A 142,935-nucleotide genomic window follows, 5' to 3' on the forward strand; every position below is an offset into this window, starting at 1 on the left:
TTTCCAAGACGAGGAAGGCTATGCTCAACAAATCCAAAAACCATATATATATATATATATATATATATATATAGAGAGAGAGAGAGAGAGAGAGAGAGAGAGAGAGAGAGAGAGAGATGTCTCCAAAACATATTTGGAATTGATGAAAAATTATGACAGCCACCGGCCCATCACCCCTATTTATAGATGTGGAGGTGCCCCTTCAAGGGTTCTCTACAAGGGGGGGTGTCCCCAAAACGAATCATCAGGGTTCAATCTCCTTTAGAGATTCCAAATCAATGAATCTGGGCTTTCCCTACGAATCACCAGGATTCAATCTCCCTTAGAGATTCCAAATCAATGAATCTGGCCTTTACCTACGAATCACCAGGATTCAACCCATATGAAAGGGTATGTGTCTTAAAACTAGGGTTGTAAATGGATAACCAAAGATCCGAATTCGATCCGCATCCTTATCCGTTTCAGAGCATCCGAATTCGTTTAGAGATATCCGGAAAAAAATCCGAATAATCCGATAAAAATCCGAATCCGAATACTTAATTATAAAAAATTAAGTAAATAATGATCTTAAGGGTTTTTTAAGATTCAACAGGTTCTAGAATATGAGGAAAAGAGAATCATGATCTAAAACTATGGATTGAGAGTGAATTGTATCCACTAGGGGGAGAAAGGTTCGGGTTACACAAGGCAGAGGTGTAAACGGATGATCGAAAATCCGAATTCGATCTGCATCCAAATCCATCCGAATTCGACCTAAAAATATCCGAATCCGATTACATCCAATCCGTATCCGAGCCGAATCCGATCCGTTTACAGGCCTACTTAAAACCCATTCGTATTGGGACTAAATGGATAGTCCATGAATTAGAAATAAGTCATAAATGGGCCTAAAATATATTAAGTCTTTTGTCCAAAAAATATATCTAATGGAGCTAGACTCAAGCCCATTTAACCACACCGCACCAACCCAGCTCGGACCAGCCCCGGACATCCCCAAGGAGGAATACTCTCCATTAGAGCTCTTGTCCCTTATAATTCCCATAAACACAGTGTTCTCTCACTTTCCATGTGGGACTAAAAAATTACAAGAGCCTTTGCTTTAGATAGAGCAAAGCTTTGGCGGGTAAAAACCTTGAAGATAACAAGACAATACAAAACAAGGGAATGGTTTTGAAAAGGATTTTGAAACTTCCTTTTTAATAAAACAAATACAACAAATCTAGTACAACATAAAAGTCAGCCTCTACAAATTAATCATGATATCACTCCTGTATATGACTGTAATGTTTATACATGACAAAACAATAAGATCTCAACAGCAGCGGCAGAGAATAATGGGTGTCATAATTTATTCAGTTTATCTTGAGCAGAACAAAACTATTAATAATGACCTGGGAAACATATACATTTACATGATATGACAAGAATATGAAAATCTGTCACTAATATGTACATTGACAGTAGCTTCAATTTTATGAGGAAAACAAAGATGACATCCAAATTCCTAGCGATACAATACCAATAGTCGCAAAGGCTTGGCCTAACTCATATACAAAACTTTCCTGCTGATGAGGCAAACTTCTCCAATCTGTCCTCCTACCAAGTCAGAACCATATTAACAAAAAGGGGACAAGTAAAAGGACAACTAAATGGAAAAAACAGACATGAATTGCATGTACGACAATATGAGAAGCATGAAGCTTCAATACTCAAAATTCCATCCAACAAGAACATATCTCTATTACTAGCAAAAATGAAAAAACAGCAACCATAAAAAAGAAAGATGCTTTTGTGATAATAGCATGAGGCTTTACAATCAAGAAAACGGTATTCTTCTGCTCGACATGTTTTAACATTATAAGAAGTTTTCATGTACTCACACACTTCATCATATCTTTGAGACTTTTAATTATTAATGACCTTGTTCCAAGATCAGAAGACAGCAGAGGGGTCACACAGCACAGGAATCTGGAAGATGCAATCATATTTGTGGAAAGTAGGATGGTTTTTTTAACAGCTATAGTGTGATGGATTTCTAAATTTTAATTTCAGAAGAATGACAATAAATTAATCAATCAGATGGTAGAATGTTTCCCTTCTGTGCATGCTTTCCCACTTTTGCAACATGATATTATAATCATAATTTAGTATAAGAGTCACAGCTGAGTGCTATGCTTTGGTTAACTCAGCTCAGTTTTGGTCAAAAAGACTGTACAATTCCCATATATGTGCTTGAGAAACAGGAACATACCCCAAATCAGCTATGACAATGCTAACATTATCTTGTGAGCGCCGGTCCTGCAACATATATAAAATCGTGTGCTTATAAATATAACACTATGAACCAATAAATTGATATACATGCACACAGCCATTAAATTAAATCATTACCAGAGCTGCTTGTGCAAGTGCCTCACAAGCTATCTGGGGGGCAAAACAAAAAAATTAAGACTCTGGTAGGGAAATAATAAGTTCTAGCAACAACTGAACCAGTAGAATACACAGTACCTGCACATTGCCATGCTGTCGAAGTTGATTCCTCACAAATATTACTGCATCTGTTCTGAAAAAATCAGTACGTATAAGCAACTGTTAACCCTTTCTTGGTTTCAACCATCGATATAAATAACAAAGCAAAAGATTTTTAAATAATATTTAGTATTGGAACATATTATACACAAAGATCAAACAGCTGTTCCATCAAACCTGTTCATGTAATCCCATAATCCATCACTTGCTAATAGTATAAATTCTGCATCGGATCCAAGAGCCACTTGATAAGTATCAGGAGAAGCAATAACCAAGTCTCCATTGAATTGCAATCTGGAGCAAGAAATAATGCAGTTTGAATCAAACAACTATGTGACTTTCACCATTTATTATTTAGTTTATATCATTACACAGAAGCAACAGCATAGAAGCTAACTTTGTTTACTTTGTCAACTGTGTATTTTATTATGCTTAAATATAATTTACAAGTTGCTAGTCTAGGAACAGTGATACCACAGAATAATTACAATCTAATACTTCCATACTCATTAGCTGGCATTTAAATGGTATGACATGCATCACTGACCAGAATAGGGTTTCTTCATCCATTAACTTGGATAAATCCAGTCAGTTTTCATGCAATGAGGTAGTCATGAGATGATTAGGGCATAGGGAAGCAATATTTGAAAAATGGAGCTGTCATGAAACTGCAAGGTTCTTGACTCCTTCAAATGGGGGATGTACAAATCTGGACCTGAGAATTGACCCAAATACCTGCTGAAAACTAGTTTATACAGAATTGATTTACATGTATAATAAAGTAACTTGATTCAGAGGTTAAGAGTTGTGGACAATCTAAAGAGTTGGCCCACCAGTTAGTTGGTCCAGAACTCGAAACCTACTCCAATTGAGGTCCAGATTCAAATCCAACTTCAACAAGAAAAAAGTATATAAAAAAATAAATATATAACAGCAGAAAACAATATAAATAAACAAACAAAAACTAATACTATACCGAGAAATAAATTTTTGGGTCCATCTCCCCTCCTCAACTCCTTTCTCCAGCATTCTTTCAAGAAGAATAACAGGCAGAGGCGATTAGACGATCCATGAATTAGTAGATAGCAATGCAGTAAAATTTCATTAATAAAAAACTATTCCCTATCCTTGTGATCTAGAGGAAGAAAGGAGAGTACAGGAGACGAACTCATTCTTCTTCGTCTTGAACCTCATATCACCAAAAGCACGGGATATAGAAATATCACCACATATCCTTCCATTAACAATCTATACATGCCATACAATAAAACCATCATCAGCAGAGCAGAGAATATAGAACAGATAACTGTAATCAAAGCCACTGTAAGGATTTCTTGGAGAGAGTCTAGTAAATTTACTGGGGGAGAAAACAAAACTACTTCAAACTGCAAATTATGATGGAGATGGACCATCGAAGCAAACTAAAATATACCAAATGAATTAATCTCATCTTCCTCAGCCAAAAAAAACCTTTTGAATTGTCTACTATGACTGCAAGGGAACATCTTTTGGGGAAAATGTGTCTAAAAGATGTTTGTGAGAGTTTCAGGAAAACACTGAGACATGTTCCTGCTGACATATGCTTAGAGCCTTAGCCTATTATAATCAGGTTACATGATTGCACACTGTAAAATAAATAGAGAAAAGAAAAAAGAACTGTAAATCACAAGACAAAGCAGTTGGATTTGAAACATGGGGAGAAAGTGTTATATGCCCAATGGGGCTCAATCTAGTGTATGGGTGCTAGATTGGGCCAGCCTAGTATGGGATAGGTTAAAGGGCTTGATTTAACACGTTCCATCAGCTCTAGAGCTTTTGGCTTATCGATCAAGTACCAAACATTTGATATTAGAGCCAGGCACCACGTCACGGGTTCAGGTCACAGAAAGGGCTACCAAGGAAAGGGTTACCTAGGGTAGAGTGAAAGCTTTCAAGAATGGGCTACCTACCGCCAGAGTGAGAGCGACACTAATAGCAAGATACGTTACAAAGTTAAGTAAATAGTAGGGAACATTTAATGGCCTGACAGCTAATGCCAATCAGCCAATGGTAGGTTAGATTACAAAGTTAGTGTAAGGTTGTTTAGTTATCAACAAGCACCAAGTTCAGCAATTTACTATGCAAACATATCTGTAACAGAAGAGCACATATTAATTATTTGTTCCCAGAATAGACTAGGATGTCTGGCTCAGTTAACCAAAGCTACAATTTTTCATCATTCAGCATGTGACAGGACAAAGAGTGAAACATAAGTCTATTTTCCTCAAACAAACCTTTCTTCTACCACAAAACAAGTCTAAAGTGAACTTTAACAGATTATGGGATCCTGATGTTACTTGCCAGTAACCTTGCTCATACTACTTCAATTTGGCCTGATTATTACACATATCCTTGAAAACTACATAGATAGTTAAGAAAGCTCAGATGTCAAAATCTGAATTAGAGAAATGCCAACCAACGAATGAAAAACCATGCTCATGAATAATAAAAATGAGGAATGGATATAAGAATAGAAAGACACACCCATCCACCTGCTTCTTTGATCCTCCTAATTTCTTGACGAGAAACTTTGCTGCTTCCATAAGGTCGATGAGAGCTGGTTAACAACTCGGCTTTTCCAGAGCAGGAGAGCACCTTCATTATTCAGCAACAGTAAAAGAAATGAAGTTTTTCAAGACAAAAAAGCCTGAAGCAAAAATGAATGATTAAAAATCTGGAGGATTAAAAATGTATACCACAGATGAATCCCCAACATGTGAAATGACCAACATATCATTCCCAACAAACATAACTGTAGCTGTTGAACCGGACTCAACTTCCTCTCCATTCACTTCAAGCCTGCAAAAGATGAAATACCAATTCAACAATGTTATATCGGCATACAAAGTTTCAAATGAGAATTCTCACAAAAAAATTTATTGAATGAATAAAATCAGTGGAATTTTCTCAGGTTCATGAGAAGCAGATGCTTAAAAAGTAAATGATTTACCAATTCAGCAATTTTATATCGGCATTCGTAAATGCCTCCTGTAGTGCCTCGCTTACAGCATTGAAATCTTTGCTACTTAACAGCAAACCGCCTTGTAAAGCCTCAACGCATTCTTTGAACAACTCGTCCCTGGACTCCATGCATCAGATGAGATTGAAGAAAAAAAGAAAATACTTCGCAAGTGCAGAAATTCAATAATCCAGGTCCCAGATTGCATTAGATCATTTGAGAAATTGCATTCCAAGTAAAACGATAGTTCTAAAAGCCAAAAGAGGAGAAAAACCTAAAATCAATTCTCCGAGTAGATACTAAGTAAATGTCCTGATCACCTGAGGAATTTGACGGATGAAAAGCCAGCGTGACCATCAAAGAGCGCAGCAAAAGAAAATCCGTCAAGGTTATCAGTTCGTACGACAGCATCATCTTCCATTTCTTGACGAGGGCCTTGTAATCGGCTGCATCCCCATCTGATTTCCGCAACGCCTGTCAACGAGGTTGGGGCGTCAATGGCGATTGCACAACACCATCGGCTTCTCTCTCTGATACTGTTCTTCTTAGACTTCAAGCCGGAGCTGAAGTTAATTCCGTTCAATAAGAATCTCTGTGATTGCTGAGTTAGCAACGCCATGGAAAGAATTCCTCGATTCAAGCTAAACTCCAACCCTAAACCATTATTGAACTGTTGTTGGAAAGGATAAGGGAGAGGAGTTAGACCTCTAACAGCTTTAACGGATTAGATTTCAGATTCCGCGCCATCAACTAACTCGGAAATCCAAATTCGCTTTGGCGGGTGGGGTCCATCCCCTATTAGAGGGAAAATTATGTGTTTCATTTCCAGCCGAGTCCATTTCCCTAAATCCCTCTAATAGGGGGAGATGGACCCCATCCGGGCAGTGTATTTGGGAGAAGGTAGGGTAATCATTTTTGCCTCCTATTAAAGGAATTTGGAAAAATAAATAGAATAGAGAAATGGAACAGATAATGTCTTCTATTAGAGCGATCGACTTCGGGAAATGGATTGGACAGAAAATGGAATAGATAATTTTCCCAAGTTTGTGATGAATGACAACTGACAAGTGGTGACATTGGTGAATGGTGAGCATCAAGGTCCAACCCCACAAAAGCTCTTGATCCAAATGCCACATGTCAAATGTACCACAAAGGCGGATTCTTTTCCCAAGTTTGTGATGAGTGACAACTGACAAGTGGTGACATTGGTGAATGGTGAGCATCAAGGTCCAACCCCACAAAAGCTCTTGATCCAAATGCCACATGTCAAATGTACCACAAAGGCGGATTCTTTGGATTTTAATCGTCTCCATTTCCCCATCTGTTATTTCTTGTTATTTTCCTCTTGAAAATATGACACGTGGCACAAATAAGTATAACGGCCATAATTCATTCTCTTAATTTTAACTAAGAATTAACCCTGGTTACACCAACCAGAGCCTAACCCAGGCCAGTGTAACCAAACCAACCCTTAAACCCATGGTTAAAGCCAAATTCAAACTCAACCTAATACTCGTGGTCCTCTTTCTCTAACTCATCCACGCGAATCTCTCAACCCAAACGAACCTTGCCCCCAGCTTGTCGGAGACGTCGAGGGTAAGCGGAGGCGACATCTTGTCTTGCCTTGCCTCTGCAACTTCAGGCGACGAATCTCACGCAGCCTCTGCAACTTCAGCCTCTGACAATGTCTCTGTTCGTCGTTGAGATCTCTTCCTCCCTTGTCTCCTCCACGAAACTGAAACTGAACTTCGACTGAGTTCGAGACCTACACTTCGATTTCTCTCTTCAACGTTGAGGTTTGAAAATCCAATTCTTACCCTCCCCCAAACCCTAAACCCCATCGAATTTACTCTCTCCCTCTTCATTGTCTCGTGCCTCCGTCTCTCACTCATCCCTCTCACGACTCCTTAGTGGCGACGGCGACGTCCTCTCTCACCCTGACCTCAATCTCGATATACTTTGTCACCCGATGTGAGAGTCTCTGCTTTTGCTTTTCCAAATCTCTGCTCCTCCGATTTATTTTTCTTTGTAAAATAAAAACACTGATGAACTTCTCTTTGGGTTTCTGTAGGGTATTGGAGAGTCTGAACATGGTAAACACTTACTGTTCCCTTTTGAGACTCAGAGGATTTGACTCGGTTGCCTCTCCTATACATCTTACCAGCAAGTTAGACACCGCTCTGCAGGTAAACTTCTTTCTCGATTTTGTATTTCAATCTCCTTTCTCTTTCTTCTTTGTCTCCTGTAAAACTGTACAGAGTTTTAAGGTTACTTATGGTTGAGGTTACCAAGAGCTAGAGTGAAACGAGCATTGAATAAGAGAAAATATGCAATCAATGCTCCAATGCTAATCCAAAACAGTGATGAACTGGTAAAGTTTCCCTGTGACTTCAATACTTCAATTCCCATGGGTTCAGCTGAATATAGCAAACTCTGTGAAATGCCCAAAGTGATGAACTGGCAAAGTTTACCTGTGAAATTTAAAATTTTGAAGAGTTGGAGTTCAGATAGAAAACTGGAAATCAATGGAAAAAACTGAATGAAAACAGAAACTGATTCCAGTAATTATTCAAGAAAATTCTAGGCAAGTTCCAGCAGAGATTAATCAAGGATTATTCAACAAATGTAGTTCTTTTTTTAATGGATTAAAGCTGTTAGTTACAGTTTTCATTTCCTCTGTTCTTGCTTCTTGGTTGATGTGTTTGGTCACTTCTGGCACTATGTTTTTGTTCCCACGAAATGAGTCTTTAGCTCAAAAAGGAAGAGCAGCTGGGTTTGTTCCCAGGAGATGATGGTTCGAACCCATCAGGACTGGAACAGTCTTTTCCATTTGGAATTTAAGAATTTAGTAGTTTCTTGTTTTGCATGATCAGCCTTTTCCAATTGGAATTTAAGATCTGGACAGCATAGGGACAGTAGTAAATTGTTTTGTTGATCTCATATTTTGCATTTTGTGTCCTCAATCTTTCTGTTTTGAGGTATGAGAGGTCTTTAATGTGTTTGTACAGTTGTGCTAATTCAACTAGGCACTTTTAAAACAGAATTTGGTTTCTCCAAGCATTTTGATTCATTTTTCTTCTCCAAATTCCAGAAACTGGTTTAATTTGTACTTCTCTTTTTCTTGCACATCACCAAAAAAAATATCAATTTAGATGCCAATGACATGAATCTTGCACAGCACCAGAATTTTTCAAAATTGTCTCTCTCAACTCTATAGGCATTATGCTATTGGAAATGGAAAATACCCACCTGAACGAGTTTCTTCTTTTTCTTTGATTGATTGCGTTGAATTAATGCTTTCAGTACATTTCCATACTTAAAAATGTTGATCCAACTGCCTTTTATGAATAGCCATTTAATATCACCTACTCAAACTGGATTAACAGTCTTCCAAGCTCTGTACCAGCCTTTGCTATATATTGATTTGAACTGTCAAAACTCATGACAATGGACCACCTCCCTTTCCATGGTTCTGTTTCCCTTAACTTGTGAATCAGTTCCCATATACAGTTATTTAACTCATATGCCTGATCCTTGTAGTCCATTTTCTGTCTGTCTTGCTTAGAACTCACTTCAGCAATTACATTTGCCCTTAGATGTAACTATCCTTATTGTTGTTTTAATTGTGATATCCATTTGGGTTTCTTTAAGTATTAGAAACATATGTTTAGGTATGATGATATTATTACTAATTAATCAGAATCTTCATTGGTAATTTACCCCTGATATCATTACTAATAAATCATGATTTCAATAGCATGATTTAAATCCTCAATTCCTGTATAGATTCTTAAGACATTTGAAATGGAAAATCCAGCATGGTGAAACACATGTTCTACCTGAATTGGTTTAGAACGTTTGAAACTCCAGACAGGAACTTTTTGAGCTTGCTTGTTAATAACTTTTTGTTTCAAAAGTGCATAATTCAAGTTCATGGTTGGAATGTATCATGTTTCTTCTTTCTTTCTTCTATTAATTTACACATTATTAGGATTAATCAGCAAGGATATGTAGAGTATTTGACATGAAGAAAGGACATATTGTATCGCTTCGTAAAGAAAATAGGAGTCTTGGGGGAGTCAAACCACCATCTACTAGGTATAACCCCAGTTGCTCTTCCGTTTTGAGCTAAAGACTCACATACCTCCATAAATCATGTTAGTTTAATCCAATATTCTGTAGAATTATGTGATGCAACTTTTTTTTTTTATGCTACTTCTCTCTAATTTTTTTAAATGCTCTATTATATGTCATTTAGGTGAAGGAGTAGAATATTGTGTGGTTTGTGCAATTCTGTGTTCCATGGTGTAAGCATTGTTAAATATTCCATTCTTGTCTGATCCCTTACAGATCCAAAATAGTATAATATTTCTTTCTATTGTTGACTACTGGTCCTAGCAAATTTTGGTTTCAGTAAGAACTTGGGTTCATGGTGGGAGGACCTAGAAGGACCGTGGATGGGGAAGATGCAATAGAGATAGGACAAGAAATTTCTAATCAGTAAGGTGGATGAATCATCAACAATAATGGAGGCAATCCAATCAGTTTGCAAAATCAATCCTGTTCAATAGTAATTTCTAATAAAAAAGACTGCGCACACAAAACCCAGAAAACCCAACTTATAATTAATCGAAACCAAGCAAGAAAGTTTGGGAAACAGGAAAACTGTGTTTCTTCCCAGATATCTCTAACACAAGAAAATGGCTTTTGAGAAAAACATCAAGATTAAAAAAAAAATAACTAGAAAACCATTTCAAGAATTCTGGTATCCCAAAACAAAAAAGTGTAGATCAAATGCAGAAAGGTAAAAAAAATGAAATTTATTCTGAAAGATGTGGATCAAACAATTTTGCAGATGAGTTCGGTATTGAGGTTGGGGCTTTCAATCTTTATTGTGTTTGGCTTGTTTTTTGGAGCTGGAATATTTACAGGGGGAAAGGTTTCAGATTCGCACAGAGAAGGGGAGCAGTGCCTTTTATGGCGAGATGCCCTCGACGGATCCGGCGGCTTCACACCGCGAGATGGGGGAATCCGAGTTGGAGCTCCGTCCTTCGTGGCCTGAAGTTGCAAAGGGTTGGAGTTCCGTCGCGTGAACAGGGTTGTAGCTCTGTCGCTTCACACGCCGGAGATGGAATAGTGACAGAGAGAGATGGGGGCGAGGTTGAGAAATTCATCTCCGACGGCTTCACACGATGACTGCAACTCCGGTTCTCCTTCTCGTCTCCGTCGCTTCACACGGCGAGATGGGGGCGAGGTTGAGAGAATCGTGTGAATGAGGCAGGAGAGAGAAAGATTTGGGGAAAGCGAGAATTGGGTTGTGCGTTTGAATCTGAATTAACCATGGGTTTAGGGGTTGGTTTGGTTACACTGACCTGGGTTACGCTCTGGGTTGGTGTAACCAGGGTTACTTCTTAGTTAAAATTAAAAGAATGAATTATGACAGTTAGATTTACTTATGCCACATGTCGCATTTTCAAAGGAAAAATAACAAGAAATAACAGATGGGGAAATGGAGACGATTAAAATCCACAAGGGCTCCCTAGCCGTCTATAGTTTTTTATATACATATCATTAGGTGATGGCATGTGTCCTTTTATTTTTATTTTCATAAATTAATGTACCTCCCAATGATCTATATTATCTACTTATAGTGGGGAGGCAACATAGGATTCGGCTCCTCTGTGGCACACCCCTGTGCCAAACATCTTGTGGTACGACACTAGAGCTCGTCACGTGGACAAGCTACCATTTGGACAGCATAAAATAAATCGTTGAACATTAAGGACTACCAAGGGGATGTATTGTTGTGCCAAACATCTTGTGGTACGACACTAGAGCTCGTCACGTGGACAAGCTACCATTTGGACAACATAAAATAAATCGTTGAAAATTAAGGAATACCAAGGGGATGTATTGTTAGGGTTTAGGGTTTAAGCACAAAGTTGCTTAAAGCATTACACCCTAACAATCTTAAAGCATTACACCTTGAGTATCTAGTTTGGAATACCCAGATTGTTGCCTCTAGCTAGTATATATAAGAAAACTAGGATTTAGATTAGATGGACTAATTACTAGATTGCCCCTCACAGCATGGGCATTAATACAAGTAAGATTATATTAGAATATATGAAGGGATATTACATAAATACCCTTACATGTATGAATATACATAGAAGGATAAATTATTGAGTTTGGGTCTAAAATTTTAGATGTGGTGGACTAGAGGCACTATTGTCATATATGCCTCATAATAGTTGTTCGATTAATGCACCCAATCGCTAACTTCACTGAAGTTCCTCGTGTTTCTACATCATCTTTATCTTAGAGCCTGGATCAGCTCCCTATATGCGAAGGCTTCACGTATAATTTCATGACAACATGTATCCTTTTACTTCCATAAAAGTCTTCGTTAACGAACAAATCTCATGATTGGCCATCACTCACTCATCAGATGATTGGATCTGAAATCTCTACTAATCAAAATATGGCCTTTTCAGTTACTTGACTTACAAGGGTGGAGATCCTTAACTAACAATCACCTAATCATTAATCCATCATTCCAACCTCAACTTGTGATACCATAAAGTGTGAGAACTCATATGACATTTCTTATTTTGTGGACTGATATCTTCATGCAAATGGCAAAGCTTCTATTTGTGATGTCGTCCATTGTTATTTTTGGTGTTTCCTTCAAATCCAAGCCAAAATGATGAAGAACTTAATCAACTTCATTAGTAGGAAATCAAGACCAAAAAGGAATTAATTCTTCCATGCTTAAAGTTGAAGGTTGAGAGAAAGAGAGGGGCAAGGGGGATTTGTCACTTAGAAATCAAGCTCCCACACATTCAACATGTTCCACCAATCCATTTATAGGTAAAGGTCGTATATATTAAAGTGGGAATTACCTAATTAGGAATACTTCACAATATGGAACATGGAATATATTGGGCATTTAAGCCGACCAATTTCGGGCATGCAGAATATATATAACTATCCAAATGGAGGTAAGTCATATTGTTATCATATGCCACCTTTTCATAGATCTCTCTCAAACATGGATCAACGTATTGATATAATACGGGCCGATAACGTATCAATATCATCGGTATTCGGTACCGATATGATTGATACAATTGGCTGTATAGGCCTAAAGGCAGTTCGTTTTTTTAATTTACGTCTGATACAGGTCAATATGGCTCAATCTATATCATATTGGTATTGATATGATTATCATTTATACACAGTCTCTGTCTCTCTATCAATCAACCACCACCATATCGATATTTTTCCTTATTTTGATATAGGATTTTAAAGCTAGTGTTGAGGCAATTTTAATAATATGTAGGGAGAAAGCACGCTAGAACGCTAGACATGCCTGCAAAATGATCACCGCACCCCTGGTTATTTGTGTATCCTTATGTTAAGGTGTAGGAGCAGTGTGCTGCATGACAGGATGGCGTTCTCTTTTCCTAATATTTATCTTTTAATAAGAAGATTTTCTGGTCTAACAATGCACTGTGATTTGAGCTAGTGAAGTGAAGGTAATAGACTAATAGGCATAGTGGCCTTGAAGAATCCTGCTGGCAGCCTGGCACCGGAAGGTCCGTTGATCCTTTGCCATTTTTTTACCAAAAAAAAAATAATCCTTTGCCTTTTATTTTTTCCTAATCTTTTATCACAACCGTTGCAACTAATCCTTTTATTTAAATTAAACAAAACTAACCACCCCTAAGGTGTCAATAGATTTATAATTGTTTATCAAAAGAAATTTGGATTTGTTATCTCTTACAAAAACAAAATTTTGTGATCTTATTTTATTTATCTTTTTAATATAACACATTTTTTTTAATAAGGGTAATACTGTCATTTAATATGAATAATCGAAAAAATGTGCACGACAATGATTGTTTTGGATAATAATATTTTTGAAAACCATTTTTATAATTTTAGGAAAGAGAACACTATTAGGTCACGTGTGGCATGTGGTTCCTCTGCATAGACACAAGGCTGCTCAAAATGACTATCATACCCTCAGGATTTTTGCCTTTTCAATGGGTTGCAACGGTCATTTTACAAGTATATGCGACCAAATGATGTTCTTTTCTCATGTTTTTAACTAAAAAAAACTTTTGAAATAAAACAAAAGACAATTAAAAGAAAATGTCGAATTTAAAATATACATATCATTATCACTCACCTTAAATAAATGAGGAGAAATACAGCGGTGGGCAGAATCAAGGCAAGATTAAAAGGAATCAAGAGTAGATTATCTGCTCAATTTTTATTTTATTTTTTTATGACATGCCCTTTTTTTAATTGGGAAAACTATAACTGCTGCTTCTTTATTTATTACTTATTTTATAGTTGAAGGTAGGCTCTTCTTTCACAAAATAACTTGGCTTCCTGGGCAGATTAGTCATTGTGCCAGGTCCAGATTCCACACCGACAGCTCTTGAAAATAAGGGTATAACTGTAATTCTATAAATTTAGGTGAACAGATCATAAGACGCCATCTTTTGCCTGGAAAGCGCTCCTCCAACTATAAGACAGCGTGTTACAGGTGGATTAGGCCATCTGGGTATTGTATTGGCCGGTCGACCCAACCGGTGGGTCTACCCGATTTGATTTCTTCCACCACGAAGTCCATGACTATTGGAGCTTTAGCAGTGGAATCATTTCCTCAATTAATTTAATCTGTTTATATTTCTTAAATCGCAATTTGAGCCTATATGTTGTGGTTAAGCCCAACAAAAATGTGTTTGTTCTCAAAATTAGCCAAAATCAATCCCAAATACACTAGAATTTGGCCCTCAAACCCTAAAATTGACCCCGTCGATTCGCCTGGAATCGGGATAGATCATGACCGATTCATATCCGAATCGGCAGATTATCCGGTTCTGAAGCCAGCTTCCCCGTAGAAAAAGGACACAAGGAAGTTGCGTTCTTTCTGCTCTTTTTTGTTTTGGGCTAAATCTTTTGCGTTTATCGCGCAAGAGAAGTGGCAACTTCGGAAATTTCGATGAAAAAGAAAGGTTAGTTATGTCGTAAACAGTAGCAGTTGAAGTCAATGACTCTGAGCTCTTCGGTGGTTCATATCGTTAAACTACTTTTTCAGGTCAGCGAAGGAGCGGTATAAAATGGTGGAAAAGGATAACAAAGAGAGCGACAATGCTGGATTTTAGTATTAGTACCCTTTTACCCCTTTCCCCCTTACTTTAATAATGCTTAATTATAATAATTAATTAAAAATTCAAACTATCTGTCTCTGATGATGAGAAGTGTATTACAAGCAACTGTGATAATGGTACTGTGTACCAATCCCCAGCTCCTCTATTTTGCTCCTCCTCAGTCTCTCACAGCTCAACCTTTACCGGTGGCTCTGTTACTCGTACTCTGTGTGTGTTTGGATCTCTGCAACTATACTTACACCCATTCATCTCTTATCGAGCTTTGAGCTTCGAATCCTGAGAGTGACACTACCAAAATTACTGGGTTTTTTTTGGGGAATCAATTACTAATTGACGTCGAGATGCCTGGTCTTGTATCCCTAAAAACTCCTCCAGACGCTTCACCGCTTCAAATTCTCGTTCCCAACGGTGATCGAGAGATTCACAATCATGAAGAAGGTTCAGAAATCACAAACCCTAGGGTCAGATCTCCGATGCCGAAGAGAACACCATCTCCCTCCTCTTCACGGAATAAGCCTTTGGCAGACCGCGGCTCCGGCAAGAAGAAAACACCTGAGAAGCCGAAAATCGACGAATCCTCTCTTGACAATCCTGATCTCGGTCCCTTCCTTCTTAAGCTCGCCCGCGACACTATAGCCAATGGAGAGAGCCCGAACAAAGCGTTGGATTTCGCAATTCGAGCTTCTAAGTCGTTCGAACGTTGCGCAGGAGATGGCGAACCGAGCTTGGAGTTGGCCATGAGCTTGCACGTCGTTTCGGCTATTTACTGTAGCTTGGGAAGGTTCGAAGAGGCGATCCCGGTGCTTGAGCGGGCGATTTCGGTCCCGGATGTCGCGAGAGGACTAGACCACGCGCTCGCAGCGTTCTCAGGTTATATGCAGCTCGGAGATACGCATTCCATGCTTGGTCAGCTCGACAAATCGATTGCCTGTTACGATGCTGGGTTGAAGATCCAGATGGAAGCTTTGGGTGAGTCAGATCCGAGGGTCGCAGAAACTTGCAGGTATGGTGCCAATCTCTTTCCATTGCTGATTGCTCTACTCTCGCCGGCGTAGTTTAGCAAATGTACGTTTTTTTCCGGTGTGCTATATTCCCCTCCTCCCTGTTATTTTTGTTCTTGGCGCATTTTAGAGAAATTCTTTCTCGAATTTTTCTTTGTCGTTTTCGATTCTGCAGTTTGAGTTTTTGGAAGCAACAATTCATGCTTGTTTAGCCCGCAAAGACACTGCCTTTTCCCTGCATCGTAGTATCGGAATTTTCTCCGACGACGTTTAAGGCGCATGTTAGTGAAACGTGTCCTTATATTCTAACGTGCACTGTTTAATGGGTATCCAGTATCCCAATGACCCCCACGTGATCTGAAGCGTATTTGGCCGGAAGTGGTCACTGGCAGCCTGTAGCCTGTGACAGTAAGAAGATTCTGCGGCCCCGTGACTTGGAATCCGATGCCCTTGTTTTCTAAATTATTATTTGTGTTCCTTCACAAGGACTAGGAGAGGGAAAAATATATATATATAAACTCTACATCAAGAGTTTTGAATGCAGACACAGTAAAAGTGTAAAGCTACTAAGAACTGTTCTTGCCCATACATGTCTCTTGATTCATGAAAGGATGATATGTATTTTGCTTCTAGACTTTATGGAAGGTAACCTTGTCTTAGGCTATATGAACTAAAAGGATCATGACAAGTGGGTTTAACAAGCATTGGCCTGTATTGATCTAAAATTTTCCAGTTCCTGTGAGGGACATATGCGTAATGCAAACTTGAAATTCAAAAGTCAGTTCCACTATTCCATTCATGTAAAATTGTTTGGTAAAATGTCAGGTACTTGGCTGAGGCCCATGTCCAAGGTATGCAATTTGATGAAGCTGAAAAGCTATGCAAGAAGACCCTTGATATCCACCGTGAGCACAGTGCACCAGCATCCCTTGAAGAAGCTGCTGATCGCCGGTTAATGGCTCTAATATGTGAAGCTAAGGGAGACTATGAATCTGCCCTTGAGCACCTCGTTCTTGCCAGTATGGTTATGATTGCCAATGGCCAAGACAATGAGGTTGCTGCAATTGATGTTAGCATTGGTGACATTTATCAGTCTCTCAGCCGCTTCGATGAGGCTGTCTTCTCCTACCAGAAGGCCTTGACTGTATTCAAATCCACCAAAGGTGACAATCACCCTTTGGTCGCATCAGGCTTTATACGCCTTGCTGACCTCTACTACAAGACAGGCAAGCTTCGGGAGTCCAAATCCTACTGTGAAAGTGCTTTGAGGATATATGCAAAACCTGTTCCCGGAACTACAGCAGAGGAGATAGCAAGTGGGCTCACAGAAATCTCAGCTGTGTATGAAGCTGTAAATGAACCTGACGAAGCATTGAAGCTCTTGCAGAAGGCAATGAAGTTGTTAGAAGAGATACCAGGGCAACGAAGCACAATTGCAGGGATAGAAGCACAAATGGGTGTAATGTACTATGTGGTTGGTAGGTATGTAGAGGCTAGATACTCTTTTGAAAGTGCTGTGGAGAAGCTTAGAGCCAGTGGGGAGAGGAAATCAGCCTTCTTTGGGGTAATGTTGAACCAGATGGGGTTGGCTTGTGTGCAGCTGTATAAAATAGATGAGGCTGCGGAGTTATTTGAAGAAGCAAGGGGGATACTGGAGCAGGAGTGTGGTCTGTATCATCCAGATACTCTTGGTGTATATAGTAATCTTGCAGCAACCTATGATGCCATGGGCAGGTAAGCATATTTTACTATTTTCTAGTTCTAGCGCATATCTTTTCTCTTCCTCCAAGCATTCTTCTGTTATGTGCCAAAGCTCTGTTTCTGCATCTTAAGAGAATTCTTTGGTTCTGCAATAATGTATTGACCTCAAATTCCATTTTGCAACTTGAGTAGGGTTGCTGTTATATCCACAGATAGGAATCCTTCTATATATGATACTGTTTATGTCCTTTGATTTTCTGAATAAACTGCTGACCAAGACGAAAATCAGAGGAATTTCCATTTTGCTGAATCTAATGTAGGGATCCTCATTCTCCTGGGATAAAAAACTTGACGTTATGACTAATGCTTCATTTATGAAATAAGTATACTGCTCATCATTTTTACTCCACAAAATGAGGTAGTTATATTTCATTCTACAAAGAGCAGAAGCTACTTACATTGGAGAATTTGTAGGTTGCACGAATCAAATGTAGAGATAACCCTCTGAATACCTTTGCTGAAGCTTTGAAATCAATGTGAATATTGGTGTTGAAAATCAAATTTTAATGATATGATAAGGTTGTTGGTCAGTGGAATCTGGGGCTTTTTATGTCATCTTGCAGCTTGCTTCTCTCTTTGTGACCTTCCATTATACCATAACCATTTATTTGCCTGTCACCTGTCATCTCTCTCTCTCTCTCTCTCTCACACACACACACACACAGACAAACACAAAAATAAGGGAGGGGTTTATCAGGACTGTCAATCCTATCAGGTTTAGTGGGATAATTGGCATAACAACTTGTTAAATTTGGTCATGCTAAAAAACATTGGTGATAGTCCCCATCATTTTTTTCTCATATGTCAAACTTTTGACTTTGCCATGTGGCAAAATTCTTATGGATTGAAATTTGACACATGAGTGGGGGAGGATGGGGACCACCTTTCTTTGTATTTTTGGTGCATCTAAACTACCATAAACCAGATATGGCACCTATCCTGCTATGAACTCCAGTGATCCCTTCCCTAACCATAATAATTTGCACAAATATCATCTTCAGCATCTATTTGTGGTCTACAGGTCCTGATATCTACCCGATTCCATTTTCTATTTGAAAGCAGATTGTGGTATAAACACTGTTAAATCACTTCATCTTTTGAACAACTATAATCAGCAATTGAGAATCTCATTGATTGATGAACCAACTGAAAGAAGAGCTTCATTGTGACTGAATGTCACCCCTGTACATTAGTGACGCAGGAATACCAGTGATATCTTAATGAGAACAAAGTTTTCTCATGAGATGAGAGACTGATATTTGCATTGGCATTAAGTTTTTTTTTTTTTTTTTTTTGGTAAGCGCATTAGCATTAAGTAATGCTTACATATATTTGAGTGAATATTTCTTTCTTTTTGTTGTTGGACCTGTTTTAATATAACATATCATCGTGGTTCATTCTGCAGGGTAGATGATGCAATAGAGATCTTGGAGTACATTCTCAAGGTTAGAGAAGAAAAGCTTGGAACAGCGAATCCTGATGTTGATGATGAGAAGAAGAGGCTTTCTGATCTCCTTAAAGAAGCAGGGAGGAATCGGAATAGAAAAGCTAAATCACTTGAAAACCTTCTTGGTTCTAGCACTCAGAGAATTAAGAAAGAGGTAACAAAAAGATGGTCAGGCTTGGGCTTCAAAACTTGACAAAGCATCCTCGCTTCCTCTAATTACTCGGTTTCTGTAACATACAAGAAAATTGTGTAAAGGGTCAAAGTTGTGCTTCATATTTCTTTAGATTCATGCCATACAGGGTCAGCCATGATTTCGTGTCATATTTTTTTTAATATTGGTGGTGTGCTCTTGAAGCTGTTACTGCTTTTGGTTGGGGAAAAAAGGATTTGGGGGGGGGGGGGGGTTTGAAGATTTGTTGAGTGAATAAATATTTGTGGTTGTACTTTGTCTGGAATGTGTCTGGTAAAATGTAACAACTGGTGTTTCTTGTTGTAAATCCGTAACTCCCAATTATTCTAGGAAATGAACAGGACTCAGCCTTTTCTGTATTTGTTTCCATTGCAAGAAGTATGGTTGAAAAAAGAAGAGGAAGAGGATGGAACCGAATAGCTGGAATGAAACTAAGGGGACTGGGACCTGCAGCGCAATCGGATGGTATAACCATATGGTTCATACACCTTTTTGGACCCTTAGTTTTTTTTTTTTGCAGTGTTAAAACTGCATGTATCCTGGTACTGTGTGTTGGGAGTGGAAGAGAAGAAAAGAAAAATGGCAAAAAAAGACAGAATCATTACTTCAGAAGGGGATGGAGTGAACTCATCTGTATCTACTTGATATATTAGCAACTATTAATGGTTATATCTGAATTTTGATAACTGATCTCACGTCCAGTTCTTTGGTAAAATTTCAGTATGAAACAAGTAGCAAGAACGCGTTAATAGAGTTCAAAGCAAGGTTTTAATATACGGTATAGGTGGCCATATCGGTCTCGGCCAATATTGATACAGATCAGTTGTAACACTGATACCCCAATATCGATCGAGTTTTAACAATCGGTATTGAATCGGCCGATATGGTATGAATGTGGTCTTAATTAAAAAAAATAGTGTTTTGATTTAGTATTGAATGGATAAGGCCATATTGGTACCGGGTGATCGATACCAATCCTGCTGTTGTGAACTACCACCAATATAATCCGCCGGATACGTATTCGATACCTAACTCCATGGTTCAAAGTTGCAATTTTATGCAAACAGTTTTCCTTCACCTTGGAGAAGGAAGAATCTCCTTGCCACTAATGATTTGATCTAGTGATTGTTCATATTGTTTCATTTATACGATATCGGCTAGGTATCGATATCGGTCACCTTCAAAACCATGCAGTACCGGCCGTATCGGGAGATCCAATACCTATACCTCAAACCATGGTTGGGTACTTGGGTGGGTCAATCTATGTGGATCGGGAGTAAAATGATTGGGAGAATTTTTATCACCTCCAATTCGTTGCTCGCTCTAATTCCCTCCAATCCCTCACATAGGAGCAAAAATGACCACCCTACCCCACCTTGGGCAGTGTATTCGGGCAGTGGGTAAGGTGGTCATTTCCACTCCTATGTGAGGGATTGGAGGGAATTGGAGCGAGCAGGAATTGGAGGTGATAACGATTTGGTCATTAATCACCATTAATTAAGGGCCATAAAAAGCAAAAGGAAAAACAAAATTAGCTGCTTGTGACAGTTGTTGCCAGGAGACGGAAGGAGGATGAGAGGCTTCTCTGCTCCGAGCCTCCGACACTCAACAACGAAAACTAAACTCTTTAAATCACTAGCTCAGCTGCCACTTACTCCAACTAATTAGTAATTCTTTCCATTCTTGGTATCAGAATCAGATCATAGTTTACGTATCCCACTTGATCTTTCGCTTAGATTTTCCATCGAATATTTCCAAAGACACAAGAAACTGAAACCAAAAGCAGAGCACCAAAAACCCCCAAAACTCAGAGAGACAAAACCCTTACTCATCAGATGTCGAATCTTCGTCAGCTATCAGTTTAGCAGGAACTAACGAAGTAAAAAAGCAGAAACTTTAGCAATTTCACTTTTCCCGTTTTCATCAATTAAGCAAAGGAGTTCAGAATCAGACCAGTAATGCTGCTTTTGGCTGTATCAGATGCTTTGGATCTTACAAGAACGTCGTATCACCCTTAAACCTTGATTCTCGGTTGAGCGGTGCCGTATCACCCTCAAAACTTGATTTCGGTCGCGATGCCATCTCATCGTTACGCACTCGATCGCGATGCCATCTCATCGTTACGCACTCGCTCGTGATGCCATCTCATCGTTACGCACTCGGTCGTGATGCCATCTCATCGTTACGCACTCGGTCGCAATGCCATCTCATCGTTACGCACTCGGTCGCAATGCCATCTCATCATCAAGCATTCGGTCGCGATGCCATCTCATCGTTACGCACTCGATCGCGATACCATCTCATCGTTACGCACTCGGTCATGATGCCATCTCATCGTTACGCACTCGGTCGCTATGCCATCTCATCGTTACTCATTCGGTGGCGATGCCATCTCATCATTACGCATTTGATCGCGATGTCATCTCATCATTATGCACTCAATCGCAATGCCATCTCATCGTTACGCACTAGGCCACAATGCCATCTCATCGTTATGCATTCGATCGCGATGCCATCTCATCGTTACGCACTCGGTAGCGATGCCATCTCATTGTTATGTACTCGATCGTGATGCCATCTCATCGTTACGCACCCGGTCGTGATGCCATCTCATTGTTACGCATTCAGTCGCAATGCCATCTCATCGTTACACACTCGGTCGCGATGCCATCTCCTCATTACGCATTCGATCGCGATGCCATCTCATCGTTACGCACTCGGTCGCAATGCCATCTCATCGTTACGCACTCGATTGTAATGCCATCTCATCCTTACGCACTCGGTCACGATGCCATCTCATCGTTACGCACTTGATCGCGATGCCATCTCATCATTACGCACTCGATCGCGATGCCATCTCATTGTTACGCACTCGGTAGCGATGCCGTCTCATCGCTACACATTTCAAAATTCGGTCGCGATGCCGTCTCATCGTTACACATTTCAAGATTTGATTTTTCTTGAGTTTTTCTTTTGAGGTTTATCGAAGGATTTCATCGTGATTAACCGCTTGTTTTGGCAACTCTGCCGCCTTTGAGTAAATCGTTAGCAGTATATGCTCTTGGTGACAAAATTAGTTGATTTGTTGTCTTTACCCTTCGGCTGTTGGCACAGGCCTTGGCCAAAGAGGGGCAAACTGTAGACACTAAATTTTGTCACCCCCCTAGCGATGATGACAACGGGACACAGACAATGGACATCACACCCCTTTCCCTTTCCTAAGACCAAAAAGACAGGGCCCATGGGCCCAAACACATCCAAAACCCCAAGTAAGCCCATTTAAGGCTTAAAAAGTAGGAAGAGGGGGACCACATTGTCCACGGCACCATGGACAGTGCCCCACGGCCCCGTGGAGGCCTCCCACGGCAATAGTGTACGGAACCACGTCATCGCGGAGGGTTACGACGTCAGCAGGATGATGTCATCCACGGCGCCGTGGAAAAGTCCTCCACGGCGCCGTGAAAATGGGACACCCCCTATAAATAGAAGGGTCCCCCTCCCCTCATTTCAAGCAATTCCAAGCTTAGGGAGACCCTCCTAGTTCGATTTTTGCCCTCTTTCAGGCCTTTGTGAGTGAGTTTTGAGCGGTGTTTTGAGTTGTGGGTAGATCCATCGATTATCCACACATCTGAAGAGCGATCCCATTCTGATCAAGTCGTTATTCCGTCTGCATACAGATAACGAAAGTCCTTTTTATTAGCCGTTATTCCGTCCGTTTATAGATAACGAAAGACACATCCAGAGAGTCGTTACCTTGTTCAAAGAACCGGTGTTGGCCCATTCGTCCGTCTTCCCCTGAGCTAAAGGACCGTCAAGATCTGAGGTATACCCCTATGAAGGTATAATCATTGCATTTTTGTCGTTACAGTGTAGTCTTTTGTATTTTTCCATTTTAATGTATATAATGTAAATAGAATGTACATTATGTAGTCATACGTTATGAAGAGAGAATATTCGCCCTTTCAGCATCTATAATAGAAAGACTGGTTTTTGCCGGGCAAGATGGGTGCCTAACACCTTCCCATGCTTGTAACCTGACCCCTTACCCAAATCTCTGATCAGACCATATGGAGTCATGTAGCCCGTTTTCGTTCATAACGGATAGGGCTACAGCCATTGGCCTAACCCTAGGTGGCAACTCCTCATTTCATTTTAGGGAAATTTACACATACTAACCCTGAGGTTTGACGAAAGGATATTTTCACCCCCCAGGTTTGGAAAATTCTGCGTATCCCCCTGAGGTTTGCAAATGGTAACAGATAGGTCCATTCTGTCAGTTCATGACTAACACTGTTGAAAAATAGACTTGAACTGACGGAATTGCCCTTACAAGAAAAGGAAAAAAAAAGAAACACCTACAACTCATCTTCCCCAAATCGTTTGGGGGAAGATGAGTTGCAGGTATCCATTCATCAACAATACCAGATGACCCTTGAAAACTTCGAAACTGCTGAGGGTTCACAAGAGAAAGACATAAAAGGTATTGAGTCTTCCTTGTCTGTTGTCTGACGAAGAAGAAACCCTAGATTCCGAACTGAAATTCTCAGATGTGAAGAACAACTCTGGTTGACTGAAAGAAGATGGAGAAGCTTCAATTTCTAGGCCTTAGGTTGCAATCTTGGTAATGTCCACTTCGTTGGCTTCTTAATATCTTCGCTCTCTGCCTCTTCATTCTCCTTTGAGTCCTTAGAACTTCAAATTGAAAGAATTCTCTCACCAAGTCCATAACTCTTCCAGAAACTATTCACCTAAAACAAAAAAAAAGCTCTTCCAGAACCTGGTTCAAGGATATTGCAGGTATCCTTTTAAATTCTTTGCTATTGTTCACTTTATTTTCCAGCAACCTGTGGCACTATTGGACTGATTAACTTTGAATACCGAAGCTTTGTTCAAGGATACCGAAGCATAGATTGTTTTTTCACATATGAATCAAACCCCCAAAGCTGAGATCTGAAACCCTCTTCCATTTAGATAAACAAAGTTGTAAACCAGAGTGGTTCATAACTTGCTGCCAGATCTGATATTATTGTGACCACCCGGCCCCAACCTCTATTGGAACATAACCCACCCCACTTCCTCTTCTTCTTCTTCCTCATCGGCAGCTATCACTTGACCGGCTCCTGGTCCTTCGACCACCCCCTTCTCCAGATGTCATGCTTATGGGTTGTCTGACTAATCACTAATCAATTCTAGGCTTAGTTCGTTGGAGTCTTAGGGTTTTATTTTCTGTAGTTTAGTCTGCAAATTGTCGATCTTTGGTGAGGGAGATGGATCGGTACCAGTGGTGGTGGCTGTAGAAGGAGAAGAGAACCCACCGGAGGGGACAGCAAACTCAGAGAGAATCAATTTACAAAAAGAAAAAAAAAAAAAAAGAACCATCCCCTGCAACCCAAAACCCATCTCCTTGAAGCACTCCACTGTAAATCTCTCTCTTCCCCTGTAAATCTATTCTCTGCAAACCCAGAGAGAATCAATTTACAAAAAAAAATAAAAGGAACACCAAACCCAAATCCACAAGTAATGACCGCCATCGCTACAAGCTTAACCCCTAAAATCTAAGAACATCTAACCGAGAAGACTTAGATCCAATCGATACTAGGGATATTTCATCTTCTCTTTTTTTCAAACCCATTTTGTTTTCTTACAGATATCGATGATACATCTACACTCCAGGGAAAGGGATACCTGCAACTCATCTTCCAAATCGATTTGGGGAAGATGAGTTGCAGGTGGTTTTTTTTTTAATCTTTTTTCTTTTCTTGTAAGGGCAATTCCGTCAGTTCAAATCTATTTTTTAACAGTGTTAGTCATGAACTGACGGAATGGACCTATCTGTTACCATTTGCAAACCTCAGGGGGTACGCAGAATTATCAGATTGAATTCGGATAGCAGAAGTGATAATCAAATTCAAATTCTGATACTGGTGCAACCATTCTGAATTCACTTACATCCCTATTTCTTCTCTCTCTCTCTCTCTCTCTCTCTCTCTCTCTCTCTCGTAAGGCACTCTAAAATTGACATTTTTCGTTTCTGCTGCAGAATTTGTTGACAAGCAACCCAAATCTAGCTTCCATATTTTCTTCTAATGAACAGCTAGTACCTCTTTTCGAATGCTTTTCTCTTCTTGTTGCACCAGAAAGCAATATCTCTCAACTTTGCCTCAATGTGCTTTCACTATTGACCACATATGCTCCTTGCTTGGAAGCTATGGTGGCAGATAGGGAGAGTCTCCTCCTTTTGTTTCGAATGCTGCATTCCACCCCCACTTGCCGGGAAGGGGCTCTACATGTACTTTATGCCTTGGCAAGCACAGCTGGTGAAAATATCCTTTCGTCAAACCTCAAGGGTAGTATGTGTAAATTTCCCTTTATTTTAATAGTTTTATGAAGTATGACCCTTACCCCATGATAATGTATCAAAATGATACCCCCATAATACCAGACCGATAGTCTGTCGCCAATAAGACTGAGAAAACCCCGTCACCGGGGACCGAGGTAGTTACAGATAGGTCTAGAGAATTGTTTCTCCACTAGGGCTTTGAATTTAGTGAACCCCCCACACATCACTAAAGACTAATTCCAAAAGAAAACTGCTCCTTGAAGATGTTTCAGAAAGAGATAAACGGCGGGCCTTACCAAGTTGGCAGGCATTACAAAAATTATTGGATTTATTTTGAAAGACAGGTAAATTATTGGTCTTGATGACAGAGCGCACAATTTATTCTGTTGGATGTCCCAGGCGATGATGCCAACCCGGTATAGAAGTACGTTCAACAATGAGTGCAGAGAGTGGAGGGGCGGTGGAAAGGGTGTAGTGCCCACCCTTACTCGGTCCGCTCAGAAGTGTAGTCCTGGTAGTCCGATCCTTAACAAAAAAAATTAGAAGGATGAAATTCAAAAAAGACGTCATTATCTGAGGCTAATTTTTGAACAGGCAATAATGACTTTTTGAAAGATGGCACATGTAAAATATTAGATAATGAAAATGAACGGCAAGGAGTAGAAATTGAGGAGTGGCTTGTGTGAGAAATGGGAAGGTCCTTACCATTACCAACCTGTACCTGTGAGTTGCCAGAATACGGATCATAGGATGCTAGTTGTTGTAGATCAGGGGTCACATGGTGGGACGCCCTAGTATCAGGAAACCAGGTGGAGGGTGTGGGAGAACATGGTGCACCATAGGGGGGTGGCATGGGACGAAGGGAGGGTGGAGCATAGGAGTGGGTAAAATAGCATAGGGGTGGGTAAAATAAGCTGATGGTGGGGTGGTGGTGGAGCTTTCTCCCTTTGAAAAATAAAGAAGGTAGTGGAATGAGGAAAAAAATAGAGATGAGATGAGAATAGTGAAGCTCGTTGGAGTTGATGGCTCAATGATACCATATCAAACTAGTAATCCAGCCTATCCTCCATTGTGGGGATAGTGCTCTATTATAATAATACTGAATATCGTACAAGAATAGAATACAAATGTAAAGAATGGTAACCACCTATACAAGGAAAATATTGAGAGGATTGATTGATTCCTCAATCATTATATACAAGGTAAGATGGTTGGTGAGATTGATACAAGATAAGGTAAGATGGTTGGTGAGATGATTTCAAATTCAAATTCAAACAATAATCCAAACATGGAGAGCTGTGACGTTTGGAGAAAACTATGCATAGTGTATGCTGATTGTTCTTGTCCGTGCTTCCTCTTCTTAAGCTCTCTTTCTTCCAACAACCATGGTTTCTGCAGAAGCTGCTCGAACAGTTGTCGGTATCTTAGGTAGGTGAATCTCATGAATGGGTGTGCAATGCTAGACTAGTTTTGTTTACATTGGGATTTCTTGACATGGGTTTTTGCTTATTTGCAGGAAACATAACTGCATTGATCTTGTTCTTGTCTCCAGTGTAATCCTAATCTTTCTCTCTCTCTCTCTCTGTTTCCCTCTCTATTCTTCTTCGTTTTTATTTAAATGGTGGGTTATTAATTTTTTTTATGGATTTCAGGCCAACTTTTGTTCAGATTTGGAAGAAAAGATCAGTTGAGTAGTACTCACCAGCACCATATTTAGCTACTCTTCTGAATTGCATGTTGTGGATCGTATATGGACTACCACTGGTTCATCCACATAGCATGCTAGTTATAACCATTAATGGAACTGGGTTTGTAATAGAACTCACATATGTGATTCCCTTCCTTCTCTACTCTAATGGGAAGAAGAGATTGAGAGTGCTGGTAATGTTGATGGTTGAGTTTGGATTGGTTGCATTCCTTGCTGTTCTTGTCCTTACTCTAGCTCACTCGTTGCTCGTCGTTCCCTTATAGTTGGAAGTGTTTGTGTCTTCTTTGGGACTTTGATGTATGCAGCTCCCTTAGCCGTCATAGTCAGTACTTTTTATAGCATCTTACATGCACATACACATACACATGCACATGCATGAACACATGTATGTATGTTTTTGATGTGCATGATATCCATGAATGGAATTTCCATTTACTTTTATTGCAAGCTTTTTTTTTTTGAAAATTTCAGATTCTCATGCATGAAGAAGCATGGAAATTATCTGTTTCATTTTGAATTTTTTTTCCTATCAGGTTTTCTGTTCCGTCCGGTTGTCTGGTTCCTCTCATAAGGGGTGGAAATGATTACTTAACCACACCTGGGCCGTGTGTTCAGGCAAGGGGTTAGATCGTCATTTTTACCCCCTTAAGAGAGGAACCGAACAACTATACCGGGCAGGGAACCGGAGACGATAATGAATATCCCTCCATTTCCCTGCCCGGTTCGTTTCCCCAAGTTCCTCCAATAGGGAGGAGAGGACCCCACCCGACCAGTGTGTTCGGGCAGGGAGTAGTGTGGTCATTTTTCCCCCTATTAGAGGAACTTGGGGAAATGTTCTGAATGGGTAACGATGAGATGGCATCGCAACCAAGTGCGTAACGATGAGATGGCATCGCGACCGAGTGTGTAACCATGAGATGGCATACCGACCGAATGCGTAATGATGAGATGGCATCGCGACCGAGTACGTAACGATTAGATGGCATCGTGATTAAGTGCGTAACGATGAGATGGCATCCCGACCAAGTACGTAACGATGAGATGGCATCGCGATCGAGTGCGTAACAATGAGATGGCATCGTGACCGATTGCGTTACGCATCACGATCGAATGTGTAACGATGAGATGGCATCATGATCGAGTGCGTAACGATGAGATGGCATCCAACGACCAATTGCGTAACGATGAGATGGCATCGCGATAGAATGCATAACGATGACATGGCATCGCGATCGAGTGCGTAACGATGAGATGGCATCGTAACCGAGTACGTAACAATGAGATGGCATCGCGATCGAGTGCGTAACGTTGAGATGGCATTGCGACCGAGTGCGTAACGATGAGATGGCATCGCGATCGAATTTTGTAGCGATGAGATGGCATCACGATCGAGTACATAACGATGAGATGGCATCGCGACCGAGTGCATAACGATGAGATGGCATCGCGACCGAGTGCGTAACGATGAAATGGCATCGCGATCGAATGCGTAATGATGAGATGGCATCGCAATCGAATGCGTAACGATGAGATGGCATCGCGACCGAGTGCATAACGTTGAGATGGCATCGCGACCAAATGCGAAATGATGAGATGGCATCGCGATCGAGTGCGTACACAACTATTGTTTGGTTTGTGGGATTTTGTTGTTTCACGCTGATTCCAAACAGTCTAGGAACGGTCTTTGGATTGGGGCAGCTGATATTATACGCCACGTTCTACAAAAACACGCGAAGATTGATGAAGGAAAGGAAAGGCAAAGGGGATATAGGACTAGGAGATGTTATCATACAAGACTTCAAGTCCAATAAGACGGTGAACCATCCTCAGAATGGTCATGATGGTATTTCAAAGATAAATGAGCCATGATCCCATTTCACGTAGGCCACCATAATCGTCCAAGATAAATGAGCCATGATCCCATTTCATGATGGTATTTCAGAGATAAATGAGCCATGATCCCATATATAACCATCTTCCCCTGTTCTTGTCCATGCTTCCTCTTCTTAGGCTCTCTTTCTTCCAACAACCATGGTTTCTGCAGAAGCTGCTCGAACAGTTGTTGGTATCTTAGGTAGGTGAATCTCATGAATGGGTTTGCAATGCTAGACTAGTTTTGTTTAAATTGGGATGTTTTTGACATGGGTTTTTGCTTATTTGCAAGAAACATAACTGCATTGATCTTGTTCTTGTCTCCAGTGTAATCCTAATCTTTCTCACTCTCTCTCTCTCTCTCTCTGTTTCCCTCTCTGTTGTTCTTCCTTTTTGTTTAAATGGTGGGTTATTTTTTTTTTTTTTATGGATTCTAGGCCAACTTTTGTTCAGATTTGGAAGAAAAGATCAATTGAGTAGTTCTCACCAGCACCATATTTAGCTACTCTTTTGAATTACATGTTGTGGATCGTATATGGACTACCACTGGTTCATCCACATAGCATGCTAGTTATAACCATTAATGGAACTGGGTTTGTAATAGAACTCACATATGTGATTCTCTTCCTTCTCCACTCTAATGGGAAGAAGAGATCGAGAGTGCTGGTAATGTTGATGGTTGAGTTTGGATTGGTTGCATTCCTTGCTGTTCTTGTCCTTACTCTAGCTCACTCTGTTGCTCGTCGTTCTCTTATAGTTGGAAGTGTTTGTGTCTCCTTTGGGACTTTGATGTATGCAGCTCCCTTAGCCGTCATAGTCAGTACTTTTTATAGCATCTTATATGCACATACACATACACATGCACATGCATGAACACATGTATGTATGTTTTTTATGTGCATGATATCCATGATTGGAATTTCCATGTACTTTTATTGCAAGCTTTTTTTTTTTTTGAAAATTTCAGATTCTCATGCAAGAAAAAGCATGGAAATTATTCGCTCCATTTTGAATTTTTTTCCTATCAGGTTTTATGTTCCGTCCGGTTGTCTGGTTCCTCTTATAAGGGGCGGGAATGACAACTTAACCACACCTAGGCAGTGTGTTCAAGCAGGGGGTTAGATCGTCATTTTTGCCCCCCTAAGAGAGGAACTGGACAACTATACCGGGCTGGAAATCGGAGACGATAATGAATATCCCTCCATTTCCCTGTCCAATCCGTTTCCCCAAGTTCCTCTAATAGGGACGAGAGGACCTCACCCGAGCAGTGTGTTCGGGCAGGGAGTAGTGTGGTCATTTTCCCCCTATTAGAGGAACTTGGGTAAATGGTCCGAATGCGTAACGATGAGATGGCATCGTGATCGAGTACGTAACGATTAGATGGCATCGCGATCAAGTGTGTAACGATGAGATGGTATCGCGATCGAGTGCGTAACAATGAGATGGCATCGCGACCGAGTGCGTAACGATTAGATGGCATCGCGATTGAATGCATAACGATGAGATGGCATCGCAACCGAGTGCGTAACGATGAGATGGCATCGCGACCGAGTGCGTAATGATGAAATGGCATCGCGATCCAGTACGTAACTATGAGATGACATTGTGACCGACTACGTAACGATGAGATGGCATCGCGATCTATTGCGTAACGATGAGATGGCATCACGATAAAATGCGTAACGTTGAGATGGCATCGCGACTGAGCGCGTAACGATGAGATGGCATAGCAACCGAGTACATAACAATGAGATGGCATCGCGATTAGGCTGCTTAAACGGTACAATTTTGGTAATACAGTATGTTTTTGGTACGGTACCAAAAATAGGTACCCAATACCGATACCGTACCATACCATTTAAGAATATCATTTTCAATACCAATACTGTACCATTTTGGTACGGTATAAAAATAGTATGAAAAATGGTATGGATTACGGTCTTGCTGTTTGTGGTGTGTGAAGTCTGAGAGTTGAATTATAATTTGTTATAAAAAAATAAAAAAAAAAAAGTAAAGTCTGAGAGTTGAATGCATAGATATTTAATGACATGTGATAGTGACACAAAACGTCTGATGGAAAAGTGAGAAAACATCTTCACTCTTCAGTCTTAATAAGTTGGTTGCCCAATGTATAAATATAATAAAGGCCGGATATAATTTCTTGATCTTCACAATGGGTCGCCTGCCTTTACATCATGAATTGGTATTGCGTGTTGAACACTTGAACTACCATTTCAACTTTCATTTATTTAAGTTTAAAACTATACACTTAAAAACGGTACGGTTTCGGTGCATACCGATGGTATTGTACCTAATATCGATACCATACTATACCGTGGTCAATACCATTTGACCATATCGTACCATACCATTTTTGCAATGGTATGGTTTGATACCATTTTACACGGGCGGTTTCGGTGTACACGGTTTCGGTACCAAATTGACACCCTTAATCGTGATCGAGTGCGTAACGTTGAGATGGCATCGGGATCGAATTTTGTAGCGATGAGATGGCATCGCGATCAAATTTTGTAGCGATGGGATGGCATTGCGACCGAATTTTGTAATGATGAGACGGCATCACGATCGAGTGTGTAACGATGAGATGGCATGACGACCGAGTACGTAACGATGAGATGACATCGTGATCGAGTGCGTAACGATGAGATGGCATCGCGACCAAGTACGTAACAATGAGATGGCATCGCAATCGAATGCGTAACGATGAGATGGCATCGCGATCGAGTGCGTACACAACTATTGTTTGGTTTGTGGGATTTTGTTGTTTCACGCAGATTCCAAACAGTTTAGGAACGGTCTTTGGACTGGGGCAGCTGATATTATACGCCACGTTCTATAAAAACATGCAAAGATTGATGAAGGAAAGGAAAGGCAAAGGGGATATAGGACTGGGAGATTTCAAGTCCAACAAGTCCAATAAGATGGTGAACCATCCTCAGAATGGTCATGATGGTATTTCAAAGATAAATGAGCCATGATCCCATTTCACGTAGACCACCATAATCGTCTGAGATAAATGAGCCATGATCCCATTTCATGATGGTATTTCAGAGATAAATGAGCCATGATGCCATATATAACCATCTTCCCCTGTTTTTGTCCATGCTTCCTCTTCTTAAGCTCTCTTTCTTCCAACAACCATGGTTTTGGCAGAAGCTGCTCGAACAGTTGTTGGTATCTTAGGTAAGTGAATCTCATGAATGGGTGTGCAATGCTAGACTAGTTTGGTTTAAATTGGGATTTCTTGACATGGGTTTTTGCTTATTTGCAGGAAACATAACTGCATTGATCTTGTTCTTGTCTCCAGTGTAATCCTAATCTTTCTCTCTCTCTCTCTCTCTCTGTTTCCCTCTCTGTTCTTCTTCCTTTTTGTTTAACTGGTGGGTTAATATTTTTTTTTTTTATGGATTTCAGGCCAACTTTTGTTCAGATTTGGAAGAAAATATCAGTTGAGTAGTTCTCACCAGCACCATATTTAGCTACTCTTTTGAATTGCATGTTGTGGATCGTATATGGACTACCACTGGTTCATCCACATAGCATGCTAGTTATAACCATTAATGGAACTGGGTTTGTAATAGAACCGGAGACGATAATGAATATCCCTCCATTTCCCTGCCCAGTCCGTTTCCCCAAGTTCCTCTAATAGGGAGGAGAGGACCCCACCCGAGCAATGTGTTCAGGCAAGGAGTAGTGTGGTCATTTTCCCCCTATTAGAGGAACTTGGGAAATTGGTCTGAAAGCATAATGATGAGATGGCATCGCGACCGAGTGCGTAACGATGAGATGGCATCGCGACTAAGTGCATAACGATGAGATGGCATCGCGACCGAGTGCATAACGATGAGATGGCATCGCGACCGAATGCGTAATGATGAGATGGCATCACGACCGAGTGCGTAACGATTAGATGGCATCGCGATCGAGTGCGTAACGATGAGATGGCATCGGGATCGAGTGCATAACAATGAGATGGCATCGCGACCGAGTGCGTAACGATTAGATGGCATCGCGAACGAGTGCGTAACAATGAGATGGCATCGCAACCAAGTGCGTAATGATGAGATGGCATCGCGACTGAGTGCGTAACGATGAGATGGCATCGTGACCGACTGCGTAAAAATGAGATGGCATCGCAACAGAGTGCATAACGATGAGATGGCATCACGATCAAGTGCGTAACGATGAGATGGCATGTGCGTAACGATGAGATGGCATTACGATAGAATGTGTAACGATGAGATGGCATCGTGACTGAGTGCGTAACGATGAGATACCATCGCAACCGAGTACGTAACAATGAGATGGCATCGCGATCGAGTGCGTAACATTGAGATGGCATCGCGACCGAGTGTGTAACGATGAGATGACATCGCGATCGAATGCGTAACGATGAGATGGCATCGCGATCGAGTGCGTAGCGATGAGATGGCACCGTGACCGAATTTTGTAGCGATGAGATGGCATCACGACCGAGTGTGTAACGATGAGATGGCATCGCGACCGAGTGCGTAACGATGAGATGGCATCGCGATCGAATGCATAATGATGAGATGCCATCGCGATCAAATGCGTAATGATGAGATGGCATCACGATCGAGTGCATAACGTTGAGATGACATCGCGACCGAATGCGTAACGATGAGATAGCATCGTGATCGAGTGCATTCACAGCTATTGTTTGGTTTGTGGGATTTTGTTGTTTCACGCAGATTCCAAACAGTCAAGGAACTGTATTTGGACTGGGGCAGCTGATATTATACGCCACGTTCTATAAAAACACGCAAAGATTGATGAGGAAAGGAAAGGCAAAAGGGATATAGGACTGGGAGATGTTATCATACAAGATTTCAAGTCCATCCTCAGAATGGTCATGATGGTATTTCAGAGATAAATGAGCCATGATCCCATTTCACGTAGACCACCATAATCGTCTGATTTGGACCTATCTAACTAGATAACCCCCCACAAATTCCTAAACAAAACTTAGGTCACCCACTAATTCCATCTTATGCACCCCCCTAAGCATCTCTAAATCTCATTTAAATATAAATTAAAAACAAAAAATGAGTAACCTTTATTCTTCAATAGAAGTACAGTTCCCTGGCAGAATTTTTTTTTTTTTTTTGAATTTTACTTTCCAAACTGAGTTTCTCTTCACCCATGGTGACAAAGGAATCCCTTCACCATGGCCATCGGTACCTACGGATTAACATGGAGAGTGATAGTGATACAAGAGTATAATCACCGAGGGCAAATTTACATTTAAAACATGGAGAAAGGGAGAGTTAGAGTTTATGGCTTTGAGAGCCCATAAACGTAGAAGGGAAATTAGTTTGTCATCCTGACTACAACAAAAGGAGACATCACGACACATATCCATAATTTTCAAAAACAGGGTTAGAAGTGTCAAGGGCCAAGGAGCTTGGTTTGGAGATGGAAGAAGACTAGGCAATTTCTTATTAGAGCACCAAACTTCTTTCATCTTCAAACCTAGTTTCTTGGTTACTCTAATCCTGTGAGAAGTCCAACAAGTTCAGGTTCCAAATCGTGCTTAGAAGATAATGTTCCTACAGCAATCAAAACAAATTTGCCCTTCAACAAAATGAATGAAGACCACCCTGCTGGCCCTATGTCTCTAGATTCAAACCTTGCACAAATTGAAGAAAATCCAAAGTAGGTAAAGCTAGAAAAGAAGAAAAGTAAATATCCTCGTCCTTAATTACATCCCGGGAGAAAATTTGGGGTGGGGAGATATTAAGGTTGTTCAGCCAATGTTCAACTTTCCTCAACACTAACAGAGGATTAGGCTTACCAGATTTGAATAAAATACAGTTCCTGGTGTCCCAAATGAAGTAGCAAGTTAAAATAAAAACAGGAAAAAAAAAAAAAAACAATTCAAAGATGGCTTGTCAAGCTTGTGATTCATCAAAATACAAATGCAGAAATGTTCCAGTGAGAGGTGGGACATAAAATCAGTCCTCAAACCTAAAGGACCAGCTGTCCAGATGTGTTTGACCCAATCATAGGAGAGGAAGACATGTCAGTGGGTCTCGACACAAGTGCCACAGATAGCACAAGTGGGATCGATCTGAATCAATTTCAAAATTGTATCCTTAACCGGTAACTCTAATGTAATACATGCCAGATAAAAATTTTAAATTTAGGATGAAGATTGTATCCTTAACTGGTAACTCTTTGATGTTTCCATGCATCTAGTATTGTCATGATGCCAACAATGAAGTCATTCTGTGTGTGCACCATACCTCTTTGGAATGTAAAATCTGGATCGGGGAAGTTGTGAACTGACCCCGATAAATATTGACCATCTTGTGATCGATCTGTTGAAATTCTAAAGGATTTAGATTTCCAGAACCCTAAAAAAGAGGAAAAAGGGGTAAGTGTTGGTTGTTTGTTTCCAATCTCTGTACAGGTTGAGGTTTACTGTCTACCCCTTTTGGCATTTTCTAGATGGCCTTTAAATTTCTCTTCTATTTTAGAAAGAATAGATTCATTACATGATAGAGTGGATGGTTACAGATTGTGGGGGAGATAAGAGCAGCCCGAAATGCTCTTGTTGAGGTAACATCAAGACTCCGGAGTTACTTGTATCATGAGATTTCTTTTTCAACGGATTTGTTACCACCTTCCATCTCAGCAACAACCCCAGCTGGAAGCATGTTTGGATTCGAGGCTGCTTCCCCCAGTAGAATTCCAAGTCGTGAAGGTTTCCAGGGAAGTGACACTCCTGCAGCCTATCAAGAATTAGTTAATTGAAAATTTCAGTTCCAAGTATGCTAGGATGAATTTGGATCCTCTACTGCCGAGCTGCTTGGCAAAATCGTGTTGTTCTGACACGGGGTTACGTGCAATGTCCGCCTTACCCCTACCCAAACGCCTTCGACAATAGAGGATCTGGATCCAACTAGGATATCATTTCAGTCCTTACAAAATCCTTATGCATTGTGCTGTGCGATTCCAGAAAATACTGATGAAAGGATTTCATGCTTCAGTGGAATCGATTAAGATTTTTCTGAAATGTTATTTCAAATATTTTAAAAATTTTCTCTATTGTTTAAGCGTACTGCCTCCGTCCCACAAAGATAATCTCATAATCCTGTTCGAGGTTTTTCACTTTCCCAAATTGTCTGTCCATTTTAAAAACCAAGATATGAAATTTTGTTGAATTCTCTATAGTGTCCCTATTTAATCATCCACTCATTTAGTCTAATTCACTTGTCATCATGGTAAAAAAAAAAAGGTTTAGGAAACAAACACAGATTAATTAAGAAAGTTACTTGCATCGATTCGGGTCCTCTGTAGCCCAACACACAGGTTGTGTGTAGGGCTGCGTACTTGAGCACACAGGGTCATCGGATGGTGCGTTACACACTGTGTCGCACTACAGAGGAGCCCAACGCTACTTGCATGCACTCGGCCACACATTGTAAGAGTAACTGAAGGCCGTCTAATTTTTTGATACTTGTCGGTAATCAATAAGGTGCGGCTTCCACCTCTATTACCATGGACCATGATGCCCATGGGGATGGGTCAAAAAGCAAAGGAGGGTATTTTTGGAATTTGATCTATATGGGGGGTAATGACATTCCTAGGTTCGTGGGTTTTCCTTCTCATATAAGGTTTTAGGTATCGGTATCAGTATCCAATTGGCCATATTGTGACCAAAACCGATATGATATTATACATATCGTTGGTATCAGCCAAAAAGAAGTGATTTTGTTTTTGTTTTTGATTAATTTAGACTGATCCCGGCCGATACTTGACTCGTGAACTAAATCTTCTACTAATGAATAGGCTGTCCAACTCCTTCCCTACTCCAAAGGCCCAAACATAGTTTAAAGAGCAGATTTTTTCGAACTTTTTTTTTTTAACCCATGGTTAAGATTCGACCTGATTGGCCTCGAAAATGGTATTTGGTATTTTTAACTTCATAGATAGGGTGGGATTAATGATGAATCCAAAAGCTAATCATAGCATCACATCACCGATGATGGGTGCAAAAAAAAATTTAAATCCGTTCTGGTTTCTCAACACGAACCCCATATTAGTGTAGACCCACTTTCTTGGGATCTTGGATCAAGTCTCAACTACACCTTGGGGGTTTGGGGGATTAAAGGTAAAAAAAAATAAAGTTGTAAGTGTTGGGGGTACGATGTCTTGTATTCCGTCACTTGCATTAGTGGGCTGATGCTGAAGTGCCGTTAAGAGGCAGTAGGGGTCGAAGGCTCCAAGGCCTCAATGAGAAAATTTATTTTAGGGTTATATATTTATCTCGTTAAAATTTCTTTATAAGGTTTCATTATAAATTTGTAGTGATGGTCCTTTCTGTGTAATTGATTTGAGAGAGGTGTGAGGATGAGCTGCTATAGCCATATTCCCCATTTATAGTGAAGCAAATCTCATCTCACAATAGACATAAAGCAATCTTGTTGAATCACGTAAATCCTTGTATGCATTATGTGATTGTTTATTTGTGATTTTCATTTTTTTCTGCATCGTTTTAGGTTTCCATTTTCTATAGAAAACATTAAAAAGAAGAACGTATTTGCGAAGGACCAAATATCATGAATAGATGCATAGACTTCATCCCTTGGGGATTACAAAAGAGAAACACTAATCTTAATTTTGGCCCTTCCAAAATACAAGGGAAAGGTGCACTATATAGAAGCCATATGACTGAATTAGAGCCCCAAATTCAATATGTGAAATGCTCCTCCCATCTTAATAGTCTGGATAAGTCCACATATATGATACATGGGGGAAATTAGGTTCAATAACTGTCTTTTGGTAAAGTAATATCATTGTCATCTCTACCTATAATTTTTTTTCCCAAAAAATAAAGGCCAACCACCACAAGGATGTCACAATAACTTTCCTTTTTATACAAGTATCTGAATTACCCTTTTCACTATTTGAAGATTTCCATTAGGGGTGTAAATGAATAACCGAAATCCGTTTCCGTTTAGCACTATCCGAATCCGTCCGAAAACTAAACGGATGCGGATACGAATAGGCTATATCTATCCGAAAAGCTATATTTACATGTAAACGGATAAAATATCCGATCCATATCCGTTTTGCACTATCCGAATCCGTCCGATAACTAATCGGATGCGGATGCGGATATAGCACTATCCGAGCCGAATCCAATCCGTTTACAGCCCTAATTTCCATCCAAACGACAAAATTCATGAGTGAAGAGATTCTTCCTCGTTGCGATGGAAAACTTCGGAAAACCTATCTTCAAAAGTGACATTTAGTGTCACCCACATGGTATAAGCATCTCACTGGTCAAAATATATCCTTAAAATGACAAATTTTTGAGAATTTGAAACCTGGTAATTATACTCAAGAACAAAAAAAATACGGTGTGGCTAAGATTTCTTATAATTTGCTTCCAATGGTTAAAATGCGGGCAAATGTGTCTCTGGTCAGGCACGCCTAGAGGGTATATGTTGATGGCCGGGCACATTTAGCTTTGCCATCTCTAAGGGCATTTTAGCAGTTTTGGCAGTTGGATATTTGAGTATGGTTTGGACTTGCCACCTTTTAAATTTCGTGTCAAAATTGAATCATTCATCGACCCATGTAATGACATATCCTCTCGTGTATGTCCATGCATTCCTCGGCAATCACTTGTCAGTCTTTAATATTTCAATACTCTACTATTCAATAGGCAAACTTTATTTAAACTGAAACTTGACATCTGAGAAGGGATTCTTGGGTCTACCGACCACACTATAATAAGGAAGAATTTTTTATATATACGCTTCTCATCCCATAACTTTCAGGTGGTTGTACCTAATTGGTATTGAGTTGGAAACTTATAACTTTCACAACGTGATGAAGGTTCATGACATCATCCTAGGGTTTCCTAAGACCCTAACCCTTATACAGTTTTAGTATGTATGTTCCTCAAAATACCCATCCAATACCCTCCCATCTCCCATGCGTATCTGAAGTCCCACCATTCACTGTGGCTTAAGGAAAACTCGATCCAAATATGTAGCATTAAGAATAGGTTCCCAAAATACCCTCCCACGCTCATCTAAAGCACCCCCCGTCCCCCGTGGTGAATGGTTTCTAAGTAAGGAAAACTGGGTCCCTTAAGAATTTACCTTTTAAAGATTGTTTAAGACTGTTTAATTTTGGTATAATTAATCACGGATTTCAATTTCATCCTCTCAGTCATGTTTAATATGCATAAAATGCAGGGAGCACTCCGTACTAAAATCAAAAGAACAAGAAGCAGCATCAGTTCCATGGTTTTAGATATTGAGATTTCATTGGCTGATTCGAATCAAAATCGGCTGTGGATGACACCAGTACCTGACCGATACCGAATCAGTGGTATCAGAATATGGGAGGACAAAATGGTTAAAAATAAAAAAATCAGTATTTTGAGGGGCAAATTGGTTCGATCCGGCCTGATACAACCAAGCAGTATCAATATCGATATTGATATCGACCAAGACTGATACATACGGGTACCAACACCGATGTCGATACCTAAGTCCATGATCAGCTAAAATATGAGGCTTTTCTCAGGAGTCTGGAGGAGTTAGTTAAATCTTTGAAATAGGAGGACAGGTACGGGTTAACTACCAAAGAAAGGAAAAATCCTTTAGAATGGTATAAATCGTTATCCATAACCCATATAGACAATATCTCTTAATGAACAATATTAGACAGAACCGTGATCTTACATCGATTCTCCTTTATTGTTTCCCACTTCCATATATATTTGATTCACAAGAGGTGCTCAAGGATGCATAGCCAAAAAAAAATTCCCCCACTTTACTTCAAGCCTCCATCACAATCACCAATTTCTCCTTCACGTGAAAGAGTAGAAAAAACCAAATCATCTACACAAAAAAGGCAAGAATGCATTGATCCTTAATACTACTGCCAGAATTAGTAATTCTTGCACTATCCAACTCTTTGATTTAGCATCGAATTCTTTCCGCTTATTACGGGTTATTGGTGAAGCCTGATTTTCGATTCAGATGTGTTGTTGGGATCTTCGAAGGACCATTTCGGACTCGAAACAATCTCGAATTGCCGGAAAATGGTGTACATCCTCGTCGGAGGCTGGGAGTTGTGTTAGGCTCGTCGAGATCTTCGAAATGGTATATTTTGGGATTTATGTTATGTTTTGGTCCGACCCTGTCCGGTTTGACAATTTCTAGGTCCAGGGGTATTTTTGTACTTCCTTAAGTTAGGGCTTCTCTATATAATATTCTTATCCCTGAGAGGATTGTATGAGAGGTTTTGTAACATTTTCAAAAGATAGTGAAATCTATTCTATTGCTCAGCCATAGATGTAGCTTCCCATCTTGGGGATGAACCACGTAAATCTCTGGTGTGTGTTGTGTGTTGTGTTCTTTCTCTGTTTCTCGTTTTCTTATGAAAATCACCATTTTGGGCATTGTTTTCTTAACATTAAGGATACTATAAATGTGTTCAATGTGTATTCTCGGAATAGATTTTGGGTCTAAAACACGTTATGAAGCAATAAAATAGAGATGAATTGAGTTTCAGAATGCGTTTTAGATCCAGAATTTATGCTGAGAATACATACCAAATACAGCCTTAAGCTATGTGATTATCCTGAACTCTTGTCTTTGTCTCTCTTTCTGTGTGTCTGTGAGAAAGAGAGAAAGAGAGAAAGAGAGAAAGAGAGACAGAGAGAGTCTTATGGCATGAACAGCAAGTTGGAAACAAAAGCAGTGGAGATGTCCAAAGACCAAATGTACCCTCATTGCCATCAAACCAATGTTGGAGCATCAGGGTCTAAACTTGTAAATTGAAGATGGATCTTAAAAACTCAAATTGCATGTCCAAGTCCACAGTAAAGCTATGAACAACCTACTTAATGATAATGATGTTAATGAATGATTCTCTATTTCTTTTGATACTTTTTCCCACTAAAAGTTTGGATAAGTATAAACTGAACAAAGACATAAATTAAGGGGAAAGAACTCTGGATTTCCACATAATTACTTTCTAATAAATGCTACTCTTGACAATTGGCTTATTTGCTAAGATAAACCCTAAAAGAAGGGTCACGATAACTATCTGAAACCTGTATAAGTTAGGTTTTTGAGAATCTTGAAGGCAGTGCCTGCCAGTGCCACAATTTCAACTTCCCCCATTAACTGTTCTTCTCTACATGTGTTCTATATTGTCTGCAGAAGCTAATACGTGCCTTAAAGGCTTCAGGTGACAATCACATTCTTAATCCAAACAGAAAAAATTTGTCCTACTATATATATATAACCATCTTCCCCTGTTCTTGTCCATGCTTCCTCTTCTTAAGCTCTCTTTCTTCCAACAGCCATGGTTTCTGCAGAAGCTGCTCGAACATTTGTTGGTATCTTAGGTAGGTGAATCTCATGAATGGGTGTACAATGCTAGACTAGGTCATGAATGGGTGTACAATGCTAGACTAGTTTGTTTAAATTGGGATTTCTTGACATGGGTTTTGCTTATTTGCAGGAAACATAACTGCATTCATCTTGTTCTTGTCTCCAGTGTAAACCTAATCTTTCTCTCTCTCTCTCTCTCTCTCTCTCTCTCTCTCTCTCTCTCTGTTTCCCTCTCTGTTTCTTCTTCCTTTTTGTTTAAATGGTGGGTTATTTTTTTTATGGATTTCAGGCCAACTTTTGTTCAGATTTGGAAGAAAAGATCAGTTGAGCAGTTCTCAGCAGCACCATATTTAGCTACTCTTTTGAATTGCATGTTATGGATCGTATATGGACTACCACTGGTTCATCCACATAGCATGCTAGTTATAACCATTAATGGAACTGGGTTTGTTATAGAACTCACATATGTGATTCTCTTCCTTCTCTACTCTGATGGGAAGAAGAGATTGAGAGTGCTTGTAATGTTGATGGTTGAGTTTGGATTTGTTGCATTCATTGCTGTTCATGTCCTCACTCTGGCTCACTCTTTTGCTCGTCGTTCTCTTATAGTTGGAAGTGTTTGTGTCTTCTTTGGGACTTTGATGTATGCAGCTCCCTTAGCCGTCATGGTCAGTACTTTTTATAGCATCTTACATGCACATACACATACATATGCACATGCACAAGCACATGCATGAACACATGCATGTATGTTTTTGATGTGCATGATATCCATGAATGGAATTTCCATGTACTTTTATTGCAAGCTTTTTTTTTTTTTAAATTTCAGATTCTCATCCATGAAGAAGCATGGAAATTATCTGCTCTATTTGGAATTTTTTTTCCTGTCAGGTTTTCTGTTTCGGCCGGTTTCCGGTTCCTCTCATTAGGGGGCAGAAATGACAACTTAACCACACCTGGGTAATGTGTTCGGGCAGCGGGTTAGATCGTCATTTCTACCCCCTATGAGAGGAATCGAACAACTGTACCAGACAGGGAAACTGAGAGGATAATGAATATCCCTCCATTTCCCTACCCGATCCATTTCCCCAAGTTCCTCTAATAGGGAAGAGAGGACCCCACCTGAGCAGTGTGTTCGGGCAAGGGGTAGTGTGATCATTTCTCTTTATTAGAGGAACTTAAGAAAATGGACCGAGCAAGGAAATGGAGCAGATAATGATCCGAAGAAGCTATGAGGATTTTTATTCCTACTAAATATGATGATGATGATGATGCAGAAACTGGTGATTACCACGAGAAGTGTAGAATCCTGAGAGGATAATGATCCCTCCATTTTCCTGTCCGGTCAGTTTCCCCAAGTTCCTCTAATAGGGAGGAGAGGACCCCACCCAAGCAGTGTGTTCGGGTAGGGGTAGTATTGTCATTTCCCCTCTATTAGAGGAACTTGGGGAAATGGACCGAGCAGGGAACTGGAGCAGATAATGATCCGAAGAAGCTATGAGGATTTTTATTCCTAATAAATATGATGATGATGATGATGATGCAGAAACTAGTGATTACCACGAGAAGTGTAGAGTACATGCCTTTCTCTCTATCCCTCGCTGCCTTTGCCAACGGCATTTGCTGGACTATTTATGCTCTCATACGTTTTGACCTCTTTATCACTGTAATTTTCTACTTTAACCCCCTCTCTCTCTCTCTCTCGGATCTAGATCCTCTACGGAGCGTTGCTCGTAGCGGCCTGAGCGGTGTAGATTGAACCACATGTGCAAAGACCGCCTTATCCGAGCGGGGGTAAGGCGGTCATTGTGCACACGGCCTAGTCTGCACCGCATAGGCTGCTACGGGCAACTGCGCTATAGACGATTTGAATTGCTCTCTCTCTCTCTCTCTCTTTTCTTTGAATGCTAAAAGTGCTAATTAGTTATTGTTTGGTTTGTGGGATTTGGTTGTTTCACGCAGATTCCAAACAGTCTAGGAACGGTCTTTGGACTGGGGCAGCTGATATTATACGCCACATTCTATAAAAATACGCAAAGACTGATGAAGGAAAGGAAAGGCAAAGGGGATATAGGACTGGGAGATGTTATCATACAAGATTCCAAGTCAAATAAGATGGTCAACCGTCCTCAGAATGGTCATGATGGTATTTCAGAGATAAATGAGCCATGATCCCATTTCACGTAGACCACCATAATCTTGGACCTATCTAACTTGATAACTCCCCCCCCCCACCCCACCCCACCCCACCCCACCCCGCCCCACAAATTCCTAAACCAAACTTAGGTCACCCACTAATTCCATCTTATGCACCCCCTTAGCATCTCTAAATCTCATTTAAATATAAATTAAAAAAAAAAAAAAACAAGAGTAACCTTTGTTCTTCAATTTATTCTTCAATAGAAATAGAGTTCCTTGGCAGATTTTTTATTTTTTTTTGGAGTTTTCCTTTCTAGGCTAGGTTTCTCTTCACCCATGGTGAAAGAGGAATCTCTTCACCATAGCCATCGATACCTACGGATTAACATGGAGAGTGATAGTGATACAAGAGTATAATCACCGAGGGCAAATTTACATTTAAACATGGAGAAAGGGAGAGTTAGAGTTTATGGCCTTGAGAACCCAAACACGTAAAAGGGAAATTACTTTGTCATCCTGACTACAACAAAAGGAGACATCCCTAGACATATCCACAATTTTAAAACACAAGATTAGAAGTTTCAAGGGCCAACGAGCTTGGGATGGAGATGGAAGAAGACTGGGCAATCTCTTATTAAAGCACCAAACTTCTTTCATCTTCAAACCTAGTTTCTTGGTTTTGCTCTAATCTTGTGAGAAGTTCAACAAGTTCAGGTTTCAAATCATGCTTAGAAGATAATGTTCCTACAGCGACCAAAACAAATTTGCCCTTTAACAAAATGCATGAAGACCACCCTGCTGACCCTATGTCTCTAGATTCAAACCCTGCACAAATCAACAGAGGAAAATCCAAAATAGGTAAAGCTGGAAAAGAAGTAAAGTAAATATCCCCGTCATTAATTATATCCTAGGATGAAATTTGGGGTGGGTAGATATTAAGGTCGTTCAGCCAATGGTCAACCTTACTCAACACTAACAGAGGATTAGGCTTATCAGATTTGAATAAAATACAGTTCTTGGTGTCCCAAATGAAGTGGCAAGGTAAAATAAAAATAGAAAAGTAGAAATGCAGAAATGTGATTCAAAGATGGCTTGTCAAGCTTGTGATTCATCAAAGTAGAAATGCATAACTGTTCCAGAGAGGGGTGGGACATAAACTCGGTTCTCAGACCCAAAGGACCAGCTGCCCAGATGTGTTTGACTCAATCACAGAAGAGGAAGATATACCAATGGGTCTCGATACAAGTGTCACAGATAGCACAAGTGGGATCGATCTGAGTCCATTTTGAAATTGTATCCTTAATCGGTAACCCTACATGTAATACACGCCAGAAAAAAAATTTTAATTTAAGATGAAGATTAAGTTTCCAAAAAAAAATTCCACCAAGAGGAAAGAGGTAAAATCAAGATCAAAGATTAAAGATTGATGGTGTCTAGCCGCCATCTTAGTGCTAAAAATTCCATTCTTGGTCAAGGTACACCACCAAGAATCAATATTATTAGATAACGGCACCTTTAAAATTTTGGGCAAGAGAACTGGGGCTGAATCCAGAATTGACTCCACATTCCAAGAGGATGAAGTGGTGAAGGAACAAACTTTCTCAAGATGAAGGGTAGAGGTTGTGCCAAGAAGAATGGTAAATCCAGGGATGGAAGGAATCCAAGAATCAGTTCAAAAGCAAGTATCATGGCCATTCCCAATTCTTTTCAAACTAAAAATTTTGAGTAAAGGGATGATGGATGTGATGTTGTTCCAAGACCATGAACCCTTTTTGGTGACCGTTTTAGGATCCAAGAGAGAGGTTTTGGGAAAGTATCGTGCTTTGAGAATACAGGCCCATAGAGCATTTTCCTCCGTAAGAAATCTTCATCCAAGTTTAAGAAGTAAAGCTTCATTGTGGGCCTTTGCCTTTCAAAATCCTAGTCCACCCTTAGTCAAAGGTATACAGAGATTTTTCCAGGCAATGAAAGACGATTTCCTCTAGTTTGTAATGCCTTCATTCCAATCATTTAGACAGATATAATCAATTTTATGGCAAACAACACTTAAAGGAAAATTAATACAACTCATGAGATAAGAAGGGATAGACGACAAAACCGATTGAATGAACACACGTCGTCCTGCATAAGACAGAAGATTAACTTTCCAAGAAGACAACCGATTATCAATTCTATTAACAACAGGAGAGAGGACTTTTGACTTGGCTCTGCAAGTAAACAACTTAATTCCCAAATAAATTGAATCAGGGTGCATCTCTGAGATTCTCAACACAAAGCAAAGCCGAGATTTCTCCAAATGAGGGACATTTTTACTAAAATGGATGCCACTTTTAGAGAAATTAATCTCTTAACCTGAAAGGTCAGAAAACAAATCAAGGACAGCCTTAACTGTCAAAAGGTCATCTGAAGTAGTCTCTAAAAGATGAAAATATCATCAGTAAATAATAAATGAGAAATCGCAAGGGCTGATCTGGCCACCTTAATACCTTGGTACAAATTCAGATCACAATATGTTTGCAAAAGCCTAGAAAGGATTTCCATTGCAGTGATAAAGGGACAAGGACTCACTAGACATCCTTGTCTTATACCTCTAGACCGACTAAAAAACCCGAATGGGCTCCCTTCCATTTTGACAGTTGACAGAGAAAGAAGTGGTTGTAATAAGTGAAAAAAGGATCTTACATCAGTCGTCCCCAAAACCCAAAAAGTTAAAAACAACAATAATAAAGGATCTTTCTATTTTATCATAGACTTTTGACATATCAACTTTAATAGCAACAAAGCCCAGCTCACCTTTCTTGCGGTTTAAAAAATGGAAAATCTCCAGCAAAATCACAATATTATATAGTCTTCCTGCCACTCAAGAAGAGTGTTTGTAATGACAATTTAGGGTACCATTTCTTTTTTATTCTGGGCATCAAGGTGATAAGAATCTCTTTATATCCTCCTGATCGGACCCTATAATTGGACTGAAGAAGGGTATTTCGGACCCTGAACAATATGCTGAGAATTAATGATCAACTAAGAATACAATCATACTAGGATCGCATCACATCACCAGTGTTTCTCACCTTCTCTCTCCTGCTTAAAACTTTTTGTCCTCCTTTACATGTGGACTACCCTGTTATGCCCCCTCCAATATTCCCATTGGCTTGGTGTTGGGATTCATCTGTATGCATGGAAAACCCTCTCCTTTTTAATGAAATCACTCATATTTGAACTAGTAAAAGTCTTAACAATATCAATTCCAGCTAAAATTCTTCAAAATGCTACATGTTTCTCGGAAATTGTTGTTTTGAATTTTTAATTAGCTTGACAATGTACCTGAATATTTCCACATACAAAATCCAAAATTGGGCGCCTAATTCATCCTCATGGTTCAGTAGGCAATGGAGGATAAGCATTGGCCATGCAGAGCAAGTGGGCATACTGAATTAATAGAAAATGAGCTAGCAAAGTTGTGAAGGACTTGGGCCCCATTGTCACAAGGTCTTGGGATCAAATCCCACCTTTTCTCCGGAGTGGTCAGTATTCGAAAGGAGTTTTAAGGAGGGGGTCTTGATTCTGCAAGCTCAATACAAGTTTTCTCACTGAACCACCTTCTGTCTTTCATTGGTATCTTCATGCTCAACCTGACAGAAAAGAAGAGTTGAGGATATCTCAGTCAGTTTGTAGCCATGATAGAACTTGACAAACATGCACAGCAATATAATCAAAGAAGATAACCAGTCTTTTGCATAATCTCCAGTCATCACGCACAGAGCAGACAATGTGTATGACCAATTAATAAAGCCCTCAAAGCGTGGAGAAAACCCAGGAATTATTTCAACTCAAGGCATTACCTACAACAAAAACCTGGAAAATGGTGTCATAAATTCCCTCCCCATCGAAACCCCCCCCCCCAAAAAAAAAAAAAAGAAAAAAAGAAGAGACAAGTGGGTGAGTCCCTGAGCAAAAATATACTAGACCAACGGAATCTTCCACTTGGAAGCTCAGTTGGAGTCTGATATTGATCACACCACCAATTCACCATCCAGTCGTGGAAAATTTTAGCTTAAAAGTACGAAATGTAATGGAAAGAATGGGAACCAAGGAATGAATTTTCACACTAGTCCAGCTAAAGATGCACAGAAATCCACCTAGAACAGAATTAATCGACATTCCACCACAAATCTACATAGCAAGAGGAAATTAATTCTTCAATGTCTAAACTCTATTATTCAATAAAAAAAAAGAGCATGTCCTCCTAATAAAGAAAAATGACTACACTCAACCCAATTTGAAGTCCTAACATGACTTAGAAAATTCAAACCACTAGAAGACCAGACAGGTGTGCTTGACTTCTTAACTGAATATATAACCTTTTCATAACTAAAGTCTTGATGTTTCAGAAGAAAGTCCAATAATTACTTTACTGATTTATTGTGCCTAAGCACAAGTTCATTCATTTGAAATTGTCTGCACCCATTTAGCATGATACCTCACCTACACCAGCTGGCCATCCAAAATCAACAACAAAACCAGCAAGAACTAGGGAAAACCATTTCCATCCACCATAAACAATAACTCTTCAACTGACACTATTAAATTATATCCTACTCCAATGACTCTTAATACCATTGCAAAAAAAAACCCAATGATGCAGATCTGAAGACATACATCCGTAGGTAGAAAGCCAACAAGAGAGGCCAGTCTGTGGCCTAACATGTTGCTGTTTTGTTTTGTTTTATTGCTTTCCATACTTAGTTTATTTTCAACTCTTTGTTTTGTTTAATTGAATCGTGGCCCAATTCTGGTCCACTGTTGGGTCAATCTAAGTGATTTAATTTTAAGTCTTTTAGTTAGCAATATTAAGTACTTGGGTCCACAACACTTACATGCAGGAATAAGTAGTAGTGTTATGTAAAGTGAGTCGGCTAGTGGGGAATTTCCCACTTTAAAATTCCAACTCAAACTTTGTCTTATTTCTTTACAAAAAAAAGTTGTGCGTTGGGGGGGGGGGGGGGAGGGGTTCAATAACCTTACCTATGATTTTGAAAATTGAAGCATGCTGCTGCAAATTGTCTTCTCCAAGTAGAAGATCCTTGTGTTTGATCAAGGAAAAAGGCATTGGTGTTTGATCCAATCGATGCCTTGCAGTGTGAAAACCGGGTGGATCCTCTACTGTTATTGCTCTCTTGCTACTGCTGCTGGTTTATTTTTTATTGTCACCTAATCTCATAGTAAGTTGTTCCTAGATTTTCTGCAATTAGAACCCTAGATTCAAGACTTTCACATACAAGGTTTTTTTTGAGACTAGGCAAACCAGTCACTCGATCATCCTGAAATTCTTACCGCATATTCACAAACCCTAAAACAGGAATCGATTCAAATCTGGTCCAGTTCTGTCTGACGGATTTGGATATATTTCTTATTTCCACATTATACCCCTACCTCTATTAAAGCCATTACTTAAACGGTTAGACCTTCATTAACCAAATCTGATTCTCTGATTTCAAGTCCAATTTAGGCTGCTGATATTAGGTTAAACTACATCTGAAATCAGTAACCTAATTTCACTTCCTAAACCCTAATTTCTGCACCAAAAATTACTATTCTACCCTTAATCGTATTGCTACTAGGACTTGACATTAACTCCACCTCTAACCAGCCGATTGGACTGAAACTTTCTGCAATCATTCCCCTCACTACCTTTTACTCGATCCAACCTTTCAGCCCCTTTCACCCATTTGATTTGGTGCTATTTGAAATCACTCTAATTCTGAACCTAATCCTTTGAATAAAGATCTTGTTTTGGCCACTGATTTGATATTCAAACCAGTACTACATTACCCAAACATGGTTTTCTCAGACCAACAACCTAAAGCCTCTCAGTTAATAAAACAGGAAACCCCAAAACCCTAATTACCAACAAAAATTTTTATCATATACTCTCCATTTCCTTGAGTTTTCCATGATCCAGCATCAACTTTTCTAAGGCATTAGGAGTATGGACTTCAATCTGGACTTAGAGAGGTCTGTACCTTTGAATGGGGGTTCATGGACTCCACAGATTACAGTGTCTATAGGTCTGTTGTTACGTGAAATCATTTCTTCAAGTTGCAAACTGAAAACAAATGATATACTCCAGGTTCCTAAGAATACACTGATCACTATGGTACAAAATCCTAATGGGTGTGAGGGAGTTAAGTCTGTTGTTACGTGAAATCATTTCTTCAAGTTGCAAACTGGAAACAAATAATATACTCTAGGTTCCTGAGAATACACTGATCCCTATGGTACAAAATCCTAATGGGTGTAAGGGAGTGAGGTAGAAGAGAGAAAGCAAGAAGGAAGAAGGTAGAGATTAAGTGGGGAGGGAGAGAAAAATTGCTCACCTTTTTTCCCACTGATCTCTCTCTCTCTTCAAAATGTTTTTCAATAGCAATTCTAAAGTCTAGCTACTTAAAAGTTCCAACTTTGCTAAAACAGGAAATGGTATGTCAACAGGACTCATAGCACAACCCTGTATTACCGGCTACAACAAGGCACAGACCTGCTCCCTATCCCAATAGGAAAAGCTGAAATCTAGGAACTATCAACCTATATTGGCAGAGAGCAGATTCGTGCTAATTGGATGGGCAGCAAATTATGTGCTCCAACCTTAAATGAAACATTTTACATATTTCTATTGTAATTTGGGTATAAAATTTACTTCTTTGTACCTCTATAGAATCAAGAATTCAGATTATGGATGGATATTTGTCCAACTAAAATATAGGTAATCATGCATAATGCATTCATAGTCCCAGAATATAGGATGTTAAGAATGTGACAAGATTTTTACCTCAACAAGTACCCTAGCCTTCTTTTTCAATTTTCTACCCATTTCATCTTTCTCAAGCTTCGCTGAACCCAAGCCTCTTCTTTTTCGATGAATTGTATCCATATCTTCATCATCTTCATCATCTTCATCCATGCCACCTGCATCAGGCATTTAAAAGACAAAGAAACACGATTTGTATCAAAGTGGTGATAAAAGAAACTGGTGATTATGCGACAACAAACCATATGACCCAAGATAGAGTGGAATAACTGAATGGGATTTGTGTAGCTGACCCACATAATTCAGATAATGCTTTTAGTTGAGTTGTAAGTGCAGCCGGAGACACAAGGCACTGTTAGAATTTGTGTCCAAGGCATTTAATAATTTCACCTGACCTCATACATATGTACAAAAGCTATATCACATGCAAAGATATTTAAGTCCTTTCAGGATGGATGGATGGATGGATGTCCTTTCACAACCGCAGGACTAGTTCTTAATCATAGTCCAATTAAAGCCACCAAACTCCTTCACATGTGATTGGTTGACCAATGATTTGAATCTAAAAGAACCAAAGTGTACGTTGTACAACACGTGTTCATGTAAAAGCACATGCACAAACAACAATAGCCTTATCCCAACTATAGCACATACACACTTGCACACGTGTAAAAAAAAAAGAGAACATGTGCAACAAAAGTACATGTGCAATTGTAATGCATATTTTTATGGGGAATGGAATGACAAATACACCCAATCCAAGGATCACAATAGGAACTATAGCTTTACTGCAATATCCAAACAGCAATTACCATAGCCATCAGCCTTGAGAGACTCATCAATCACAGGACCACCAAAATCTTCCATATCTTCTTCCTCCTCAAGTTCATCATAGCCTTCAACATATTCTATTTCTGGTTCCTGCTCAGCTCAAGTACAAATTGAAGGGTACTTATGAAATAAATAGAGTAAAGAATATAGTTTGCGTTAGTTAAGAAGATTGACTGCCTCAACTATACCATCTCCTCTTCTTCGTCACTAGCAGCCTGTAGTCCTTCCATATCAAGAACTTTATTGTATTCTTTAACAGGATAATTGTATATGTCACCATAAACTCCCTTCTTAAGACGCTCTAACAACTCTTTCTCAATACTCTGTAATAGATACACAAGTTCCAGCAACAAGTTCAGTGGAAATGCAAAACTGGAGAAGCACATTAGTAAGGCAATGAACAGACAATAACCTTATCCAAAACCGCAGCCTTTTCAGCTTTTTCTTCTCGCCTAGACTCTCTCTTTTTCTCTTTTCTCGGTGTTGTCATGATCTTTTCCCTGCAAAGACAACAAAAACAAAATCCATCAGGAAAGGACATTAGAAGTGGGGAAAGAAAGTTGTAGTTTCAAGGATGACCTCCACAAAAGTGAACTATGGTCAGAATAATCAAATCATCATAATCCAGAATCAAAATCATATGATTTGATTCATGTCCACGGCTAACAATTCAGAGAATCCCATAAAGATCACACTGGGATTTGAAGTTGAATAAAAAGATTCACAAATCAAAATGTTAAAACACTACAATGAATTGGAAGTAGAATTATGTCAACTCTGGAAACCAATAAGGCAGTGCCATCTTTGTGCGCATGTCTATGATCTTATTAGTCTAAGGTCATATTTAGTTCTCAAGGTATTTTGAGGTTTGAACTGCAAAAAAGATCAACCACTATCAAGGTTTTACTTAAGAGAATTCAATTCTCCCATTAATACCAATCTCTGCATCGAAGTAGGATCAATTAACTGCAAAAGATTCAAGCATTGGTGAGGATTGGTTCTTACTGTATAAGCTCAAAAAAAAAAGGAAAGAACACTAGGAAAAACCCCTCCCTCCTCCCCACACACACACACCTTTAAAAAAAAAAAAAAAAAAATAGCTACATTATATGCAATTATTGTTATGCTAGATTTAGTTGAAGTTTGAAAACTCTTGCCATTTGCACTACAATCCGGGATTCAATGAAATTCAAACACCTCTATGATTCAAAATCAGATTTTCAGAAAATTTTGTCTGATGGGAATTTTGGTGGCATGCTTCCAAATCATAATTTTCGAGTCAAGGTTTAATGTTATGGTTGTTGTGCATGGAAATATTGATCATGAAGGGTTTAAAAAGAATAATTTAAAAAAAAAAAAGGATAACTAATCCCATGAGATGTCACAAACCTCGTTTTCAATGCAAGCTTCCTCATGCGTATCCGCATTTGAGTCATTTTGGTGAGACGCTGTTTTGTTTTGTGTACCAGAAACTTAGGCCAATAAATCTGGCAAATCCATCATATATACAAATCAAGCATAAGTACATCTTCCAAACTCTTCATCCCAAAGGAAAATAATTTTTAACCATAGTTGAAGGTGAAGTGGAATACCAGATGCTTGTCAATGATTTCAAGTGCCTTCTCATAATTTCTGGGCAACTTTACTCTTTCCCATAAATCATTAGGCTTATGAGCCCTTTCTATAGTTTTCATATACAAATAAAAAATCCCTGTATATTACACCATGGTCAAAATACAACTAAAGTTTCAATTCTAAAAATTACTGTATGAAAGATAACACTTTCAGCATCCTATTTCTGGAACCACCAAAATGCAGATAAACAACAGTATATTATTTTCACGTGCTGCGTGTGTGTGTGTGAGTGAATACCAGTCAAATATATCAATGGTTCTGTAAATCCAAAGCCTTTGAGCTATTTGAGTGTTGTAGGACACAAAAAATGATGTGATCTAAATTCATCAAAAAGGGGATGCACCATCATCAAAGGAAGCAATACTTGAAAGTTTGAAATTTCAACACTATAACAGCTTGAAAATTTAGCAAATGACAAAGATAATCATGGGATCAATAAGATTAAATCACGAAGAATTCCACATTTCAAAACAAAAGCTTTGAAAGTAGCTGCAACACATTAAATATTCTCCCATATGAAATGTTTTAGGAAGTGGATGGCAGAAGCTCCCTGGGGAGCCCTAGTCCTGAGTAAAGCTTTGGGACTAGTGATGACAACTTTACGTACTCCTTTTCAAGATTGATTCCAATGACCCTAATGAAGCATCAGATTGGATTTCCAACATGCCACAATGTTATATATTGCGAATCCATCCTTCAGATCTTGTGACAGTGTAATGCTATTTGTTGGGTATAGGGGAAAACCATATGAAAGTATACATTCAAGCAGTCCTTCTCATTGACCTAAGATACATCTGAGAATAGCTAATGAGCTTCCATAATCTTTGGACAAAGGCAATGGAATAGCAAACACATTTCATATGGAATTCTATCACCTAATTTGACTAACTTAATTTCCTCAACGATTGTTTAACTCCCAATTCCCCACTATGGCAAATCTTCAAAACAAGTCGAAGATTAAAATCAAAGTGAGAAGAAGGTCCACCTCAAATTTTATGCAGGAGGGGTGATGAGCAGATGGGAATCCATAAATAATAAATTCAAAAGGAAGGGAACAAAAAAAACCGATTTAAGCAAGTTGGTACCATCATGGTCTCGGATGGTGGCGTATCGACTGTTGGCAAGTGGGCAAGAGCTTCGATTGCAAATACCAGTCACGTTATACGGGTTGCGACAGAAGTTCCCCGTTGTGAGTCTATAACCAATCCAAACAGAAAGAGAGTGAGTAAGAGAACGACATCAAGACGATAATCCCAAAAGGAACCAAAAAAAAAAAAAAAGGATTAAATAAATCGAGTAAAAATGAAAAAAGACAGACGTTGTTGTTGTTGAACAGAAAACGAATGGGTGAACGGCTTAATTACTTACTTTGCCATGAAACTGCAGTGATTGTGTCTGATGACTTGCCAAATAACCTCATCGTGCTGCATCTCGAAGGTTTTTTCACTTTAATGAACAAATAAGATATCCTAAAACCAGCTAAAATTAGAATAAGATAAGATCCCTCCCTCTATCTAAAATGGGGAAGAAGAATAATTTTAGCCCTTTGGGATTCAGGGTTTATGATGCTCTAACTTCCTAGCTTGGCTTAGGCCCGTGACGGCAAATTTTCAATAACAAAACCACTCAGTCGACGATGTCGCCGCTTCGGGCTTTTAGAGCAGGAGTTTCTTCTGCTTTGAAATTTTCCTTTTTCTTTGTTGAGTTGCAGACCTGTAGAGACTAGAGAGGACATACAACGAAACTTAGGTTTTGGGTTTTACACAGTTAGCTGATTAGTCCGGCTCAGTGAGTATGTTTTTTAGAGTTGGGCCATGGTTTTAAACCAGACCGGGATGCGGATGTGATGGATCAAAATCTGTCAGGATGGTGTCATGGTGACAAATAGGTCAGATTCGGCCCAAAAGTTGCCCTAACCCTAGATTTTTGCAGGGGAGGCGAGAATTTGGATCGCCCTGGATCGATTCAGATCCGAATCAGCCAATTCAACCAATCCGATCGATTTTTAAAACCCTTAGTTGGTCCATTAGAGGATTGCACCCACGGATTGGGCTCCTATCCTTGATGGCATCACCCAATGGGCCAATGAGGCATCCAAAGGTTGGGTTGTGCCACACACATCCCAATAGCTGATTGGGCGTGCATCGAGATGTGTGCGGCATAGCCCAGCCCAGCCATTGGATGCCTCATTGGACACTGATTGGGTGATGCCCTCCAATGAGATGAGTCGAATCTAGACACTCACTAAATCACATTAGTTGACTTATTTCCGTCATATATTGCAATGTCGACTTTGGGAGTTCGGATGCCGGACCCTAACTACCAAAAATGTATTTAAAACGACATTGCCTTTTTTTTATGGTTTTAAATTAATATTTTCGCTTGTTTCTCAAATATACGGTAAAAAAAAGAACAATTAGACTTTTCCCCATGAAGTTGACTCAAAGAGCTACATTTCTCATACTATCACCTTCAACTCAAAGTCCATGAAATGGACCCCGAAATTGAGCTACTAACCAATGCATCTACATGGCCCACCATGAGGGCGTGATTCAAGCGGTGCCACTGTTATAGGCATCAGTGGTCGTATCAATCACCACCGATACCAATACAATACGAATCATAACGGTATTGAGCATAGGCAATACTGATACATATGGGCCAATAGGCTGATAGTATACCGTTACTTGTATCGGCATGGGCCCGTTAATGGCACTCGCGATTAGGGATGTCAATTGGTCCGGTTCCTTAACGGTTATAGTCCTAAGGAGTCAAGACCAGAAGCAGACCAATAAAGTTAATTGGTTCCAAACTTGAGATCCAGGACCATTAACTAATGGGTGGGCCAATTTCGGTTCCTAAACAGTTCCAAGCAATCCAATAAAAATTAAAAATTAAAAATTCCCTAACACATGCTACATATATTTAATAATATTATAATAAGACATTAATTTCATTCACATGAGGTATGCTTCATTTGTTTCTTCTCAAATCACATAACTAGTCTATATTACTTCTTGTTTTGTATTGATTAATAAGTAGAAACACCACCACCCTCCTAAGTTAGGATAATTTTAAAGTATGTTCTTAAGTTAACATTCTCAAATGGACTTATACAGCCAAATATTTGGTAAAATAGCATATGAAACAAGTGGTATTTGACATTAGTTCTCAAGACCTTGAGTCTTAAGAATTAGGGTAACTTACACATACCACCCCTGAGGTTTGACGAAAGGATAATTTTACCCCCTGATTTTGAAAAATTCTACGTACCCCCCTTGAGATTTGCAAACAGTAACAAATAAACCCATTATGTCAGTTCATGACTAACAGTGTTAAAAATAAGAGGTGAACTAACAAAATTACCCTTGCAAAAAAAGAAAAAAAAAAAAAAAACCCTGCAACTCATCTTCCCCAAATCGATTGGGGAAGATGAGTTGTAGGTTTCAAAACCCTTTCAACCCTTAAAGAATTTAGGGTTTCAAATTGGGAAATAATCCCAAATCAAAACCCTTTTGCGCACCTGCAAAAATCTTTGTCTGTAAAAGAAGATCAGAAGACTCGTCGGTTTTTTTCGATAGGTAGAGAAAACTCATAGATGTTGGTAGCGTTCCGAGCTCAGAACTGTCTCTGTTGGTCCACTAGTGCGATCCACGAAGTTCGTCCGTTCGCTAATTCTATTCACCACAGGTTCCTTTGAATCTAAGTTTTTTTCCCCCTTTAAATCTATGGTTTTGACTTTAGTACTTCTATTTGATAATCGATTTCCAGATGAGCTTTTATCTATTCTGTAAATCTAAAGTTCTGATCTGTTTTTGTTGTTGGTGGTGGATTTATGTTCCCCCTGTATCTCTTGAATTAATAGTTTGTGTGAATTGGATTTCTCCTTATGGAAAAAATGGAACTGAAGAGAAAACTCAAATTATATCGATCTTTGTTTTGTGAATGATTTCTAAGCATTTATAGCATTTGGTTTAAGTTTATCATAGCGTAATCGATATCCAACAACACATGGAATGCCTGTGGGTATTCCTCTAGTTACACTAAAAGTATTAAACCCTACTTGTAGATAAGAAGAGGAAGATGAAGATAAAGACGAAGAACTAACAATAGATGAAGCTATAGAAATGATATTGTAGTGGACATCTCCATTAGTTATACAGAAGCTGAAGAGTGGATTAAGTAGGTAGGGCTTTACTTTGTTAGTTTTGTTTTGGTATAATTTTATTCAATATTGCGTCAAAAGGGGAAGACGAGTTGCAGGTGCGCAAAAAGGGTTTGATTTGGGATTTTTTCCCAATTTGAAACCCTAAATTCCTTAAGGGTTAAAAGGGTTTCTTTTTTCTTTTTTCTTTTTTGCAAGGGTAATTTTGTCAGTCCACCTCTTATTTTTAACACTGTTAGTCATGAACTGACGAAATTGATTTATTTGTTACTGTTTGCAAACCTCAGGCGGGTACACAGATTTTTTCAAAACTGGGGGGTAAAATTATCCTTTCGTCAAACCTCAGGGGTGGTATATGTAAATTACCCTAAGAATTAAGGTTAAGATGTGAATTTATTCCGGTTCCTAATTGGTAGACTTGGAACCGGACCAATAAGCTATTAGGTGGGTCGATTCCGATTCTTGGCGGACCGGTTTCGATCCGGTTTCCCGTTATGGTTCAAAGTTGACACCCTACTCGCGATTATCATTCACACGCGCGAGTAGTGCCACGTCGGAATCGCGGGCGAAGATGGTGAGACATAGAGAAGTAAGCTGCAGGACAAATGCCTGAAAGGGAACTTTTCTGTCAAGGAAGAACGAAGCCCGATCTGCGAAAACCCTGACCTCAGAAATCTTCTCTTCGGTAGGAAAGAGAAATCTCAGCGTCAAAGGTCACAGATCTCTTCTCTCGTAAGCCAACAAGATGGTGTTAGCAGAGCTAGGGGGGAGCATTTCCCGTGCTCTCCAGCAGATGAGCAATGCCACCATCATCGACGAGAAGGTACTCAACGAATGCCTCAATGAGATCACCCGAGCGCTTCTACAGTCCGATGTGCAATTCAAACTAGTCCGAGACATGCAGACTAATATTAAGAAGATCGTAAACCTTGATGATTTGGCTGCCGGACACAATAAGCGCAAGATCATTCAACAAGTAAGTTTTGATTTGTTTACCAACTCTACATTTTTCTGCCTCAGTATAAGTTTTGATTCGTTTACCAACTCCACATATTGCTGCCCGAGTATCAATTCTATCTACTGTATTTGAATTTGGAGATCTGAGCTAACGGGTGTGTTTGTGCAATTGGTGACCAGACTTATTTCCCTTTATTTAATCAAACGGAGATTTAAAGAATCTGTTTTATTTTCATTGGTGTAGTATTATTCGAAAACTTAGAACAGAAGAATTATGTGCCATTAAATTAAAAAGTTGTTATGCGGAGAAACATACAACTTTTTTTTGTCCGGGATGCAGAGTTAGTCAGTTCATTAGGGCCTTTGTGTCTCTCAAATGACTCAGTGTGGGAATAATTTACCTTCACAGCCCTCAGAAGCAAGCTGCGTTTCTAAAGGACTTCAACGTAATCAGTTCTTACCTAGCAACTTTTATTTCTACCATACTTTTACCTGTTCGGTGTTGTCAAATTCCAAAATCTATAAATTGTTTCTCCTCGAGGACTGCAAATCCTTATGTAATGGTGAGACCAGAGATTTGAGCCCATTTATCAAAAAAGGCTCCATTATACATCTTACTATTTTAAGTGGAACTTCGGTTCATCTACGATACAATCGTGGACAAGTTTCTCTTAATCCTTAAGGACATTCATTCATTCATCTCAACACTTTAATGACTTGAAAAAGGCTGCAGACAAATAACAGAAGATACGTTATTTTCATCCTTACCAAATTTCTAAGAGTAGACAGATCCTCTAGCTGATTTGCTGGCCTGAAATTGCTTCATTTTAATCTAACAGTACTTTCTGCCCATACATTTATGGACTGGAATCATATTGCATGTAGAACTTCATCCATAACAACCCTTAGGAAGCAAAAGAAACCTGAAAACATAGAATTAGGCTTACCCTTTTGTCAAGAAGACTTTTATCCAAACTAAACCCTTAGGACGAAACATCTAGTATTTGATTTGCTGAAAATTGAGATGTTTCATACAACCTAAGAGTTCTTATGGCCCTCACTTCTGATAACAAACTTGAAATTGTTAGTAAACCACGAGGAATCAGGATTCATGGGTTTACTAACTTATTCTATATTTCATATGGTCCAAGGGGACCCGAAACTCAAAATCAATAGAAGTCTCGAAACTGTGCAAGGAATTAGGATCTAAGAGTTTCCCACCTTGGCGTCTTCTATATTAACCACCCTATTGGTACCTAATATCATATTTAGAGTTGCTACCTTGAGATGCAAAAGAAACTCTTACAAGTCCCACTGGCCTACTTTGAAAACCAAATTTGAGATATTGACTATAGAGACCAATTTTAGTTTGAGAATTGGTGCATAAATTATCTAAAATTTTTTGGTAGGGTTTGGAACTCCACTAATGTGCAACGGTGGTCTATGATCAGCTAAGGCGCGAATCCCGCAAGCACTCAGGCAGAGCAAAGCGGATCTATGAGCACCGTTGTTTATGGCTGTAAAGGACAGGGGGGTGATCAGCTTTGGAAACTTAGCCCACTTAAGTACTACTCAATACAACTGTAAAGCGAATGACATTCTGTTGTACAGCAACTTACTTAATAGTACAACAGTTTTCGTACTATACTGTATACTACTTACCCAAGGATTAACGGTTCCCTTTGTAAGAAACCCAGGTCTGCGGTAACAAACATCCGGTGTTATTGGTATATATTTATTTTAGCTTAATGGTTGAAACACCCTAATTTAAATCTTTTCTTTAGCCTACTAATCATCAATCATGAAACCTCTTAACATTAAACAAGAAACCTAATTCGGAAATTTTGGGAATTTTGGAATGCCAACTGTGAATGCTTGGCGGAGGTGATAAGGGAAAGAAGAAAAGTCATTGTTGGAAATGAAAAGACGCTTAAGGAGAGATCATTGCCAGAGAAGAAAGGCGAAGGAGAGAGCCAGATTTGCAGCGAAAGAGGAAGAAAGGCAGAGTGTAGCTATCTACATTGCCATCGTCATGGCAGCAGCCATCACTGGAAAAAAAGGTCATCGCCTGAGAAAAAAGTAGAAGGGAAAATTCAGATTTGTAGAGGAGGGAGAGAGATCAAAGGAGGAAGAGGTTTGCCCAATTAGGAAGGAGTAAGGTGGAAATTACCCATTTACCCTGTTTCATACACTATGCTTCACGGATAAATAAGGATTGTGATATTTGGGAAAATCACTTAACTCCTTTTGTGTCCACCCAAGCTCTAAATAGGTCAACAACAAAAGATAGTGGCAGTTATATAAATATCTCTATGTTTTTAAAGGGGAGTGGCAATTCAGTAATTAACTAGAAATTGAAGGGGGTGGTTTGGTAGCTAAATAGGAAATGGATACAAAAGGGATTTTTATTTATTGATCAGGGGAAAACTTGGGATGAAAGATAAAATAAGGAGTAGATAGAATAAAAGAAGAAGGGAGGGGTAAAATGGGAAAGAACTTGTTATGGTGACATTTAAAAGAACATCACCACTTCTTCTACATTTGAACAAAATCAGTGATGGGAGGAGTAGCTTCGAGAGGGAGATCTCTCTCGTAGGGGCAGCAATAGATCTGAAATTTCAGAACTAGGATCCCAATACACTGCTCTCTAAAACCCACACAATGATGGCTTGAAACAGCACTCAAAAAAGTGAAAAACTAGAAAGAACCTCTGAAATCAGACCAGGTGCTATCCTCAGGTTCAAGTACGGTTTCACGCATATAACTCATGATGGGGGAGATGGCTGGGGCCAGGAATCAAGAGATTGAGTTGCCTAGGGTAGAGGGACTCATGAGTCATTACCAGAATGTTAGGAAGAAAAGAAGAAGAGTGAAGGAGTTTGATACTCAACTCCTGGGGGACTGTAATACCGCTGGGGACAGGGTATGGGAAAGATTATTTAAGAAACTCAGAAAAGGAAATAGAAAGATCAAAGAAGAGGAAGAATAGGGAGAAAAGCCAACCTGAAGAGAAGAATGATCAAAGAAGAAAAGATAGCCTGCTGGTCTGCGACTCCAATGCCCAGCGGTGGTAATAGAAGGAAGGGACAAAGAAATAAGGAAGCTGTTAGAAAGGAAGAAGGTAGAGTTAATGGGTGAGAGAAAACAGGGAGAAAGGTCGATAGCTGGGGGGAGGGGAGAGAAGATCCACGTCCAACTCTTGACTCCAAGTTATACAACTCCAAATCACAAATGCATTCCAATATTCTCTGCCCAACTAGTAGGATTACATGTATATAAATAAGAAAGAAATCCAACTCAAATAAAGAAAACCTACTATACTAAGAAACGAAGCAATTAGGAATGTAACAACTCCTTCGTAGCTATCTCCTACCAAAATAAAACCAAATAAAATATAAAGATTACATTGTCTATCCCAACATAGAAATAAATCTCTACCAGCCCCCTTTGGACCAAAAGCTAGTTTTGGAACTGGTTCGTCTCGGTCTGGGTTTCCAGATGGGGTCGTGCCGGTCCAGCCATGCTAACACAACTGCATCAGGAATTTTGTGGCTTATCTTCTGTGTTGATCTTTTGCCTATTTCTTGTGCATTTCTTTTACTGCATACTCAGACTGCAGTTGCTGCTTGCTTTCTTTTGTCTTCAGTTATACCTTTATTAAGTTAACATCAACTTTACTCTGTGCTTAATTGATTTGTTATTTGCTTTCAGGCCATATTCAATGAGCTATGCAAAATGTTGGACCCAGGGAAGCCTTCTTTTACTCCAAAAAAGGGGAAAGCAAGCATTATCATGTTTGTTGGTTTACAGGGTATGTTATTTTGCAAAATAAATATCACTATCAATGGGACAAACTAATTTTATTCAAATTACGATAAAGCATCCAAAAATCCTCTCTACTAACCCGTGTATCTAAAGAGCCACGGATAAAACTTGATCTCTTCTTACCTCATCAAATTTGAGCAGTTGAACTTAAACATTTAATGCAGTTATACACACATGGTTGGACCGGCTTTACCTAGCCTGGAAACATAGGCCGAGAAGAACCAGGTTCAAATCTGGGGTTTGGTCTAACAGGGATAGTTGGGGGCCTATTTAGTTATTTTGGGGTATTTTTGTAATTTGAAGTTTATTTATTTTTTTATTGGAGTTAGCCGATGAGTAAGAGTCCTAGATAGTTTCAAGTTTTTGGTTTCACGTATGATAAGATTTTTTTTTTGGGGGTGTAAGTCTATATATGTGATGTAAGCTATCGAATCTCAGATTTTGGATTTAATAGATTGTGAGTTTTCGATTCACTGCTGTGCTTGCGTGAGACTGGTAGCAGACTAGCAGAGGTCCTCTTTTTTCCCTCTTTTACTTAATCCTCCTCCCTAGGTCAGTTCTCCTTAATCCTTCTATTGTTCTTTCCTTTTTTCTTATTATCCTCTTCCTCTCCTTTTAACCTCCTTTTTTTCTCCCCTGGTATTCTGGTTCGTATTCTCCGCAGAGAAGAGTTTGTTGGAACTCCTTCAATATTAACTCTGATCGACCTGAAACTTTGCCTTAAGGTTCTTCACTAAAGAGCGATTCAAGCTCTAGAGTGTCATACCCGAAGCCCCTCTCTGCTGTGAGTTCCATCAACAGTTTCAAACCTGTTTCTGAAACTATTGCCAGACCTAGTTTCAGTCATTAAACAATATCAGATTGCTTGTTCTTTTGGGTGCTTGTTGATTCGAATCAAGAGCCCTAAGGATTAGGAATCCCTTTCCACATTTCACGCTGTTTGGGTTCAGACTGGTGAGATAACCCACCTGGAATCCTATTGACTCACCACTGATTTGTGTGTTTGTCGAGAGGCAGGTGATGATCTACTTCCAATATTTACACATAAGGTCTCATTCTTGTGAATTTACTCCAAAGCCCTAATTCTTTTAGGTTTTGTTCTATTTTTTCTTCAGTTCTGTAATTACATATTGGTCCTTACCTCTTAAATTTATTTACCTGTACGTCTTTGATTCTACTTCTTGCTCAAAAGGGGTCCTGGATTGCCCAGAAAATTACAAAATTGCCACTGTTCTTTGTAATTGAACTTTTCATTACTTTGGTGGGCCCAGAGCGACCCACATCAGGGTTTTGGAACTCTAGGTTGCATTAACATCCTTCAACATAAATATGTATGAAATATTGAAATTGAAGAAAACTGTGCCTTTTGATTTATAAGAGAATGCTTACTGTTAAATATTATGAGGCTCTTTTGTCTGATTTGGTAGAGAGGCATTAGTGAGTCTCTGAGGCATTAGTGAGTCTCTTATCGCTATTGGAGGTTATGGTTATGGTGATGGTGATGGTGATGGTGATGTAGTAACTTTTGATCTCATTAACCCCAATCATCAAACTGCATGATTTATGTGTTCTGATATTTCTACAATTTTTAGTTCTAGTGGCCATCCACGTAGCTTGTTGGAATTTGAAAAACTGATTGGACATGTCAATAACTCATCGGAAAGTCCATTATATGGATATTCCTTTGATCTGTATGTTTTCTTATTAATGACATTTATTATCAACTTCATAGTGGCTTGTATCGAAGGGTATTTGAGATTTCATGACTGGAGTTTGGCTAGGAGGGCAGAAAAATTATATTTCAGTCATTGTGTTTAAAATTAATCACGGTCACTCGGCACTGTTTAGATTGACAACCTCTAATGGATTTCTGTTTCCCTCTGTTTTATGCAAATTCCTGCTTTAATCATAGAGTGTAAATTGTTGATTAAACAAAGGCAGTGTAAATCACGGGTTTTATGGTAAACGAAGATTGCACTTTGCTGTACAATATGCTACCCTGACTACAGAGGCATTATATATAATTGGATTCATTTACAGCCCCTTGTGGTTTTTTCATCAGCCAAATGACTGCAAGAAAATAGCCTGTATTTTTAATATGCGTTTTTGGCTATTGAGCTTTTACCTCTTTTTTCATTCCTGATAACAGCATTTTATTTTCTCTTTGAATATCCAGGTTCTGGGAAGACCACAACTTGTACAAAGTATGCATATTATCATCAAAAGAAGGGCTGGAAACCTGCTCTAGTTTGTGCAGATACATTCAGGGCTGGTGCTTTTGACCAGTTGAAGCAGAACGCAACTAAAGCTAAGACCCCTTTTTATGGAAGGTACTATTTTCTTGTTACATTTTTGCTGTTATTGCACTTTCTACTAATTTTTATCCTATGCAGTAACTGCACGGTGCTGTACTGCATCGTGCGGCGGCTGCAGAGGCCATGTGCACCATGTGGGGCCCGGTGTGCCACATGGCCTCTGCTGCGCCGCATGATGCAGTACAGCACCGTGCAGTTACAGGAGAGGATAACGATTCCAGTTTCTACATTAGATTCTTACAGTAAAGATTTAAAGAGATTGATACCGTTGTCTTTTCTTAGCTGATAGATATTTTATTGCATCTGCACCTAAAATATTTTATCCCTTTGGAAATGCCGCCATTGTAACTGCTCCCCACACTCAACCTTCCCTCCCCCCCTCTTAAAAAAGCCTTTTCCTGTTTAAATTGCACGTAAGAACAAATTTCCTTCTATTTTGTTTGAATTGGTCCCTCATGACCATTTTAGTTGTATCAGTTGCATCAAATTGAGTAGCATTTTGCTTCTTCACTGATGCAGTATTCAGCTAGAAAGAAGAGGAAGTTAAAGTATTTTCTATGGTTTGGTTAAGTCTGGTTCAATTCTGAAGTAGTTCTCTAGTTCAGATCTGGCATGTGTTAGTGTTCAAGTTACTACCGCTTATCCTAAAATCTCGAGCTGTTAAATGAAGGCAACAACAATGTTTATCAACACCCCTCGCACGTGCAACATGCACACACACGCTCCTGCACGTAACACACTCATGCAGAAACACCATCATGTGGCACCGAGGCGAGAAGTGTTAGGCAGCGTGTACACACATGGTCTTGCACTCTGTTGCACTTCCCAGGGATCGAACACTCGACCTCCTTGCTCTGATACGGTGATACCAAGTTACAACCGCTTGTCCTAAAAGCTCGAGCTGTTAAGTGAGGGCAATAACAATGTATATCAACAGCTCACATGTTACTGTTCAAATCAGATTCTGTTTGGATCTCATTTCCTTATCTTCTTGCTGTTATATTGTAATAATTGGGCTGGATTAGGTTACTATAAATCCAGTCTTGTTTAGGTCAGTTTCCTTTTTTATTTGTTTTTATTTTAGAGTTAGTTTCTAGTTCTACAAATAAGTTGTATAGGCTACAACCTACAGAATGATTTTGAAGATTAATAGTCCAGCTTTGGCTTTGATTCTGTGTTATACAGAACACTTTATCTGCTGTGGGATGCAGGAAACCTTGGTGGGATTCCAAGGGAGGGTCTTGGTGGGATGATGGGTCTGTGACTCAGATGAGACTCCTGAATCAACTATCTTCTTCTTATCTTTTCTTCTTTCTTTCACTGTTTCAGATCTGTTCTCTCTGTTCTTCTATTTCTTTTCTTCTCCTACAAACAAGGTCAGAACTTGTGCATGTTATTGTTTCTATTTTCTGTGATTCTGTTTTGCTATACTGGTTCTATATGGTTACATCGATTTCTGAACGACTATTCTTTAGTTTTCCCCTTCTGAACTATTGTTTCTACTCTGATTTCAGTTTAGTTTCTATTTCTGAATTGTCTCTGTTAAGAAATAAGTGTTTTTCTTATATAACTTATACTTAAGGAGTAGTCCTGTTATTATCTTTAACTATGTTAGGCTTGTGTAAATGTACATCATCTAGGGGTCTTCACTGTAATCATCAGTTTTGTTTATCTTTATAAATACAACTGTTGCTACCGATTTTAGGTTAACCTAATTCTTCTAATCGGCTAGCTCTCTTCTATCTTTCTCCTCCCCTTCTCTTCTCTTCTGTGTTGTTTTTTCTATGTTTACCTAAGTTACAGTCTCCATCAGTTTTATAATTTGGTTTCTAGTTCTAATCCTTCTTCACTCTAAGGTTCTAATTTCTGAATTTCTAATTCCTGGTTTCTAAATTTACAATCTCCACCAGTTTCTAATTTGGTTTCTCATTTTAATCCTTCCTCAGCCTAAGTTTCTAAGATCTGGTTTTTATTTCCTGGTTTCCAAATCTGAGTTACTAATTCTGGTTCTGTTTTCTATTTTCTGTCTGGGTTATTGGTAACTTGCTGAAAGTGGGATTCTTTCATTACTTTTAATCCAGCCATCAATTTTCAATTATCTTTTGTGGAACTGTTCCCCTTACCTGATTGACCCACCAAGCTGAGGTTCAGATCCATCTGATGAGTTTTCTTTGTGTTAATTGTATTTCTCTCTTGCTGGTTTGGTTCCTACGCTCCTACCTACCTGCAAGTCTTGTTTCTTTGAGGTTTTCTATGCCCTAATCTCTAGGGGACTTAGAATCCCATCATCCACTTACTGCAAGACACTTGAAAGGTAGCTTTTTCAGGTCCTTGTAACACGTTGAATGGAATCTGGTGCTTCTAGGAAATTTAACAACATGATTCCTCGAAATCCTGGACTTTTTCTGTACATTGAGAAAGGATTGGCTGGTTAAGTATTCTGTATGCAAATTTTTGGCCAATTTCATTGATGGAATAGATAATCAAGACGTGGAACTATTATCTTTTACCTAAATTCATAATTATTTAGTTTTTGTTTCCATAGTTTTGCTTCTATGTATGTATGTGACACTGCTCCATACTTTGTGTACTTTTTTTGTGTGTGTGTGTGTGTATGTGGATATGACATCAATTTGGTTTTCATCCACAGTTATATGGAATCAGATCCTGTGAAAATTGCAGCAGAAGGTGTAGAAAGGTTTAAGAAGGAAAATTGTGACCTCATCATTGTAGACACAAGTGGGCGTCACAAACAGGAAGCTGCTCTCTTTGAAGAAATGCGTCAAGTGTCTGAAGCAACGGTACCATGGCTTTCTCCTTTCATCCCTGGCCTTTTATGCATTTATTATTTGTTTGTGTATGTTAATGCTATTTTAACTCAATGGCACAGAAACCCGATCTGGTTATATTTGTTATGGATAGTAGTATTGGTCAGGCTGCATTTGATCAAGCTCAAGCATTTAAACAAAGTGTGTCAGTTGGGGCTGTTATTGTTACCAAAATGGATGGTCATGCAAAAGGAGGAGGTGCTCTTAGTGCGTAAGTTTTGTTATCATTGGAGCTGCTTCATCTAGACACATTCAATAAGTCCACCTGCATTTTACAATTTTACTGTCGTAGTTGCTAAAATGCCGTATGCTGCAATTTCTTTGTAATTGTATAATTAGTTAGCATGCTCTGTTATTCATGTCTTGTTGAACGGTTTTTATTTTGTTTACATGTACTCTGATAACCCCATTTAAGATAATATGCTTAAATTAGGTGGTAACCTATTCAAGTTTGCATGTTGTTATGCCCTATATGCCTAAGCACTGGGCCTGGGAGATGACCCATATGTTTTATTATTACTTGAGGGTGAAGTAAGCCCCTTGGTGCAGCAAAAAGCACTGCAACTTGACCATAATGAGTTGCTACAACCATACAATTAGTACCCTTAATCCATCAGGTTAGGTATGCATTGCTACATTTCCACATCCCTTTGTTTAAATCTAGACTAGATATACGACTAGATGTGCTGCATTTAGAAGTCCAATCGTACTAATCTGTATATCTTGAGTGGCATCTCTGTATGCTAGCTCACTCCATCCCAAAGGTTCTCTTGTTGTGTCACCCCATATATGTCAACATATTACGGCTAATAAGACTCTATGAAGTGCCTCTCTCTTGTGATTCAAAGCATACCTCACGAGTAAGGGCACAGTGAATTAGAAGGTGATGCACCAACAATAACAGAATCAGTGCCATTGAGGCACAAAATGCATGCATGTAGGAGATTTTTTTCCTTTGTAAGCAAGTGGTCCACCTTTAGTTATATCCAATACTGTAGTTTATACAAAGAAAGAGATTTTACTTGGCAGATGAATGTGTAATGATTGGGTGACTCACGGGGCCTAGCTAGGTCACTGGCAGATGAATGTGTAATGATCTTACCAGTGTTTGTAGCAAATTTCTTTCTAGTAAGGTCAAGGCATATTAGATTTTTGCTGGCAAGAAGTTTACTAATATTTATTGATGCTACTATCTTACACAAGATTTTGGATTGGAGCCTCTCTGTACATCAGTCTTGAATCGCTGGCTTTATTGGCAGCCGTGAATTGAAATAGGTGGTTTACATCTTGAGTTTTGGTGGAAGAGAAGAAAAACAAGGAAAGAAAAAGAAAGAAGAGGATAAAATAATAAAAAACGGTTGTTAGTACTCACTTTGCGTTGCCTGGACAAAATATATCCTCGTTAAAAACCACAAGTACCAACAATTTTCAACACCCCAAATGAGCAAAGTGTGGTACTTTCGATGGGACTTGGTGGGTTTTGGAGGGGTCCCAGCCAATCCTGATCCTGATCTAATCAATTGGTTGATCTGTGTGTCATGTAGAAGGACCATATCCACTTGAAACTTTGTCAGCATTTCAACATTTTGTAGGTGTACTCTAATCACTAAGCTTACCTTAAACAAGTGAGCTGGTTTCTTCATTGGGTTCGTATATATGTTTTAATTCAATATTCAAATTATATGTGCAGCGTTGCAGCCACAAAGAGTCCTGTCATATTTATTGGAACTGGAGAACACATGGATGAGTTTGAAGTTTTTGATGTTAAGCCATTTGTCAGCCGCCTTTTAGGTTACTTCTAACTGCACCTTCAGCTTACTGTTGTGGCATACTCTGTTTGGTGTACTCATAAAGTGCACTCTGAAAGTTTGACTTCTTATACAATATCAAAGTAAATTCTTATCTTAAATAAGCATTATCCAACTTTTGTCTCAACTAGGTATGGGTGATTGGTCGGGTTTCATGGACAAAATTCATGAAGTTGTGCCTATGGATCAACAGCCTGAGCTTCTGCAGAAGCTTTCTGAAGGGAATTTTACTTTGCGCATCATGTATGAGCAATTCCAGAACATACTCAAAATGGGTCCTATTGGCCAGGTCTGTTACTTATACTCTACTCTGCCATACATTGCTTAACAGTGTGTTGTTTCATTTGTCTCAGAACTTCTGAAGTTTTTATAAAAGAAAAGAATCTTACGTGAAATCTTTGTTATTTTTTTTTCTAAAAAATCTTTTGTTCTGACTGTTGTGCTGTTAAAATGTGACAAACTGAGTCATTCTTTATGGAATAGATTTTCTTGTCCAACAATTTCTTTGTGGTTAAGTTTTACTCAATGAGAAAGGGAAAGTGTTTCTCATTTCTCATTTTGAAAAACTTTGCTTATCATGTCACCTTTTAGTTGCTATTGATTCTCAGAACTTATTCCCAACTTGGAAAAGTTGGATCCTGTAATGATTTTTTCATATGAACACCCTTAATGTTCTTGATATATAGATTTTTTGCTTCCATGCATTTTAATTATGAAATGCCTTCATCAGATAGGGCTAATTTTACTGTGCTTATGGTGATTTGAAGAAAGGGTGATGCTACAGTATCAAGGTCTCCAAGCCTTACATCCTTTTGTGGTGATGGTTCTGAACGCCATCCACCTTTTAAGACGATTTCAGTTTTTTTTTCCCCTTCTCGAATCCAAGACCGTTTGAGGATTGACTTCTGGTAATTCAAGGCCCTAGTGGGCTAGTGGTTTAGTGGAGGTTGTATTTGTTTTTTCAATAATAAAACGTGAAGTGATGATTTATATCTAGACATTTACGTTGTAATGTTAAGGGAAAATTACTATAACTCCCCATACTTGACCTATAATTACTCAAACTCCCTTACTCAGCTTCTTTTCTGAATCCCCCAGAAAAGAAAATTTCCACCTCTCTTTCTCTCCTGGTAATTAAAAATCCCAAAATAACCCCAATAAGTCCCTTAATCTCCCACATCTCTTGCCATTCCCTTAGCCCCATGGCCCCCTCCGTGCACCTCCGGCATCCCCTCCCGCTTTGTCTCTCTCTTGCTCCCACCCCTCTCTTTCTCTCTCTCCCCATGCTTTGTTTCTCTTTATGAACTACACTACCTCCAATCGCCAGACAACCAGCCGATGGACTTGTCGGTGGCGACAAAAGCCGAGGAGCAGTATGTGATGAATTTTCTCTTTACAGGAGGGTTTAACAGTATCACCTTTATTATCACCAAAAAAAAAAAACCAGTGTCACCTGTACCCATCCCATGCAGAAGGCTCTTTGATGGACTGGCTTAGAAAAACAATTGTATTGTAGACCGCCAAGATTGCAGGATACATTTTCTCCAACAACTTGGATCAGGGAATGGAACTTTTTATCCGCATGCAGAAAGGAGGTTTTAGTTCTGAACAATATCACAATGCTGAGTCTGGTTTTAGAGAGAGGGTCTGTGGGAGCTTTGGAGTTTGGATCTGGGTAAGCAGTTACATGCATATTCTCAGAATGGCTTTTATGATCTGTTGCCTTGGCCAAAGCTCTAGTTGACATGTATGGGAAGTGTGGTGAGATAAGAAGTGCAAAAGCTCTATTCAATATCTTGGGCAGGAGAATATCATGACACTATGGTCACTGCATACACGTAAGCCAAATGCCTTGATCAGCCTTTGAATCTCTTAATTGAAATGAGGAATACAGGCATCGGACCCAATAAAGTAACCATGGCTAACCTTAATCTCAGTATAGGAGTCCTTGATTAAGGAAGTGGATCCATCCATGGTTGTGGTAAGGAATCAGATGTCATTCTAACAACAACTTTGGTAGACATGCATGCAAAATGTAGCGATATAGGTGGGGCATGGCAGCTGTTTAATGAATCTACTTGTAGAGAGTAGAGAGTAGAGACATCTGCATGTGGAATGCCATGATGCACGGTTTAGCGATCCATGGTTGTGAAGGAAGCTCTGGAACTCTAACCTTCCCTCACGATAAGAACAGGAGCCAGAAGTGACCTACTCCAACCAATGGAGCTGCAACTGCTTAAGGATCATCTGGATCCTGAAACTTTAGGGATGGAGTCGCCCAGCCCAGAAAATATTACTTTAATGGGGCTGGAATGTTATAGTAGATCAGTAAGACAAGAAATTTATGGGTGAAAGGGTTGAAAACAGGGTATCTACCCAGAACTAGAAACTAGGAGAAAAGAAGAGGGAATAAAGAATTACTTCCAGTTAGTGTTTGAAGTTTATAGGCCACATTACTTGTGGCATTAGGATTAGGTTCATTCTATTGCTTGCTTTCACCTGGAAACCCTACTACCCACCACCACCACCACCATAAAAAAAAAAAATAAATAATAATTTTATAAACCATTCTTGTTACCATGTAGGTTTTCTCGATGCTCCCGGGATTTAGTGCTGAGCTAATGCCCAAGGGTCGCGAAAAAGAGAGTCAGGCAAAGATCAAACGTTACATGACTATGATGGATTCCATGACCAATGACGGTAACTCTAATATAGTTTATATGCTTTCTATTCAAATTAACTGTTTATTTTGTTCTTGCTGTTGAATTTGTGACCTAATCCATTCTTCTTTTAAAGAGGGGTTGCTTTTGCTACTCATGAACACTATCTGACTTTATTTTGTTTTGTGTGTATACCTGTTTTATGTGAACTTTTAAATTCTTATCCAGAGTTGGATAGTTCGAACCCAAAGCTTATGAACGAGTCTCGGATCATGCGGATAGCACGGGGTGCTGGTCGTCCTGTTAGAGAAGTTATGGATATGTTGGAAGAATATAAACGTCTTGCCAAGATCTGGAGCAAAATGAAGGGGCTCAAGATTCCAAAGAAGGGTGACATGAGTGCATTATCTCGAAATATGAATGCGCAACACATGAGCAAAGTCCTTCCACCACAAATGCTTAAGCAAATTGGTGGCATGGGTGGCCTACAAAACCTGATGAAGCAAATGGGTTCTTCAAAAGATATGATGGGGATGTTTGGAGGGGACAAGTAGTACTAATTAAAGGGGGAGTCCAGATTGGAGCAATTACTGACGAGGGCGTAAGGTTTGTACAGGATCAAATCAATAATGAAATGCAGATCAATTGTACCTGCACAGAAGTATTTTGTATATTATCAGAGGTTTTGTTGTAGTGAGTAGGCAGTTTTCATTGTATTCTTGCTGGTTTTGTGATCCCTCTCACCTTTCCCCCAAAGGGGGGGGGGGGGAGGGGAGAGGGACACAGGATCCCTTCTTTATTGTAATCTTATTATTTACAAAATGCAGCTAAATTTAGGATATATACTGTCTTGGTTGTTTATCTGTGATATATTAGGGTCGGCATGATTCTTTTATTTTTTTATTTAGAGCTGAGATGAATTTTGTGTTATTAAGATTTGAGGAAAATCAGAGAAAATTACTGATGCCTTGTCTGTATCAAGTATCAATGAGGCCGGAATGGGGATCTTTCACACACACTCTCACATAATGAGCCATGGGGCCTACATAGATTCTCTGTCTCTCGAACACGATATGAGCTCCCTACTGAATGAAACCGTCTTTGGCGGCCGGAGATTGATTGAAAAGGAAGCCCTCCCACCCCCTTTAGTGATGGTGATAGTGATAGAGTTCATACTAAAGACCCCTCTCCCCCCCCCCCCAACCACCAAGTGATCATCATATCATCTGGGGTGAAGCAAGAAAGAAAGGCTTCCCTTCTGTCCTTGCCGCAAGCCGCCTACCTACTCGTAGCTTGATCGGAGGTCAAGTGTGTGGTGTGGTGTGGTGGAAAACAGAGGGTAAGTTGGTATGACTTGAGTCTATTTTTTGCATTTCTCTTGATTTTTTGATGGAATTTTCTCTGGCAGGTCAATGGAAGTAGATGCTGAAAGTCTATTGCAAAATCTAACCTTGCTTAGATGAAACGTGTTCCTTGAGTTCCCAATGCATATGGTGAGATTTGAGAGTGTGCTGAAGTGAAATATACTTCGCATAGAGTAGTAGTATATAGGGAAAATCTTGTTGTAAATAAAGTTGTGATAAAGAAGTTGATCGCACTTGTAGGCAGCACTGGAAAATGATAGCATGTGGAGATGAGACTTATCCCAAGTAGGCATCTTTTTGAGTTTTGTCTCTCTTTCATCTCAGGTGTGCCGTGCAGGTCTCATATGCTTTGCCTTTGTCCCAGGGCAGTGATTCAGAAAGAACATTGGCAGGTGCCAGGTAGTATTGACCAGACAAAACTTGGCTTCTGCTCGGGTTGCAGCTAAGTTCCTGCTGCCCCAATCATAAGCGCGGATTTGGAATTCAGAAGGATATTTTGGAAAATATTAAAACCTAAAAAGGTATTTATGAACCCAAAGGAAAGGGAATTATTCTAAGTTGTGTCTACCAATGGGGGCAGCAGGAACATGGCTGCAACTTAGGTTGCATTAGTCAGATTAGGATCACAGGAGCATTTATGTCAGATAAATGTAGATGATGGAATTAATTTAGGGTACCTAGTTTTGCCATGTGGGAGGATAAATGACGTTAAAATTTTGTGGACAGGTAGGATAAAGGGCGGCCCGGGTCGAACCAATTCTAGATCAACTGACACACTGATACATGAGAATAATAGCATTGAAAAATAAAAAAACACGAAGAAAGAATGGTTTAATTATTGACTGTACATGCCAATATGAGAGAAAAGGTAATTAGTTATTCATGTAATAATGGAAAATGATGTTTAAGAAAATCACAAGATAAATTTGATTCATCTATTTCATTTTTTTTAATCTAAACCATTTGTTTCCACTTTTTTTTTTCTTGGCCTAAGAACAAAAAACAAATTTATTGAAAGAAAGAAGAGTAGTAATATCTAGAGTATCGGTACACATGCATGGATATACATAGGATGTCGAATACAAATCAGGATATTTAGTTGAATTAGATTTTGAAATTTGATGCGTGGCTAATCTAAAGTATAGATGCTAGACCATATCCTCTTTATCCAATGGTTGAAATTGACATATCATTTGTCCATGTGGCAAAATTAATGCTTTATGACATTTGAAAATTGATGCGTGGTTAATCTAGACCATATCCTCTCTCACAATTTAATTCATACATGTTAATTTTAATTTTAGATTTGATCAATATAATATCTACAAGGTCATCTATCATATTAGCTCATGAAGATTGGTGCCAAACCTTGATGAACTTGTTAAGACTTTGGTAAGGTCATCATTATATGAGATCATTAAAAAAACAAAAACAAAAAAAATCAACTAAAAGAAAAAGAAGATCTTATTAATTGGATTTTCTCTATGGTTATAATCAATTATCTACAGGTAGAAGAAGCCTAGAACTTGGGGAGGAAACCTGTTAGCACTTATCAGATCGACACTACAATCTTCTCTGACGTAATTCCTTTATTGTCTCTAATACTTGCATGTGTAATAAAATATCAAGTATTGGAAATCTTTAAAGGTTCTGGAATTTCTTGTTTCAATTTATAGACTTCCCTAATCCCTATCTCTGCTTTCTCTCTCTCTCTCTCACCATAAAATCCAATCACAATGTAATGGAAATTCAATTGGGTCATAACCAACTGACACTGTAGTAGTAGAATCGTCTAAGAAGAAATCTCCTCTATCGAACATCACATCATCAATTGGGGAAATGGGACGTTGGAGACGAATATCCATTAGAATCCTCAATAATTGATCTTTTCGTTCCTGTGATTCATAAATTTGAGCTCTTGTTGATTCCAATTGAAGCTCCAGATCTTTAAGGTTCTTCTGCAATTGAAAGATTGCTCCTGTACTTCCATAAATTGGGTCCCTCAACCTTGCACTTGCTTCATATACTATGCTCTTCACACAATCTTCCCTCTTGCTTTCCTCTACCATCTGACACCACCGCCAACACAACAACAAAATAAACAATTTCTGATTAATAAGTGATATTTCAAGTAATTGTTTCTAAAATCTATTCCAAGAATACATACCAAACACACACCTACATAACAAGAGAGTAGAAAGAGGGAAGACAAAACTGAAGAGAACCTCACCTGGAGCATTTTGATAACATTGCTAGCACCAAAAACCTTGTGAACCACAACAAAGTTATCAGCTTTCTCAGCAGGAAAATAAGGAGCCAATAAACAGTCACTCCCGCATCTCCGACGAAGCATCCGGCAAGCAGCACAGGGTTGATTAATCTTCGGCCGTGCCGGCATTTCCATATCCATACTTTATAACAACTTAAAAAAAAGATTAATTTTTTGTTTTGATAAATTTGATACCCAAATCAAATGTGTATGATTTTATGTTGTACGTTCTATATATATAGAGAGAGAGAGAGAAAGAGAAGGGAAGGCCTGAGCCCACCAGAAGGACGTCTGAAATTTCTAACTCCCAAAGATGTTGACAGGAGTGGACTGTTTGTATGAAGGAAAAGCTTAAAATTCAAAGTTTTTAGTGCACGAGGGTTAAGGTGGTGATGGCTGCTGCTACTTAACGACAGCTTTAATGGTGGGTACGTGTGTTGAAAATACTGTAATGTCGTTTGAAATCTGTACAGTTTAATGTCGACCATGTATTTGTTTTGTGGTTCCTTAATCCTTAGCCACGTCCATAATTTGATAAACCCCCATGCCATGAAATTAATTATCCTTAAAAGAAAAAAAAAACCATAAAAGTACACAACATTGAAGTCTCTGTTGCAGAGAAGAACTTGTTCTTTTCCTTTTTGTGTTTAAGCAAAGAAGTGAATTGAGGCTGAGGTGGCACTGTACAATTAACCCCATGACATAGGGGTCAATTTCCAGCGGGAACCGATTAGACCAATCAAAATTGACCAATTCAGTCATGTTATGTGTCTAATGGGACCCATTTTAATGTATGAGTGTTAAATTGTGCCAGATTAAAATGGGATAGGTTAAAAGGGTTTGATTTATCGCGTTCCATCTACTCTAGAGTTTTTGGAGTATCGGTCAAATACCAAACATTTGGTATCAGAGCCAGTCACTATGTCATGGGTTCAAATCACGACAATGACTACCAAAGAGAATATAGCTGTACCTAGAGTAGAGTGAAAGCTGTCAAGAAAACGCTACCTACCACCACTCAAAAATCCTGGAACAGAGTGGAGCCCCTTGGAAAGGGCTACCTACTACCAAACGACGGCTGTGGAAGCGTGGTGGTCTATTATGTAATGGAGCCCACTTTAGTGTATGATCGTCAGATTATGCCAGTCTAATATGTGATAATTTAAAGAGCTTGATTTAACACGTTCCATCAGCTCTGGTGCTTTTGGCGTATCAATCAAGTACCTAACAAGTCCAAACCGAACCTTCATTTTGGGGTCTTGCAAAATCAATAGAAATTGAAACCAAACTGGACCAGATAGCACCTTGATAAGACCACATTATGTCCACCTGATAAAAAAACCTATCCAAACTGTTTCGAAACCAGAACCGATTTTAGACTTAACGGTTTGGTTTCAACTTGATCTATTATCAGTCCAAAACTGGACCAAACCGACTGATTGACACCCCTAAAATCCCCATGGATTCTACTTACTCTTCATTAGGTAGTAAGGAGTAGGGAACTGGGCTGCTACTATGTATAGTGGTTCAGCTACTTGTGTCTATTTTAGACTTGGCTGAAACACAAACAAGGTAGCCAACCAAGATTTACTACTGTTTAATTTGCTGAAAAATTAAACAATGACTAATGGAAGGCCCTTATCCATAAGGAACAAAAGGATAATAATTAAAAATAGAAGACAGAGACAAAGAATACTAGCTTATTCTTTATAAGACAGAAATGGAAGCCTAACCCTAAGGAATTAGATATATAATCTAGTAATTAGTCATGAACTGATCAGAATAATGAATTGGAGTCCAGCACAAATCTAAAGTCCAATTGATTTGATCGATTAATTGTCAAATTTGGCCATCTCAAAACAACGGATTAATGGAGAAAATATTGAGTTCCTACGGCTCCGTTAAGTTGCAAGAAAATAAAGGAAAGGGAAGTGAAATCAAATTATGATTAAAAAAGTTTCTATTTTCTTTTTAAACCGCAAATTGCTAATCTTTGTAGAAGGCAAACCAAAATTCTGTTTTGGAGTCTAATGTGCATGTGGGAATAACCTCTTCCCAAAACAACAACAAAAATGGATTAATTACATCTAGGGTATCAAAAGTTTAGAGAAATTACGTCTGGTATACTTCATGTTTCATAAATATTATGTTTGAGATATTTCACGATTCTTAAATGTTATGTTTGGGTCATCGTTTTTATTTCATATTTCTAATACTACCCATCGATGGTAATTTTTGGTGATACTTTTTTCCTCTCCTTCGATAGATTAGCTGTAGTACCAACCCATAGTGGGAAAGAAAAAGAAAAAGGGGGAGAGAATAAACCAAATCAAACATTAATATACAATTTCTATAAGTCAAAAATCAACACATCTTCCATTCGAGAAGTGGTAGTATGAGCAAAGTTAAAAATATGAAAAAAGATACCTCAAAAATATCTCTATTTTTTTTGATACAGTTGTCAAGGGCCTATTGGCCATCAAGGCCCGTAAGGACGCAAGAAAAGACCCACAAGGGATCAATAGGGTATCCACATGGGCTCAACTTCTTGGAAAGCAAATAAATGTGGATTTGGTGTCGCTGAAGAGATTTGAACTACTGATCAAGCTCCTGATGCAATTCTCCCAAGAGCGTAGCGGACCACCAGGGTCAAATATAATATAAGGGAAGAGGGTTTTCATGCACAAAGGCATAATAAGAGAGAAAATTACAATGCGTCAAATGGTAGGCTTTTAGTCATTTTGGCCCCCTACTGTCCCATCTCACAGTTGGTGGTTGACTGTGCACAGTGCCCAGCTTGTCACTAGACCTTTTGCCTTTTGCCTAAAACATATCAAAGATGAAATATCTCAAGTAGAGTTTCTTTAAACATTGGATATTTCAGGTGTAATTTCATCGTTGGAGTATAGTTGGTAGCATTATTGATCCAGAAATGTAGGAGGGCAACTTTATATTCCATGAGGCCCAAATGGAATCTGAGACATGTGGTAAGTTATTGAAGTCTTTAAACCCCATTCTCTGTGAGGCTGTTCTGATACATTTACGTCATAATCAAGCAGAGGAGAAGCAGGGGAAGAGCAAATGCCGTCACACGTACCCATGGGATACACTTGGCAGGTTCCTCATTTCTGGTTTCCTCTCTGATTGGAGAAATTAATTGGAAGTTAAAAGTTGGAAGTTGGAAGTTGGAACCCTTAGCCACCACAATTCCAATGATCTCTCAATGACGATAAGATGTTTGATAAAAATACCCGTGTTAAAGTTTAACTCAAATACATGGAAGTAACATCAGGTTCGACTTTTCTTGCCTCCTCTTTCTTTCTTTTCTTGTTGAGAAAACATGAAATCTTTGCGATTCCGATGGTGACTTGGCCCCGTGTACTGTTTGTGTTTCTCCATGACTAGTCTTGCTGTTAGGATTTGGGACTTGGAAGAGACAGTACGAGCTAAGTCCAAAATGCTCACTATTTATTGGGTTATCCTCTATTTTATATGGATTCCATAAGACGTAAAAAAAAAAAAAAAGTGCAAAAATGCAAGACCCCAAGGAAGGCAAGTGGCAGTTGGTTCTGATAGTTGTTTTTCTGTAACAACTTGCTCACTGCGGCAATTAACAAACACTTGGGTGTCTATTTTGATGAAATCGAACCAGTGAGACCTGGACTGAATTGGGTGTCTCAATCCCATCCCGGGTTAAAACAAGGAATCAGGATCTGAATTGGATCAAGTCGATTTCAATTTGATTCCATTCTGGATTGGCCAGAATCGATCGAAATTGGCCAAATTCTGCCTGAATCCTAGAAACCCAGATGGATCATCAGATCTAGAACAGCAAGAATCGAGATCAGGGCCATCAGGATCTGGCTCAACCAAATCCGATTTGAATTGGGATCAGACTTGGCCGACTCACCCGATCTGATTCTAATTTTTAAATCCCTAATCCCATCTAAGATCACAGTGGTGAAATTTCAAAAAGTGTTTTGACATTCTGGGGTTAACCTAGGGTGGACCTGCCAGTCCAAATGGGTTGCAATGGAAACTTCAATCAATCTATGTCGTAGTTAAGAAAGTAACAGAATAAGGGGCAACTAACCTCTTCCACATTTACCCAAAAAAAAAACCCTTCTACTTACATTAAAGTCTTTCCTAATGTCAAATCCACTTCCTACTTTCTTTGAATCAACCTTATGGTTTCTCAATATGTGAACTATTTTACCCATATAAAAAAAAAAAAAAAAAAAAAAAAAAAAGGAAGAGAAGGGTTTCCTACTACACTAGTGCGAAGAATCTTTCACACCACATCAATGGCTATGCGAAGAATGATATAATCTATATATGAGTTCACATAGTTAAGGTAAGAGAGAGAATTTTTTTTTTGAAAAAAGCACCCTTGTAAGAAGGTAATAATAGTACACGAGAGAGAGAAAGAGAGACTATTGGTCAATGGTCATGACTCATAATTACGTGTTTTATACATTCCCTCGTCATCACAGGGTTAGATAAACCCATGGGCTAAATTGGCTCCATTTGATTACAAAGGAACTAAAGAGAATATTTAACATGATTGTCTAAACTACTTTAATTTTTTACCATATTTAGTAATGATGTATTTGGATGTAATTTTATTCTATTTTTCAAATCCAAGAGATTTAGATTAGGGAGTTTTTATAACCAAATATAGAATAATTAGGAATTAGTAATATAATCATATTACAAGCATTTCTTTTCTATGTTTGAAAATTCACTCCCTTTATCTCTAATTTCACTTGCAACCAAATGGAGCCTACATATCTCGATCCAGCTCAACTGATCCCTCTACGATAATTAGGGTTAGGGAATTTTTGGGCCGACACACAGTTACTCATCAATCTTGATCAATTCCAATCCAGATCAAATCAAAATCAATTAGATCAATCCGGATCCGGATCCCAATTCCAGGTTTTTAAACCCTGATCCAGAACTTCAATGGGTCAAGGGTAGGTGAACTGTCAAGAATGGAATTGGAAATCATCCAACCATCACCAGCACCAAACAAGTTGTCACCTCACATAGACCGAGCTTGTAGGTTCACCAATTCAAACCAGACAGCTCTACTTTTTAGCATAACATCAAACTCTTTTTTGTTCTTATTGTGAACTTTGAGTTGTGATGATAGAATTCTCTTTTTCTTTTCTGAAAGAACAACTTAAAGGGTTGAGAAGTGAGTATTATTGGTGATATAAAATCAATTAATCAATCAATCAATGAACTCACCAGTCATTATTTCCTTGGAGAGAATCATAGGAGGAAAGAAAGTCAAGAGGGTTATCCTATCCTCAGGACCTCAGCAGTCAATACAAAATGAAGGAGTGGGTTTTGGAGTTTGGACTGTTTCATTCAAAGTCTTTGAGAGTTTTGAGTAATGCCCAGAGAAAAATCAATTAAGTAGGCTTCCCTAGTTGAAAGGGAAGTGACTTTTTCTCCTCTGTGTAATTGTGTCTACAAGGGAATCTTCACCATTTTGAAACTTTGGTTTAAATTGAGAAAAGGGAGCTTTTAAGCTTCTAGAATCCCTCTTTGAAGTCACTCCTACTTTCCTGGAAGAAGGGAGCTGAGCTTCTAATTTCATCATTTGATCATGACACACAAATACACCACAAATTAAGGATTTTAAACTCCGATTTGGGGTTGAGTCGAATCGGTCCCTAGCTATTTTGATATAATCGGCTGAAATTGACCAACCCAAAAACCTTAGAATCGGTCCCTCAGATATGAAAACCCAATGACCCAGTCCCAAAGCCCTAGAATATTCAGAATTAGGATCAGTCAAACCAATTCTGATTTTTGAAACAGTTTTACAGACTGATGAAGCCCCAAAACCCCCAAGATTTGGGCAGTCCAAGGAAATGATTTTGTTTATAGGATGCATAAATATCCAGTTTTCAGGTTTCTCTCACGAGTATTATTTTGATTGCGATTTATATGATTTTATCGTAGAAATTTGCGATTTATCAGTTTTACAGACTGATGAAGATAGAATCTCTTCACCCAAGGTGATATGACGCTGCAATTAGACTTATGGAAAAGTGAACGTCATCATTAACTCACTCTATGTACGAAGATTTGAAATACTCTTTATTAGTCCAATCTGAGGATCAAACCCCGTGGATTAAAAGGCTCTCTCTTCGCCATGGGTGAAAGAAAACTCAATTCATAAACAAATTTATTACATAAGAGGCTGCAATCTATTTTGGAATTGGAACAGAATCAGATTGGAAAGAGACTATTTGTATATGTGTGTGGTTTCAATTTGATATATGGAATGCAAACATCAACTGGCCTTTCTTGGGCGGTATCTACATTCAATCCAAACAAGGCATGACTCATGAGTCATCTCCACCTCAAGTATTAGACTTTTGGTGCTGAGAGTTTTCAAGTGGAACCTGCTTGTGGTCGGTGCAGACAAAATTGCCTAACCAAAACTGGTGAGAGTCATGCTTGTTTGTGTTATCACTGCAGGAATTTCGGAGATCTTATCTTGTATCAGCTTTCTTTGCTTGCTTGTATTAGGGAGTAGGGGAACTTCCTTGCTATTTGTTTTTGGACTTTCTTTATTCATGTCTCTTTCTTGAGTTGTAGTTGAGTACTAATTTGGATTTTAGACACTTAGGCCAATGGGTTTTGAGCACATGTTTAATTTGCAAGATTCCCCAACAATGTCTCTCCCTTAGGGATTGTTTGGTTGTCAATGGAGAAACTACTATTGGTTTTTTATTTATGAATTAAGAGGGATGTTAGTTCCGTGGTCAGCTTGAAATGGAGGATAAGGTAGTCAATGAGATAAAAGAGGCACTTATTCTTGCTACAGAATGAACAATGGTTCCATTCTAATCATTCAAGATGGATCTGATGAAAACCAATGATCGATTTAAAACCCTCTCTATGATCTGATAAAAACCATTTGTCTGAAGCATGTCATTTATAATTAAGCTACAAAAACATTCAGATTTCAATTGGCTTGATTATTCAAGTTAAAGACTCGTCTGGAGTTTGTACTACACATAATTGGAACTGTGGCTTGTATCTCTTGTAAAGGATTCAAGTTTTAAAATCTGGATCTCATAAAATAAGCCAAGAACTGGACTGTCCACTGGGTCCTCCCCGGCAGAACAACCCCCTACTTGGTGCCTTCATGCAGGACTTCAAGATTTTAGTATCTGGGCAAGAAGCGCAAAAGATGAGAGCTGAATTTTTCTATTCCAAACAGGGAAAATTGGTTACAATTGGCAGAGTGTCACTATCAAATTAATTTACTATTTCAACCTACTTGGTACCTTTAATTTACAAGTCTCTGCTACAAGCCTACACACTTTACAATGTGTTTCCTCCTAAATCACCAGAGCTCTCAGACATCGCAACTATGTCATACACGAACAGTCTGATCACACGTCCACCAGACAATCTTGAGACATCCATACACTCATGCCAGTCTGCATCGCAAGCCAGCAAAACCCACTCATGGTCGTCATCTAGATACTTGATATCAAATGAACCCACCTCCAACTTCAGCCGCTTTGCCACTTCCTCTTTCAACTTGACCATACCAGAAGTCAGAGAGAGCCGAAACCTAATAATATCTTCTCTGTAAGTTGCCTTGATGGTAATTGTTCCAATTTCTAGGTTTGCTGCAACATGTGGCATCTTGTGAGAGAAAGGAGTCATAGTCTGCCATGAGGCTTCATCAGAACGTTTGATACAACTAGTATCTGCGACCTGCTCATCCAGACAAAACTCTGCTGTTGAACCACAGAAGTATCTCAAGTCTTTGGACCTTCTTGCATCCTCTATTACCATTCCACCTAATGGTGCTTGCTGTTGTGTACTGATAGTAGCATCAGGGACAGAGTAGGCAGCAGGTGGAATTGTGTGTGTCAGTTGACATGCCCAAGCTGATGATATTCCGATATTGACACCTTCTTGGATGGAAGAAACAAATGGTCCATTAAACTGTGCAGTTCCATTGACAGGGCTACCTTGGCATGAACCATGAGAATTATGGGTGTCCTCGCTCTCCGCTACTGATCCACTTATTGTTTTAGAGACATTGGACTCAGTGGGACTCGAACAATACTCTGTGACAACCCCATTTTGCTTATGAATGAGCTCCTGACGAGCCAACATTCCATTCCCGTCAATTATTTGATCCCTAATGTCACCATGCCCATCGCTTTCTGGTGTAATGTAGGCCGGTAATGTAGTGTCCCTTCCCCCCTGATCAGAAGGCTTAGAACCTGGCAACAGTTGATTGGGTCCATTAAAGTTGGCAGGCCAAGAAATGGAACCAACTGCAACAGGAATTGGACTTGCCACGAGAGAAGTCATACTGAATGCTCCTTCAGCACCTTGGACAGATTCAATGACATGTTTCAGCTTGTTTAGAGAACGATTAACCTTGTTAATCTTGCGAGAAGGCCAACGGGAAATTCCATGCTGCCTACAGATTCGTTTCATGGTAGTAGGGCAAACTGTAAAACCAAGAACCAAGTCAAGATAATAGCATGTCAATCACCGACACCAATCAAACTTTTATATAAGAATTTAAGCCGTTGACATGAAAGAGGGGAGGGGGAGGAACATGTGAGCAAGATTACAAAGCAGCAGCACTATAAGCATAGTTTATAGTCAAGATTCATCTCTATCCCCCAGATCAGGAGTTGGTCTGAACTCCCCCAGTGCTTTTCCATTGTCAATCCCAAGCCAATATAAAAGAGGCAGATGCATCACAGTAGCAGTCGGAATTCAAAACCTCTAGTCAGACCTATAGATCCTAAAAACCCATTATTAGTGGTATGGTGCAAGTCAAAAACTTAGAAGACTTTAAAGGACAAGGGGAAGCCAAAAAACCTGCAACTAAGCAGTGAGAAAGCTTGGTGAATTGAGTTGACTGTATCACCAGGAGTTGGTCCCCAACCCAAATGAAGGTCTCTCGCAACTAAGCTTGAGAGTTTCCCAAGGTTGGGACCCAACTCCTGATGTTCAATGGGAAACAAGTTCTGTGAGGCATTGAGGGACTTCTAAGACAGTTTGGGGCTGCTGACTTGGCCAGTTCAGCCCCTATTTGAAGATGACTCAGTTATAGAATAGTTCAGGGGCTCTCCTGCTCATTTGATTAGGAACGCTGAATCAATATACCATTTACGTAGTTATCAATAACAGCAATAATCTAAGCAGATGAACAGGCCAAATCAGGGGGAATAGAAAGGGTAGCAATTCAGCCGACCTGAATCCAGACTGATAAATACTTAGGTTTGGCCTGTTAGCTAGATCATTAAACAAGTTGAGCTAGGGCATGGGTGCCAGACCCAACGGACTAGTGTTTCACATTTGGTTCCAGCCATAGCCCAACCCACCCAATTTGAGGTGGTTTATGCATGTCCAACGCAGGCCACTAAATGCCTAGCCCCTATCTACCTAAAAATAGGTGGGTTCAGAGTGGATGGACAGCCCAAGGCACCCTAGCTCAACTTGCCCAAGTGCCACCCCTAGTTGGGGATTTGATGTATTGTGGGGCATATCCAATTACCTAGATAGGGTAAAGCAAATCTCGTCACCTATCTGATGAATGCGGTCCCGATCCATTCTTTATTTAATGGAGAGTTATTTGTAAATAGAATGTAACTCACCACCAAGACTCTTTGCAGCATCTTTAAGACTCCCAGCAAAATATTGTTGGAGGACCTCTAAACTGATTGATTTCTCCGTCTTCCCACGTCTTCTCTCCAATGTTCTCTTCGTGACTTTATTGTCAGAGAAAGCAACAGCAGTGTGGCTTTCATCAGTAATAACCAGACTCTCTCTATCCTTCAGAGCATAATTGTCTAATACACACTGTTCTAATGGATTTGACTGCACCACCTCCACCATATTCTGTGAGCCATTGTGCCCCATAGGCGATTTAGTGCTAGGGGATACTTGAATACATTCAATTTTGGAGTTGAGTTTCTCGTCCGGAGACTTTTCAATAATTTCAACAGATCTGTACTCCTCTTCCAGTTCTTTTCCAGAAGCAGTCCTCAAACTCCGGAAATGCAGCTTCATTGTTTCCAAGAGGGAATCTAATAAAGCTTCTTGCTCTTTACAGTCTGTGATGCTAGGTGGCAGAAAGAACTCTAGAACATAATAGTCACTACCTGTGTCAGTACTCATTAAGCAAATGGCAAAGCAGCTAGTTAAGCCAAACATGCGTGCATAGTGTACCATGGGGTATTCAGTTTTTCCAAATCGAGTGATATCCCTGGAGAAACATGACCTAAGAGATGAAAATGCCCTCCCTGCCACTCCCTGCCCCTTTTGTAAGTGATGCTCAGCACAAGCATCGCGAAAACCCCACATGCGTGCATCTACAACATAGAATGCTACATCAGTTGTGGACATGCAGACTTGTCCCATGCAGCTTCCATCAAAGCTTGTACAGCTTCTCTTCACACCACCACCATTGGCCAGAACACTGCGATGCCTGCATGGAACCCATGTCTGAGCCAAAGGAAATTTGTGGGTTTCACACACAACAGTTAATATCTCTAATATTTCAGCCAGGGCCTTTTGGCGACCTTCATTGCAAATCTGTTTCAACAACATAGCCAAATGCAAATGATGAGTGATAGAAAGGGGGAGTGGCAGGATGATAAATCGGATATTAAGGACACAGAGTGTAAGTCACCTGGCTTGGATGATCCAGTACGTCAGAACTTTTCAGATTTACTGCCTGCAGGGAAACTGAAATTATGTTACTAATAAAAATATGAAAGATGTAAAGAAAATTGAAACCAAAGAGCACAGCCACAAGAGGATAGAAAAATACAGAAAGTATTTAGTAATTGTTTTAGTAGCGAGACAATGTACGCTTTAATTATTTTTTTATTTCTTTTGAAAAATGATTATTTGGTAGGAGGATAACATCCCAATTCAAGGCCACTACCCAGAAGGCTAAAATCCTTTCACAACTCCACTACTCCAGAGATCAGAAACAGACAATTTTTGTCAGGATCAATGTTTCCAACTTTACTTCAATATTTCCTATGATCTGTGGACATGGGTCAAGTGCCACATGCTGAAAAAGACAGAATGGATTTATTTGACTGAGGAATGACATCCTTTGCTGTAATTCACATATATATTTGACTGATCGTAATGGGTGTCTAATTAAAAAATAATAATTATAAACCCTAAGATTTGTAACCCTAAGATATTGAACTGGTAAAAATATAAAACACCAAAAGGAAACAGGGATAAATGATAAATGATTTGCCAAAACAGAGGGACATACGTGCAAAAGTGCTATATATGAAAATTTAAATCTTTCACTGTGTTAGATGAAAAGCCTGAAAGTTAACAGTTGCTATGATTCAGACTTTATGAGAGATGCAGAATATTAAGAGGTTACACTCAGGGATTTAAGCATAGTTATCAAGGCGTCACCAAGGCGTCCAGGCTCCTTGGACACCTAGGCGGGTGCCTTGCCACCTTGCTGGTGTCACCTTGATTTTAGACACTCTCCAACACCATGGTCGCCTTCCCGCCTTGATAACTATGGATTTAAGTATCCATAGGTATTGTATCGTATCGGCTGATACATATAGGTATCGGTGGGATCGATACGATACTTACCAATACGATAAGAGTTTTTCAAAAAGGTTTGTATCGACTGATACAGGACTGATACGGTCTGATATGGGGCCAATACAGTCTGATACGATTAGATACAGATAAGATACGCCTGCTTTAAAGCTGCAAAACAGAAACTTTGAGTGAAATATGAAACTGAATTCCTTGAAATGAAAGGATTTGAACAAAAAAAAACAAATTCTTTATAGACTCAAATTGAGTATTTAAGGAATGTCATGCAGGCGAGTTGCAGCCTGCAATCCGAACTGAGGATGATTTTTTTTTTTTCTCACTGTCGTGGGATGTAAGGCCCCAGTGGAATCAAAGGCCTACAGACAACAGGGGACAAGGATCACTTCTGGATTTAATCCTTTTACTAGTTAATCCAGGTAAAGCACCCAGACGGCATATTTTTTTGAAACGAGGTCCTTGGAAAGCCTTGGAAACTTGTTTTTCTCTTCGATTTGAGTTGGAGGAAATCATCTGACATTTTAAAAAAAAATTGACTCTCAACCATTTTAACGAGTTTTGGGGACTTAAAATGTTCAAATCACAGATCGGAACTTTTTATTATTATTATAATTATTTTATTTTTTTTGGGGGGGGGGGGGACATCACTAGCTAGGTAAAAACAACTCAAATCCGCGCATCGAGCTGATATATATTTACATATTGCATAATAAGGCGTTTTATGCTTCAAAATTGTATTTTATATGTATCATAAGCACATCCCATACATTTCTTGACCACTTCCATGCATATCTTGCATCTCACCGATACTATACGTCTCTTAATCACCCCTCCAATATTATACCTGATACAGATACCGATAGTTAAATCCTTGGTTACACAGTTACACTGATTAAGCAGATCACTTACCCTCCCATTTTTTTTCCCTTCGTTGTTTAAACTTCTTCTTTCCTTATTCTTTTTTTTTTCCACTGAACCAGCAACTGTTTCCCTTCTCCATGAGTTCCCATTGAGGTTCCCGTACTGCAGTAACTTTGATTCCATAACACTACAAGAGATGCAGGGTATTAAGAGGTTACACTGATTAAGCAGATCACTTACCCTCGTATGTTTTTTACCCTAGTTGTATAAACCTTTCCTTTCCTTAGAATTTCCTTTTTCCACTGAACCAGCAACTGGATCCTCCCCCACCCCCCAAAGGGTGATGCAGAGGCATGTCCTGTTGTGTGCCCTCAAGTTCCAAACACCATCTTCACACAAGGATCCCCCAATAAGGTGGCTCTTTTTTAAGACATCATAAGCATTTTTCTCCAACTGTACATTGAATAATGTCATTGAAGAGGACAACTCCAAGAACATGAAAGTCTTAAAGCAGGAAATTTCAAGACTATCAAGATTAAGTTCACAATGACCATCCAGTAGATGCTCCAGAAGATAGCACATTGGATGCAAGAAACAGCTACAATTTAAGAAACCATCCTTACAGGGGAAATGGTATCTTATCAGAGAGACTGAAAACTAGTTATCCCCAAAATTAGATACTGAAGAGCCAACTAGGTTTCTCAGTTTACCCACCAAGAAGGTTGTTGCTTAACCATCTAGTGTGACCAGGAATACATCAAATCCAATATCAGTAAAAACCATACCATGAAGGATCTAACACTTGTGTACTTGTGAATGAACTCAAAACAAACAAAGCTAGCATCACTAAATAAAAGCAATTACATTACATCCGTAACTAAATCATTTTAATTGGAGGTTCTCAGATATGTTTTGAGCAGTAACCTTATGTTAGCAACATATCTAAGTATCTCCAATTAAAATGATTTAATCTTACGCTAGCAACAAAATTGTAGTTTGGCATAATAAACAAAAAGGAAACATAATCTATTCAATAGGGCTCTGATACGTGCACAAGAGAGGGAGGAGAGAAAATAGAGGGGGAAAAAGATAAAATAAAGGGGAAGATAGAAAGGTAGGAGAGAAAATAGGGATTTTGGCTTTATCGACGAAGCCTTGCATCTTGGCTTGGGTGAGGAAGCCTTACCTCATCTCTTTTAGAGATAATTTAGGGATTCAAAAGTCTACTTTTCTTCTTTATAGTGCAATATAGCATACAATATTAACTACATAACCACCCACTTGATCACATCCTACAGTATCTCCACTTCCACTAATTTCTCCTATTACATTACTACTAACTCCCTCTCCCATAAAACTACCTACAATGGATTACATATTGCATACAACTTCTTAATCTACCTATACCAATCCATACAACTACTACATACATATGTCAACCTATGCATGCAAAGTTATGCACGTAACATTCCACCCTTCTTAAAATTGCCCTTGTCCCCAAGGGAGATAAGGAACAATTAAAAATTAAAATAATCCCAACCGGATCCCAGATCTTGGTGGAGTTTTCTTCATCATTGAACTTAGGGAAGTCCAACCGCACAAACTTGGGCAAGAACCTGACAAAATCAGACAGCTTGGGATGATAGCCCTCGGCAAGCAATATATTTGAACAGTTAAATCATTGTGTTAACAAGGGAATTCACCTTATCATGCAAATACTCCAAGCTTTTTGCTGCAATGTAATTGGATCCTCCATTCCTGGGGAGTTCCTTCTTTACATCCAAAGGGGATTACCTTCAACTTGTCATTGTGGCCATTGAAGCGGAGAACATCAAACCTTGGGGTGAATGATTGTTGTGATTCGTTCTGCCGGATCCTCTTAATGCTCCCAGATCGTACATCATGGATTGGGAGTGTAGCCATGGACTTCTTCGCTTCTTCTTAATTGGTTTGCGCAGAACGAGAACTAATCTACTCAAACAACTTGTTGATCATCTCCATGATCTGCTGCTGTCTAATAATGATCTAGTGTTGCTTAATGATGAGAGAGCCCACATAATTTCTAGCTTTTCCACTCGGCGATCCATGTCTGGCTCTGATACCAAATGATATGTGCACAATAGAGGGAGGAGAAAAAATAGAGCTAAAAAAAATAAAATAAAGGGGAAGATAGAAAGGTAGGAGATAAAATAGGGAGTTTTGGCTTTATTGACGAAGCCTTGCGTCCTGGCTTGGGTGAGGAAGCTTTACCTCATCTCTTTTAGAGATAATTTAAGGATTCAATAGTCTACTTTTCTTCTACATAATGCAATATATATAGCGTACAATATTAACTACATAACCACCCACTTGATCACGTCCTATAATATCTTCACTTCCACCAATTTCTCCTATTTTATTACTACTAACTCCCTCTCCCATAAAGCTACCTACAACGGATTACAGAGTGCGTACAGCTTCTTAATCTACCTATATCAATCCATACAACTACTACATACATATGCCAACCCATGTTCATATCTGGACTGCGTACCTTTTCATGTTTGATCTCAACAGAACAAGCACCCAGCTAAAAATTAAACAATCAGCATTTTCATCCAATAAAGATTTGGATTTGATCCTCTCATAACTATTGCACGGATATAAGTCATCCAAAATTAATATTAATCAATGGATTGGTGAGTTACAAAACTCTCCTTGCACGGATATGACTCATCTCGACAATGATCATGGTAATGTCTCTATCCTGTGTCCCATTTCCAGTATTACATCTCTAACTCAACCTGTTTTAATCTGCGCGGGGCACTTGAACAGACGGTTAAACAGAGCAGGATGGGCTGTTGGGCTTTTGTACAACAGGATTTTTGTTTTTGTAGAACTTAAAAATATCTTTCCTTGTAAATATTTAGAGGCAGAAGCAAGGGGGCTTCCGAAAGGAGTACATGGGGTTTTACTCCTTGGATGGACTAACGTGCAGGTTTGGAATGCATCCAAGGAGTTGCAGGACATGATCATAGATCCTCTGCCACCACATGATCTGGTGGAACTCTTTTTATATTTTGGATCATTTAAAATCTCTCGCTTGTACATTTTCATTTTGAAATTTTGGGGACAATGGGATTATTTCTTTGTATGATCAACTTTCTATCAAAGCAAGCAATCTCCGAAAGGGTGCGAGGACTGATATTTCTGTAACCGACATATTATCTATTTAATGACACTTATCTTTTTCTATCAAAAAAAAAAAAAAGATTTTGGATTAACTGATTGATGCATCCCTCTCTGCGAATATGAAACCAGCACCATCTAAACTCCATGATTGGTTGAGATATACATGTAGTGCATATTCCTCATTGCTGAAATAGTGGTGATTCAGTTTTATTTTTTTAATTTAATGAATACAACAACATAGCCTTATCCCAACTAAATGAGGTCGGCCACACGGATCCTAGCTCTCCAAACAGCTCTATTCAATTCATACATGATACGAGGCCTAAGCTAAGCATGTCTTTCCTCACCACTTCACCCATGGTAATTTTAGGCTTGCCCCTGGCTCTTTTGGTTCCCTCAATCTGAATCAAATCACTCCTTCGTACTGGGGCATCCGAATACCTCCATTGAACATGGTCATGCCACCTCAAACGACTCTCTCGAAGCTAATCCCGTATTGGAGCTACTCCCAGTCCAGCTTTAATATGGTCATTCCTAACTTTACCCTTTCTAGTTTTGCCACACATCCATCTCAACATCCTCATCTCTGCTACACTTAGTTTATTCATATGACACTTCTTAACTGCCCAACATTACGCACCATACATCATAGCCGGTCATCTGACAGTCCTATAAAACTTTACTTTGCTTTAAAGGAATACGCCGATCACACCATCCACTGGACGCACCTCTGCCCTTCATCCATCCTATTTTAATCCTCTGAGCAACATCATCATCTATGTTACCTTCTTTATTTACGATAGAGCCCAGATATCTAAAATAATTACTTTGTGGAATTTCTCTCTCATTGATTTTCACCCCCTCATTATTCGTCCTAGTGTAGCTAAAGTTGCACACCATATATTCCGTCTTAGTTCTACTTATCTTAAAACCTTTTTATTCCAATGTTGATCTCCATAGCTCCAACTTGGCATGATTTCCTGCTTTTGTCTCATCCATCAAAACAATATCATCTACAAAAAGCATACACCATGGAACCTCATCTTTATGTCTATGGTTAAGTCATTGATGATAAGCGCAAACAAATGCAGGCTTAAGGCTGATCCTTGATGTAACCCAATTGTAATTGAAAATTCACTACCTTGACCCCCCACAGTTCTTATGCTAGTCACAAGACTATCATTCATATCTTTAATTATGTCCTCATATTTACATGACACCCTTCTCTTCTCCAGTATAATTCCAGATTAACTCTCTTGAGACTTTGTCGTAGGCTTTTTTTAGGTCAATAAAGACCATATGGAGATCCCTCTTTCCCTCTTAATATATTTCCAAGAGTCTCCTAAGTATGAAAATAGCTTCCATCGTGTATCTTCTTGGTATAAAACCAAATTGGTTCTCCGAAATAGTAGTTTGAGGTTTCCTTTCTCAAGTGGATTTCATTGACCCTCTCCCATAACTTCATCATATAACTCATTAGTTTTATGCCTCTATAATTATTGCAGCTCTAAATATCACCTTCATTTTTGTAGATTAAAACCACAATGCTTCTCCGCTATTCATCTAGCATTTTCTCTGTGGTCATAATCGTCTTAAACAGCTTGGTTAGCCAAGATAAACCACACAATCCTACGCTCTTCCACGCTTCTATAAGTACCTCGTTTGAGCCTGGCGCCTTGCCTACTTTCATCTTTCTTAAAGCTTCTTTTACTTTAGGCACCCTAATTTTGCGTATATATCTACACCATGTGGTGTCAAGGTGAATAATGCAGCCTTCCAAAGCCCTATTACTCGAGAAGTCTTTATTAAGTACGCCGTAGATATACTTTGACCACCTCTCTTTAATGTCCTCATCCCTTATTAGTACTCCATTATCCTCACTTTTAATACATCTAACATGGTCGAAGTCTCTAGTCTTTTTTTCCCCACTATCATCTTAGCTTCGTTGCTGGTGAATTTATTTCTTTTTAGATCTTCCACCTCTTTAGTCATTTGCCATGTCTTAAAGCTAGTTTTCTTAGTCTTAATGGCTGCTTAGACCTTATCATCCCACCACCACCATGATGTATACCTTTTGATTCCCCTAGGACCTCTTTAGCAACCTTCTTAATATAAGTCGTCATCTCGTCCCACATCGTATTAGTGTCTCCCTCAAAGTCCCAGTTTCCTTGTTTGACCACTTTATCACTAAATGAACTCAAGGAATCTCCTTTTGATCTCCACCACCAAATCTTAGGGCAAATAAGTTCCCCCCCCCCTTCTTACGCTTCTGCGTAATGAGGTACATATCCAAGACCACCAATCTATGTTGAGTGGTTAGGCACTCCCCAAGTCTAACATTAGAGTCCTTACTCCTTACAAAACAATTTGTTGGACCTTTTTGTTAGGAAGACATCTATTTGGCTGATATGCTGCCGCACTTTTGTAAGTAACTAGATCTGCCTCTCTTTTCAAAGAAAGTATTCACAATGGATAAATCATAAGCTACTGCAAAGTCTAGAACTGAGACCCCCTCCTCATTCCTTTCTCCAAATATATCGCCTCCATGTACACCTTCATAGTCTCTACAATCTCTTCCAACATGTTCATTCAGATCACACCCTACAGTAATATTTTCTCCCTGACTAAAACCTTGTACTAATCCATCCATGTGTTTTCAAAATTGTAACTTACTACTTTCATCCAATCCTACTTGGGGTGCATGAGCACTAATTATATTGACAACCAACACAAGCTTGATGGATATAATCCTATCTCCAATTCTTTTAACATCCACCACATCATTCGTTAGATCTTTGTCCACTACAATACCCACTCCACTTCTATTTCTTTGATCTCCCGTATGCCAAAGTTTAAAGTGATCCAATACCTTGTTTTTTTTACCCTTCCATCTAGTCTCTTGGATACAGACAATGTTAATCCTTCTTCTCCTCATAACATAATAAACTCTAGACTCTTACCCGTTGAGTATCCAATGTTCCAAGATGCCAATCTAATCCTATGCTTTTGGACTATATTTTTAATTAACAGTTGTCCACTGTATGAGAGCCATTGGCTACTTGTCACCGCATCCGGACAACGACGTTGATGCAGCTCCAAGTAGGAAGAAGAAGAAGTCCTGAACTTAGGGCTTAAGTAGGGAGCCATAGGTTAGGTTTATTTTGCTTGCATTTTCCATACTTAGTTTTTTTTTTTTTTTTTAAATTGAACCGGTTTATATTGGTTGCATCCAATTGGTTCAATTGGTCTAATTTAAGTGAAGTGTTCCCATTGACTAGTATGGAATCTTCTTTTAAATCAGTAGTATTAAGTTAAAATCTTTTAATTTAAGTTGATAGGGGTAACTAAGTCTTTTCAAGGTTTTAAATTAGTAACTTTGTTTTAATTAGGTTCCTTCCACGATTTTAAGTGAGGAGGTAGTTAGATTGTATTAGGAATTGGCCTAAGGCCTTATTATAAATAAATAAAATCGTGGAGGCTCCCCCAAAATTGAATTTTTGAAAAGAAAAGACTGTTTGCTGGCTGCCGATTGCTGTTGCTGCTGCTCCTGCTCCTTGGAGTGTTGCCTTGTGGATCTATCAAGGAAGAAGGACAGGTGGATCTCCTGTGACTCCTTACGCCATGACGGTTGGGAGGTTCTCTCTTTGAAGGTGGCTCTATCCTTCATTGTTCAAGCTACTGCCAGTGGAATCCTGTGGTAAGTTTGAATTTAAATTCTGTTTTCCATTCCTTCTCCTTCCCCATCCGATCCCCCTTTAATTTCTGTTTTAATCAGCTAAACCCTAATTCTCTTCGTTCCCCATAAAACCCACAACCCTAAAATCAATCTACATTCTGTTCAGCCCAACTTAACCAGCAGAATCCTCCCACAATCTGATCGAACCAGCCTCCTACTGCTAGCTACACTCGACCCAAAACCCAACTTCAAACTCCCATCCAAAACCCTAAGTTTTACCCTAGAACCTGAAACCCAACACCCAAACCCTAACCCTAATTCTGCAGGAATTTTAAACTCATCCAAATCCCAATATTTTTATAACAGAATAATCCCCTAGACCTGCTGATCATTACCATATATCACATTCACCCCTAACCCTAGCCTAAACCCTAGATTTGACCTAAAACTGCAATTCTGTCCAACTGAAACTGCAAAACCAACAGCCCCTTAGTTCCTTGTTATTGGTCCTGGTTTAATAGGCTTCTAGTAGGGCTTTACCCTATCTAGAACTACATTAGATGTGGTGCGTCACTTACAAGGGATGCCCTAGTAAAAGATCGATGGGACATGAAACTAAAAAAAGTACTCAAGAAATAGGATTCATGCAAAAGGTGATTGGCTGAGTATATTAAGGTGCCAGCTACCTACTTGATGCACCAAAAATATGTATAAATATATATAAAATAAAAATAGTGAAAGGAGCACATAATGCAATAAACAAACAATATCAGCACTTGAAATAGAGCACATAACATGATGCATATTCACGATAATGCAGTATAGAGGAATAAAAATCTCAAGATTCCATACACATAACTCAAGATAAAATAGTGAAACTGATTCTTTGTCTATTAAAAACAGCACTCTTGAGGCTTAGGATCCATGCCTAGAGGCTTATGCGTCATTTTGTAGAATTCCTCACCATGAATCTTTAGCATTTGAGACATGATATCAGGCACATCATCCATCATGACAAGAAATTAATCGAAAAACTTGAATTATAAGTTACATGAAGAGAAACCTTAATCTTCCAAAACAATACTAGTAAGAAATGAAGAATGACAAGTCTTTTTTTTTTTTTTTTTACAACAAAGAAAACATACAGAATAACGAATGAGAAAAGCACCAACCTCAAGAGCTTTGCAGATTTTATCAACCTCAGGAGCATAGTTAATCTTCTGTGATGTCATTATAAGCTCAAGCACACCTACACATAATTTTCCAGAAGGTTCAAAGATTGGCAAAGCCAAGGATCCTTTGATGTTGTTGTGCAAAGCATGTTTTCGTCTTGGATACTCTTTGCTGCTGTAATACTGCACATTTGGGGTCCATTCTGGCAACTTCTGCCAGAAAACACGGCCAGGTAGCCCCAGATTCTCATCATTCCTCCCATCCACGGAAAACATATACGTCAGAGAGACTGTTCTGTACTGAAGAAGACCATTGTTGTGTGGATCAATAACAAAAGGTTGCCCGGAAGTTGTCAGTACATACTGGTTCCCATGCTTTACAGGTGCCCAAACCTGAGCAAGAACATGTTTATCTGTTGATTCTTTGATGTACCGAAGTGCTTGCATCATCCTCTCTTTGATTAGGCATTCTCGTGGCACCAAATCACGAGGTCCTGGAACGTGACTTCTTTTATCTTCATCAGTCACAGGATTACCAGTACCAGGATCAGGATTACCTGGATATTGTGAATTTCTGTCAATGCAAATAAATAAACTACAGAAAGTTGAAACTAAGCAATGGTACAAAGTTATATAATAAAAGCAAACAAAAGCAACGATGAGAAAAAAAAAAAGATGGAAAGAAACAAATAATAAGCATAAATTGTTTTCTACCCCCACCCCCACCCCCAAAAAAAAAGAATGAAAAAACAGACGTACTAATAAATAAAGAAGGAATTACATACAGATAGCGGTGTCATGAAAATTCCTACTTAAAGGAATGCACACTAAAGTGTTTTTGAGGAGCAAATGAAGTCCTAATTATTCTAATTTCAAACTCTGCATGCAAAAGAGAACTACATTTAGAAACATGATACAACAAGCGGGAGAAAAACCAAGGTGAAGAATAAAACAGATAATGATATTCCAGTTTAAAAATCTGAAAACTAAGAGAGTTATCATTCAAAAAATAAATTTTGATGTCATAATTGGGTGGGAGCATATGGAATTTGAATTCTAGATAAACAGATTCCAAGCTAACAAAAAGGATAGGATCCTCCAAAGTCCTAAAATCAAAGATTATGCACAGTGTAAACGAGCTTTTCATCCCCCCCCCCCCCCTTTTTCTAAATTCTATGAAGGGGGAGCAAGTACTAACTACAATTGATGGTCTAGTGGGACATACCATGATACCAAGAGAATTTTAAACTAAACAGGAAAATACAGATTCCAGAATTCTAGACAAACAGCTTCCTAGCTAACAAATAGGATAGGATCCGCCAAAGTCCTAAAATCTAAGATTATGCACAGTGTAAACGAGCTTTTCATCCCCTCCCCCCCCCCCCCCCTTTCTAAATTCTATGAAGGAGGAGCAAGTACTAACTACAATTGATGGTCTAGTGGGACATACCATGATAACAATAGAGTTTTAAACTAAACAGGAAAATACAGATTCCAGAATTCTAGACAAACAGCTTCCTAGCTAACAAATAGGATAGGATCCTCCAAAGTCCACAAATCTAAGATATGGTGGAAGTGAGAAATTTCAAACTCACAGTTCAAAACGAGCTTTTCATTATCATTTTTCCCTTTCTAAATTCTATAAAGTGGGGAGCAAGTACTACCTACAATTGAAGCTATTGCGGGACATACCAAGAGATCTTAAACCAAACAGGAAAATACACAATAAATACAGCGGATTCCAGATAAATTCAATTGAATTCAAACCGGAAAAACGAATCAGATAAATTAGACAAACTTACTTGGTAGCAATCTAGAGCAATCAGCAACCCAAAGACCACCTGCAGAAGAATCGGTGTTGCGAGCAGTTGGGTCCTCGTCAGCATCCGAGAAGGACCACAAAGGCGAAGAGTGCTGTTCGGAAGATGATAGCAGAAGAAGCGGGTTGTGAGACGATGAAGCAAATGGAAACGGTGACGCTGGATTAGCCAAGAAAGGGTTCTGGCTCTGGTCCATCATCAACATCGATGTGTCGATGTCGAGATCGAGATCGAAATCCATGATGTAATCTCTCTGTGTCGACCTCTGAGAGAAGTTCGACTTTTCTTCTCCTTCTAGTTCCAACATTTTCTTCTTCTTCCATGGAATCCACCACCTCTAGTTGTAGACTTTTTAGTGTTACTCGCTAAGATAGCTTGACGATGACTTTCTTTATTTTTTTAATAAAATTTTGCTGCTACTTTTAAGTTTTAACATGAAATCAGCAAAAATTTAAAAGTAAAAATAAAAAAGAGAGATGATCACATGATTCACTTTGTCTACGTGAATCTGAACGATCCAACGGCTGGATGTTATAAGAGATCAAAATCTGAAAATCAAGAAGTGGGGCCTGTGCTCCACTACGATCATCGTTTGAGTTGATTCCATGTATGCACTTAATCCAACGAGGCGGCGCATCAAGTGGTGATGGGTTTATTTCCAGTTGGGGATATAATTTGTATGCTTAAGCTTAGTGGTCCAGTCTATAGACCGTTGGCCACCTGGTTCCGAATGATGTGGTTGGATCGTTGGATCCATCAAGATTTCTAGATGTAATTTAATTCGACAGTCAACAATATCTTCTGGATTTTCTTTTAGATTAAGAGTTTGTATAATAGGAGGGGATTAGAGGATGGGATAGGCCCAAGGTGGTTTGAACTCCATATCCTCTGGATTTTCATATTTGATGGGCCAAAATTATTTTGTTTGAATCGAGATCGGAATATTCAATCCAAAAAACAAATTAAAAATCAAGATCCGAATCTACATGGGGACCGATTCGACCCCCCACTCCGAGTTTAAAATATTTGATCCAGACCAATCCCAATAGGTCAGGATCGGTGAGTTATCCCAAAAGGATTCTGTTCACGTAATCGATCATAATTCATACTGGGCCCCAAAATGTCCAAACCCTAGTTTAGGGATCGGCGCCTGGGTCGGCCAATCCAATCTCGAATTTTAGAACACTGATTTATCCACAAAATTTGGGCCCATTGGACCCGACATATTAGGAACAAACAAAATAATAAGCTTCTCTTCAAAATATAAAATTTCCCCAATTAATCAAAGAAAGGGGGGAGGGGGGGATTCTAGTGGATCTTTATCCCCTCAATTTGCCTATCCCTCAATTTCCTCAATTCCATCTAATAAGATGGCAGAAATGACCACCCTATTCCTGGATCTTTATCGCCCTTATTACTGGGGGCGTCCTGTGCGCATCGTGCGGCACAACACAATCCATGTGTGCACGGTGGGGCCCATTATGCACACATGGATCGTGCTATGCCGCACGATGCACACTGGATCGCCCCCAGTATTGTGGGCGATAATTTTTCCTCTATTCCCTACCCGAACACATTGCCCGATGTGGGGCCCACCTCACTCTATTAGAAGGAATTGAGGAAATTGACGGACAAGCAAATTGAGGTGATATTTTTCCAGATTCCACCTCTCTTTTAAAGCTCATAATCCCAATTTAATGCTTGTAATGGTTGATATAAGATAGCACCTAACTCTATTGTTGCTAAATGGCTGGTCTTGAACTCTTGATTCCCCCACCCCTCCTTTCTCTTGCTTAAGTTATAAGCATCTTCAATTGTAAAAGAAAAAGATGAAAATATAAATTTAACCTAATTTTTTTTTTTTGTCCGATAATGATTAATATTATTCATTGGGAAAGAGAACGCTACTTGGTTGTGCAGCGCACGCTGCCCATGTACCTTGACATAGGGGTGTACAAAATGATCATTGCACCCCCTAGATCCCCAAAAATGACCAGGGTGCAGCAGTCATTTCGCACACCCTCATGTCAAGGCGCAGGGGTGGCGTATGTGGCACAACTGGGAGTCGTTCTTTCTCGCTTGTTTATTTGTTGATAAAAATATGTTAGAGTTTTCCTCCACCCACCAACCCTTCTTTCAGCCATTAGATGGGAATATATAAAATAGAGAATGACATTTCGGATCTTTATCTAGTAGGGACAATGTAGTTATGACCCTCTGTGCGTGGGTTAAAATTTTACCAACAGTGAATGGAGACTTGTTTACCTGGAAACAAAAATGGACTCACCTAAATTTTTTTTTTAAAAAACAAGATCAAAAGGTACGGAATGGAGATTAAAATCCTCTGTAGTTTGGACTTCTTGCGGTGCCTTACAGTTTGGGCGCTCAACACGTGGACGATGCTTCATCCAACGGTGCGAGCTCCATTGACCCAATTTTTTTTTTTCTTTCTTTCTTCTCGAGCTCGACACTGATGGATGTCGCATCTTCCACGTGTCGAGCTCTTAGGCCCGAAAATCTTACATGTAAAACTTTACATGGCATATTTTATATGCTGAAAATTTTACATGGAATATTTTACATGTTGAAAATATGTAACATTTTACATGGCATATTTTACATGTTGAAAATAGGTAAAAATTTACATGTTGAAATTTTTACGTGGCATATTTTACATGTTGAATTTTTACATGGAAAATTTTATTTCGTAAATGCAAAATTTTCAACATGTAAAAGGCACTGAATGGGGATTAAAATCCTTTGTAGTTCGGGCATCTTGCGGCGCCTTGTAGTTTGGGCCTGAGAGCTCGACATGTAAAATTTTACCTTTTTCTTTTTTTTCTTTTACATGGCAAATTTTATTTTGTAAAATGTAAAATTTTACATGTTGAAACTTTTTCTTATGTTTGTTTCCATTAAAAAAAAAAAACCAAACATTGGAGCACTTTTCAACATTCAATTTTACATCTAAAAGTTTTTTGAAGTGAAAATTTTCAAATAAATATTTTCGTCGAAACAAAGGGAACCTTATTAGGGAAATCTGTCTTTCGGGTTGATTGATTGTTCTTAGATGATAGTCAACTATTAATTTACAAGAAAATCTTGTTTGTAAGCAATGTTGGTGAAAAAAAAGTACTTACTTTATTTATTTATTTATTTTTGCCTCTTTTAGTATAATAGGTCTTTATTTTTTCAGTGATGACAAATCTTGTCATTTCATATGCCTACTCAAAAAAAGTTGCAACTTTTGATAATGACAAAACGATGAGTCATTTTCAAATTATTTTATTTATTTATTATTTTTATTTTTGTGTGGGGAGTGTACCGCCCATGCCCAGACACAATGGGGGCGAAATGACTGCCCCACTCTCTGTGAAAGGTGGAAATCCCATCCCGAATATGCCTCTACGCCCCTTCTCAGTGGTCCCTATGCTCGTGCAGGGGCCATGTTCCGCCATAAAGAACGGTCTCCCATCTATTTTTTTACCCCTACATTAAGGTCTCATTACAATAGAGAAAATCAGTAGATTCACAAAGAAGTTTTATAGGAAGTCTTATAACATGGGAAAATTCTTTCTAACTTTATGGTTCAATTGCAATATCTATAATTGGGTTGATTGTGATATGCATGTAGATATACTAAATTTTTGGGGGTCAATCTATGGTGAAATATCAAGAAATATCTTTTCAATGTATCAATTGCTAAAGATTCCATTCCCAAGAGGTTTGTGTTAAGCTACATTTTCTTGGTAAAATGTGTTAAGCTACATTGAATAATGAATAAATTGACTTTGTTCAATGTAGTGGTCGTTGACGTTAAAATCTTACCATATTTTTTTGGGTAGAAATCTTACCATTTTATATATATACATATGTTTTTGGTTGAAAGAAGCTTTATTGGAAGAAAGGGCAAGTTACAGCCGAGACATCCTGGTAACATAAATTCAGGAGCCAAGGATTGGAATTTAGCCAAACTATCCTACTTGCAGAGGATAAGGCCTTCCTAACTAGGGAATCGGCAACACCGTTCCTATCCCTAGAAACATGATTAAAGGAAATAGATGTAAACTGACTCGCTAAGCATCGAATATCATGGATGAAACTGCCAATAGATAGAGGGGCAGGATCATCACCGTTGATATAAGAGATCAGGGCGGCGCAATCAGATTCCACCAAAATATGACGCACTCCAGCTTCCACCGCCGCTAAGAGGCCTGCTCGAACAGCCATGGATTCGCCCATCAAAATATCACTCATAGTTACTGGATCTGATATGGCCAGAATGCTGTGTCCCAGATCATTCCTTATGATGAAGCCTATTCCACCGTTGGACTCTCCTCTAGGTAAGGCTGCATTAGTGTTGAGCTTCACTTGATCATGTGGAGGAGGAATCCACTGCCTCTGATCGGTGGACGACGATTCGACCAAGGACTGTGATGTGTAGATAGGACTTTGAGACAGCTTCCCAAACTCCTCGCAGGCCATCTATGCATGATTAATTACTTCCTCAGGGGTCCAACTTTTAAGCTTGAAGATACGATCATTCCTAGCGATCCATAAAGACCAACACATGAACACAAACAAACTCAAGGTCTCCCTCCCCTCTTTCTTGCTTGCAAAGGTCAGCCGCTTCCAACTTTGAACCACCCCTGCTAGCTTAATCTCTTTGTTCATAGGAATGATGAAGTTCAAATTACTTCCAAACCAAGAGGCTTTAGCAAAGTCGCAATTGAAGAGAATATGATCGGTGGATTCTAAAGCAAAACCGCAGGCAGAGCAGCTAGGATCTATAGGAACTTGCCTCTTAGCAAGCCCTTCCCCTGAAGCGATGCCGTGGGCACAGCAGCGCTAGAGAAATGCTTTGATTTTGGGGGGGGGGGGGCATGCAGTTCCAAATACGTTTCCAATCTGACGGGGCGATGTCCTCCCACTTGTTCCTTCTAGAAGATGAAGGTTGTAGTGACATGAGATGATCCCTCTGATTCGCTTGGACATGATAGGTTGACTTCACAGGAAAAAACCCCATTCGTAGATCCTCCCCAAATCAGAATCTCTTCCTTCGGTGTTAAGCTTAAGGGAATTTTCAAAATCGCTGCAATGTCGGATGTCGAATTTCATATGTATATTTGAAAGATGTATAGGTGTGACATCTCTTGATAGTGAAATAATCATTTTCAAATTTTGTATAAAAAAACATTTTTTACACCTATTGAGAATATGACAAAACCAATCAAATGAATGATACATGTTCTAAATACACTGGAGTCCATCATAAGAAGTCAGCTTACGGATTAATTGTCGCCCAGTTGATGCCATGGGACTATGAAAGATGGAAACAGAGGAGTTGACTGATAAAAACGGATAACAACGATTATGTAATATCAATTTATTGGCATCATCATCAAAAGTGGCTTCCAATTGGTCATAAATTATTAGCTATGTGTGGGGTTTGTATGGTGAACAAAAATAATTAATCAAGAAATTGGTCAACTTTGACAAATAATAAGTTAAAAGAAATCTGTCATTCTGACAATCTATTTTGTAATTGTTCCCTTAAATAAACCTTTAAATTTTACTATTGAACCGATGCATGCTTGGGTGGTTATGTTTTATTACGTGGACAATGCTGTAAAAAATGAGAAATTTCTTCTCGCTTTTAAATGTAAAGAAGAAGTTAAGCCAATTTAAAAGGAACTTGTGATGAAATATATTTTTTAAATATAATTATATTTTTATTTTTATTTCATAATGTACAAACAGTACAAAATGTGAATCACATAATAGTGTATGAGGGTAGATAGAGATGAAGGTTAGATTTGATCCTCATATGTAAGGATTATAATAAGTCAACAAATTTTTTAGTTGAGCTACTCTAATAGTCAATATTTAGAACTCTTATATAGAAATAATTATTCTAGAGTATTAGGCACTTCCCCTAGTTGAAACTTGATAGTTGAGATATGTGTGGATCTTTTATGATATGGACACACCCACATTTGTTGATGATAGGCGTTGAAGAATCAAATCGGTTGAATCGACTGATTTGAATTAGAATTGTCATGTTTGTATCTATAACATTTGCCACCCTTTCTTTCTTTTGGAATAAGAGAAAATCAATGAAATCTATCTCTTGTAACAATATTCTCAAGTTATTGAATAAATAACTCATAAATTTTGTTAATTTTTTGTTTCTTCTCCTTGATTGTATTTTTAGGGTTTCAATCGATAATGGCCAATGTTGGCTAATTCGGATCCAACCAGAATTAGAATTGGTACATTGGCTAATTCGGATCCAACCAGAATTAGAATTGGCAACAACTGATCTCATCCTCAATCGCATACTCTTGGACTTTGTGTTGTCGCATCATTATGTATTTCAATTATCATTGGAAGGCTAGTTGGATCTTGAAACCAAATAAATCAGAAAAAAAAGAAGTTTATTTTTGGGATTTGGATCTATGTATCATTCAAACCTTCTATCAATATATAAAATTAGGGAAAATACTCTTGAGCCCAAGGCGTACACTAAACCTTTTCACATATATCATAATAGTAATTTTTTTAAAGAGAAGAGAAACAACAATTAAAAAAACATAAACGTGAGAGATTATAGAGTACCCTCATTGCTCAGAGGACCCTATCCCATTAAATTATTTAATAAAAATAAAAGATCTAAAAATGTAATACAAAACACATGCGATGGTGTAATGTCGTGTTTCGTAACACTTCTAAATGTGATTTTGATATTCTTTTGCCATGTAGAAATATATATAGAACAAATAACATGTTTGATAAGTTTTATTAGTTTTTTCTCAAATATGTGGAACACAAAATTTGAGGGTATTAATTCAGAAACGAAAATCAAAATTGAAACTGACTGTTTAAAAGTAACTGATTTGAATAAAAAATTTCGATTCAGAATTTTGAAGTTAGACTAAATTCTTCCATGTGAATGGAATCGAATAGTGTAACTCTAGTGTTGAATTGTATGGAATTACCTACCATGGATTTATTTGTTGAGTAATTAAAAAGGATTGAAAGGTATGAGATTTGACAATTTATTGGGATTGAATTAATAAAGGTAGAATTTTATTTTCACAATTTTATTTATTTCAGATTTTCAACAGGTTATTCTTACTTAAATCGAATTTGAATTAAATTACAAAATTGTGTACGAATGAATGAAGCAATCGGATTCAAATTTTTGAGGTTATGAAAATTATTCGATTTTAATTTATAATCAAAAGCAAACCTAGAAACCGAATTAATAAAAAGGGAAATTTATGTTTACCACCCCTGTGGTTCAAACTATTACATCTATCACCCTTAAAATTTGATCTATTTCAAAAACCTTCCCTATATTTTGAAATATTCTTAGAACTGTATCCCTATCTTTAGATTAAAACACTTAAGTGATGATGCCATCATCCAAATTTAATATAAATACCCATAATACCTTTAATAGACTTCGTTCCATATTTACCACCATTTGGGAGCCCCTGCTATTCCGGCGACCACTTGCTGCTCCGACAGGTTCTTCTTCTTCTTCTAGAAGCAAGAAAAGAAGCAGAGAAGAAGAACCTATCGGAGCAACAGGTGCTCCCTAACCCTTCTCACTCCAATTGCGTATGCAACGGTAACAATGGTGAGGTGGGATTAGTTTATTAATAACAAATAAGAAAGGGCAAAACTATCTTCTCAAATTAAAACTAACAAAGTTAACACTCAAGGATACAGACGTAATTTAAAATATTTCAGAGATAGTAGACATAATAATTTGAAACTACAGGGATGGTAAACGTAAATTTCCCGAACAAAAATAGAAACGGAGAAACATTCGCCTGAATAAAGTGTTTCTTTGTTTCCGGAACAAAGCGCTCGACCAGTGAAGGCTCCAACCATAGTCACCAGCCTCGTCCTCAGATAGCAGAGACCATAGCAGGTACTCTCCTTCCCCTCTCTCTCTCTCATTTGTTTATCTGTTTCTCTCTTAATCGATTTCGTCGCAGCATTAGTTCTTACAAACACTTGGTAGCATTAGTTTTTCTTTGTGAGGTCCAAAGATCTGCTGTTTTTTTTTTCCTTTTTTCTGACGATGTTTTGATCCACAACTCTCTTAACCCCCAACCTCACAATCATCGACGGAGCACGCTCTTCCCAGAGTCGCCATAACGGAGCACGGCCTTGCACCGGTATGTACACCTCTCCTCTCCCTGTCGTCTTCCCCGATTTGAGTCTGAGTTTCAAAAGGGAAGCCCTATTCCTAGATTTCTCCAGTCGGAATCAGTACTAGAGAAGCGCTCATTGCATATCAACATTTCAAACAAAGATCAATTACGGGTTCCCTAGATTTTAGCCTGAAATTGCTGGTTCTTCTGTTATTGGAGGCTTCACCTTCTTCTCCAAATCAATATCGGGTTCCGCCTTTGTCCTAATATCATTATCTGACCCATCTATTGGGTTCTTAAACAGGTCGGTAAGGTGGAGTCCTTTCGCAGTTCCATGCCATTTTAACGCCTTCTGGCGTGGTTCTTAAAGGGGAGAAGAGATAAAAACTCTCGACTTCTGTTTGGATTCATTCTCAGGTACCAACGTTCTGTTGTTGTTTATGCCACTTCTAAGCCATCTTCGTTTTCTCTGAAATTTCCTATCAGGAAATGCTAATGGACATTTGCCGTACGAATGTTAATCTCCCCACTTTGTCCTAATATTACTCTCCGACCCATCTTTTGGGCTCTTAAACAGGGTCAGTATGGTGGAGTTACTGGAGTCCTTACTTTCTCTTTCGATTTGAGTTTCTATTTTCTTATTTTTCCTTGCACTTATTCAATTTTTTCTGATCAACAATTACATCTCTTTCTTGATATTGGTGACATACAGTGTTAAGACCAGTTTTCTTCCATCTTATTCTTATCACAACTCTCCCAATTTAGTTCAGTTTGACCTCAGATTTCATAGCAAGCAGTCATTTATTTACATGTACTATTGATTTCTGAGATAAATTTTAAGTTTCAAACTTATATTTATTCATATCTAGTTTCTGCCCTGTTTCTCCTGCTGAAAGCATCCAATCACAACACCTATTTGACACAGAATTTTGAGATTTTCTGCCATTAAATAGAACTGGTGATTAGGGCCACTTGATCAGATTTCCAGGGCTAATGGACCAGCCAGTTTCAGAGTTGTCAAAATCCTCCCCAGAACACCCTCTAGTTTGTCATTATCAGTTTCCCTTACCTTCTCCTTACTTCTCTGTTTTCTTTTTATATTCAACAATAGTTGTTATCAGTTTTCTTAGTGTATATCGTCAAACACATTCTGCTAGTTTGATTCTATTTCAGTCAACCAGTCAAGACCAAATCAGTTCTCCATTATACTATTGTTCATTTTTTCTGTTGTATCCACCCTGCTAAGTCCCAAATCTAAGGATTTAGAGCACCGATGTACATTAGCAATCTGATGGTACTATATGTTTGAAAAATTGCACATTATATAATTTATCTACCGATCAGAAAAATGAAACAAGTACCAATGGCAAAATACCACAGAACGTAAGATATTGTCACTCATATAACTTACAATGAAGTATGAGTACACTTGAACATCAATAGCCTCTATAAATGGAGCCATCTGCCATCCTGAAATGCAAGTAGTTATGTAAGGGAACAAAGAGAAGCTCATAGAGAGAGTAAAGATGAATCCCCAAATTGCACTATTGTATACATATTCATAGGTGTAGATACATAAATTTAATTAGAATGTAATGAAACCAGAAACCAGAAACCAGAAATTAAACCACCACCAAACACACTAAACAATATGCATGAGTAAGGTAACAACACACCAATATGTAAGTTAAAATTCCAACCTACTCATCATGTGCTCTTCAAATTCACACTTTGAAGTCAGATAAAAGGACCAATAGTTGAATTTATAGGGAAACAAAAATCAATTGAACCAAGAATCTACATTAAGAAAGGTTCAACCTGGGATTTCAGAACTCGGATCCGAAGTAAAATAGGGATTCCAATTGATGAAGTTTTAGAACAGCACTTGCTACATGTCCAGTACTGTTGTCTAACAGTAAGTTTAAAAAGAATTCGAGAAATCCTACTTAAATCTCAAATGTATCATTCAATATAAAATATTGGTGTGGTTGAAGTGCTAGAAGTGCTTCTGTTAAAGTACCTTCCTAACGTGTTTGTTATTTTTTCTGATTCAGAAACACTTCTTCCTTCCTATTAACATACATGTTTCACGCCGCAGAATAAAAAACACTTCTAGCTCATAAACACTTATGTGGAACATAAGTATTACCAAACAGGGCCTTATTCTCTTTCGGATTTTCTTCTGTAGTTGTAACTGTCTGTCTCTCATCGGATTTTAACAACATTGTATCAATGAAACCTTGTGATGATCCATGTGATCTTCAGCAGCTTGCATGTATCTGTCAATGAGCTTCTCCAGTAACTTGGCAGCAACCTTTTTAACAGCCTTCATACGACACATTTTTGGTGCTTCAGGCCATTCTTTTTTGTTGTAATTGTTGTTTAGAAAGTGTCTTGTGGTAGTGCTTCTGGGTTTCAGTTTCCAAATTAAGAATTTTCAAAAGCCTTTCTTTTACCTCGCATCCTGATTTATTGCTAGTTGTGCTAATCCTCCTTTACTCCTATTGGTGAGAAAGAAAGCTTTTGTCATGAATGACTTTATTTTAAATTTAAAAATGGACTACACTCTTTGCATTCCATCTGAAGAGATACAGAAGGTTGTGTTTTAATATCATTAAAGGCTCTGAAACACTTGAATGGATCGGGATAGGATGAGCTAATGAGTCGTGGTTACTTTTTTCTTTTAAATCCATAAATGTTGATATCTTTTCTTGCCACTTAATCTATGTTATTTTCAGTCCTTTTCTTTTAACATCTCAAACTTACATCATAGTGTCATACATTAGTTCTACTATGATTCAGCTTATGTTGAAACATTATGATTTTTTAAGGAAGTTATCCATGATGTATAACTTCAGAGGGATGATTGGTAAATCTAAAAGATAAAACAAGGAATGTAAAAATTACATCTAATTTAGGAGTAGCTCTGATACATAATAAGTTGCGAGAAAGTCATTTGAGGTTCAATGGACATGTGTTAACAGAGGTCTTTGAGTGCTCCAGTACAGTGGGGGTGATTTGATTCAAATTGGAGGAGCTAAAAGAGTCAGGTGTAGGCCTAAAATGACTCTAGGAGAAGTGGTAATGAAAGACATGCATAGCTTAAGACTAGTAACAAGTATGATTTTGAATAGAGCTGATCGGAGGAAAAAGATCCATGTAGCCAACCCCATTCAGTTGGGATAAGGCTGAGTTTAGTTGAGTTGTTATCCATGATGCCATCAGATAAGATTTTAAATGCATATTAGAATTTAATGTGTTCGAGAAAAATGCTATTATTTAATGATAATTTTTTTGTAATTGTTGGATAGTTAAAACTTACCATGTGGTCAGTATTGTTGGTGTAACAGTAGTTTTGTAATGAATTCCAAATCCTACTTAAATTCCAATATATCATTCAGTATTGAAATTGGATGTTGTTGAAGTGCTAGAAGTGCGTCTGTTAAAGCACCTTTCAAATGCGTTTCTGTTTCTTTTCTGATTCAGAAACACTTCTTATGCTCTGTTGTCAAACAAAAAGACACTTCCAGCTCAAAAATACTCCCTGGGAATAGTAAACACCTCACCCTCGCGAATTATGATGATCGAGGATGTTAAACTGAGTTACCCAGATCCTGGGTTTCGGAACAGTTCACAACCAGTCTTGGTTTGGGTCTGAAAACCATGTCACAATATGTCCCCTTGTTTGGGCAGGTGGTATGCTACTACAATCGGACTGTCACTCAGCCCACTTACTAGCCCTATGCCCAGATTCGTTGGACCATAGTTTCACTGTCTGAAACAGAATTTGGCCTGTATAGCTGTTTATTCTATCACCATTTACAGTTGGATCTGTAATTCTTCTGCAAGACTGCAACTGGAACTGTTCTATTTTGTTATTTTATTGTTCAAAGAGGATTACTCCGTTGTGTTAACCCAACAACTCACTCCACTCTATTCTGGCAGCGGTACCTCTCTATCTCTCTGTGAGATCTCCTCTTGCTGTTTTCTGCCATGATCTAGGGTTTTCCACATTTAGTCGGTCATTATCTGTTTCCGAAAACATCAGAACCCATACTACAATTTGAATTCTGCCATGTCAGGATTCAACTCATTTGGATCACAAATCCTAAAGAACTAACCGAGCTTTCTATTCAACCCTCTTATTTGATGGTGCTTTGTGGCATGTCGATTCCGAGAATTGTTTCAGTCTTCAACTTTGAAGACAATGTCTAATCATCCTTACAGCATTTGTTTAAGTGCTTTAGCTCTATAATATATTGTTGTCTGCTTTTTGTATCAGGTATGGATGGAGCATTGCCTAATACAAAGAAGTGGATTGTGCTTTATCCCATCTATATAAATTCAAAGAAAACTATAGCCGAAGGACGGAGAATTAGCACTACTAAAGCATGTGAAAATCCCACTTGTGTTGAGATCGGTGATTGCTGCAACTATCTTAAGCTACCGTCTGTAATCGAGGTCTTTTAGTCATTTTCCGTAATTTAATTTTGGTTGATGGTCCCCTTGCATTCTTTTAGCAAATTTGCAACTCTTTGTGTGGTTCCTTTCCTTCCCTTCTACACCCTTTAATTGCTTAATGAAAATGACATGGGGTATGTGAAATAAGGTTGCCAACTTATATCTACAATTCATGGTGCTTTATACTTACAGATTGATAAGGCATATCCACGTGATTTCATGCAAAGAGGGAGAGTGAGGGTATTGCTGAAAAAAGAAGATGGAACTTTGTATAATCCGGCTATAGCTTCACGTAAGTGTAACACTCTTCCCTCCTCCCAGTGTCCTTTGCGTTGGAAGTGCCCACTAGGTCTTAATTCTTGTTGATGCATGATCAGACAGATTTAATCTTTCATGTTGATCGAATGATAGTGAACATGAGATTGTTTCTTACAAGTTTGCCATTATCTTTTACGTACCCGTACCCCTTTTGGGCATTCTGGTTAATTACGATCCTTCCATTCCTCTTGGTAAGCTTGCTATAAATTACAGTTTTGCCACTATAATTTAGTTTATGTTGCCATTTGTGGGCCCCTAGCACTCAACTTAGGGTCTTGGACCGTTAGATCACATCAGTTTGGGATTGCAATTTTTTGAAGATTGGTACTTGCATGGCATGGTGGTTGTTATTATTGGAGCTTATTTGCTCAGATTTATTTTTATGTTGCCATTTGTGGGCCCCTAGCACTCAACTTAGGGTCTTGGACCGTTAGATCACATCAGTTTGGGATTGCAATTTTTTGAAGATTGGTACTTGCATGGCATGATGGTTGTTATTATTGGAGCTTATTTGCTCAGATTTATTTAAATCTGGCCTATCTGGGATTTTATTTGCTACCGTGAGGGGGTGATTGGAATTATTTTATTTGGATCTTATTTATGGGATTTATGTGATGCTCATCCTTCTTGATGCTGGTTGTTATTGCCATATGATGGTGGATTGTTCTCTATTACATCCTCTACATAATTTGTCCTCGTGTAATGCTACCCATGAGGGGGAGATCGGAGATTATTATTTGCTCAGCTCAACTCAACTCATTAGTTGAAGATTATTATTATTTATTTGTTCATGTCATCTGCTCGTGTCTTCAACAACAATTTTATCTATGAAGATTGTTACTTGTGGTATTCAGCAACAATGCAATTTATCTGATCCACAACAACTTTTTACTGTCTGATTCATAGCAACCTAATGTTGTCTAGTCCCCAACAACCTAATGCTGCCGCTTGGTTTGTAGTAACTTATATTGCATTTTTTTCAGTGGTCCGCCATAACCTATACTGCATTTTTATCAGTGGTCCACAGTAACTTATATTGCATTTTTATCAGTGGTCCACAATAACCTATACTACACTTTTGCCTGGTTCGCAGCAACCTATGTTGCAATTTTATCTGTGACCTCTATTTGGGGCTCATAAGTGCATTGATATTTGCACTTTTAACTGTCTTACTACTTGCCTTCCTTGAGATAGGCTTATGATGTAGCCTTTGAATACTGCACTTTTATTTGTCTTCTTTGTGTAGATTACTATTTACTACCTGGCTTCCTTGGGAAGAGCTTATGATGTTGCTGTTGCTGATATGATATTTTGGATTGCGAATTGGTGTTCTCTATCACATATTTTGTTCGTTTCTGGCTGGATTTATTCGACACAAAATTTTTCTCTATTTTTGCTGTTGATGATTGATATGCTTGAGTTGGTATTTCTATTAGAATGAAGTTCTCTATATGCTTATTGGCGTCTATAACTGCTATTTATGTTCAAGACTGGTGCTGCTTTTAATATTTGTTCTTGTTGTTCCAAACTGAAGCCTTTGATATATACACACCAGCTTGAGGGGGAGTGTTAAGATATGTACTGCGTTTAGTCATGATAAGGGAGTGTTCCTATTGTGTTATGTTTGGTCTTCTTTAGTTTTCCTGGTTGGAGTCTAGTTAGATTTAGTTGTGCGTGTGTATGTCTTGTAAATTACACAGAGTTTGACTCTGATTTTACTTGTTAAAAATAGTTCATTGGCAGACCATGATAGGTAGACTGAATCTATAGTGGGTTCAATAAATCTTCTCTCTTCCACTTGTAGGTACTGGTTCCAGGTTGTGTGTTTGTCACAAAGGGTTTTGATTTTAGTTGCCCTCAAATTATTTCAGAAAGGAAATGCTGCTGGATCTTTGAGGGATGTTGCTAGGCTGCTAGCCAGCATCGATGATTGCTTTGCTCCAAAAGCAATAGATCTCATCTCTTTCTGGGATTTCCAATTTGATCTCTTGAATCCTGACGTTGTTGGCTCTCTGTCAGTCTTCATTCTTTCTTTTTCTAGAACATTGCAATGGCCAACCGCCAGCTTTGTTTGCATTTTTCGCTGTGGGTCTGGCCAACATTTTTTAATTCTGTGCTTTTTTATAGGTTTGTGGCCAGCATTCTATGGTATTTTCATACTCCCCAGGGATTCCCCCCTCCCCCAATTCTTTAGGTTTCTGTCTCTCCCCCCCTTGATGAAATCTTTTGGTTTTTTCATAAGAGGAAAAAAAAATAAAGGAAGCTGGAATTTCATTGAAAAAGGAAGAAAAGTTTTTGAGACTATCCTTTCATTTTTAGACTCCTTTAGACTACATAGGATTACTAAAAACCACAAAAGGACTGCTTGTCCAGTCCATTTGCACATTATTCGTGAAGGAATCCTATTGGTTTAAAGATTGTTTAATATTTCCTTCTGTTGGGCATTTTTCAGTGAGAAACTGGAGGTCCAGCCTCCCTTCCAAGAAAATTAAAATGAAATGTATTAATGGAACCATGCAATCCATACAACTTCTTCCTCACTACTGTGTGAATTGTGATTGCACAGTTTCGTGTTTCTTTTGTTTCTTTATTGTTTTCTTCTGTATATATAAGCACATCTTTTCTTTCTTCTATATATAGCCCTGTTTGTTTCATTGTAAAATTTCCATGCACATGATATTTTACAAGAAAGTTTTCCTCCATCAAAATTTTTCTCACTTTTCAATGTCATTTTTCACATTTTATGTTAAAACAAACAGTGGAAAATCCTATTTTAGGGGAACATTTTCCTTTTCTGCTTTTCTACATGGAAACAAACGGATTGGTAATTATTCTGTGATGATTATCTTGCAGGAAAACAATTGATGCTCCAGATTGCAGAGATGGTCCCCAGACACCATGGGAGGACCAAGAAACAGGAACCTGCATCAACATCAACAACCGGACACTCCAAATCTGGAAAAGGTGGAAAGAAAAAGAAATAAATTGGGTTTTGCAAGAGCAGAAAGTTCTCCATACCCGCAATTTTTCTTCTTTTTGCTGGCCCTGGTCAACAATGTGGCTCACTTATATCAGGCTTTGAATTTCTCAATTTAATTGATGTTTGTACTCTTTCAAAGGAGCACTTGCTCTTGTTATGCTTTTCATACTAGCTCCTAGGAGAGTTAAATTACAGTTTGGGAATGTTTTTCTGGAAGCCTTCCACAGAATTTAGGTAGGACTTCCCTAAAATGTCACTCAAAGAGGTAAACGAGGATCATAACCTCAGAATTTTACCCATGGACAAAGCTTTGGGATGAGCCTCTTTCAAATCCCTCAAGATTCCCTCCTTTCAGTAGCAGATGTCATCCACTAAGGAACTAAGCAATGGAATATTTAACTTCTCCGTCTATTCTTCCCTCCAAGAAGTAATTGAAAGAAATCAACCAGATACATTTACCACTATTTGAAACTGTAGAAAAGTGGATATGGAAAGAAATTTTATCTAGGAATATCTCAGTTGCCTCTGCATACCGACTTAGTATCAGATTGACACATTAGCATTATTATGCTAATCCTTCTTTCCTTGAAATTTGGCACATCAAAGCACACCACCTTTAAGGTTCAAGTTTTTATCTTCTTGCTTTGAAAGGTACTGAACGCCCGACTTTTGGCTGAGCAAGGTTTCAATATTCCTGCCTGATGTTCTATTTGTAATCATCAAGAGCCTCATCATGGAACATCTTTTCTTCCAATGCACTTGGGCAAGAGCTGTTTGATTCTCTACTAAGCTTTCGCAGCTCATGTATCATAAACTCTTCTAAGCTCATTTTTCTTCTTGGAAAATATTGATGATGGTGACGCGATTCAAATTTGGCAATAAGACATGCACCATTGTTGGCAACTCATTTGGTCTAATATTGGAATTCTGTCCTCGCTCCCTCTTTGAACATCATCCTCATCGATTCATTTTAAAACATACTTGTTGGGAGAGGCCACAAAAATAGGTTTTTAGTTTTAGCTTTGATGGCTCAAGCCTGAGCAACCCTTTCTCCGGCAGAAAATCTGATTCATTGGTTGCAAAGGCATCGGCAGTAAGAATGGGACTAGTTTTCTGTGCTATTGATACAATCCAACCATATTCACCCAAAAGAAGATACAATCCAACCGAAAAAGAATTACTCAACAATCGTTGATTCACTTCGGAATCCTACTAAGCCAAGGTGCATCGTAGAGATCAACCCAGATTGTCGGGGAAGCTGATGGAGAGCATAGAGATTAGATGAATCATGCTGAAATACTTCATCAAAATTTAAAGAATGACCTTGGACAGCTTTTGAAAGTTCCAATCTATGAAAAATCATCGATATCTCATGCATCAGTCTTAAAGCCAAATATTTGAATCCAGTTTGTACAGACAGAATGAAAGATAGGTTTAAGACCCTCTCTAGTGAGCGTAGAGGTCCAGTGAGCAATGAGAGAGGAGCTGGAGTCCTCCAGCAGGACCCACACTTATTAAAGGCAAAAAAGGAAACATTACACACAAGATTGTTTCAGAAAGTATAAGATACCAATTTTTTTGCTACGGAAAAAAAAAATCATTTTCTTGAAATGCAAATTGCCATCTAGTCTGAAGGGACAACGCCCATGTAGATTTTTTTCTTTCTTTCATTTTGGATACTACAACAGATCATTTCTCAATACCATCTATATCACAAAAAAATTGTATAACACCACACGGGTTTAATGGGTGGGTAGCTCCTCATACACAAAAATCAAGGAAGCTACTAGAAGTATACAACCAAACAGAGGTTCATGCTTAGGAAATTATGATCGAAATGCCCATCGTGAAACATCCCACAGCGACCCATGGGCTCAAACGTTCACCTGTTTCAATATAAAAAGGGAACCGTGAGGGCCATAAAACAATCATAAAAAAGATAGATGTACGAGGACTACAAAACATCCAAGTATAGGCAAGGAGACTCACTGTACCCCTGCAACCTAGACTGAAGTACAACCTAACCGTATGCGGGTGGGGGTAGGGAGTGGGGGTTGGGGGAGGTGTGTGTAATGTAGTCCTAGTTCCACAAAAAGATAAAAAAAAGCCTGGTTTTAGTAATAGATTGGTCTGGGCTTCACTTTTTTTGGCCTTTTCAATTATAATGCACTAGAAATAAAGCCCAAAACTTAGGTTTAAAGAGATGCACGAAAAAGTATTTCATTGAATAATTAGTCAGTTGTGGGTTCCATATCAAGAGTCCAAGTTTAAGAATTGTTTAAGAATACTAATCTAAGTTGGTTTCTTTGCTAAGTCTTCCTCTTGTTAGTAAAATTAGAATGTCTAAGAGTCTTAATGTTAAATATATTAGGCTAGTAAGAGTCCTAATCAAGTATTTTGATTTCTATAAATATGTAACCAACCTCCCCCCCCCCCCCCCAAACTCTGATTGATTGAAATATGATATCTGATTTTGAGATTGTTTATTTTAGCAAATTGACTCCCTCCCTGGCTTTATTCTCTCTCTCTCTCTCTCTCTCATCCATCTAGTAAGAATTTTCTCATTTCAATTACTTGACAATTGTCTGAATATTCCATTAACAGATTAGACCCACTGTCCTATGCCCTCTCTCAACCCCAAATTGATTCCCAGCTTCTCTCTCTCCATTCTAATCAATATCTAGTTTTGACCACCAAATAAATCTGCAACATTGTTTATCTTATTGTGGTAATAGGATACTGCATATTTGACTGTTAGACCTGAGATCATATAAATACTACCCATCAGTTCGGGATCTTTGCCATCCATTCCATTGGTGGGCCCATTACCTGCAGGCTGATCTGATCAGTCTGCATCAGTGAGTGTGTCGCATATTTACTCATCTTATTGTTGTCGGAAGTATCACTGGGCTCATCAGAGATGCTTCAAATCAGTTTACAGACTATGTTGATTTGAGGCCGAGGCCTGGGCCTGAGAGGGAAAAGGAGACTACATTTTACCTGGCTTTAGAGTTCAGTAATTAAGAGCATGGACCAAGTACTTAATCATTACTAACCTACCCATCCTTCTTTATCTGATTCTGTATTCCAAAGGTTGACAAGGGTGATCTAGAAATGGATCTAATACTACTAAAATAAAAGCTGATGAAGGTACCAAGTTTCAAATGATGAATTACTTGATCATCAACACTGTACTCGATGGAAGCATTTTAAGGGAGGCAGCTGGACAATTTCATGCTCACTTATCACGTATCCAACTTGAGTATCATACTAAAAAAATATGGCAATAGCTTTTTGTATTTCATTGAGTTTTTGCCTGAAATTTTCAAACTTTCGGTTTTTGGCCACTGGACTGAAGCACCTAAACCCACTGAAACTTAACAGTTTAAAGTCTAATGTATTTTTTTTGGTCATTCTGATCTATTCCCTATCAATGTTAGCAATTCTGCTAAAACCACTATTTAGGTAAAAAACTTTAAACTCCATAATTCAAACAATAGGGGGTTATTGGCCTAGAGCTCTAATAAAATGGCCATTGATACATGAACACAGACAACATAAAGACCACTCCACTGACTTTTATTGCCTGAAAATTTTTCAGAAGTGAGGAACTACCAAAATGCTGAAATTTTAGTTCTTGGAAGCAAACAAAAATGATCACACTAGAGGAAATACACAATTTAGTACAAGCATAACAAGGACAATGACAAAGTTAATATACAGGCAATCAGGAATCAAGGAACTTACCTATTCTGGCAGCCTTCCAAAAGAAGCCTCGAAACCTGCCAGGTTCACAATTCATCAAACCAAAAATATCTTAATTTAGAAAATAAGCACAATTTAATCCACTCAGTATTTGTAGACATCAAAACCTAGGGTTCATAACTTCTAATATACAGCGCGTGGCTACAAACAATATTAAACAATGAATGATTGAATCAGAGATTAAAATAGTCAAGGAACTTAGGAGTGTCACAAATAGGAACGAGATGAGGAAAAGTTGACTAAGATGGTTCTGCCATGAGCAACAAAGCCCAATGAATGCATTAGGGAGAATGCATGCAATATTGAGGAGTGATATGGTGTACATTGTATGTGTTAAAGGGACAGTAGAGAGAGAAGAAACGAGTGCTAACGGTAATGGGAGTAGAAATGACTTAATTGAGTGGAATGGTGGAACAGGACTTCTGCAGCCACCCTCAATTAGTTGGGGCATGTCTCAGTGAGTTGAGTTCTAATACACAGTGACTGCTCCAGTTCTGGCATGAGAGTTCTGTCTGCCCATGACAGCTTCGTCTGATTGCAAGTAAAGGGAAGGGAAGGGAAGGGAATGGAAGGGAAATCAGTTTAAAAATGAAAATAGAATACAAGGAATTTGATTGCAAAATGAAGTAAAATTTAATACCCAAATTTGGCACGTTTTGGAGTTAATTACAAAACGATGTTAGGTAATGATTACAAAGTTTCCATTTGAGATTTGATTTAAATACACTTCCCTTCTCTTTGCCTTGCAACCAGACAGAGCCGAACAGTTCTGTGAACTTTCAGTTTCAATTTTCCGTTTATATGAGCAATGCAAATGACTTTAAGGACAACATATACTTCAGTTATCTCCAAGCATCAAAGTTTAGACAAGCAATTAAGGATGATCCAGTCAAAGAATTTTCAACCTTCCTGAATTCGCTGTATTAATGATAAAGTTTAAGAGATCCTGGCAGAATGGTATAGAAAACCATGAAGTATTTGTGAATACCAACACAATTAAACCCTAGAAAGCTGAAACATATCAATACAGTAGGTTGATCGATACCCAGTTTTCTGTTCGAGGATGGTGGGGAACTGCATCTTCACATAAGTGCAGGAGCAAATAACTAGCAGCACCACCGTCAGAAACGAATGGAAATTGAAAAGCGCAGACTGCCACATCCAAAAAATAAATAAACAAGTTGAAAAACTCCCTGATTTCCTCTCAAAAGTAAATGAATTTTTCCACAAATAATGCTTCACTAAATTTCTTTTTTTTACCATTATCGAATTCTCCTTCAACTGATTGGCTTTCTTTGACTGGATCTACAGAGATAATTCGAGGCTGAAACCAACAAAAATGATAAACAACCAAAAGGAAAGAATAATCCAAAAAATAAGAAGAAAGAGAAGAAGAAGTACCTTATTGAAGGCTGAAGAGAGCTGTCGAGAAATTCACAGCTCCTTATTCCTTTTGTCACCCGCGTGTTAAAGCTCCGACCCTTTCTTCCTCTGAAGCCCTTAAATCCGTAAGCACCCTCGATTTGTTCTCTCTGCGAGTCTGCGTCTCTCTCTGTTTTCTATAATTTGTTATCTCGGAAACGACATTGATGTAACGACTTGTGTGCGTGAGTCACGATTTAAATGTCGTAACCCGGAGTAGCGACTTATAGAAAGTTTTTCTTTTCTTTTAAATGCCGTTTTCCTCGGCACTGCAACTACCAATAACCAACTCACTAGCATATACAAGCCGAGTCGAACTCGGAGCTTCGCCTCTGCCACTTCGCTCGTAAGAGTAAAAAACGATGGCAGAGAGAAGCAGAAGCAGAAGCAGCAGCAGCAGAACTCACAGTACTGCCACCAATAAATCTAGCGAAGAAGAAGAAGAGAAGATTAACGATGTAAATATTTCCGATCTATTGCCACTGGAACTCATGAAATCAGAGATAATTCCTCAAATACCGAATTGCTCAGATTCGGCCGTTGATTGGTTACCAGACTTTGCTGGTTTCTCATGGATCGCATACGGTGCTTCTTCGCTTCTCGTGATCTCCCACTTCCCTTCGCCGCTCTCTAAGGAAGAAAGCCTAATTGGTCCCATTTTCCGGCAAGTGATCGAGCTATCGTCTGACGAGTCTGTGTTGGTAAAGGCTGTTGCTTGGTCTCCGTCCTTCCCTTCGGAAGGTGAGCTGGCGGCAGTGGTGGAGAATTGTGTCTGCTTGTATTCAGGGAATTCTCGAATTACTCATGGTATGCTGATTTTCTTTCAAGTTCATTGCTCCTTTTTTTGTCGATTTTGAGTTGAATCATACCAATGTGAAGGTGTATCCATATTCAATTTGGACTAAACTATTATCTGGTTGGTTTTTCTGCCGCTCCAACCAACTCCTTTTATATCTTTTGGATGTTTCTCAATTTTAAATTTGGACACTGAAACATATCACAAGTGTATTGGCTGTTGATGCTTTTACTCAGCAGTCTTAATGCTTAATATACAGCAGAGAATACTTTTAAAATGTACATGCTATAGTGTGTACTATGGTACCTAATCCTTGGTTGCTGTTTATACTTTTATGCTTCTGTGTACTGAAATTTTGTACTGCTGTGACAGATTTATTCTACTTTAGTTATGGAGATGTTTGATATTGTAGTATGTAGAAATAACTCTGTAATTGGTAATATTAATCTTATTACAAAATAATGGAGGCTTGTCTGTTGAAGAATATGGATGAGAGATTAAAAATTGATGGGCCTCATGAATGGTTTGGATAACTTGAAAAGAATGCTGGATGATCTGCATCAGTTGATTTTGTGCATCTATTTGCATTTGCTTGGGAGGAGATTATTGAACAGTTTTTTTTTTTTTTTTATCACTTCTAGATAATTATTTTCCCTTTGATTTCTTTTAAATTATTGTTTTATTCTCATTTTCAGGTTCTTTTTGTTGGAGTCATGTTGGAATACTTCTACACTCGTCTACGGTGGACACCATCAAATGGACTGGCTCTGGGGATGGTATAATTGCAGTGGGAGTTGATGTAGCATTGTGGAAAAGGAATAGCCAGAGCTGGGAAATAGTATGGAAATTTAGAACAGAACAGCCTCAAACTCTGGTTTCTACAACCTGGTCAATTGAAGGGCCTGCAGCGATTGCAGCATCTTTGGGTGTATCAGACAATGGAGATTCATCTTCTCTACCTGATGGTGCAAGTAAATGTGTAGTTGTTTTTCAGAATGATGTGAAGCATGGATCTCTGAGAGCTGAGTTACACCATCCTCAGCCTGTTTCAATGATTCAGTGGAGGCCATTAATTAGAACACAGTCAAAGAAGGATATATTGCATTCCGAAAAAGATGTTCTGCTAACATGCTGCTTAGATGGAACTGTACGGCTGTGGAGTGAGATTGATAGTGGAAGAGCTAAAAAATCCGGTAAGGACGCCAATGATCAGAAGCACATTAGGCGATCATTTCATGTTACTGCTGTAATTGAAATAAACCAGTCAATGAATGGAACCTTGGGCAGAGATATATTTGTGACATGGGCAGTAGAATTCAGGGGTTTGATTAATACAGGTGGAGCAAAACAATGTCTATCAACAGGAAAAGAGAATAATCAGCCTGGCAGGTGTGAGTGGTTAATTGGGTTTGGGCCTGGAATATCAGTTAGTTTCTGGGCTATTCACTGCCTTGATGACATTTCACCATTAAGGTTCCCACGAGTGACTCTATGGAAGAGAGAGTTGTTAGTGGGTACGGAAGTAAATCATCTTCATGGTACTGGTGACTCAAATACTAAAAACCTACCACTTTTCACTAAAGCCATTACAATGAGGAGTCAACTCTTTGGTCCACCGGTCATATGCTCTTTGATTCAGTTATTGCCTTGTAATTCCATGAGCTGGTTACAATTATACACTCCGTCATCAAATGATATGGAAGATGGATCTTTAAAACAGTCTGGAAAGGAGAACTGCTTATCATGTTCTGCTTGTGGAGTTTTAAGTCTAGATGGTCATAGTGGAAGAATCTCACAAATTGCACTACATCCTTATAGTTGCGAACATGAACTTCTTGTTTCTTTGGATTCTAATGGTTTCCTTCTTTTCTGGTCACTTTATACCGATTCCAGTTACAGTTTGGGCATGCCAATGGTGGGTCATAATTCATGGAAACTATTAGGCAAAACTTTAGTCCCAAATTTTTCATCTTTGGATTATAAGAGCCTGAGATGGGCGCCGTCAGTTTTGAATCAGCACCGAGTTCTTCTTATGGGACATTCTAAAGGAATTGATTGCTTCATTATTAAAATTTCTGAAAGTGAACAAGAAAAAATATTATGTCATAGGTTATGCACAGTCCCTTTCTTTGGTCATAGCTGTAGTGATGCACCCACCAACATCTTTGCAATCCCTGTGCCTTCAGACTCTGGGCAAACCTTCATGTTTGACAATTTTATGTTGATAGGAGTATGGATGAAGGAATTTCAAGCTTTATCATGGAAAGTTACCTTACACTCTAAGGATATATCTGAAAGCATCTGTGAATGTAGTTTTGACACCAAAAATGGCGCATGGGTACATGAAAATGCTTTTGCTGGGAAAAGGTATTATGTTGTTGCTGTTCCTTGCTCATCAATGTTTCCAGATCCTCACAACCTTGACCAAGTTACAACCGTGGCTGTGGTCTGTCCAGGTACACTGATGCCATATGTACAACAAAATTGGAGTTCTCCTGATGGTTTGTGCAGGAAATATGCTGCATACCACATGGCTACAGGCTGTTTGGATGGAAGTCTAAAACTATGGAGAAGTGGTCCTGCAATATCATCACCTCCACATCTTGCGAAGTCTCCCTCACCCTGGGAGCTTGTGGGGATGTTTTGCGTGCATCCTGGTCCAATTAATGCATTGTCGCTTTCCAATTGTGGTAGGAAGATTGCAACCATCAGCAAGGCAGGCCATTTAGATAATGTAAGCACTCTTCATATATGGGATTCCATATGCCTCATAGGTGGTGGAAACTTTTTAGTGGAAGATAAGATATCCTTGGATGGGGCTGTCATTGCTCTAAATTGGTTAGCCTTGGGAAATGGTCAATTACTGCTTGGCGTTTGCATGCAAAATGAGTTGCGGGTATATGCTCAAAGACGTTGTGGTCGTCATATGGTAAAGTCTGAAAAATCATTGGACATGCATATTTGGTTTTGTCTTGCATCTGCTCGTACTAATCCAGCTATTCAAGACTTCCTTTGGGGGCCCAGGACAACACCTATTCTTCTTCATGAGAGATACTTTTGTCACTTCAGTCAGTGGTCATTCCATATGGATGAGGAATATCGAGCTAGGTGCTATAAAAAATATGCTGAAGATGATCCTCATCTTTGCAGGAATGGAGAAGATACAAGGATGCTTTCTGCAATTTTTACTGACTTCAATAGTTGTAATGTTGAAGAATTATCCATTGATGAGAGGGGTGAAAGATGGAATTCCATTTTGCCTGGGTTGAAGAGTGCAAAAATTGATTCTCTGTTCAACAATTACTTTCTATCAATGGCTCAACAACAATATAGTTTAACACCCAAAATTGGTTGGTGGAACATGCTAGAAGTTGCAGAGAAATTGGGTGGATCTTTGCCTATTTATAATCCTGAGGCACTCCTTTTCAATATGTATGCAGGTATGCTAATTTGGTTGTGTTTTACTGTCTAATTCTTTACATCAGTTTCAAGCTTAAGAAATCTGTGAGAAAACCATTTAAAGTTAATTAGAATTATTGTCCATCAGACACTCAAATACACTGGAGGATGGTAACTTCCTTTAATTTTCTTTCCTTGGTGTCTGTCTAGTTGACACTTGACACCCTTCATTGATGTACACTTTTTCTGTAAAAGATACCATAATTAAAATATATTCTGAGGAAATCATTTTATAATTTGTTAAGAAACGGTCTGCATGACAAGTGGAACAAGATGAGATAACTTGAATGTCAGATACATAAACAATAGAAACATCTATATCTTTCCTGATGAGTAGTTCAAGAGTACATATACCAATCTATGGATGAATGCAACAGCCCTTTGGCCTCTGCCTCTTTTTTCCTATCAGACAGTTAGTTTTCAACTTTTCCATTATTACAGAAGGAATTTATTTTACACGCTTCTTTTCGAACAGGTTTTTTTCTGTCATGGTTTCTTTTGATACCGTATAATTTAAATCTCTCTGAAATGAACCATCCCAGATATTGATCTTGATTTGGATTTTGTTTCCCTTTTCTCTTTTGAGTGGTAAACTCATATCCTTGATCTAATGTTATACTGAGTTTCTGATTAAGATTTTTTATTAGTTCTTCATTACTGAGATTGAATGGATGTTTGAATTGATTTTGAGAGTACTTGATAAACAGTCACAGACCACAAATTGTATGACGAACACTGAGCAGGGTCTTTAATGGCAGTCATGTTTGATACTAGGGTATGAATAATGGTTTGATGTGCAAAAATGGTGGTAGCAGTAGAGATAGAATCAGAGAAGATGGATTTTTTGAAGTATACCTCAAGGAGTGGAGAATAAGAGTATTACAGGTATAGAATTTTGGAGATGATGACATATTCAGTCCCTAAAAATGTATTATGAAATGAACGCAATAAACTTAAGTGCGTAAAGCGAGTTGTAACTATAATGAAGGTGTTTATTAATGAGTAAAAAGATAATAACTTCCAATAAGGAAAAATCTAATTGACACCATAGTTGTCACGGCGTCTGGGTGACCCAAGGCATTGAAGGGGGCCTGGACCCAAGGCACCACCAACAGGGTGCCTAGGCGTCGCCTTGACAACTATGATTGACACCGTGGCTGGATCCATGAGGGAGGGTACACAACACCCATCTCACTGAGTCACTGGCCACTTTTCAGTCCGAAACAAGTAACAAAATTGACTTGTTACCTGTTTGGGGCTGAAATTTGACTGGTGAGATGGTTGTGATGTACCTTATCACCTGGACCACACATGCTTGCTGCATTGTTATTTGGTGTCAGGCTATATAATACCAATCATCATGTCAGCTACACAAACCCTACTATTGAATTTAATTGTCAAACAGAATAAAGTAAAAAAAATGAACAATCCTTTTGAATGATAATGCATTTGAATTAAGTTAGTTTCTTAATGTATTAGAGAGAAGAGTACAGGTAGTGGAGTTGACAATGGTCCTTGGAGTTGCCAGTCTGGAATTTACTCCCAACCCCCATCCATCTGATTGTATGAATTTAGACCCTTTATCCTTGTTGGAAATGGGAAGAACTTTCCTTGATTCAATACATTATGAATTAATTTATTGTTAATAAATGAATTATCTATTTGTTTTTATGAAATAGACAATATTAAGCTTTTCAATCAGAGATAGTTTTTTGGGTTTTTTTATAAATGCCCCCCTGAAAATGCCCATTTGTCCAAATGCACCCCTACAACTTTTCTAATTGCAAAATCCCCCCTACTTTCAAAATACTGTAACACTTCAGTCCAGTCCGTTAATTTGGGACGTTAAACGTTAGTATCAGGGAATCTAATGACCAAAGTGCCCTTCTGATAAAAACCCACCAAAATTTAAAAATAATGACCAAATTGCCCTCATCTTCCCCAAATCGTTTAGGGTTTCAAACTGAATTTTTTTTCCCCAAATCGTTTAGCAATTATCTCAACAGTTAGATCTAGGACAATCCTAATCTCATCCTTGACCTGATGCTTTAAGCAGACTATGTTTGCATCATCCAGTAAAGGGGTTGAAAGTAATTAATCTCTGTAATTCAAGAACATCCTTGTCAGATACCACAAATCTTTGTTTTAGAAGAACAATATCACAGGTCCAGGTCATCCCACCAAATGTTCTGTAACCCCAGAAGCCACCCTGTATTTGAACCTCAAATGGGCAAAGGTGTACCTGAGTGAAACCTCTCACACGGACAAGCCATGTAAGCTTAACCATGTTCTATGTGTATTCTTTTCTATGAATCTTCTATTATGGACCTCACTATCACACACCCTTTGGATGCCAAAATACTAACACTCTACCTGCCTCATTCTGCAAAAGTTTTTTACCAAGAAAATAAAGGACCTCAGTAGATGAGATAAAGTTCCTCCTCTGGGCCTTAATTAAAGGGTAAACCAGGGAGAAAAGAGGAATGGTTTTCCTGTGAAAGAGAAACCCCCATTCTATTAAGAACCAACTTTTGCCCTTCGCTCTTCTTTGAGCAGAGAAGAACTTTCAAGTTTCGGCTTCCCTTAACTCTTCTCACCTCTAGCTCTCACTAATTTGGATTTGATTTTGATTCTTTCTCCATATTTAAATCTAATAAAGTTCCAGAAAAGCTCTGTTGGCAATAGTAGTCCACGGGTCAATGCCCTCATCATCCATGTTCAGCTCTTGTGTCGATTTGGTGGTTAAGCTTGAGTCCGCTCAAGTTGCGGATGTTAGTTCCCTGCAGGTTTCCAACAGAAATACCACACGAGTGAGGGAAATAACAATCTTGGGAATCAAAAGATGAGTGTTTTTTCTGAAACACAAAAATGTCTTGGGATCCATTTCTGCAATCATAGGAAACTGCATTTAGTTTAGATAATTTCGTTAAACAAAACATTGGATGAGTAATTTGGGTAACCTAAACGATTTGGGGAAAAAAATTTCAGTTTGAAACCCTAAACGATTTGGGGAAGATGAGGGCAATTTGGTCATTTTATTCTTTAATTTTGATGGGTTTTTATCAGAAGGGCATTTTGGTCATTAGATTTTCTGAAACTAACGTCTAACGTCCCAAATTAACGGACTGGACTAAAGTGTTACAGTGTTTTGAAAGTAGGGGGGAGTTTACAATTAGAAAAGTTGTAGGGGGCATTTGGACAAATGGGCATTTTCAGGGGGCATTTGTAAAAAACCCTAGTTTTTTTGAAAAGTATATGGCAGTTGCATTATTCTGTGGAACATGCGGCTATCAGATCCACAAATTTGAGACCACATACTCTTAGTGTTCACGTTTTTTTTTCACTAATTTTTATGGTCTTTGGACTAAATTGTACAAATCTCTTTGCCCTGACATTCTACATCCTGTAAAGATTTTACTTGGTAAGTTTATGTCGGTGATATTTTTTTTCTGATTTCAAGTATTTTAAATCATCCGACTCTTACTGTTCTCAGGGAAGTGGAAACGTGCATATATTGCCATACAGCACCTAGTGAAATATCTTAAATCTGATAATGCTTCTGTTACCTGTCAGAATGGTAGTCTTATCATTCCCCAGATACATTTGTCAAAGTATTTTGAAGAACTTTTCTCCACAAGTTTGGGTGATAAAGGATTACAATGGGGTGGAGATGCTTCAATGTTCTCATCTTCTGCACAATTTGAGACAAGCTCAACTCAGTTTGGTGGATATAATTCAACTGTCAATGGTACCAATAATATGTTTACTTTCTCCTCAGCAAAATCTGAAGTCAATAGCTTTATCGAAACTTTGGAGAAAACCAATGACTTTGTGGCTATGAGTAATAGTGAGAGGATGCAAATGCTCGCACTTATAGATCTTTTGGGTGAAGTCAGTGGTTCATGTTCTTCAGCTTATGACAGCCTTGATGAACCTGGTCGAAGGTATTCTTGGATAGTGGATTTTGTAATTTTTTTATTTTAACTCGAACACCCTTTGCTTTTTTTTTTTTGTAAGTTTTTAAATCTGTCAGCTATTAACCCGTTCTTGAATATTTTCAATTAAGCAGCAAAAAACTCAAAATATATTGGGGGACAACCCAATAACCATGGTGGCGATAGGCTTGCAACCTTATCTTAAGAACCTAGAGGAAAAAAGCTAAAAGAGTTTTGAAGAATCCTTATGCACCTAGAAGATCATAGCCAATGGAATTTTGCCATAACCTAATTCTATCTTGCCCTGTACATTGCATTATTTGAAAAAAAAAATAAAAATCCTGACCATGGTTCCTTGTGTGAAGAATTTTAGTTGTGGCTGAAATTCGAATTGGTGTATTCTCAACCAGAACACATTTGAGAATTCTCTGGACTCTGGACAAGGTGCCATAACCGGATGCGAGTCCTGCTTTTGCATGGCTAAGGGAGGGGTAGATTGCGGTTGGCCCTACCTTTGTTATTCCTTGCACACATTGTCATTGTTAGACATGAACCCATATTTTCTTGTTGGCAGCTTGAGCTTTTACCATCTCACCAAGCAATGGCTCCTTTTGCAGAATTATGTGGATAATATGTAAAAGATTTATAATGGGTAACAGATAGGCTAGAGTTTGTCATGTTTTACTCAATGAATTCATTTTTCTGTGTGGAAAAAATTGTGAATTTTTTTTTACCGGGAACTATTTATCTTGATTGTCAACTCCTTCCTCTCATATTTAATTTGATTCCTTATTATTAAAAATTTGGAAAAACCAATACATTGAGGAATAAACAAGAGTCATGAAATTAAAAGTTGACTGATGAGCAGAGCACATAAGCACGAACTTGATACACCTACTACATATGAACAATTAAAGAAAAGCAGCTCATGTAATAAATGTGACACCCTTCTTTAACTCTGTGTGTGCATGCCAAACTCGACATGAAAACCTAATTAGGCAATAGTAAAACAGTCTCATTCAAGGCTGTTTCGCCTGTTTGGTTCAAAGGGCACATTCCAAGACATAGCTTTTGTGTTTGGCGTACGCTTACAAACTGTCTCCCAAGTCCCAACTCAATCTTTCCGCATTCACTGGCATCTAAGTGTCTCTCCTGCTTGCTGCCTTTGTTGGAACGGCTTAGAAACTATTGATCATCTGTTCTTCGAATGCTCCTTCTCGGCTTCTATTTGGTCTGGAATCCTCATCAAATGCTGGCCTTGAAGAAGAAGGATTCTGCCTTTTCAGAGAGAGTGGAAGTGGATACTCCAATCTTTTGGGAGTAACTCACACTGTGACAGAATCGCCTTGCTGGCTTTTGGGGCTACCATTTCGCATATTTGGATGGAGTACAACATTAGGAGCAAGGTACTAAAACTCGGAACTCGACCCCAACTTGACCCTGGGAAAAACCGAGATCTCGAGATCTCGGTCGAGTTGGTGCATTTTTTTTTCCAACTCGAAACCTGGTTTCGGTGGGTTTTAGACCTAGTTTGGGTCTGAAACTTGATAGTCAACCTATTTTAGGCCATTTAAACACAATGGTACTATCAGATTTTGCCAAAACAAAGTCCAAATAGGAGTTTCACTTCCGTCCCTAGGTTGGTAGGCGGCGACGTACTAAAATACCCTACTCTACACATAATTTAGTAATAGAAAGTAATCAAAACATTCAATTAATGTAAAACAACTTAAATAAGCATTAGAAATGTTGAAGTGATACATCAAACTGTTTAACAATGTTACAACTATCATCATAAAATTTGATTGAATCACGCATTCAGTCCCCACTAGTGCCACATAGTCTTCCCATGTCATAGTGTTGTTGTACTGTTGCACATAGTTTTCCACAGCAATCATATAAGAGTTGTCATCAACATATGCCAAGTCCCCTTTGAAAAATGCTTCAAATTTGAGATGAATCTTTCAATTTTGTAGCTGAATCAACTCTCCGGTTGGTTGTACGTTGAAATCCGGAGGTAAAATGAGCTCACAGCCTTCACAGGGGAAGAAAAGAGGTTCTGGACAGAACTCGATCGAGATGTCTTGAGTTCTGTCGAGTTACAAGACTTTTAAAGGATAAGATGGGTCGAGATCTGGGTCGACCCCATGATCTCGACCGAGATATTGCACTTTTAGAACCCGTATTAAGTCTCGTCTCAACCCCTTGGAAAACCGAGTCGAGATCTCGCGAGTTCTTGATCTATGATTAGGAGATGGACTACCAACTCTAGGTCTTTCAGATAGATTTGGGATTCCATCTCTGTGGATGTCAGCTGCAAATCCAAATCCTTCTCTCCTTCCCCCCTCCCCCTAGGGGGACGGTTAGCCCTATGTATTGTAGGATGTTCTCTTCTCTCCTCTTCTCCCCCTGAATTCTAGGGGCTTCTTGTATTCTTTCTCTTTGGTAATGAATTTTTTATTCACCCAAAAAAAAAAAAAGAAGCTGCCTTTGATTTCCATCCTTGTCAAAAGCATGGGTCTTCTCTCCGGTCAGAAAAACTTTCTTCTCTCTACTAGAAGAGGAAATCAAATTGTTGTTTGGCCAATCTATTGGTTTGGATGCTAAATTTGGATGAAGGGTTCCGGCCAAGGTCAAATACTACTTATGGACTTATGCTAAATACAGCATTCTAGCTGTAAGCCTCTTAAGCTCTTGATCTATGAGGGTTTTTCACTTTTTGTCTTCCCAATGTTTATCTCTGTGGTTTATGTGCTGCTGAATCAGTTCCTCACTTACTGGTGCACTTCCATTCTCTTTTATAGGGATGGGCAGAGTGATGCCTTCTCTTTCCTCTCAGTTATTATGGTTTTGAAGAGGACAACCGTTCACTTCAAGGGAGATGAGTGTCTGACCCAAAAACAAAAAAAAAAGGGAGATGAGTGTCTGGTCTCTCATGCTTTGCTAAATGAGAGGACTTTCCAAAGCCCAGTGAAAGTTGCATATAGGGTTGCTTCAAAGATTGAGAAAATGATTTTATGGGCTTTTATTGTTTAAATTTTGTGGTATGTATGCTACTAACAGTGGAAAAGACTGGAATTTGTCTTCTGTCAAATCCAGTCAGTTTGTGTAGCCTCTCCTTTGGGAACTTTTAGAGTATACTAGGCCTCAATTCAACTCAACTTCTTCTCCCAATCAAATGGCTTTGACCATAGAGGTCCTGTTTCACCATTCAACTCTGTTTATAGCCGTGGTTGTCGTCAACCCAAAGCCTTTCATATCTTTTTCATCACTGCTTCCCAAGTTAATTGTGGGCCTGGATTCTCTATCTTTTAAATTTCTTGACTTACAAAAATGACTACATAAAGTGTAGATGTTAAATGGTCAAAACCGTCAAACCTCTTTTATCCTCCTTGAGGCAAGCTAAACATGCAAATACAGATGAGAGACTAAAGGTTGCCTTTGATGGCAGATGTTAACGTCTGAAATCCTATGGTTGCATTGTATGCAATTAATTTAAAAATAAAAATAAAACTTCTGACCGTTCACTTGGTCTAATTTGGCGGTTTGTCTTTGTTTTAGCATAATAATATAGAAAAACTTGGACATCAGTGCAGTGAAGGACTCTTCTCTGTATATGTGGGCATGTGTATGTGTCTATGTAAATCAACATCAACTACTTATTGACTTCTTGTCATTTTCCTATTATTCTTTTCTTACATTCTTGTTATTGTTGCTGATCTTTTCAGTTGCAAATGTTTTGTTTATTCATAATAGTGATAATTTCTGATTTAGTTTCTCCTTATATTCTCATTTGAAGGTTTTGGGTTGCATTGAGGTTTCAGCAATTTTATTTTCTCCGAAGATCTGGAAGATCTGCATGTGCAGAAGATTTGGTTGTTGACTCCGAGCTGATGGGATGGGCCTTCCACTCTGATTGTCGAGAAAATCTCTTTAGGTCTTTTCTCTCAAATGAACCCTCATGGAAGGAAATGCGGAATTTGGGTGTGGGATTTTGGTTTACTAATTCAGCAGAACTGCGTACAAGGGTAACATGAGGATCAGTTCCTTTTATCAGATATTATCTTCCATTGATTTTGTGTTAAACATTCTTTGTTGTAAGGGATTATGTGGGGGTTCCTGGCTGACAATGTGATGTTCATGGGGAATAAGGGGTGTATAAATAGTATTTATAGTCTATAATCTAAGAGTGATTAAAATATTTGTAAAATGTGAATAACTGATATAGACATAATGTGAACATTAATATTTAGTAAACTAGTAAATATCACTGTATCTGAGCAGAAACTACTGTGGTTTGTTCCTCATGGAAACCCCAAAAAGCAATTTAGTTTCTTCTGAAGTGTTTGATCCTCGGATCCCTTTCTATTATAAGTTCCAAACAGCTGCAGCTGTAGCCCATTTTGTTGACATCAGTGACAGTCTTCTCAAAACATATTGACAACTCTTATCAAGTATTGTTCACGCTTCAGATTCCTGAAATAGGATGTTTTCATGTCTTTGCTTTTTAATTTTCTAAATCTTATTTTCTATTATCATAGCAAACTTAGTAATGTTACAGCATTGTTTCAGTTTGGACTCACCAGAATCAATTGGGATAGATTGTGTATGGTTGGTCTGGCTCTAACAGTTATGTGACGGTTGTTTTGCTGTATTTACCTAGTATGGTTATTGTGGTCTTCTCCTCTAACTTGTTATCTACACAATAAACGAATGATGTATACTGAAAAAGGGGGCTTGCTTTTGGTTGAGCCATTGTAATTGAATAAGGCTGGAATTTTGCTAGTTATTATTGCTTTCCTTAGAGCTAAATATACTTGTCTCTCTCTAGACTCTGTCTGTGACTTTCTAAATATTTCTATTTTATCACAGAACCTTTTAACGAGTATATGGTGTATTTTTTTGTTGCATACAGAAGTACACTTGCTTTTCTGACACAGGGTGCTTGATGATGTAGATGGAGAAGCTTGCAAGATTACAATATTTAAAGAAGAAAGATCCAAAGGATTGTACTCTTTTATATATAGCATTGAATAGACTTCAAGTTTTGACTGGTCTTTTTAAGATCAGCAGAGATGAAAAGGACAAGCCTATGGTTGCATTTTTGTCACGCAATTTTCAGGTATGCATATTGTAGAAAACCTAGGACCTGTAACCAGTAACTCTAGAGAGAAGAAAAGAGAAAAGAGAAGATGGAAATTGTAAAATACTTGAATTAATCAATTGATAGGTAATTACAAATAGACTAAACTAGGCAATGTGGGACTAAAACCCACATTGCCGACTATACCTAATAACAAAATAAATAAACTAACCCCAAAAGGACCAGAATACCCCCCACGGTATTCTGGATTACATATTCCAACACTCCCCCTCAAGCTGGATTATACAAATAAGTAAAGAAAGAAGATCCAGCTTGAACTAAAGAAAAAAGAACTCCAAATAATGCTAACACTCCCCCTCAAGTTGGCGCATACAAGGTACTAATGCCCAACTTGAACAAAATGGAAAAAAAAAACTAAGTTGCAACAGAATCCAGTTTGACATATGAATGCAGCTCCCAAATAAACCTTCAAGAACTTGAAAAAATAGATTTTCAAAACTTGGACAGACATGATCAGCAAACTGGGACTGGAATGTCTTCCAAAAAAGGTAGCTTTCAACGATCTTCAATAGCTATCCAGTGATGAATCTCAGATTGTCATAGTGATGGGGGATATACTTGGAAGGAGCAAACTCTTAATGGCAAGATGTAAATAATCATAAAAAGGATGGACAATAATAAATGGTAGGGTACTAGGTAGTAGGCTAGTAGCATTAAATACCTAATAAGTTAAAACTGAAAAGGAAAAGAGAAAGGAAACGTGAGGAAGGGGGAGTCAACAAGAGCTAACGTGATATGAGTATAGTGACATAAGATGGGGGTAATATGGGAAAATTAGGTTAAAATAAAATAAAAAAATCATAGAGAATGATGTTATCTCCTTCCTTACGACTCAACAGAACCAGCAAATCCAGCGGAAAAGGAAACCTGAGATTTGAAGAATAGCAGCGGTCTCCCATCTCCACCGTGAACCAGAGGCGGAAACTTGAGAATCGACCATACCAATATCTCTTCTAAAGGCTCTGGTAGTTCAATTTGATAGCAAACAGGGAGATTTCTTCGCTACTCCAAATCAAAGTCGCATTCAGTAGAGAATAAAATCAAGGTCAGATTGCAGTATCTGGTTTCTCCAGCAGATCAACACAATATATCGATGAACCAAGAACAAAGCATCAATTTCATGGCATTCAAAAGAACCAAGCAGGGATTTCCAGAAGGGGAGACTTGATCGATCTTCAAAAAAGAAGAACCAAGGTGCAAAAAAACTCCAATCTACAATCTCCCAGTTGTTGTACATAACTGATTCAAAAAATTGGGCAGAATCGATGCAGCCATCGACCAATCCTTCGATCCAGAAATACTATAACCATAGCAGCGACAGCCAGAGGCGGAAAAGAGGTGGATTAGAAGAATCAGCAGTGGCAAAAGCATCGACTTGAGGTAGCAATCTTGGATTCAGCAGAACCAGAGCCCTATCAATAAAATCGAAGGAAATAACAAGTAACCTGGAATTTCAGCAGCAAATTTATATTCCTCAACTATCGACTGCAAATTTGATCGGAACTAGTGAATAAAATCAGTAATCTTCGACTCAGAAGTAAACTCGAGCAACAGTTTATGATAACCATGGAAATCCGAACATAGCAGCAGCAGAAAATGATAGCAGATTCGAAGCTCCAAAAAACTCCAGAGTAGCAGCGATGCAGACCAAGAATGATGGCATGCAGTGCTGAAACAACCAGAAGAAGAAACCAATACAAAACCCTAGTTCTCCTTTTTTTATGAACTAGGGTTTCTCCATAAATCGGAGAACCTTGAAACGACTCTCAAACCGGCAATCTTGCAGAGAATCAGTCACTGGTTGTCTAGCTCTGATACCATGTAGAAACCGCTTCCTTTAAAAGGCCGACCTTATAGGAAAGGGAGGAAACAATATGTATATCATACAGGAGCTCTAACACGGCGGACTATCCAAAGGGGGACACGGGTGGATAAATAATTTTTTAACACTTGCCCGCTCCCAGGGGGACTCGATACCGTGACCCCTGCCTGCTTTGATACCATGTAGAAAACCTAGGACTTGTAACCAGTAACTCTAGAGAGAAGAAAAGAGAAAAGAGAAGATGGAAATTGTGAAATACTTGAATTAATCAATTGATAGGTAATTACAAATAGACTAAACTAGGCGATGTGGGACTAAAACCCACATTGCCGACTATACCTAATAACAAAATAAATAAACTAACCCCAAAAGGACCAGAATACCCCCCACGGTATTCTGGATTACATATTCCAACACATATAATTTTCTATCTTTACTGAAAGACTAATTATACTGAAAAATCATATTGAAATTGGAATCTGTTGGGGGTAATGGATCAAAATATGAATCGAGTCCCATACTTCTGATAGAAGTAACATGTCCAAACAGTTTTCTGATGCTTGTGTTGCCTTCATTATGACTTTGAACGTGCCACTACTGTCCAATGAGCATTACCTATAAAGTAATAAACTAAAAGAACAAAGAAGAAGCTTATTGAAACTGATTCTTCAATGACTTTGCCAGATAAGATAATGATAACTTATTTTAGCGTTACTTTCTGATGTCTGTTAGTCATTTTTAGTCATGTATGAATCAGCTCTGATAGAAATCTCCGAATTGAGCGTCATCTAAGGTCCTTCCATTTTTCATTGGTGCTTGACATTGAATTGATATTTGATACCAAAGTTTAAAGTATCGGTATCAGGTATCGTATGAACAGGGTGATTTCTAGAGACGTATCATATCGTATTGTATTGTATCGGAGATACGTATAGTACACTGCAGATACACATGGAAATACACTTTTGGAGCAAAAAACAATATAAATAAGCAATATATAACATGTATCATGCATAAACACTAAAATGGAGAGCAATGTATAAGTGCATTCAATTGAAATTGTTATAAAGGATGAGGTTTCTTACATGTAATAATAGTCTATTGCCATGAAGAGTTTGATGCATCAACTAACTTACTTTTACCTAAATCAATAGATTAAAAACCATGATTTTACACAAGATCAAGTTTTTTCAGAAAACCTACCTTTTTCTATGAAGTCTCCTTCAATCTCTGATCTCAGCTTGTTGGATGATGCAAAAGGATGACGTTTTAGCACTCCTTGATTTGTTTTTGAGTGTAGATTAGAAGCCCCAACTCCAAAAGTGTGAAAAAACTTGGTTAAATGGAAGATTTCAGACTCTCGGTTGAGAGTTGCCCTTCTTTTTTCCTCCAGAATGTGTGTTGTATCGAGTCTGTGACTCAAAATGGCTTTTTTGGTTCATATCGACGGTATCGATGGTATCGGTATGTATCGAACCATATTGGCTGATACATATCGATACGTATTGATACATACTAATACATATTAAAGCACCCATAGAGCCCCTTCACCAAACATATTGATGGTATCGATACATATCGGTTGTATCGTATTGTAGCGGTCGATACATGTCGATACCATCCGAGACGGTCCATTTTTGAAAAAGGAGACGTATCGGTACCAACCGTTACCAATACGATACGATACGAATCGATACTTTAAACCCTGTTTGATACTACCCTTGAAACTTCGTGTTTTTGTTTTCATATAGTTACCAATTATGATTTCCTTATGTATAGCATTCTGCCTATTGGGTTTATGAAATTGTTTACTACCATAGAAACCTCACTTTTATTTTATCATTCATTTTTAAAGTGCACACTGCAAAGTTCTGCTCATTCTACATGTGATATTGACATGATAAACTAATCCGAGATTTTACCTTAAATTTCAGCTCCATCTTATTATATGCGCTGATTTCTAAGCTCTTTGTTTCAGGAGGAGAAAAACAAGGCAGCTGCTTTAAAAAATGCTTATGTCTTATTGGGAAAACATCAGCTGGATCTTGCTATTGCTTTCTTTCTACTTGGAGGTGAACCTTCTTCTGCGGTCACTATCTGTGCCAAAACTCTAGGGGATGAGCAGCTTGCTCTTGTTCTTTGTCGGCTTCTTGAGGGTTACGGCGGACCGTTAGAGTGTCATCTTGTATCAAAGGTTCTGCTTCCTGCTGCTATTGAGAAACAGGACTATTGGCTTTCAAGTCTTCTTGAGGTTTGGAAATAGATAATAAAAGTTCTTTGTATTCTTTTGCGGAGAATCTGCTCATGTGGATAACTGTTATAGGTCTTGGCCTTTTCTATGACAACTCTCCTTAATATGCAGTGGACATTAGGGAATTATCCTCAATCATTTCTGAGCTTGCTTAGTTTCGAAACTGATTTGGCATTTAAGAAGCCTGCTCTCCTATCCAACAATGCTGTTTTTTTAGACCCGAGTGTTGGTCAGTACTGCCTAATGCTGACATCCAAACATAGAATGAGGAATTCTGTAGGAGAGAGTGTTGTTGCAATGCTGGCAAGGTGGGCAACCTGGATGACTGCTACTGCATTGAACAGATGCGGCCTTCCGGTAAGTTTATTTTACTATTGTTTTTAATTATGGCATCCAAATGTTGGTGTGCTTTTTAGTCTAATCTTCCTTTTCTAATTCTGTTGTTGGTTCTTTGGAAAATCCTGACTCTATTATTGTCACACCCCAATCCCGACAAGGGATAAAATATAATAAAAAGGGTATGACTAGGATGCTTACCAACATCCTAAACCGCCTCCAGGATCATGGACGCAGTGGCTTACCTCACAGTCATAAATGAGAATCAGATCAATTATCAGAATAACGGAAGACTTATAATAAAGACTATTGATCCTCATTTAGAGAATAACTACAATGGTAATAAATACATAAGGTGGATTATCCTTGAATTTAAAAGTTAATACAATTGAAATTGTTTTATAAATACAGAGAAAGGAATGAAACATACATCCAACAATATAATATCGAAAACAACAAGGAGAAGATAAACATCAACGGTCGTAGACCAGCTTCGCATCCACATCCTTTACTAGGTCCTTTATCATCCACTGGTACCATATAATCTGCATCACATTCTAAAAAGAAGGATTCCCCGAGGGGTGAGCTTCCACTAGCCCAATGAGCAGGAAATTGAATCCACACACACACAACAAATATAGGACTGCAAGTCGAACCTGATGAGCAAACATCCTTGACGTCCCATACCACCAATGATGATTCACACATCAGATCCGATTTACGGTCATGCAACAAACACAACAATATGATATGCAATATGAATAATGATGATGATTATGGTGAGATGTAATGTAGGCATGAATGCTATGCTGTGTAGAGTAATGGAATTGTATCCCTGGTACCGACACACCCTCGATCCCCAACGATACAACACTATTAATCTACGACATAGTAAGGCCATATCCCTGGTACCGGAACACACCCTTGATCCCCAACGATATACCCCTAACTACGTCAGTGGAAGCCTGCCAGTCCCAGAACACACCATTGGTCTCCCAGCAAGCCTCCGATAATCTCAACCACGGTACCAAAACTTACCCTTGATCCCCGGGCTGGATTATCAATAAGGTGATACGGTGTAAGAACTTACACATCTACCTTCCGTATCCCTTTAACATAAAAATCAAATCAAATATGCAACATGCTATATAAAACTATCGTATCGAGAGGTATTCCGGGTACATCGACGTCCCATACCATCTAGTACCCAGGTACCAGCACGACACGGCATATGACAGGCCAAATATAATATATGAAGAAAGACATTAAACAAACCACAGTATCATCTCATACAATTTCAACCACATTTGTAACACATAGTCATCAATTATCACACACATGAACACATTCATAGATAAACAGTATAAACATGTATTTATGCATGAAGTGCATCACATAACATGAATGCATCAAGCACAACATTTAATCATAGAAGCACTCAAAACAAAACAAGATCCAATCCCCACTCACAATATAGTTCGTGTTCCGTTGATTTGATTTGTCATTCGATGTCCGCTAAGTGCGTCTCCTCACACAATTAATGAAGCCTAGGATAGTGTAGAAGAGTGTTAGAAAGGGTGGGGGAAAGTCCCTTAGGGGAAACCCCATAAATTACATAGCCAGTAGGCCTTTAGGGTAGCACGGATGCAAGCACGGTTGTAGGCAGGGCCTTGCATCCGCCTTTGCATTCGATCAAGCCATGATATAGTTTTGAAGGTGTTCTTTAACCCAATTTGTCCTACTTGGATCTTTAAGTCCCAAGGACAAGGGAAGGGTGTCCTAGGGTCTACTAGGGCTTGGTTACATCATTAAATTCATTGGGTCTAGAGAACTCAAGGGATTGAACTCCCAAATGTCACATTATAGGGTTTTGAGTAATGAAACCCAAACTCAACAACAAGGTTGCAATGAGGGGTTCTAGGATTGTACTTAGAGGCAAGGCCTCATTAATGAGGTCCAACACTGAACCAAGGTCACCTCTTAGGTTCCAAGTGGAACCTCAAGGTCCAACCTTAATTTCCAAAGTTTCCCAACCCAAAACTAATGAGGGAAAGGGGGTTTAAGGGCATTAAAGGTAGATCTTGGTACTATAATAAATCGATTAATTAGTATGGTTAGGGGCACCTTAGGTTGTAATTATACCCCCATTAAACCCTAATGAGTTCTACTCCAATAGCCACGAAGTAGGCAAGGTCACCGACATAAAACTTAGATTCTAAAGTTGCTGTCTAAACACATTAGTCAGGTTTGAATCCATTTTTGAGGATCACACACTCATATTGGGTCTAAGGTTTCTTCATAGTAATTGTAGCCCTTCGAGTCTAGTTTATAACGCAAGTTGAATCATATCAATACGATATGTGTAGATCAAGTTATGGTCAAAACAGTGGGTCAAGGTCAAATGTCAGCAGTTCTGGGAACGGGCGGTTTTATGGGTGGTTTCTCAGAGAGCATGAAACCGTATGTAAAACCGACTTTAACAGGGGCTCAGGAAGGGTTCTTCTAGGTGTGGTTTTATGTGTGGTTTTACCTCAGATGTGAAACCGCAGGTAAAACCGACTTCAACAGAGAGCTTCTTAAGAGATGGTCTTAGGGTGGTTGCAGGGGTGGTTTCTCGTAGGTCTTAAAACCGCAGGTAAAACCACCTGCTCCCAAACTCCAAAATCAAAGGATTTTTCACCAAGGCTTTCACTTCCAAGTAGATTGGAGGAAAGGAAACACCAAGAAGGCTTTCTCCTTGGCACATTAGGGTCCTAGGACCCCATTAGGCCTATGCAACCCATTGATTCAATAAAGGAAAGCAAGGAGAACCTCATTTAGGGCATAATAAGGTAGAAACCCTATGTCTATTGATGGGGATGGGATTGGGAGCTTTGAGGTTAGCCAATGGAGTCAAATAGTTCCACAAAATCAAGGCCATGAGTTCCCATCGATTCTTGGGTCTCAAAACAAACCCTAGACCGATTCTCCACCATGGCTTCCAACCCCAAAACCCAAAATCGATCAAAGAAGGGGAGGAGATTCTAATGGCTTACCTTACCAATGAGAGGAGCTCCACGATTTGGCCACCAAGAGATGTGGTTCAAGCTTCAGCCAAGCCCTTCTCCCTTCTCCCGTCTCCTTCCTTCACTTCTTCCTTCTTTCCTTCTTTTCTTCTCCTTTCTTCTTTCCTCCACGATTTAGGTTGGATGGGAGAAGTAATGAGGGATGAGTGCTCTCTCCCCCTTTAGACTTATTTGTAAAAATGGGTCTTGGATCTTTTAAGTCAAATGGGTCAAGAGGTAATGGGTCAACCCATGGTCTTATTTAGGGTAAAGGAATGGGTTAATCCATCTTTGGGTCAAATAGAGTCAAATGGGCCCTCAAGTTAAATGGGCCTCTTAACTAAATGGGCCTGCCCACAGGTTTCAAATAGAAAAGAACCCACTTAGGGATGGGTCCATCCACCATGGGATTATAAGCCCATCACACGCTCCCTTAAATAAGTGGGACCCATAATTGAAATATGCCCTATTCAACCATAATAGCTCGGGTGGTTCAAACCCCGACCCGCACTTTGAGAACATCGAAGGAAAGGGTAAATAAATAAAACTAAGGGCTAAAACTTACTTCTCAGCCGTCATGGTTTGTCACCCATGACCCGAACAGTCTCGCCACGGCAGGGTCAAGCTCATCACTGAACGGGGTGTCCAAGTGAGGCAACGCTCCGAGGTACACGCTCTGGTACTCTTCACTTCCCGGATTAGTACTTGGAGGAAAATCAATGAAGTCACCGTCAAAGAATTTCCCCCACCGTCGGTTGAGGAATCTTTCCTCCACAGGCAAGCCCGTATTGTGGTCAATGATTTTGCAGCTGGATTTGACCATCATGGAGAACAGGTCACCAGCATACATGGCAATGATATCTACATGTCACGAGGAAGAAAATAATAATTAATTATATTCTCGGGGTGCGGGTATAACAATTACCTTCTCAAGTTAGACATACTCAAACTTTTATCGGCATATGGTTCTCTCTAGGTCATGTTTATGAGTTAAAAATTTCTTAATGACTGAGGATTACCTACAACACATTTAATGGTCCAACTGTCCTTCCTACAACCAAGAATGTTAGAAAAAATCTCTAGGTCACAATCATCCATGTTGACTCCCAATTCCCAAAAGACTACTCTTTTCGATAGTCACTTTCAAACCCTTGGTATCTGTTGTCTAGTGTCTATAAATGATTTGATCAAGCAATTTCTGCATTGCTCCTGGAAATCAAGCTTTCAAACACTGTATCTGGTAGGTAATAGATTAGCATTTTTTTTATTGGTTGAATTAAAAACCTCTCTCTCTCTCTCCGAGTGTGTGTGAGTGTATTATTGATCATTTTCATATTGCTTGTTTTCATATTGATTGAAGCTTGAAGCTTTGGAGTGGCTTTCATCTTCTCCTAGCACTCTTGAGGATAAAGATCAAGGCAGTGTAGATTTTGGGAACCTTGACATTCTACACGGACTACTAAAGTCATCCACCAGTGATGCCTCTAACTGGCTGTCAGGTGATGTGGCTTTTAATTTGGAGTCACATGCTAAATTGGATTTAGCAATCCAGTACCTTTCAGGGCTGATAATGGAGCATCCTGTTTGGCAAGACATCTGTTTAAGATCTAATCAAGCACTTGCCCGCACCAAAGAGTATGAGACTCATCAATTCAAGTTGTTACATGAAAGTTTTCAACTTAAGTTAAACACAGGACTTGCAATTTTTGAACAGAAGTATGCTTTGAATAGTCTTGATCTGATTGAGACGGTAAGCAGTTCATTAACCAAGATATTTATGTTTCTCTAATTTTTCTTTTCTCCCCTAAAGTTTGCTTCCTTCAGGGACTAAGTTTTTTCCTCTTTTATGCAGATGCTAGTATTTTCATGCAATCATGGGTTGCCATTTCTTGGATACCAAATATTACACGACTATAATTCTCAAGGACTTCAACAAGATGAATTTAACAATTTTCTTTCATTATGTATCATTCCTACACTCATTCTGAAGGCTGTCATACAGGTCTGCTATTTAGTTGCTCGGAATATTGTGGCCTGGAGCATTCTTTGCCGTCAATTGACACCAAGCTCTACAAAAAGTGATGGATATGGTGGCATAGCTTGGAATTCGTATGTTACACGACCAATGAGAAGCTTAAGTGCCACTCTGCAATTTTATTGTGCTGGCTTTCTGAGAGATGATTTCACAATAAAAATCTTTACTGTTCTTGATCTTTTTGAATATTATTCATGTTTTTCTTCTGCTTGGTCTTTAAGGAATTTGAAAGATCTCATTCTGATGGTACAACCCATTTTGATTATGGATACCAACAAGAAGTACGCACCCTCAGAAGCAGACATCACGAATTTGAAGAAAGTTATGTACCAATCTGCAGAGTTGACAACCCATAGTTTGTTAAGTGATGATGTGGGGGGCCTTCCCCATGCTACACAAACGCAAGGGCAACATGAAGATGGTGAAAACTTTTGGTCTTCAATACCAGAAGAAGAAAGATGGCCATTCTTAGGGGCTTGCCTCTGGCGATTCCAAACCAAGTTTGCCAAAGTTCTGCTACAGCCAGTTTTTGATGTCCTTAAAGATGGTCAATTATATAATATTTCTCTCAGCAGACTTTCCTCCTTGGCATTTAGTCCTAGAACTTCTTTGTCTGATGGCAATGTTACCGTGAAACAGATCAATATGGTCACAGTAGTTATGGCGGAGTTATTGAAGAGCTCACTTTCATGTGTTTCTTCTTCTCATGAAAAACATCTAGCATCATTTTTGAGGCAAAAAGTAGAGGATGGGTTACCTATGCCTACTCTTGTTTGGTTAGAAAAATCTAGGTCTCAACCAAGACCTCTGGGTGGTCATCCGGGTTGGAGAACTTATAACTTGCACACAATTAATGATACAAACTGGAGGATATCATTTGAAATCTTATGGGAAATTTCTACTGATCCAAAGGAAATATGGAAAGATTTTGCGCAGGAAAATGTAAGCTGGCTGCAATTTATTAGCCAGAAGTCCTCTAGAAGCTGGAGTAATATACATAAAGAAACCATAGGTGACTGCGAAAATGCTGACACCTCAAGTTATGATCAAGTGGAATGGCATAGCAACTCTTCTAATGGGGCTGGATCACCAGCTCAGTATCGATCTCTTGATGGCCATAGTTTCCTTGGTCCTGGATGGAAAGCATCTACCATTACCAGGGAAGCTATATGTTTTGAGCATCCAAAAGAAATATATAAGAAAAACGGAGAGCTTCTAGAGGTGATTACCCCTTCTGCCTCTACCTTCTACATATATATGATTATTACAATCTTTCCGCTTTCATAATCATGTCCACTATGGACTTAAGATTTCGAATACTGCATTTAGTGAGTTACTAATACTTATTTCTGCAGGCTATATGTATCAATTCCATTGATCAACGGCAAACAGCGCTTGCTAGCAATAGAAAGGTTAGCTTTATGCCTTTCTCTCCCCACTTTAGAGCATCTGACCACTATGGGTGTTTGTTGGGATCTCCTTTTGATTCTTAAAGAACTGTCACTCTCTTCTGTCCATTTCTTATAAATTGGAAAGGTTGCTATGCCAATCCTTTGCATTTGCAAATAATACAAATGGTATTTCAGCATCTTAGTCATCAAACATCTGTGTGGTTTTGAGT

At 38.8% G+C, this 142,935-nt stretch overlaps 10 protein-coding genes, 1 long non-coding RNA gene and 1 pseudogene across 15 annotated transcripts in view; 7 read left to right on the forward strand and 5 right to left on the reverse strand.

Moving 5' to 3' along the window:
- Window positions 1–1,252: 1,252 nt before the first annotated feature.
- LOC122666219 (protein phosphatase 2C 57-like) lies at window positions 1,253–6,167 on the reverse strand. The gene is made up of 11 exons (XM_043862367.1): window positions 5,848–6,167; window positions 5,519–5,647; window positions 5,265–5,367; window positions 5,053–5,163; window positions 3,698–3,777; window positions 3,506–3,559; window positions 2,707–2,823; window positions 2,509–2,563; window positions 2,392–2,424; window positions 2,252–2,298; window positions 1,253–1,596 (listed from the first exon to the last, which is right to left on the reverse strand). Exons 1-11 carry the CDS (start codon window positions 6,144–6,146, stop codon window positions 1,473–1,475), a joined length of 1,152 nt encoding a protein of 383 aa, XP_043718302.1. The 5' UTR covers window positions 6,147–6,167; the 3' UTR covers window positions 1,253–1,472.
- Window positions 6,168–15,041: 8,874 nt separating this feature from the next.
- On the forward strand, window positions 15,042–19,254 carry LOC122665138 (protein KINESIN LIGHT CHAIN-RELATED 1-like). The gene is made up of 3 exons (XM_043861206.1): window positions 15,042–15,718; window positions 16,542–17,450; window positions 18,883–19,254. The coding sequence occupies exons 1-3, from the start codon at window positions 15,057–15,059 to the stop codon at window positions 19,115–19,117; spliced, it is 1,806 nt and encodes a 601-aa protein (XP_043717141.1). The 5' UTR covers window positions 15,042–15,056; the 3' UTR covers window positions 19,118–19,254.
- A 7,551-nt stretch (window positions 19,255–26,805) lies between these two features.
- On the forward strand, window positions 26,806–27,531 carry LOC122666159 (annotated as a pseudogene).
- A 1,585-nt stretch (window positions 27,532–29,116) lies between these two features.
- Window positions 29,117–43,637, forward strand: LOC122665254 (bidirectional sugar transporter SWEET4-like). 2 transcript variants are annotated; one of them, XM_043861352.1, is made up of 5 exons: window positions 29,117–29,236; window positions 32,327–32,363; window positions 41,734–42,112; window positions 42,991–43,110; window positions 43,407–43,637. In XM_043861352.1, exons 1-5 carry the CDS (start codon window positions 29,194–29,196, stop codon window positions 43,614–43,616), a joined length of 789 nt encoding a protein of 262 aa, XP_043717287.1. In that variant the 5' UTR covers window positions 29,117–29,193; the 3' UTR covers window positions 43,617–43,637. The 2 variants fall into 2 exon arrangements, with proteins under 2 accessions (XP_043717287.1, XP_043717289.1); XM_043861354.1 differs by lacking the exons at window positions 29,117–29,236; window positions 32,327–32,363 and adding exons at window positions 41,342–41,458; window positions 41,575–41,611.
- LOC122665255 lies at window positions 29,326–31,950 on the forward strand. Its single transcript, XR_006333461.1, has 3 exons — window positions 29,326–29,362; window positions 29,472–29,850; window positions 31,830–31,950. It is a non-coding gene; the product is annotated as an uncharacterized LOC122665255 (long non-coding RNA).
- A 3,181-nt stretch (window positions 43,638–46,818) lies between the features above and the next one.
- On the reverse strand, window positions 46,819–54,365 carry LOC122665253 (protein MAK16 homolog A). 2 transcript variants are annotated; one of them, XM_043861351.1, is made up of 9 exons: window positions 54,223–54,365; window positions 53,940–54,049; window positions 52,809–52,930; window positions 52,609–52,703; window positions 51,632–51,719; window positions 51,408–51,542; window positions 51,201–51,309; window positions 50,410–50,546; window positions 46,819–47,215 (listed from the first exon to the last, which is right to left on the reverse strand). In XM_043861351.1, exons 1-9 carry the CDS (start codon window positions 54,282–54,284, stop codon window positions 47,171–47,173), a joined length of 903 nt encoding a protein of 300 aa, XP_043717286.1. In that variant the 5' UTR covers window positions 54,285–54,365; the 3' UTR covers window positions 46,819–47,170. The 2 variants fall into 2 exon arrangements, with proteins under 2 accessions (XP_043717286.1, XP_043717285.1); XM_043861350.1 differs by having other exon boundaries at window positions 52,609–52,706; window positions 52,812–52,930; window positions 54,223–54,324.
- Window positions 54,366–57,619: 3,254 nt separating this feature from the next.
- Window positions 57,620–72,133, forward strand: LOC122664825 (signal recognition particle 54 kDa protein 2). Its single transcript, XM_043860824.1, has 9 exons — window positions 57,620–57,995; window positions 61,688–61,787; window positions 63,978–64,131; window positions 66,767–66,917; window positions 67,007–67,155; window positions 68,635–68,735; window positions 68,884–69,041; window positions 71,338–71,452; window positions 71,641–72,133. Exons 1-9 carry the CDS (start codon window positions 57,765–57,767, stop codon window positions 71,964–71,966), a joined length of 1,485 nt encoding a protein of 494 aa, XP_043716759.1. The 5' UTR covers window positions 57,620–57,764; the 3' UTR covers window positions 71,967–72,133.
- A 2,303-nt stretch (window positions 72,134–74,436) lies between these two features.
- Window positions 74,437–75,196, reverse strand: LOC122665191 (LOB domain-containing protein 1-like). Its single transcript, XM_043861275.1, has 2 exons — window positions 75,007–75,196; window positions 74,437–74,845 (listed from the first exon to the last, which is right to left on the reverse strand). Exons 1-2 carry the CDS (start codon window positions 75,184–75,186, stop codon window positions 74,492–74,494), a joined length of 534 nt encoding a protein of 177 aa, XP_043717210.1. The 5' UTR covers window positions 75,187–75,196; the 3' UTR covers window positions 74,437–74,491.
- A 7,055-nt stretch (window positions 75,197–82,251) lies between these two features.
- LOC122664465 (protein NLP7-like) lies at window positions 82,252–97,683 on the reverse strand. 2 transcript variants are annotated; one of them, XM_043860289.1, is made up of 5 exons: window positions 97,380–97,683; window positions 95,539–96,095; window positions 85,745–85,789; window positions 84,708–85,647; window positions 82,252–83,549 (listed from the first exon to the last, which is right to left on the reverse strand). In XM_043860289.1, exons 1-5 carry the CDS (start codon window positions 97,663–97,665, stop codon window positions 82,396–82,398), a joined length of 2,982 nt encoding a protein of 993 aa, XP_043716224.1. In that variant the 5' UTR covers window positions 97,666–97,683; the 3' UTR covers window positions 82,252–82,395. The 2 variants fall into 2 exon arrangements, with proteins under 2 accessions (XP_043716224.1, XP_043716223.1); XM_043860288.1 differs by having other exon boundaries at window positions 97,341–97,683.
- Window positions 97,684–109,783: 12,100 nt separating this feature from the next.
- LOC122663818 (signal recognition particle 19 kDa protein-like) lies at window positions 109,784–113,547 on the forward strand. Its single transcript, XM_043859468.1, has 3 exons — window positions 109,784–109,987; window positions 110,180–110,279; window positions 113,159–113,547. The coding sequence occupies exons 1-3, from the start codon at window positions 109,811–109,813 to the stop codon at window positions 113,287–113,289; spliced, it is 408 nt and encodes a 135-aa protein (XP_043715403.1). The 5' UTR covers window positions 109,784–109,810; the 3' UTR covers window positions 113,290–113,547.
- A 1,418-nt stretch (window positions 113,548–114,965) lies between these two features.
- LOC122663955 (protein kish-like) lies at window positions 114,966–118,470 on the reverse strand. Its single transcript, XM_043859625.1, has 5 exons — window positions 118,452–118,470; window positions 118,311–118,374; window positions 118,096–118,202; window positions 117,033–117,067; window positions 114,966–115,171 (listed from the first exon to the last, which is right to left on the reverse strand). Exons 2-5 carry the CDS (start codon window positions 118,311–118,313, stop codon window positions 115,104–115,106), a joined length of 213 nt encoding a protein of 70 aa, XP_043715560.1. The 5' UTR covers window positions 118,314–118,374; window positions 118,452–118,470; the 3' UTR covers window positions 114,966–115,103.
- A 364-nt stretch (window positions 118,471–118,834) lies between these two features.
- Window positions 118,835–142,935, forward strand: part of LOC122664110 — a 29,899-nt gene continuing 5,798 nt past the window's right edge. For both annotated transcript variants that reach the window (XR_006333286.1, XM_043859809.1), the window contains exons 1-10: window positions 118,835–119,279; window positions 119,964–122,708; window positions 126,221–126,671; window positions 130,462–130,690; window positions 131,620–131,784; window positions 135,627–135,899; window positions 136,011–136,256; window positions 140,640–141,029; window positions 141,132–142,535; window positions 142,670–142,726. Coding sequence is in view for 1 of the 2 variants with exons in the window: in XM_043859809.1 (XP_043715744.1) it covers window positions 118,835–119,279; window positions 119,964–122,708; window positions 126,221–126,671; window positions 130,462–130,690; window positions 131,620–131,784; window positions 135,627–135,899; window positions 136,011–136,256; window positions 140,640–141,029; window positions 141,132–142,535; window positions 142,670–142,726 (6,405 nt within the window). In the remaining variant the exon portion in view is untranslated. The remainder of the gene's footprint in view (window positions 119,280–119,963; window positions 122,709–126,220; window positions 126,672–130,461; window positions 130,691–131,619; window positions 131,785–135,626; window positions 135,900–136,010; window positions 136,257–140,639; window positions 141,030–141,131; window positions 142,536–142,669; window positions 142,727–142,935) is intronic.

This window comes from Telopea speciosissima, chromosome 6, assembly GCF_018873765.1.
Source record: "Telopea speciosissima isolate NSW1024214 ecotype Mountain lineage chromosome 6, Tspe_v1, whole genome shotgun sequence".
Classification (NCBI taxonomy): Eukaryota; Viridiplantae; Streptophyta; class Magnoliopsida; order Proteales; family Proteaceae; genus Telopea; species Telopea speciosissima.

What these genes read in the sequence shown, in the direction of transcription:
- LOC122663955 (XM_043859625.1), bottom strand. An exon ending in ATCCTCGAACAGAAAACTGG is followed by an intron (nt 117,068 to 118,095) that starts GTATCGATCAAC and finishes TGAACCTGGCAG; the next exon opens with GTTTCGAGGCTTCTTTTGGA. An exon ending in TTGGAAGGCTGCCAGAATAG is followed by an intron (nt 115,172 to 117,032) that starts GTAAGTTCCTTG and finishes ATATTGAAACAG; the next exon opens with GTGAACGTTTGAGCCCATGG.
- LOC122664465 (XM_043860288.1), bottom strand. Translation starts at nt 97,665, where the DNA reads ATGTTGGAACTAGAAGGAGAAGAAAAGTCGAACTTCTCTCAGAGGTCG. An exon ending in TTGCTCTAGATTGCTACCAA is followed by an intron (nt 96,096 to 97,340) that starts GTAAGTTTGTCT and finishes CACAATATCCAG; the next exon opens with GTAATCCTGATCCTGGTACT. An exon ending in TACTGGATCATCCAAGCCAG is followed by an intron (nt 85,648 to 85,744) that starts GTGACTTACACT and finishes TTGTTGAAACAG; the next exon opens with ATTTGCAATGAAGGTCGCCA.
- LOC122666219 (XM_043862367.1), bottom strand. Translation starts at nt 6,146, where the DNA reads ATGGCGTTGCTAACTCAGCAATCACAGAGATTCTTATTGAACGGAATT. An exon ending in GATATAAAATTGCTGAATTG is followed by an intron (nt 5,368 to 5,518) that starts GTAAATCATTTA and finishes CATCTTTTGCAG; the next exon opens with GCTTGAAGTGAATGGAGAGG. An exon ending in TTATGGGATTACATGAACAG is followed by an intron (nt 2,564 to 2,706) that starts GTTTGATGGAAC and finishes TGATTTTTTCAG; the next exon opens with AACAGATGCAGTAATATTTG.
- LOC122665138 (XM_043861206.1), top strand. Translation starts at nt 15,057, where the DNA reads ATGCCTGGTCTTGTATCCCTAAAAACTCCTCCAGACGCTTCACCGCTT. An exon ending in AGGGTCGCAGAAACTTGCAG is followed by an intron (nt 15,719 to 16,541) that starts GTATGGTGCCAA and finishes GTAAAATGTCAG; the next exon opens with GTACTTGGCTGAGGCCCATG. An exon ending in ACCTATGATGCCATGGGCAG is followed by an intron (nt 17,451 to 18,882) that starts GTAAGCATATTT and finishes TTCATTCTGCAG; the next exon opens with GGTAGATGATGCAATAGAGA.
- LOC122665254 (XM_043861352.1), top strand. Translation starts at nt 29,194, where the DNA reads ATGGTTTCTGCAGAAGCTGCTCGAACAGTTGTTGGTATCTTAG. An exon ending in ATCTTGTTCTTGTCTCCAGT is followed by an intron (nt 32,364 to 41,733) that starts GTAATCCTAATC and finishes TATGGATTTCAG; the next exon opens with GCCAACTTTTGTTCAGATTT. An exon ending in CAGCTCCCTTAGCCGTCATG is followed by an intron (nt 42,113 to 42,990) that starts GTCAGTACTTTT and finishes ATGATGATGCAG; the next exon opens with AAACTAGTGATTACCACGAG.
- LOC122663818 (XM_043859468.1), top strand. Translation starts at nt 109,811, where the DNA reads ATGGATGGAGCATTGCCTAATACAAAGAAGTGGATTGTGCTTTATCCC. An exon ending in AGCTACCGTCTGTAATCGAG is followed by an intron (nt 109,988 to 110,179) that starts GTCTTTTAGTCA and finishes TTATACTTACAG; the next exon opens with ATTGATAAGGCATATCCACG. An exon ending in TAATCCGGCTATAGCTTCAC is followed by an intron (nt 110,280 to 113,158) that starts GTAAGTGTAACA and finishes ATTATCTTGCAG; the next exon opens with GAAAACAATTGATGCTCCAG.
- LOC122665191 (XM_043861275.1), bottom strand. Translation starts at nt 75,186, where the DNA reads ATGGATATGGAAATGCCGGCACGGCCGAAGATTAATCAACCCTGTGCT. An exon ending in ATGTTATCAAAATGCTCCAG is followed by an intron (nt 74,846 to 75,006) that starts GTGAGGTTCTCT and finishes CGGTGGTGTCAG; the next exon opens with ATGGTAGAGGAAAGCAAGAG.
- LOC122665253 (XM_043861351.1), bottom strand. Translation starts at nt 54,284, where the DNA reads ATGCAGCACGATGAGGTTATTTGGCAAGTCATCAGACACAATCACTGC. An exon ending in CACTGCAGTTTCATGGCAAA is followed by an intron (nt 54,050 to 54,222) that starts GTAAGTAATTAA and finishes GATTGGTTATAG; the next exon opens with ACTCACAACGGGGAACTTCT. An exon ending in TCATTGACAAGCATCTGGTA is followed by an intron (nt 52,704 to 52,808) that starts TTCCACTTCACC and finishes ATTTGCCAGATT; the next exon opens with TATTGGCCTAAGTTTCTGGT.
- LOC122664825 (XM_043860824.1), top strand. Translation starts at nt 57,765, where the DNA reads ATGGTGTTAGCAGAGCTAGGGGGGAGCATTTCCCGTGCTCTCCAGCAG. An exon ending in GTCAAGTGTCTGAAGCAACG is followed by an intron (nt 66,918 to 67,006) that starts GTACCATGGCTT and finishes TCAATGGCACAG; the next exon opens with AAACCCGATCTGGTTATATT. An exon ending in ATTTGTCAGCCGCCTTTTAG is followed by an intron (nt 68,736 to 68,883) that starts GTTACTTCTAAC and finishes TGTCTCAACTAG; the next exon opens with GTATGGGTGATTGGTCGGGT.